The 144,179-nt window shown below is 39.3% G+C and overlaps 2 protein-coding genes, 1 long non-coding RNA gene and 1 pseudogene across 3 annotated transcripts in view; 2 read left to right on the forward strand and 2 right to left on the reverse strand.

Moving 5' to 3' along the window:
* Positions 1-51,632: 51,632 nt before the first annotated feature.
* On the reverse strand, positions 51,633-52,908 carry LOC120359462. Its single transcript, XR_005576239.1, has 3 exons — positions 52,811-52,908; positions 51,913-52,044; positions 51,633-51,825 (listed from the first exon to the last, which is right to left on the reverse strand). It is a non-coding gene; the product is annotated as an uncharacterized LOC120359462 (long non-coding RNA).
* Positions 52,909-55,261: 2,353 nt separating this feature from the next.
* LOC120359357 lies at positions 55,262-117,590 on the forward strand (annotated as a pseudogene).
* Positions 82,164-90,089, reverse strand: LOC105198544. The gene is made up of 3 exons (XM_039456666.1): positions 89,422-90,089; positions 89,300-89,353; positions 82,164-83,003 (listed from the first exon to the last, which is right to left on the reverse strand). Exons 1-3 carry the CDS (start codon positions 89,589-89,591, stop codon positions 82,955-82,957), a joined length of 273 nt encoding a protein of 90 aa, XP_039312600.1. The 5' UTR covers positions 89,592-90,089; the 3' UTR covers positions 82,164-82,954.
* A 10,572-nt stretch (positions 117,591-128,162) lies between the features above and the next one.
* LOC105202937 (ubiquitin carboxyl-terminal hydrolase 22) overlaps positions 128,163-144,179 on the forward strand; it is a 20,384-nt gene continuing 4,367 nt past the window's right edge. The window contains exons 1-5 of the mRNA XM_039456446.1: positions 128,163-128,901; positions 134,228-134,360; positions 141,096-141,311; positions 141,486-141,900; positions 143,398-143,826. Coding sequence (XP_039312380.1) covers positions 128,782-128,901; positions 134,228-134,360; positions 141,096-141,311; positions 141,486-141,900; positions 143,398-143,826 — 1,313 coding nt within the window. The 5' untranslated portion in view covers positions 128,163-128,781. The remainder of the gene's footprint in view (positions 128,902-134,227; positions 134,361-141,095; positions 141,312-141,485; positions 141,901-143,397; positions 143,827-144,179) is intronic.

The raw sequence follows: 144,179 nt of genomic DNA on the forward strand, positions 1-144,179 counted from the left end.
AACTGAAGTATGAACTGGACAGTCGATATATATATATATATAAGAGCTAACTGAAGTATGAACTGGACAGTCGCCCGCGGCGACGCCTAGATATAACGCCTGTGGCCGCACTCGACTCACAAAAAGATCTTCCGCGACGTAGCCACCTAGCGGTGGCACCAGCACTCACTTGTTAAAATGGATTAAAAAAAGATTAAATTTGAATTAAACATTTCATTTATGTACAAGATTAAATAACAATACAAAATGTTATTTACATGTAAAAATATAAAATTTTATGTGGAACAGTATTCCACACAAACATCATATTTAAAAAGAATGAGAGCGAGTTTTCGTTTCAAACAGCATATATATATATATATATATAAGAGCTAACTGAAGTATGAATAAGAGCTAACTGAAGTATGAACTGGACAGTCGCCCGCGGCGACGCCTAGATATAACGCCTGTGGCCGCACTCGACTCACAAAAAGATCTTCCGCGACGTAGCCACCTAGCGGTGGCACCAGCACTCACTTGTTAAATCCATTTCATTTCGAAATTGTTATAAACCTTGCAGCAAATTTTTCTGCCGCTGATTAAGCAGAATCTGTACAATATCTGTACAAGATCTGCGCGTCATTTCCGTTGTAAGAAACTTGCAGAAATCTGCTGATCATATTTGTGCAATATTTGCACAAAATCTGCACGCTACTTCTATTAAAAGAATCTTATGTCATTCTGCTAAAAAACTTTGCTAGACTGTTTACAGACTGCAGTTGCGGGAAGAATCTGCTTCAAGATAGCTCAATATTTGTACCAAGTTCCTGCAAACAGTTCATATACAAGTACAGTACACGAATATTGAAGCAGTCTGCTAGCAATCTGTCAGCATGTCTCTTTCGGGAATAATCTTCTGCACACTCAATCTTCATCTCACTCAATTCTACTGCAATTAACTGCACGCAGATTCTGTCTTGCAGAAAATTGCAGAAAATGCTACTAGGGTACAGAATGAGAATTTGTTATTAACTTATAATGAGAATAAATTAACTTTATAATAGAGCAGCTCTTACACTAAAAAGCAATAACAGAAATTGCAAAAGATGTGAAAAGATAAAGCGAACTCGTGTTTTGCGTCTTGTCAGTAAGTCTTCTTCTCCAAGCCTAGATTTCAGTTTATTTACTAGTCACTGCCGTAACGATGATATTTAGAATCACAATATCAAAGTTTATTCATTATTTACTACAAATACACAACTGCCCAGGGAGAAATGATAGGTCGGATCGACGTCAAATTGATGTCATTTTGACGGTTGAAATAAGATCAAATTTTACGTCGACATCGATGTTAAAATGTTCAAACTTCGATGCCATTTCGATGTCAATATCAACGTGTATAAAACATTTAATAAATAATATTAACATCCTTTCCGTATTATTATTGGAGTCCGTGATATCACGCCTGATGACTTTAAATCCCTTAAGATAGAAATTGTTAGATGCAGGATAGTTTCCTGGACACAAATTATGTCAAATTTGTCAGCAAGGAACTGCAGTGTAGCAGTCTTTCTACGAAGACCCTGGCAATTCTATTGCAGGACGTTAATGCAATTGCTCCTGCGAGGGTAGTCAGCCCACTTGCGGGCGAACCGAATTCTCCCGCCCCCACAATTATTAGCAGCACCGCGAAGACATTGGCTATTTTGCGACGGACGGGATCCGATAGTGCACGGTGCGATAGCCCACCAACCAATCATCTTGACTTATCTAACTCAACCAACGGAAAAACTTTAGGCATTGGCCACTGGGGTGGGGGTGTGCTATCGGTTCCGTGCACTATCGGGATACGCCCTTTTGCGTCATATTATGCTTTTTATTTTATATTAAAAGATATATCAAAGAATTAAGATGTAAGGTTAGAATTGATGAGTTTAGGAATTACGCGGTTGGTTGAGGATAAGCTGAAGACTTCTTCGTTTACATTACTATCACGAGGCGTAGAGTACTCCCGCGTGTGTTCCGCAAAAAAGTCTGAGTGAGTGTAAAGACTGTAGTCAGATGTGTTGTCATCATAATAGTTATAAAGATGTGTGAAATTTTTAACAAGATTACTTAGATTATTTGTACTGCAGTAATTGGAAATAAAGTTAATGGTTACTTCAATGGCTCCAGCAAAATCTTTGTTAATTATTAAGGAAACCAAATTCTGGAAAAAGAATGTGCTAATGTCCTTCATAAGGTTAACGTTGGAGTTTGCTGAACAATGATCGGGTCTCTTGCCTGGGCGTTTATCTGGGTCCAAGCCGCCAAATGCGACGCCGTTGCCACTGACTGACGGGTTACGACCGTTGGGGTAACAGTGGTGAATAGTACCTAGATCCACTGAGTATCTGTCAGGTAAGGAGGGTCTAATATGCTTAGAGTACGCTCGACTACATGAGGAGCCAGAGCCAGAGAAAGAAGAGTACTTAAACTTGTTCACTGCCGGAACAAGACCGGAAACCGCCGGTGCCCGCAATCACGCCAGCATAAGAGCCAAGAGAGTGTGATGATGTCGAAGATTGATAGATATTATCGGCTTTATATAAGTCCTCGAACCTGTTTCGATTATGAAAGTTAATGCAACCATTGGTGTTAGGTGAGTATTGATTGGTACTATCCTTATTGACTCTAGGATTACTATGATTATAATCTTTTAAAGGGTAAAAATTATTAAAGTCTACCCTGGGATCATTAGAAGCTTCAGTTGAACGGGTGTAAAAAGAAATATTGTTAGGATTGCTGCGCCTAATGATTTCTCTAGCCCTAAAGAGAGGGATATTATCTGTGGCGGCTAGGGAAGCAATCATCTTATGCCTGAGAATTAGGAGACAGACGGAGGACGTCGCCAGGTGATCACCACCACAGTTGATGCAGACAGGATGATTGTCCTGCATAGAATAGACAGTGTCTTTATTGTGCTTGTTTTGGCCGCATTTTAAGTACCTCTCTAAACCTTTGCAGGTTATGCTAATATGTCCGACTCTAAAGCATTTGTAACAAATTTTTGTTCTGGGAATGAAAGGGAAGACTTCATAACCAGTTTTGAAAATAAAAACACGTTTTGGGAGCACCTGACCAGCAAATTTCACACTCAAAAAGGACGAGGGGACCCAAGTTGGTTTATCCTCTCTGATAATTTTTTTATTTAGATATCTAACCTCTAAAATTTTGATTAGGTGTGCTTCTATGTGTTTGAGGAGGTCTGTGTCAATGCCTAGGGGGACGTCCCTGATTATATCGGTACGTGACATGAGATAAAAAGGAATAAAGGCTCTTAAATTGTGATTAGCCAAGAGGAATAAAGTCAGCAGATTGTTAGCTGCGGCGGCCGATATGAGTTCGATCATAGCTTTACCACGACCTATCTTTTTGATTTCTATTATATCCTTATTCACAATATTACCAGAGAAGATACATAAAGTGGGTGAGCAGCCTCCAAGCTAATATTATCAGTGTTGTTATAAACGTATATCACATATGGAGGACAGTCGTCTCTTGAATATCTAAAAAATCTCGGGTTGTTAAAAAGATTAATAGGAAGAATGTTATTTCTGTTACAATTGCCGGCCGTGCTTGGACCATTGGCATCGCGCAAATCTTTATTCTTTTGACAAGAAAATTTAGAATCTTTACTGGTTTTAGGATTTGAGCAGCGTGTCCCGCTTGGTCATATTATGCTTACTTGTTTTACTAATCTTGAATGAAGAAGCATTTGCAGACTCAGATGTATTTTTACGCGACCTTTTCCTTAGCCCTGTGGCCGGATCCGTGTCAAAGTCCATAGGAGATTGGCCGATCCCTGTATCATTGTTAGTTACCTTGACTTGGCTATTTTCGGTAATTCCAGGATGAGTAGCGGTGATGTTGTTATGACAAATGTCAGAAGTTGAGTTGTCATCTGAGGTTAAGTTGTCCTCTGCAATGTTAATATTATTGTAAGCAGCGTGAAAAGAATCAAATTGGCCGGCAAGACTGCTATTAGATAAATTAGGGGCTGGAGAAATGGGAGGGTACGGAGAAAGAGAGGAAAGGGAGGCTAAGGAAAATCAAGAAAATTCCCGCGTGCGAGAGAAGAGAGACCGCTCGAGAGAGAGAAAGAGACAGAAGAAATCCCCACTCGGCGCACAGTGGATCGAAGTATAGCGAAACCCGGACATAGAACTCTAATTGTTGTAAAACTATTTTTTTCGCCCAATGAAAATGCAAAAAACTGTGAATCTTATAGATTTTGATCTGCTGAACACGATAGTGCTATTAGTTTTCATTAAAAATGTGGGGAACATTGTTATTTTTTAGGTTTGAATCCTATTTTTTACCCTCTCCGTAATATATGATTTATTACTTAATACGAAAGAGTTATTTTATGTGAAATTTAATATACGAAGGTTTCTAATATTGTTGAACAAAAATTTGATAAATAAAATAAACTTAAAATGAAAAATACAAAATGGCGGACATTATTTGGCCATTTTTTGTCACCAACTTTTTATAAACCACTCTCTGCCGAACTCAGGGACAACGAACGTGAACGTGGTGGTTTTCTATCCCTTTTTTATTTTTTTGTGTTTTATATATTTTTTAATTTTTTTTTGTTTTATGTATTTTTAATTTTTTTGTTTTATGTTTTTAATTTTTTATTTTTAAATGTTTATGTATGTTTGGTATTTTTGTCCAACCTTTTAGTATTTTCATAATTTATAATTCATTTATAATTTATTTAATTCTTTTTTCAATATTTTTTACGTTTTTTATTTTATTATCAGTCTTCTATTGTAAGTCATTTTCAGCATTAAGTTCTGTGGAAACATCGTTATCTGTCGGTAGTATGGAAGATACTAATAAATCATCTACTTCAGGGAAAAAAGTTTTTTTATAAGATTTTGACAATTTTAGTCTCAATGATGTTATGTAAGGATCTGAAGTTATAAGTAAATATTGTAAAATATCTTCATTCGTCATTTGACGATTTGATTTTCTCGTATGTTGTTCACGGGTTTTTCTGAATTCCTTGTTACGCGCTTCTGCAGCTTCTTCTGATAACTGGCCAATAGGCAATACAGCATTTTCAATAATAGCAGAACCATGTAAAAGAATTTTATGGATTGATACTGGCATGTAGTACCAGCCATATAACTCAACAAATAACGAAGCCGTTTCTTTAGCAAAATTATCAAATTTTTTAGGTTCAATCTGTTCACCTGATGCAATAGCTTGTAAAATTATGGCAAATCTCCTGATTAAGGAACCATTTAACCCAATAATTTCCGCTGTTTTAACTGGATTTTCAAAAAATTTCCTAGCCGTATTGCCATCATTGGTATTTTCCGATCCTTCTTTAACAACATCTACTAATATTCCCAATTCTCTTCGTAATTGTTCTTGTATTTTTCTTTTTCTTGTTAATTTGCTTGCTTTATCTTCAGGTGTTCGCGCTGACCATTTCTTAAAATCTAAATTATATGCTACATGCAATAAAAATTCTAAAGAACGTATCCATGCATGGAGACTCGACAATCCATATTTTAAATGTTCTTCTATAACAATTTTATTCGCTACTTTTTTCAAATCGTTCATCTCAGAAGGTTTAGCTCCCCAAATATAGCACACTGCAGAAGATGTATCAGAAAGAGTTGAACAGATTTTTCCATCAATCATAGTGAACAGTAATTGATGCTCAACCGTCATGTTTTGAATTTTTGTTGGTATTAATTTATCAATTTCGTTTTGTATCCTATTTTTTTCAATATTTATTATTTTCGCTGTTTTTTTGGTGAATTCGAATCTAATTGGCCAACAGTAGCGAGTTGGTGATGGTTGTTTGTTTTGCCAAATGGTTGTTGAATCGTTAAATAATTTTAGTGGCACACTACTGGTCATAAAAATACTAGAATCGGATTTTTCCTGAAAGTCGCTATTTCCAAAAGTTTGTTTGTATAAACTTTGATTGGATGCACCATCAAAACCCCATTTATATATAAATTGTAAAGTTTGTGATTCATCATAATTTTTACAAGTTTTAAGTATCCTCTGAACAATTAAGTCTAAGAGAGATTGTAATTGTATACACGCTGAAACATCTGTGATTGTAATACAAAATTTTGGGGGATAACATTCTTCTTTTGCTAATTTTATTTGATAATAGGAAGGATAAATATTCATATCCTCTTCAGCGGAAATTTCTCGTAATGAAATATACTTTGATTTTGATAAATTTAAATTAACAAAGAGAGACAAAGCCTTATCTCTACACATTTGTTTTGGTGAAACTGTGCAGTTGTTTTCACAAAACTCCCTCACTTTTTTAATGCTAGTAGGATCTTTTTCTAAAAAATCTAAAACTTTAACTAAATCTATATTTCCTTCAGTATAAGCCTTTGCTTTTAAAGCATACAACAATTCATCACTTCCTGTTTCTCTCAAGGTTTCTGTTCTTCTTCTTTTTTGCCTATCAGAGAGTTCAATCCATTCTTTGCGAGATGTTTTGAAAGAAGGTGAAATTGATGTTGAAGAAGTATGTAGATGTTAAAAGAAATTCATTATTTAACCAACTATCATAGTTTTTAAGAAAACGATCAATAGTGCGATTAGATTTCTCCCATCTGTCAGATAAATGTTTACAAAATATTTTTAATTTAGATTTTAGATCTTTGTCTTTATTTTCGTAAAAATTGGATATATTAAATAGATTTTTTGTTAGAACCAATTCCCAAACCTTATTGAAATTCCTGAAGTTTACTTTAGAATCTCTCAAAATAGAGAATAAATCGCGATTTGTTAACGTATTCATTACGATGTAAATAAATTAAATGAGAAAGAAGTAAATAAAATAGATTTTTGAATAAAGGTATGCGATTCAAACTTCGGATCTTATGGACAGCCTTCTCAGCTACCTATATATTCTTTAGAATTCTTTAACAGCCGAATGTGAAACATCGGGCATCGAGTACCGGGCAGTCATCAACTCGCAGCCACAGTACTATCCCCTCCACGACTAGACGCCGCACGGCGGCTAGGCGCCGCGCAGCGCAAGCGCCATGGGTAGGCGCCATTAGTGGAGGGAATGTTGCTGTGGCAACTGAAATAAATATCCAGAAGAAAATTGATTTCTCGAGTAAATACATTTTCTTAAAATATAATTTATAAATTTAAAGAAGTAATTACTTTGTGTGTGTGCGTGCGTGTGTGCGTGCGTGCGTGCGTGCGTGAATGTACATGTGTGTATTACAATTAAATTATATTGCAAGAAAATGTATACACTAAAGACAAGTAATTTTTTGTGTGTAGATATTTGCGTTTTTATTTTATATTTTCTTTGCATTTATTATGTTAATTATTAGTAACTTTTAATTTGAAAATTTTTGAGAAATACTATTTTCAATTAGCAATCAAGTAAGAATCACGTCCTGAATGCGGTTTCTTTCACGATTCATCTAAATATTTTTTAAATTTGTTCATCCATTATTATAAATTCAGTTTTCCGGCATTTTAAATTCGAAATTGTTAGAGGATCTTATATTTAAGGATTAGTAACTCTAAAAATTTTCAGTTTTCGCTTTTAAGTGAGAAAAACATAGTTTTAAAATTATTAAACTCCTATATCCGGGCTTTGGTCAACTGCGCAAAATCAAGTTACGCAATTTTCACAAACAAAAATACATTTTTTAAAAAAAAGGGCAAAAGGGGGCAAAAAAATAATGAACAGATAATTTTCTGTAAAGTTCCTCTATATTCTGAAACAAGAAATTTCTTGGAATTTTTTGGAACTTTTTTTGTATACCTCATTTTTGGTTGGATTTTATGCTTCAAAAATGCATTAAAATGCATTAAGTTTTTTTAATTTTAATGAAACAAATTTTGAATGTTAATAATTGTTTCTAATAGCTTTATTTAAGGACAAATGCAATAAAAAAGAAACATTGCTAATAATAAAAGCATTTATATATAGCAATGCTTTGAGTAGATGATATGAATATACCTCAATTCTCAGAAAATTCCAAATCTATATATTTTTAATGTTTATATCAACAATAAACATTCTTTGTTTCCTTTATACTTCAAATTAAGTTGAAATAACCTTTGAACAATAATTAGAGACAGGTTTTAAGTCTTTTGCCGTGAAAAAAAAATTTTACTCTATGTCCGGGTTTTGATAGGTTTCGGCCCACTGTGCCCCGCCGTGGCAAGAAGTTCCTTATTCATATCGCCTAAAGCTCTTAATTAGCGCCAGAGAGCCTTGATTCGCGCACTAATTATCAGACACAAAGCAACAGCTCCTTTAGATCACCGCACTTTGTTGACGAGGACCTACAAAAGTGTATTTTAATCGCAGATATATGGCTTACAAAAAGTCGCACAACCGATCGTCACAGGGCGCCATGCGCAAATCTACTGCCATTATACGTAGCCCAACGTGGCCATGTCAATAACTAAAACAATATAAAAAGGTTATGGAATGATCTATTTCAGGAATTTTCCGTGCGCATCGATCACATATAAGCGTAGGCTGTCCACATAACAATGAATCTCCTGAGGATATTCTATTTTGATCGGATTCATCCTATTCTGATCTAAAATGTAAAATCATCTATAGAATGTCCTTAGGACATTTGTAATTGTCATTAAAGTCTTTTGTACACTTTATTCTGATCTGAGAAAAAAATTTTTTTTATTACTAATAATATACAAACCCTAGCAGCACAAAACGTCCTCAGGACGATCTTCAATCTGTTCTGAATGTCCAGGGACGTGAATAGGATAGGTTTAGAGCGTTATAACATCTCATGGACATCCTTAGGACGTCCCTAGGAGGTTTGCTGTCTGGATTATAAACACGTCAAACGCGTATGATTTTGATAACCTCTATGATTTTTTTATCGAGATTATTTCATTTCGTTATACGTAAATACTTCAGTTTCTAAATAGCATATATTAACTATTTAAAACTTGTGCTTTTGTTCTTTTGATTTTAAAGTTCCAAATTTCTATCTTAAACACAGTACTATTGAGAAACATAAATATCATCGATAGACAAAATAAGTCCATGGATGAAAAAACCTCGATTTACATCCCAATGAGCAAACAATATTTCAAAATGTTTTTTAAATGTTTTTTTAATAACAATTTTTTCATAATTAATTTAATTATTGTATTATATTGGCATATATTTTTAAGACATCTATTGGACATCCTCATGATCAAATTTGATTATCAAAAGACATCCTGAGGATATCTGAATTACGATATCCTAGGGCTCTACATAGCGGACATTCAGACATCCACAGGATATCCTTAGGACCTTTTAAGTTTATCTAAGCACATCCTCAGGATATTACAAATCCCTTGACATACATCCGCAGGATATCCCTAGGATCAATTTTTGTTCTGTAGGTGTGGATTTCTCAACGCATGCACACAAGCGACCGTGAGAGAAAACCATCCCATAACCTCATTACATTACACTGTAGAACCCAATCAGCGCCGCGTTGAGCACATTTGCGCTATCTCGCTCGTTTTAATGACGTCATATGCTCTATTTTAAGTTCTGATTAGATGATTTTAATATACGGCGTCGTTAATCCGACTCAGTTGAATTTTAAAACTTATTGCACTCAAAAGCATTATAATACTTTTCTCTCTCTCTCTCTCTCTCTCTCTCTCTCTCTCTCTCTCGAGCGCTCTCTCGATTAGGTTGCATAGTGCATAACCTCACATAAAAACCCATTTTGTCGGACAGTTGCCCTTCTTGAGCGTTATAAATGCGCCTTGGCGGACATTCGCAAGATTGAAGACAACGACGAACAACACTGAAAACTGAAATCGTCGAAGTGACACTTTTCATAGATTCGCTGTCGAAATCTCGGGATTAACTGAATCGATTTCATTTGGACCGGTCGCAATCAAAAGCTCGTAAAACGTAATTATAATGTATCATTAGAACTTTTTCATTATAACCTTCGTTTCCAAGTAAATTCCGAGTTAATTAAATCAGAAAATGGGCAAAGCGAAAACTCAAGATAAAGCTACTGCAGTAGCGCGCGACAATGCCAGTGCCGTAGTCACAAAATATTGACTCTAACTTTTTTTTAGTTTTTTTATATCTGGCGTTGCGATGCTACCGCATCGCTTGATAAATATCGATAAATACCGATTATTACCAATATGGATCTCTTAAAATAATACTTTTTTATTTCTCAAAAATTAAACATTGCATTTTATTAATACTGATAAAAATATACTCACATAACAAAAATTGATCCCAAGGATACTCTACGGATGTCTGTCAAGGGATTTCTAATATCCTGTGGATGTGCTTAGATAAACTTAAGAGGTCCTTAAGGATATCTTGTGGATGTCTGAATGTCCGCAATGTAGAGCCCTAGGATATCGTAATTCAGATATCCTCAGGATGTCTTTGGATAATCAAATTTGATATCCTGAGAATGTCCAATGGATGTCTTAAAATAACTTTTAGGACTTTCTGATTCTATGAATTTTTCCAAAATATTCACATAAATATTATTATAACTGATAAAAGATAATTTAGACCATAATATAATATTATTTATTTATTATGCGCAATTATAAATCAGGAAAGATAAATACAAGTAAACATAACGAGATTCAGCACAAGGATAACAAATCGTTGCTAAAAAGAGAAGAGAGAACATACATATAACAAACTTCTCTTTTAACTTGTGTTGCTAAATTCAAACATGCAAAATTAATCCTCAACACTATCCCTTAATTTCGCTAAGTTTAACATTTTAGTTTTTTTTTAAATTATTAATGCTTTATTAAGTTTACAAATTTTATTAACTTGATCATATCCTTCTGGTATTTGCATAAAAATGTTTTTATTTAAATTTCCTTTATATAAAAAGACTGTCTTTATATCAAAAGTTATCATATTATATTGTCTCATTGTCGTTAAAGCCAATAATATTCTTAAAGCTATTGTACTTACAACAAGACTGTTTCTTCAAAATCTATTTCAAATTTTTGTTCGCAACCTATTGTTACCAGACGTGCCTTGTATCTTGTTTTATTCTGAATAACCTGTTACATCCGGAGGATTTCACGATTTCCCTTTTCGCATCCATTGTATAAATTATGCTAAACAAGCTAAGGGATTGTCTATAAAATTTACAACACTTATATCCGGAACTTCACGATTTCTCTTTTATAAATAACACTATCACCCGGCTATTATAAGAAAAAAATCAAACATTGTTCTCGGAATATATATATAATGGCCACATATTACATCCGGAGCAATAAATAGACGCAAAAAAAGGAGAAATCGTGCGACTGCAAAATTATAAGCAACGATGCTTATTTATTAATTCATATGGACGAACAAAGCCTGGACTCGAAAGAGAAAAAATCTAAACGCTATTAAAGTCTGGCAACAATCAGAGATAAGATTGAGTCGCGACGCCGGACGGAAACTATAAAACTATAAAATCAAAATTTACAACCCGGCTTTGTTTGTTCGAACCTATGTTTCATCACGAACGGAAAGATGATTCATATGGAAAGCGAGTCCCAAATAAACGGATGCGGCGATATAAAAAATCGAGACCGAACGTTCCAAGAAGAGGAACCGAAGATAATGAATCCCTTAAGCGATTGGGTGATGCAACTGCTCGCCCCTCTTAGAGTTAAGAAAAATCGGGAGAAGATGGAAAATTAGCCAACGAAAGATCATACGAGAATATGATTGGTAGTGAGCGTTGGTGAACTACCCAACGAATAAGCTCAAAATTTCAACAACAAGGAATCTCCAGGGAAAGGGAAAAAGCTCAAAAAGCTTCACCCAATCAAATCCTCATCTCACCCACCAAACTAATCTCACGCCCTTTTCCTAAGCCCTATAAAATACGCAGCTTCGAACGGCTCGAGCATTCATTGATTCAATTCAAAAATTCAAAGTTCAAGTTCGCACTCACATTCGCGCTTTCAACTCCGCACTCACACCATGCGTTGCAAGTGTCAAAGCTGTGCGCGTCAAAATCATTTTAAAAACTTAGAATCTGTGCCTCAATTAAACAACCACCGAGCTTCCGAGGTCAGCCCAGAACCGACTTCAACCACAAACCCTTCGAAGGCAGAGGGACCTGACATAATTATCAATCAGAGAGTAAGTTAGTTTTTATTCAGTCACTTACCGGATCCCCTTAATTCACTGATTAATTATCGATTAGTGGGCAAAATTCACATCCCGCGAAAATCGCGACCCCATCGCCATCGTCCGAATCGTCTCCGGGCATACTTCAGGAGGCAAGTCGTCATCCTCGAGTGCCTCTGGGCAATCCTAAGGATAAGGGAACGGGAGTTGCGCCCGGAACCGGCTCCTGGATGGGCGCTATCTTTGGAGATACCTCCGGTTATCCAAGAGGAACGCGACCCACCTTCCCCTTCCCCATCTTCTCCGTCCCCTGCTCCCTCTATCTCCTCTCTCCTTACATATAGAATCGCTCCAGATACCCCTCCGTACTCGCCTATCCTCGAAGACCCCGTTGATCTCCTTTCCCCCTCATACTCGCCTGTCCCAGAGGATCTCTCTGATCCTTCTTCCCCCATGAGTCCCGCGCCTAGCGTGGAATTCATAAAGGAGATTCCCCCTCCTCCTTCACCAGTGAATTCCACGTCCAGCGTGGAATTCCTAGAAGAAATAATTCTCCTTTCCGACCACGATCCTGAAGATCCACCTCCCACCGAATCCACGTTATTTAATAATTATTACCACACCTAAATAATAAATTAGCGAAACTTACAATTCCATCTTCTCCTACTCAAATGTAATAGAATTAAGTTTTTTATTTTTTATATTTTATACTATAACTCCTAGCGATAATGCGTAATACTAATTTCTTTAATAACCTTTAATTAATTTCTTGTTTTGTTCACTTTTACAATTATGTATCGATATTAAACAATGTATATAACTTTTAAACTTCTGAATAATCATTACCTAATCGTTTCGTATTTTAAACTAACCGATTACGTACTGCTGTCTTAATTAACAATGATTACCTTGTTATATTGTTTTCTTTTTTCTATTAAATAACAATAACCGATAATGTATTCATTTGTTAATTCTTTTTGAACCTTTATGTATGTAAAATTCAAGTATTAGAATATATGTTAAATTTTAGTTTAAAGGAAGCTCCAATGTAAAAATTTTATTTCATCAAACCCATCTCGTACTCACACACTAACCTCCCGACTCGAAAAGATTACACTCGGTCCGATCCCGAGTTATAGAGATTGAATTCTCTGACTCAAATTAGGACCAACGATCGCACGATTTTGAAAAGGCGTTAAAGCGTGTCATTACACGTTGACGCATAATTTCGGAATCTTCAAAAGTGCGTTCGGCTCGTGCCGCACGTCCCACTAGTGCGGTCACGAGAATAAAAGAGTTTTTGTTGCATCCTTCCCTGCCTTCCTTTCCTTAAGGCTGGATGTAACAAACCATTTGCTTATAAGTGGTTTTGATATCTCTTGCTTCTGTTGGATCTACCAGTTTCTAAGTATTATTTATTTCTAAAGAGTTCTTTTCTTCTTCTATAGCTTTTTTCCACTTATTATTTTCTGGACCTGAAACAGCTTGTGAATAGGTTAAAAATGAAAAATCTTCACATTTATACCTATTTGGAAGTTTTCTATTTCTTTGTGATCTTCTGAGATCTTAATTTTCTTCTATTTCTTTACTTTTCTTTCCTTCCATTTTTCTTCCTTTGTTCTTTTCTTTATTACATTTTTCTTGAACATTTTTTTCTTGATCTTCTGAATCAACATCTTTATATACTGATTCTTCAAAACTCTCTTCTAAATTATTTATATATTTTTCTTGTTCTTCATTTTCATTTATGTCTTGCAAATCTTCAATTACATTGTCATTTATTATTCTTGCTTTACTAAGTAAATTTTCTTTATTAACTTATTCTTTGTCTTCTTCTCTCATTATATTTCCAAATATTACATCTCTTGCAATATGTATTTTTTTTTTTTACTAGAATCCCGTAATCTATAACCTCATGAAGCATATCCTATAAAAATGTATTTTTTACTTCGTTCATCAAGTTTCTTCAACGTACCTAGTATTTTAGCATAAGCTATACTACCAAATAGATGAAGCCTTTTTAAATTAGGTCTTTTGTGTTCCCACATTTCATATGGAGTAACTTTAGTAGTACATGTTGGAAATTAATTTAATAAAAATGTTGCTGTATATACTGCCTCTTCCCACATTTCCTTTTTCAAATTTGAATAAAAAATTAATGCTCTTGCTTTTTCCATTAAAGTACGATTTAAACGCTCAGCTTTTCCATTTAATTGTGGAGAATACGGAACAGTAACAGTCTAAGGAACAGTCTAATTTGATCTCTTTTTTTTGCACCAATTCTGTACATAATTATTAGCATATTCCCTACCATTAGTGCATCTAATCTTTGCTATTTTCATATTCAAAAACGCTTCAACCTTTGCTACATATTGTTTCATAACGTAAAAGACTTCAAATTTATTTTTAATAAGAAAGACTAACGAATAATGTATAAAATCATCTAAAAAAGTTACACAATACCTTTTTTCATCCCAAGTTGCTGAATGTACTGGTCTACATAAGTCTGAATAAATAATTTATAGTAGTTTTTCTGCTCTTTTTTTTGTTTTTTTAAAAGAAAATCTCGTTTTTTTTAGCCTTTAAACAAGTTTCACAAATGTTTTTAAATAATTCTAAATTTTCATCCTTGAAGTTTATACCATTCAACATCTTCTGTAAATTCTTCATTGCTTCTATACTTATATGTCCTAATTTCTTGTGCTATATCATAATTTCTTCATTTTCTTCTTCTGATAAAAGTGATTCTTCATTTATTTTTTTTTTTTAATTTACTTCATATAAACCTTTTTCTGTCTTCTTTCTCTTTAAAATTAGCTTTTTATTAAGTTTTACATAAACTTCTTTTCTTGTAAATGTCACTTCTCCACCGTTATTAGTGATTGCATTCACTGATAATAAATTAGCAGACAAATCTGAAATATATAAAACATTGTTCAGTTTGCACTATTCAAATTCTATATTACCTTTAGCTTTTGTTTTCATGGTTTCATTTGATTTAGCAAGTCCTATTTCTGATTTGATCTTCTTAATAATCTTCATTCCTTCTATACTTCTTGACATATGTGATGTTGATCCTGAATTCATAATCCATCGAGTCGACTTCTTTTGCATTTTAGTTAAAAAAAAATACACCTGCATTATGTTTTTCAAATTTCTTTACGTCTTTGTCTTTATGTCTAAAATAGCAATTTTTTTCAAGATAATTATCCTTTTTATAAAATGAACATGTGAAATGCTTTTCTTTTCCTTTCTTAAAACAAGTTGAAGCAAAATGACTTTCCTTATTGCAAATAAAACATTTCTTACCTTTGCTATTATTTTTACCTTTGCTATGTTTTTGATATACACTACTCAAAAGAAAATAGGGAACACTTTCCAGACACCAAAAATTAGGCTATTTTCAAATGACTGTAACTCGGTGAAAAATCATCGTAGATAAAAAATAAAAAAAGCATTTTGAAGCTTGAAGATCCAACTTTAACGCTCTATCAGCAGATTTTCAAAATTCTTTTAACTTCCTTGTCTTATGCAGTAAAAAAGCACACCCTGTTTTGTTCCTTAAAATTTCGTATTTTTGACACTTTGCAGCTCGACCAACAAATTTTTTTCGAACAATTCAAGTAAAGTTTCATAAACTACAACATTTTGCCTACAAAATGCTTTTTTTAAAATTTCTCTACGATTTTTTTTGACCGAGTTACGCTACTTTGAAGCTAAACCTGCATTTTTTACAAATGATATCCGTACTCCGTGAAAAATCATCGTAGACAAAAAATCAAAAAACCATTTTAAAGCTCGAAGTTCCAGCTTTAACATGCTGTTAATGGTTTTCAAAAATTTTCTCAATTTCTTAGTACTATGCCCCAAAAAAATACACTGTTTTTTCCTTAAAATAACGTATTTTTAACAGCCTGTAGCTCAATAAAAAAATTTTTCTCGACAAATCCAATGCAAATGCCATAAAGTATGACATTTTCTCTACAAAATGCTTTTTTTCAAGTTTTCTCTACGATTTTTTTTGACCGAGTTACAAGACTTTGAAGATATACATTTTTTACAGTACATTTTTCCGAAAAATGACGTCTACCGCCGACATTAGCATTACCCAATGTGCACCACGTGGAGGTTGTCGGTCGGATTTTTGCACATCGTGTGTGTGTGTGTGTGTGAGTGTGTGTGTGTGTGTGTGTGTGTGTGTGTGTGTGTGTGTGTGTGTGTGTGTGTGTGTATGTGTATGTATGTATCACAGCAGAGATAAGGACCCCGCAGTTCGTCACTTCTGCAGTATTTAATGACTCCAAACCCTCTCTGCTGTGTGTGTATGCGCTCGCGCGCATGAGAGTTCAATAGTGTGTATTTCCTCCTCTCTGATCAATTACTGCTTGCAAGCGTTCTCGCATATTTATACATCTTGCAATACGATCTTGCGGAATGTTGTGCCAAATTTCCGTTAAAATTTCTCCCAATTCTTCTAAATTTCGCGGCTGTTCCTCGCGACGCCTTAATCGTCGTTCCATTTCATCCCAAATGTGCTCGATTGGATTTAAGTCCGGGCTATTGGCGGGATGATTTAACAGTCTAATTGCGTGTCGTTGAAAAAAACGTCGCGTTATATTCGCCGTATGAGGTCGAGCGTTGTCCTGCATAAAAATAAAGTTCCGACAGGTTCGATTTAATAGCAAAACGTGTGGTCGTAGAATATCGTTGAAACGAACACCCGTCATTGCCGGAGGTGGCAGGATCACTTCGTCTTGTAAGTGATATACACCCCCACACCATCACGGAACCGCCGTTGTAGGATCGTATTGGCATAACGCAACGTCGATCATAGCGTTCATTTCGTCGACGCCAAGTACGTATACGAGCATCATTGCCATAAAGGCAAAAACGTGATTCGTCGGAGAAATATACATTTCTCCAATCCCTAGCGGTCCAATTTATGTGATCGCGCGCAAATTGATAACGTACTTGGCGATGTACGAGTGTGAGTCTTGGTACTTGTGCACGAACACGAGAACGAAGACCGGCTTCTCTCAAACGGTTGCGAATTGTTTGTTCGCACACATGGCGCAAATGAATGTCATTACGAATGTTTCTTGCGGTAATTATTCGTCTTTCTAATGCATAACGAACAATGGCTCGATCTTGTCTATTTGTCGTTAATCGAGAACGACCACTACCTTCACGTCTCGTGTAATTTCCCGTGTCTTGATATCGTAACCAAGCTCTACTCACTACGGACACAGATGCACCAATATCTTGCGCCACATAACGCATACTAAAACCTTGTTGCAAAAGCGCAATTATGCGTGCAACTTCTACGGCCGATAAATGTCTACGCGGCATTTTGAAAATTCCGTGTCGCTTATCACACTGCGAGAATCGCCGGCGTACTAAACAAAATTTTATTGTATTGAGCATGCAATGTTTACATATGGTCATCTTTGTCTAAAAAGAGATTTTTTTTAGACTAAGACGACTATATGTTTACAGTTCACAGGATTGGAGAAATGTAACAATTTCTTCGACGAATCATGTTTTTGCCTTTATGGCAATGATGCTCGTATACGTACTTGGCATCGACGAAATGAACGCTATGATCGACGTTGCGTTATGCCAATACGATCCTACAACGGCGGTTCCGTGATGGTGTGGGGGTGTATATCACTTACAAGACGAAGTGATCTAGTGATCCTGCCACCTCCGGCAATGACGGGTGTTCGTTATATCAACGATATTCTACGACCACACGTTTTGCTATTAAATCGAACCTGTCGGAACTTTATTTTTATGCAGGACAACGCTCGACCTCATACGGCGAATATAACGCGACGTTTTTTTCAATGACACGCAATTAGACTGTTAAAAAATTTGTTGGTCGAGCTGCAAAGTGTCAAAAATACGAAATTTTAAGGAACAAAACAGGGTGTGCTTTTTTACTGCATACGACAAGGAAGTTAAAAGAATTTTGAAAATCTGCTATTAGAGCGTTAAAGTTGGATCTTCAAGCTTCAAAATGCTTTTTTTTATTTTTTATCTACGATAATTTTTCACCGAGTTACAGTCATTTGAAAATAGCCTAATTTTTGGTGTCTGGAAAGTGTTCCCTATTTTTTTTTGAGTAGTGTATGTCCAGTGTTACCACATTTGAAACATTTTTTCTCCACAGATTTTAATGCAACTGCAGTTTCCTTTTCTTCTCGTTCTCCACTTCTTATTTCTTTTAATATTAATCTTGATATAAGATTTTCTAATGTACGTTCTTCTCTTGCTGTAAATTTCCATGCTGAAGAGAAATATTTAAACTCTTCCAGAAGCATTGACAAAATTTTTGACATTAACATTTTATTATCTATTTCAATATTTAGGGAATTTATTCTCACCGCTAAATTACGTAATTTACCTACATTTGTGGCAACATCTATATTTTTATCAAAATTAAAACTAAAAAAATTTTGGAACAGAGTACATTTTTGCTGTTCAGTATCTCGTTCATAAATTGAAATTATTTTTATCCACATATCATGTGCAGACTTACAGCTCATTACATGTAGCAAAGGTTTTTTATCCAAAGTTGTTACAATTACTCTTTGCGCATTCGCATCTTTCTTCTTCCACGCTTCAGTCCTTTGATTCTCCGGAGTATCCGTTGTGACAACATCATACAACTCGTAAAATAATTGTCACTTGAAATTTCCAAACTTGAAAATCCACTTCAAATAATTTTTCAATTTGTTTTAAATTATCTGCCGTGATTTTACTTTTACTCTTCACTGGAATTCTCACAGACTGATGACTTTCTCACAAACTGAAAACTTTAAACTTTTACTTTCCTAATATTTAATTTGCGCAACTTATTATGTATCTCTTACACTTATGGTCTGGGCCCATAACATGATAAAAGATAATTTAGACCATAATATAACATTATTTATTTATTATGCGCTATTATAAATCAGGAAAGATAAATACAAGTAAACATAACGAGATTCAGCACAAGGATAACAAATCGTTGCTAAGAAGAGAAGAGAGAACATACATATAACAAACTTCTCTTTTAACTTATATTGCTAAATTCAAACATGCAAAATTAGTCCTCAACAACAACACATAATTCCAATAAACAAAATAATATTTTTGTAACATTTTAAAAAACATTTTTTGCAAAAAAAATCTTGGGAATTTTCTCTCGGAAATTTCCAAGCGGCCACCCATCCAAGTTGTAATCGCAGTGGATGTTCGAGATCACCAGAATTCCAGCGCATCACGCTTATAACGCGTGGCCGCGTTCTTTCCGCTTGCGCGGCGAAACGTTGCTCGCGAGCGGGAAATCTATGCTGTTGCCAAGTAGCCAAATTCCATTTTCGGCAAACAATAACAGCGAGCCTTTTCGAGAGATCTAGGGAAATCGGTAACCGTCGCATATTTACCGAATTCCTGCCGAGATCTTTCGAGGGGGATCGTTGCTTATATAAGGCACAACTATCGCGCGCGCTACACAGTTGCATTCCGAGGTAACTTAGAGCTGACTTCTAATCGACGCGTACACGAGTTTATATTCAAATCGGCATTCGTCTCTCGGACAAAGATTTTGGTTAACGTTCCTGACTTGTTATATTTGTACTGTTATACTATTAGGAAGTGTGTAAAAATAAAATAACTTTGTTCTTCAGTAACACGACGCTTTATTTCGGGCCTATGGTTTTGTCTCCTCTCGCTGATCTTTCTTATTACTGCCACTCGCTCTTCCTACAACTCCATTCGCGCACAGTGGACAATGCTTGATTTCTACGACTGCTGCGAACTGGATTCCTCGTGATGATCTGTGAACACTTTATGCTAATACGTTTATATAACTGATAGATTAGGTGAATGTATATTATTAAAAAGATGAAGTGTATAATTAAAGCGTATTATTTATATAAATATATATAAAATTATAGTTTTTTGAGTAATTTTTACAAATGCAAAATAGCATCTGAAATAACTTCTGTTATTTGTTTAAATAAAAATGCAACTAGAAGTATGGCAATATAATACAATAATTAAATTAAATATAAAAAAATTGTTATTAAAAAAACATTTAAAAAACATTTAGAAATATTATTTGCTCATTGAGATGTAAATTGAGGTTTTTTCCTTCTTGGACTAATTTTGTCTATCGATAATATTTATGTTTCTCAATACTGTGTTTACGATAAAAATTTGGAACTTTAAAGTTAAGAGCAAAAACACAGTTTTATATAGTTAATATATGCTATTTAGAAACTTATGTATTTATATATAGCTGAATGGAATAATCCCGATGAAAAAATCATAGGGGTTATCAAAATCATATGCGTGTTTGATGTGTTTATAATCGAGACGGCAAACCTAGAGACGTCCTAAGGACGCCCATGAGATGTTGTAACGCTCTAAACCCATTTACATTCCTGGACATTCAGAACGGATTCAGAATTGTCCTGAGGATGTTTTGTGCTGTTAGTGTTTGTATATTATTAGAAATAAAAAAAAATTTTCTTTTTAAATCAGAATAGGATATATTACAGACTTTAATGGCAATTACAATTGTACTAATCCTATGAATAATTTTACATTTTGGATCAGAATAGGATCAATCCGAGCGAAATAAGATATTCTAAGGAAATTCATTGTTATGTGGGTAATTTGCTTAGATAATTAAAAAAGTTAAAGAAGTTAAAAAATAATACACGGTTTTTTTATATATAAAATATATAATATGTTAAAAATAATGTTAAAAACAATAATTGACCGGCCGGTCAATTAAAACGCTCTGATTAGCTGATCAATCGACCCACCCCCACCGGGCGCAACGGGGATATATAAGGACCACCACAAACGAAGAGAGGTCAGTATCGGAGCTCTCAGCCCTGATGATGCAAACTGCAATGTTTGCAAAACGTCGGCAAAGTGCCCAACACGCATGTGGCATCCATCCGGAAACTGTTTCTCGGTTAACAATATCAACGGCTACAAAAGTCTCAAGACTGGAATAAAACGCCTTCACGGAGAGGCTGTTCTAGGGTCGGTAAAGTTATTTACCAAACTTAGGAAGTCTTTGCACTGTGCTCTTTAGCATTTTTAAAACAGTGCCGTGACCATCGAGTAGTACCTAAATACTTTCAATTAAAAAATCCTTTGCCTACCTCCATCCAGGCAAAAGCCATCTTTTGACAAGCATCTCTACGGTTAGTCAAGGAAAAGATCTCGGCAACCAAAAGAAGCATACCTCCCAAAAGCTTCTTGGATTACACCTTTTTCTTGTTGACTCACTAAAATCGGAGCTGTGGCAAACACTGGATCGTATTACACACAAACAAGTTGTCTGTTCTGCCGAGGTGAGAAAACGAAAACAGGAGGAGAAATACAAGAAGATCTCTCCACAGGCTGGATCCTCACTTCCAACACACACAGTCAAGAACCTTAGCAATCAGGTCCTGTCCTCATCCAAAATATCGGTACTTTCAAAAGGACACAATTTTGCCGTCACTCCCACGAGCATTCCTACGAAAGAAATTATCAGCCAAATTGAGACGGCTTCCACCTCCCACCCAAAGCGAGCAACGAGCAGTCAACATCCTCTGCAAGGTTAAACCACTCAGCCAAAACATCAGCAGAGAAAAATGATTGGCACTCCAGAATTTGAGACAGAATAATAACATTCTAATTCTACCGACGGATAAAGAAAATGCCACAGTGATAATGGACAAAGAAGACTACTGTAATAAGGTCCATGCTATGCTCTTGGATTATAGCGTTTATAGAAAACTGAAACGAAACCCGACTTCCACCATAAAGAGAAAAACATCCGTTCTCCTCAAGAATACAGGCCTCCCTTTCAAAACTACTAAATACCTAACTCCCTGGGAATCATCGGCTCCCAGATTCATAAGGAATCGGTCCCCCTTCGCCCTATCGTCAGCAATATTGGGGGACCCTCCTGCCAGTTAGCCCGCTACCTCACCAAACCATTTTAAAAGCTCACTGGTTTTAATGGATCTCACATCAAGAATTCTATTGATTTTGTGAACAAAATTGCAAAGATCAAAACGAAGCCTAATGACATCCTGATGAGTTTTGATGTTGGTTTATTATTCACAAATGTCGCGGTCCAGGATACGTTAGACATCAAAAAGTCCGACAAGCTTCCGGCTAACCTCTTCCCACTAATAGAACATTGCCTAACCTTGACCTACTTCCAGTTTCAAGGAGTTCTTTGAACAAACCTCTGGAGCAGCAATGGGATCCCCTGTTTCACTCATTATTGCGAACATCTTCATGAAAGATCTCGAAAAGAAAATTCTAAAGAACGCACTCCTCAAACCTTCCACGTGGTTCCAATACGTACATTTGTTATATGAAGCCACGGCAAAGAAACTCTCACATCCTTCCTCGCTTTTCTCAACGCCCAACATCCAAACATTAAGTTTACAATGGAGGTAGAACAAGAGAACCAAATTCCCTTCCTAGACGTGTTGGTTCGAAGAAATGGAGATGCTTTAGGCCATTGGGTTTACCGAAAACCAACCCACACTGACCGGTATCTTCACGCTACCTCTCATCACCATCCGTCACAAAAGAATTCAGTTATCAGCTCATTGGTATACAGAACCCTTACAGTTTCTGAACCAACGTTCCTGGACGAGGAGCTACAACATCTTAATCAGACCTTGACTTAGAATGGGTACAGCAAGAACATTGATCAGATAACCAAAAGATTGAAGAACAAAATTTCCCGTCCCAACGACATCGAAACTCTGGATGAAGAAAGAGTAAGGAAAATGACGGTTGTCCTTCCGTATCTTCAAGGTACAACAGAGCGCATAAGCAGAATTTTGAGTAAGCACAACATCAGAGTAATCTTCAAACCCCAGAAGAAAATTGCTCAATTACTCTCTAATCTCAAGGATCAAAGATCAAGCCTGGAAACACCAGGTGTGTACAAGATACCTTGCGTCTGCGAAAAAGTGTACATAAGAGAAACTGAGAGGAAGATCAGTACATGGATCAAGAAACACCAGAGGTGTGCCAAATACAGCCATTTTTTGCAATCAGCCTTGGCGGAACATTGGATGGAGACTGGGACATGCCGTGCAGTATGATAAATCTACCATATTGGCCCCGTCACAAGGGTACTTCGCCAGAAAATATCGGGAAGGTCTGGAAATCTTGAAACACCCTGACAATCTCAACAAAGACAAAGGTCTTCAAGTAAATTCTATTTGGCATACCGTCCTCTCGGATTTTGTAATTGACCAGCCGCTCAGTCAAAACGCTCTGATTGGCTGACCAATCAACTCCTCTCCCCCCGCCCCCCCCCATCCCCACCAGGCGCAACGAGGATATATAAGGACCACCACAACCGAAGGGAGCTCAGTATCGGAGCTCTCAGCCCTGATGATGCAAGCTGCAATGTTTGCGAAACGTCGACAAAGTGCCCAACACGCACGTGGCATCCATCCGGAAATCCTCTCGGTTAACGATATCAACGGCCACGAAAGCCTCAAGACTGGAATGTTAAAAACAAATTCTACAAAAGTAGAAAACAAATTTACATATTTTGCAAATTTCGTAGTTTATAAGTGAGTACATTATTGACAATATTAGGTAATTTTACTGTTAGGTAATTTTACCTGTTTGTAATAGTTTGTAAATCTACTAAAATTGTTTTATTTATATTTTCCTTTTTCTTATTTTTTTTATAACGCAATTTCAACCAGCGTATAGTATATAGCAGTAAACGCTGGCACGCCTATCAATAAGACAGATTATAAGTCTAGAATAAAACAGACTATAGTAAAAACCACATAGAATAAAAAAAAACATTCGAAGATCTACCCATACAGCACAGAGAGATTGCAGAAATATTGCAGAATGATTTCATTGAAACATTGTAATATTGCATGTTAATTGCCAAACATTGTGGCAACATTGCTGGAAGATTGTAGCAACATTAAGATGCCCGCTTTTTGAAATATTGCATTGAAACATCCCAGCAACATTGCAATGTTATGAATTTTTCTAAAACATTTACATAAATATTATTGCACCACACAATTCCAATGAACAAAACAATATTTTTGTAACATTTAAAAAAATATTTTTTGCAAAAATTTCGGCAATCTTTTTTCGGAAATTTCCATGCGGTCCACCCATCCAAGTCGCGACTCCGGTAAACGTTGCTTGACCTGCGTGATCGCTGCGAACTGATTCCTCATGATGACCTGTAAACACTTTATACTGATATGTGTATATAACTGGTAAATCATGTCAATATATGTTATAAAAAAAAATAAAATATGTATAATTAAACCACAGTATTTATATAAAAAGATATAAAATTGTAGTTTTTTTTACTAATTTTGCAAATGCAGAATAGCATTTGAAATAACTTTTCTGTTATTTGTTTAAATAAGAATGCAATTAGAAAATATATATATCAATATAATACAATAATTAAATTAAATATGAAAAAATTTTTATTAAAAAAATAATTAAAAAATATTGTTTGTTCATTAGGATGTAGATTGAGATTTCTTCAAATATGGACTTATTTTGTCTATTGATATCAATATTTATGTTTCTCAACAATACTCATACAACACAGAAAATTGCAGCAATATTGCAGTCATGTTGCAACGTTGCAGATTGCAATGCAATATTACGGAGACTTTGCAGAAACGAAAATTAACAATATATTTGCAATATCTTACGGCATATGCCAGTAATATTCCAGAAACATTGCAATATCATAAATTTTTAATAAAGTAATGGCAATAAAGAGCCAAAGCAGAATATTTGCGTATATAATGTATTAATTTAACTCATCCATAATTATTCATCTGCATTTAGCAAACTAAGATCGGGCAATGTTACTAAATTTTCCGCTGAATCTCTACACATTCTCTAACAGCACAACCGTCCATATGTCAACTGTAAGTCGATTCATCCAAGTCAGCCCTTCAGACTGCAAATTGACTTTGCATAGACGTCTGCAGATATCCTTCAAATGTTGACCTCAAGACGTCTAGAAAAAGGCATGCGCTCCCGTGGTGCTGTGTGCGTCACAGTATAAACTATTAAGTTAGTAATCTAATTTTTTTATATTTATTGCGCTACATGTATTGCATTTCTTTGTGTAACAAAATAACATATGTGTAGATCAATAAAAAAATGTTTTACATCAAAGTAAAAGGTTTCTAATCCTCACATAGACATGTGCAAATTAATATTTGCAAGATCAAATCAAATCTTTGATAATATATTGAAACTGAATTGAAATTCAAATCCGAAATTTTCACGTCAAACTGTATCAAATCTCTTTAAATCAATTTCAAATTGTCCTGATTTACATTACATGTTAATTACATACTAATTTTAACGAAATAATATATATTTTTAATGACATAATAATATATTTTCAATAACATTGCAAATTTTTTTAAATAAACGAGAAAGATAATCTAGGCAAAAATTTTTAAAAATAATTACGAAAAAATGATGTGTTAAGTGAAAACTGATAATAGATATTAAACAATAAGTAAAGAAATAGTATAAATGATAAACGATGAGTTAATAATGTGTAAATAAGTACTTTTTATAAGCTATAGTAATTGTATATTTTTAAAAAATTTTTCCTGGAAAGTTTTTTATATGTATATAAGTGTATATGTATAAAATATGTCTATATATAAATATATATATATAATTACATATAAATGGATATCTAAATATATGTAATTATATATGAATAAATATATAATTATATATATTTAAATATACATAGACGTATTTGATATATAATTATATATGAAAAATTTTTTCTAGGTTTATATAAGTTATATTTATTACGTTTTCAAATTGCATGTCTACCAGTTTATTATTAATATACATATCGTACAAATTATTGATAATTAGTTTAGTGTATTTTATTACAAAAATATAATGAAATAATATAAAGTTTTATTATTGCATAAATTCAACAAAATTATAATACAAATCTATAAAATGTGTGGAAACAAATTTATGAAAATTTTTGTTTAGCGTACATAAATTTTTAACTAGTTTAAAAAACGGTAGAAAAATTTTGTAAAGTGACAAACGGTTATGCATTAAGATTCGTATAACTAAAAGAAACTGAAAAATTGATATAACTAAAAGATCAAAATCAATTTGAAATCGACAAAAAATATTTTATATCAAAGTAAATGACTTCTAGAATATTTTATTAGAGGTGTGCAAATCAAATATTTGCAAGATCGATTTAAATAGAATTAAATCTTTGATAATTCAAAATTAAATTAAATTAAATCTGAAATATTCAAGTCAAACCACTGATGATTTGAAATTATCGAAGTGTTTGAATCTTTGAACCTTTCAGATTTGAAAATGAACTTGAATCAAATTCATTGTGATTCGCTTTGATTCAAATTCAGACTATTTGTACTCCTCTTATCCTCATATGCATTAATTTATAATTTATATAGATGACTCATATTAAAGAAAAAGACATAATGTAGCATTATATTTATATGTCGGTTTTGAAGTTTATTTTATTAGACGCTGATTTCTATTTATATTACGAAAAATTTAAGTGTTGCAAAAATGATATTATAAAAACTGCTGTATCATCTAGAATGCGTTTTTCTTGTTTGTATTATTTTTTAATTTCAAGGAATTCAAAAACAATGTAATGTGTGAGTATTGGCTTCTTTCTATAAATATCTTGCTTATTTATTACAATAACATAACTCAAAAATTATCATTTCTAAATTGTTTGCAAAAAGAGATCAACTCTTCATTCAATGTTTGCAAAAAAAGAACAACTCTTCATTGAATAAAGTGATATTTTTATTCCTCTAAAATCAATTATTACACAAAAATGATATTATAAAATTTTAGTAACTCAAGACATTCAAACTCATTTTTTGGAAACCTATTTTTTTTAAATTATGTCATTATTGCAACAAGTAATGTATTAGAAAAAACATATAAAATGTTTATGTTTCTTTCTCTGGTATAATCTCTGACTATAGTACAAAAAATACGAAGATAATAAGAAGAATAGATAATAAGAATAAATAATAAAAAGAATAACAGACAACTAATTAATAATGTTTGCATTATAATTTTTCTTTACAAATGTATAATTACATATACAATTTTATGCATTATTATATGTAATTATATATGAGCAGTAATTATTTCTTTTTACATTTTATAATTATAAAAACAAACACTCCAATAATTATCCTTGTAATTATTTTTAAATTTTAATTATTTTTTTTACATATATGAATAGAGATTACATGAGAGAAAGAAAACATCTATGGACTTATTTTACATATAATTATATATATATATATATATATATATATATATATATATATTATATATACATATTATATGTTTATATTTGATTATATGTAGATCTTTTTAGCAAGTTTTTCCCATTTTATAAGCTGATATCAGTTTTAATTTTTTACGGCAGCGGATAAGAGATATGTGAAGCAATTGTACGTGTGTATAGGGCATATTTAAATTGTTTTTTGACTACATCGAGTTTATCAAAAGGTTTAGCATGACTCAAGAGAGAAGATTGCACAACCTACTTGCGTTTAGTGTCACATATACGTGTTTTACCTTGGAGTTTCTATTCACACGATTACCTCGTTATGGAAAACACGGCCTCCTGACACGCATGTATGTACCTTCCCCTACTCACACGCATCATACGTATTGACATTAATGTTTCTGTACGTAAACGGAAATGTGCTCATGATATCATGCAACTTCTATTGTAAAAAATACGCGTGTAAATTGTGCTCACACAAAAGTGTGAAACAATACAAAGCTACAAAAATGTTTTAATTTATGAACATTTTTTCATTTATTTAATAAAATATTGCAAAATTTATGTCTCATATAAGAAAAATTGTATCGTTTTTTTGTTTTATTGACATTTTTATTGATAATGGTCAAAATAAATTCTCATTAATTAAATAAAAATAATATAAAATAAATTTTTGCAAAAAAATATATGTATTTAAAAAATTTGTTTTATTTAATTTTTTATAGGTGACACAGTTTTTTGGGAAACGTTTCGAAATTAGCTGAAAGTACTGGCGCTGCTGTTACTGAAATGACTTTTAGCGTTCCAAAATTCAAGTTTTTACTGTCTAGTATTGGATTTCGGAACGACGTGAAGGGTCAATTGAGGGTTAACGTCCAAAGAAAACTCTCAAATAAATACAAAAAAATACACCCAACTAGGCATTGACGGTCCAAAATGATAAATTAAATGTTAATCCTCAAATGGATTTATTTGAGAGTTAACATTTAATTTTGTGTCATTTCGGATCGCCAATAATGCCTAGGTCTTATCTGAAAAATTGCGAATAAAAGATTAATTATTCAAAATAGTTTTATTCAAAATAATAAAATATATTTATCTTGTACATAGTTTATACATTATATCTTATAAATTTTAGTGACTAAATACGTATAAAATTTATTTATACATCCCATACAGCACAGAGAGATTGCAGGAACATTATGAATGATTTCATTGAAACATTATAATATTGCATTTTGATTGCGAAACATTGCTGCAACATTGTTGGAAGATTGCAGCAACATTAAGATGTCCGCTTTTTGAAATATTGCATTGAAACATCCCATTTTTCCAAAATATTCACATAAATATTATTACACCACATAATTCCAATGAACAAGACAATATTTGTGTAACATTTTAAAAAACATTTTTCACAAAAAAAATTTCGGGAATCTTTTTCGGAAATTTCCAAGCGGTCACCCATCCAAGTTGCGACTCTGGTGAATGTTGCTTGACTTCCGTGATCGCTGCGAATTGATCCCTCATGATGACCTGTGAACACTTTATGTTGATATGTGTATATAATTGGTAGATCAGGTCAATATACGTTATTGAAAAAATGAAATATGTATAATTAAAGTACAATATTTATATAAACAAATATAAAATTATAATTTTTTTTACTAATTTTACAAATGCAGAATAACATTTAAAATAATTTTTCTGTTATTTGTTTAAATAAGAATGTAATTAAAAAATATATATCATTATAATACAATAATTAAATTCAATATGAACTAATTTTTATTAAAAAAACAATTAAAAAATATTGTTTGTTTATTAGGCTGTAGATCGAGGTTTTTTCAGATATGGATCTATTTTGTCTATTGATATAAATATTTATGTTTCTTAATAATACTATGATGCATACAGCACCACGGGACCGTATGCCTTTTTCTAAACGTTTTAGAGTCAACATATTAAGGATGTCTGCAGACATCTATGCAAAGTCGATTTGCAGTCAACTTTGAAAGTCTGACTTGGATGAGTCAACTTACAATCGATATATGGACGGTTGTACTGTTAGGGAATGTAGAGATTTAGCGGAAAATTTAGTAACGTCGCCCGACCTTAGTTTGCTAAATGCGGATGAATAATTATGGATGTGTTAAATTAATACATTAATATACGCAAATATTTTGCTTTGGCTCTTTATTGCTACTACTTTATTCAAAAATTATGATATTGCAATGTTTCCGGAATATTACTGGCATATGCCATGCGATGTTGCAGGCATATTGTTCATTTATGTTTCTGCAATGTCTCCGTAATATTGCATTGCAATCTGCAACATTGCAACATTGCTGCAATGTTGTTGCAATTTTCTGTGCTGTATGGGATGTTTGATCTTGTAATTAATATTTGCAAGATCATATATATATATATACACACACACACACACACACACACACACGCACACGCACACGCACACGCACACGCACGCACACACGCACACACACACACGCACGCACACACACACACACACACACACACACACACACACACACACGGGGTGATTATTAATGACTGTTACAGCGTGTTACCCTGCAAGAATTCATACCGACAGAACTTATAATATACTAAGCGCTCATTAGATGACAGCTTCGGCCGGCACGCGCGCGTGCCTTTGAGTATATTCGGCATGGGTAGCGACTGTTGCGCGTCCCTAGCGGCCTTGAACAGAATCTTCCAAGTCGTGCATCGATGCGATTCAAAGATCGGATGCGTATGCAAGTTATGAAATAAATTTTGTAATAAACATTAGCAACGTAATTGATTATGTTGGAAGTGGTTTGAGAGCGTATGTTGAAGGGGAGAATGTACTGAAGGCAAATCACCTTATGTATGTTGGAATAATTTCCAAAAAAGTAGATGAAATAAAAATAATGTCCTTGTGCTTAAAAAGCTCGGATTTGTTTGGTCCACCACACAAAATTAATTTAGTTATTAATATAGTTAATAGAATAAATATATCTTGCATATGTTCCTGCAAAGCAGGCCAGTCTGGTAAATGTAAACATAGTATTGCCTTATTAATGCATTTAACTAGGTAAGTAACATTAACAATTTTATTTTCATATATTGTGATGCATAGACTAATTTATTTTCACATTCTTGAAGAACTGCTATCGAAGATATCGAAGAATCAAGCTGTACAAACGTAAAACAAAAATGGGAAAAATTAAAAGAAAATGCAAAATTGATGTATAAAGTTCCCAGATAGCACAAAATATTTACTAAATATTTATAATATTTGTTTTAATATTTTATAAACATTTATCAAAACATTTAATAAATGTTTTTATGGCCGTAGATTGGACTGATCATAAATATTTATCATAAATGTTTTAAAAATATTTATGATTTATGATAATTATTTGAAAATGTTCAAAATATCCGCATAAATATTATATTACACCACATAAACCCAATGAGTAAAACAATATTTCTATATTTTAAAAAACAATTTTCGCAAAAAAATTCCATTCTTAGGAATTTTTTTCGGAAATTCTGAAGCGGTCACCCATCCAAGTCGCGACCAATATTTTAGAAAATATTTTAACAATATTTTTGATAAAGTTTTTTATAATTTTTTTCCGTCATATATATAAAATATGTATAAAATATTTCAATAATATTTATAAAAAATATTTATGATATATATTTATTAATATTTATCATAAATACCTGCGGTCCCGTGGTGCTGTGTGCATTATAGTATTGTTAAGAAACATAAATATTTATATCAATAGATGAAATAGATCTATATATGAAGAAACCTCGATCTACAGCCCAATGAACAAACAATATTTTTTAATTGTTTTTTTAATAAAAATTTTTTTATATTTAATTTAATTATTGTATTATATTGATATATATTTTCTAATTGCATTTTATTTAAAAAAATAACAAAAAAGTTATTTCAGATACTATTCTGCATTTGCAAAATTAGTAAAAAAATTATAATTTTATATTTATTTATATAAATATTGTGCTTTAATTATACATATTTCATTTTTTTCATAACGTATATTGACCTGATCTACCAGTTATATACGAGTACACATATCAGCATAAAGTGTTCACAAGACATCATGAGGAATCAGTTTGCAGCGATCACGGAGGTCAAGCAACGTTCACCAGAGTGAACTTGGATGGGTGACCGCTTGGAAATTTCCGAGGAAGATTTCCGAAATTTTTTTTGTGAAAAATGTTTTTTAAAATGTTACACAAATATTGTCTTGTTCATTGGAATTATATGGTGTAATAATATTTATGTGAATATTTTGGAAAAATGGGATGTTTCAATGCAATATTTCAAAAAGCGGACATCTTAATGTTGCTGCAATCTTCTAGCAATATTGCAGCAATGTTTCGCAATCAAAATGCAATATTACAATGTTTCAATGAAATCATTCTGCAATGTTTCTGCAATCTCTCTGTGCTGTATGGGAAGTATTTATGAAAAGTAATCCAATTCTTATGAAAAAATCTGAAAAAACTATAAAATTATACAGATATTTTGAAAAATTATATACAAGTAATTTGAGAAAAATTTTTCAGCAGGGGCCTGTACGTATCATTTGACACTGCTCGGCCATGGCGCGCGAGCCGGCCGAAGTAGCTGTCATCTAATGAGCGCTTAGTATATTATAAGTGTAACGACCTGACTTTTTCCGCGCACGGGGCGGCATGAGTTCGGCGGACTAGGACGCGGATCGCCAAGAGAACTAGACAGTTTGTTGGGTGGAAAGAAAGCAGCGAATTTATTTCGCGTAACGTATTGTACAATTATAATAGCGTGGCGTTTTAGCCACGACGCGCGGACGGACGGATGGTGGTGACGCTCGAACGGACGTAACACAACTTAGAAATTACGCGCGGACGGACAGACGGAAACCAGAGCGCGCGGACGGACGAACGGTATTTACACGCGAGATTTGTAACGGTCGGCTTTTAACGCGGTATTGTACACGGGTCTATTTACAAGTTTCGTGGGATTTCCGAGCCGAGATTCTCGGAACTCGGAATCCTTGTTGACGCGCGGGTACCGTGGCCTTGCCGAAGGCTGCGGCCACAACCGTAGACGACGCGCGCGCGGTACAGCTGTACTCGGTCCCCATCGCGGCGCGCTACGGTTAATACCGCGATGTTCGGCGGTGATGATTGACTCACGCCAAGAGCTCTTGGTAGAGGCGCGGAACTTCACACCCCAGGTCGTGAGTCGATACCGAGACGGGACGGCGGATCGGGAAGTGCCGACTACCAGGATCTCCTGGTGGAGCCCAAGATGGACTTGAGCCCGTGAACCGGCGGTCTAAGAAGACGAATGGCTCGTGTCAAGATCGCTTGACTGAAGCTAAGGCGCTTAACTCCGTGTGAGCACTCGGGATAGGCTTTCTTCTGCGGACGGGAGATCGGACGAAGAAGAAGAAAGCCTCGACTCTAGGAGCGGCGGTGCTTATATATTCGAATCTCGAGGGCAGGGGCGGTGCGGGGGTACGGAACGGTACGGAAATCGGTGGGGGTCTCCCCGCCGCTCGAGATCGGTCCAGCGGCCGCCATTCCGGTCGAGCGCGTGCGCGCGGGGATCTGTCACGGAGATCTCACGTGCGGATGCGTCAACGCGCGCTACGCCGGTGTTTATGTGTCTTATTGGCGCTACGCGCTGTGTTTTCGCTGTCCGGCGGTTGTTCGGCCGGACAGCCCGGAACGGTGGACGGTCCGAGGGGGGAGCGGAAAGGCGGTTTGTTACACCACCTTCCCCCCCCCCTTCGAGTAGGCCTGAATCCAGATGCCTAAAACCATGCATCTTATTTTTCCGGTCGTGCGTAGGACTTCTCCTTGCACGACCGGAGTCGGCCATTACGGTCGAACCGTAGATGCCAGCGGCGGTTGCCGAGACGCGGCTTGTACTCGCGGCTCGTGTGCACCGCGAAGTGGGGGACCTCGACCACAATCCCTGGCTCGACTTCCACGGTTACTGGTGGCGGTGGTGTCGGCCCTACGGCCCGCAGCGGTGCTGGTGTCGGTGGCGGCGGCGGCTGCGGCTCTGGCGCGGCTCGTGGTGGCGGACGTGGTGGCTCCAGCATGAGCCAGGCACGTTTCTCCTGCGTGCGTCGATCGGACGGCTGCACCAGGCGACCTCGGCGTACTCCGACGGTGGCGACGGGTTGTCTGTGGCTGGTGGTGGCCATGGGGGTATCTCGTTGTTCCGGCGGCGGTCTCGACTTTGTCGGTTGCTCCATCCCGGGCCATTCCGGATCGTATGGCTCCGGGGCTTCGCCTAATGACTCGGCGATTTCGGCGATGATACCGTCGTGCTCCATTTCTCTTTTGAGGATGAGCCGGTCGGTTCTCGGTAGCAGAGCGCGAATTCCGGCTACCGGTGCGCGCGCTTGTTGTCGGTGTTTGCCCACGTGCCTTGGCCGTGTCGCTCTTGCCGGATCATCGTTCGGCTCGGCGGCCGAGTCACGAGCGCGCCGCATACCGCGTTGTCGTCGTCGTCGTCGGTGTCGGATTCGGTCTCTTGTTCTTCGATAGGAGCGGGGGCCGGCTTAAGGTCCTGGACATGGATGTGCCGGTACCATTTGCCCCCCGCGCTTCGGAGGTCGTAGATCACCAGCGATATGACGCGGCGTATCTTCAGCGGCCCAATGTATCTCGGCGCGAGTTTCGCGTTGAACGCATCCGCGCGGCGGGAGAGAGGTTGGTCACGCTTCCACACCCAGTCTCCCCGTTTTGGTCGCCATTCTCTCCGGCGCAGATCATAATACTGTTGCTGCCGTTAGAACGCGCGCGCTAGTTTGGTGCGGACGAGCTCGTATGTTTCGCGCAGTCGGCGCTGTAATGCGTGCGGTCGTTGCGGTGGGCCGGCTGGCGCGCGTTCCTCCGGCCGTCGCAGCTCGCGGCCGTGGTTCAAAAATGCCGGCGTATGCCCCGTAGCGTCGTGAGTCGCGGTGTTGTACGCAAACTGCAATTCGGCGAGGGGCTCGTCCCACTTACGGTGGTTGCGGTTCAAGTACTGTCTTATCATCGTTTTTACGGTGCGGTTTGTGCGCTCGACCGGATTGCAGTGCGGGGCGTACGTCGGTGCAAGACGGTGGCGGATTCGGAACCCACGCAGTAGATCGGTCAGGGTCGCGGAGCGGAGCTGGGTACCGTTATCCGACCAGATTTCCTCCGGACATCCGTGTCGTAGGATTACGGCTTCGGTCAGCGCGGCGGTAACATTTGCGGCGGTAGCGCGTCGGAGCGCTCGCATTTCCAGCCACTTCGTGAACCGGTCCTGCATAGTCAATAGCCAGGTGTGCCCCTTGGTCGATCGCGGAAGCGGTCCCACCAGGTCGATGGTCACGTGTTGTCACGGTTGCGACACGTCGGTCGGGTGGAGCAGTCCGGCCGGTCGCCGTTGCTCCGGTTTATGGGCCAGGAATGTTCGGCATCGTCGCACGTATCGCGAGATATCGCGGAACATGCCCGGCCAGTAGAAGTGGCGGGCGATGCGAGCGATCGTTTTCGCTGTTCCGAGGTGCCCGGCGGTCGGTGCGTCGTGGTGGTACCGTTGGAGGAGCTCGGTGCGGTTTTTGCGCGGCGCGCACTCCTTCCACTGCGAGTCGTTCGGCGCGTCGGAGAAGTCCAGCGTGTGGAGCACGTGCCGGTATAGGCGACCATCCGCTATACGGAAGTCCGGGGCGGCGTCTGGAGTGTTGGAGGCGATGCTCCGCCACTTCCGGTACCACGCGTAAGCCGTGTTCGCGGCGGCGTTAACGGCCGTTTGCCGTGAGAGCGCGTCCGCGACTTTATTCAATGCCCGGTATTGCATCTCGAAGTCGAACTGTCGTAGTTCGAAGGCCCAACGGCCTAGACGTCCGGTCGGGTGAGTCCAGTTTTTGCAGCCACCGGAGTGACTGATGATCGGTGACTACCTTAAAGCGGTAATCTTCAAGGTAGTTTCGCATTCGACGGATTCCCCAGAGTACGACGAGGCATTCAAGCTCGGTCGCGCTGTAGTTGCGCTCGGCGTTGTTGAGCGTCCGGCTTGCGTATGCGATGACGCGCTCGCCCTCAGGGAAGTACTGGGTGAGTACGGCGCCCAGTCCTGTTGTGCTCGCGTCCGTTTGTAGCACGAACTGTCGCTCGAAATCCGGGCAGGCTAGTACGGGTGCAGACGTGAGTGTTGTTTTTAACGCGTCGAAGGCCGCCTGTTCGTGGTTCTCCTACGACCAGCGGGCGTTTTTACGCATGAGCGCAGTGAGCGGTGCGGCGACGGTTGCGAAGTCGCGAATAAAACGGCGGTACCAGGACGCAAGGCCAAGGAACTGCCGTATCTGCCGCACGTTTTGCAGCGCGGGCCAGTTTATGATAGCCTCCGTTTTCTCCGGATGGGTCCGGATTCCGTCGCGGTCGACCACGTGGCCGAGGTATTTTAGCCGCTCCGTGCAGAAACGGCATTTTTTTTTGTGTTCGGAGTCGCGCTTCGCGCTACCGGCGGAAAACCTCTCGCAGTGTGTCGAGGTGCTCGTCGAACGTCTTGGTGACGATAATGATATCGTCCAAGTAGACGAAAATCCGCGGTTCTAATTCTGGTCCGAGGATATCGTCGAGCAGACGCTGAAACGTGGCCGGCGCGGAGTGAAGTCCGAACGGCATCACTTTAAACTGCATCAACCCCCGGCCCGGCACGGTAAAAGCGGTAACGGGTCGGCTTGCCGGTGCCAGGGGTATCTGCCAATAGCCGCTCATTAGATTGAGCGTCGAGAGGTAACGCGCGCCTCTCAGTTTGTCGAACGTAACTGGTATCTACGGTAACGGGTAGGCGTCGCGTTCCGTCACCTCGTTTACGCGGCGGAAATCTATGCAGAACCGCGGTTTTCCGTCTTTCTTGCGCACGATGACGATCGGCGAGCTCCACGCGCTGCGAGACGGCTCGATAACACCGGGGCGTATCATTTCGTCGACCTCTTGGTCGATGATTGCCTGCATCGCCGGATTTTGAGGACGGTAGCGCTGCTTGATCGGCGGATGGTTCTTGACGCTGATAACATGTTCCGCGCGATCGGTCGGTCCGCGTACGTGGTCGAACTTCGGCAGTTCTTCGGCGAGGAAAGCCTGTAACCGTGCGTCTTCCGTGAGTTCGGTGCTGGCGACGGTTGTCGGGCGAGCGGCGTCTCGCGGTGCGCGGTCGTCCTCCCGGTGTAACGGCGGCGGAGGGATCGTTATCCGGGCTCGTGCCATGACATCGATGCCGATCAACATGTCGACGTCGAGTCCGGGTAGCACGCAAAATTCATGTCGGAACGAGCATGCCGGGAATACGACCGGCAGTACGAGGCAAGTCTCTACCGGCGTGCTGGAGCCGTCCGCGAGGTTGATCCGGCCGGTGACGGGTAGCGTCGTGTACCCCTTCCCGCGGAGGCGTTCGGCGGCGTCGGTACTCACAAACGAACCTTCGGAGCCCGAGTCCAGCAAGGCTGTGAACGTGTCCCCGACGGGGACATCGATGTGCGGTCGCGGATTGTATCTTATTCGGAGGACCGGGGAGCGGTCTCGGTGCCCCCGGTCCTGGTGGCGTTTCCCGGCGGTGGATGGCAGTCGCGGGTATACACGTTATCTTTCCCGCACTGGGAACAGAACTTGCGGGCCGCGCGGCGGCATTCGAATCGCGTGTGGCCGCGCTGCTTGCATCGCCAGCAGCATGCGTTCTTGTCGTAGGCGGTGGCAGCAGAATTCGCGGATGGCTTCGGCGCGGGTTGACGCTCGCGGCATTGCGAGCTGATGTGTTCGAACTCTTCTGCTCGCCGCAGTAATTCGGTGTCACGGTGAACGTCGTCGCGACGGACGTACAACTTATATCGGGGGTGCATATTGTCGTAGAGGAGGTCGAGCTGTTCCTCTTCTCCGTAACCCCCGGCGCGACGCATTATCGTGAGTACGTCGGTCGCGTACATGCGGTACAGCTCGTCCGGAGCCTGCGTTCGGGCTTGAATGTCCCGCCGGAGCTGAGAAAAATAGCGGCGCGGCAGGTAGTACTCTCGGAATTCTCCGAGGAACTCCTGCCATGTCCCCCACGCGGCCCAGTTGTTGCGATACCAGAGGAGCGCGTCTCCCCGTAGCATCTCTGGTAGTCCGCGGAGGAGCAACGCGTCGTTGTAGCCGTATTCGGCTTGTAGCTCGTCGATACGTTCCAGGAAGGACACCGGGTCCTTCCCGTCAAAGTGACACCCCCATTTACGGATCTGGTTCATCACCTTCGCGGGGGAGTCGTTTTCGGTCGGTATGGTCGGTTCCGGTACGGTGACGTTAATCGCGGGCGGATCGATCATGATTCCGGCCGGCGCGTGTTCGGGGTGCAACACCAGGAATTCGCTGAGTCGGCGGCGGAGCTCGTTGACGTTCCCGTTAGTAGCGAGATCGGCATGACGTAATTGACGGAGAAGTTCGGCGCAGTCGATATGGTATATCCAGCTCCGCGGCATCGGATCGGTACGGGTCTAGTTCTCCACGGTCGGAAACGGAAACGGTCCCTGTTCGGGCGCCATGTAACGACCTGACTTTTTCCGCGCACGGGGCGGCGTGAGTTTGGCGGACTAGGACGCGGATTGAGGTCGCCAAGAGAACTAGACACTTTGTTGGGTGGAAAAAAAGCAGCAAATTTATTTCGCGTAACGTATTGTACAATTATAATAGCGTGGCGTTTTAGCCACGACGCGCGGACGGACGGATGGCGGTGACGCTCGGACGGACGTAACACAACTTAGAAATTACGCGCGGACGGACAGACGGAAACCAGAGCACGCGGACGAACGAACGGTATTTATACGCGAGATTCGTAACGGTCGGCTTTTAACGCGGTATTGTACATGGGTCTATTTACAAGTTTCGTGGGATTTCCGAGCCGAGAACTCGGAACTCGGAATCCTTGTTGACGCGCAAGTACCGTGGCCTTGCCGACGGCCGCGGCCACGGCCGTAGACGACGCGCGCGCAGTACAGATGTACTCGGTCCCGATCGCGGCGCGCTGCGGTTAATACCGCGATGTTCGGCGGTAGTGATCGACTCACGCCAAGAGCTCTTGGTAGAGGCGCGGAACTCCACACCCCAGGGGTCAATCATGTAATTTCACGTAGAACTTTTCACGTTTCACTTTTCACTTTTCATTTTTCATTTTTCACTCATAGAGAGTTCACGTGAATCTTTTCACGCACAGCGATTATGTATGAATAATGCGCGGAAGTTTAGTTTGCGTTCCAAAATTCACCATTAGAGGCTCTGTCATTGCAACTATCAAGCGATCGTGAAAAAGGTTTCTACCTGCTTTTACAGTATAACTTTTACTGTAAAAATTTTATTATATAAAAAAAGATTGTAAAAAATATTCATAAATAGATAGCAATATTTCTTAGTTATATTGCATAAACTTAATTTACAAATATAATATATAATTTATTTTTAATGATCCATATATTGTAACAACTATTTTATTATGTAGTAATCTAATACTCAAAATTACATTGTAATTTAATTCAAACATTGTTTTTCAAAATTAATTTTAATTAGTTTTTTATGTGTGCAAATTTTAAAGTAAATTAATTTCATTAGTCATTAAATTTAACTTTGTTTAATTAAAAAATATTGAATAATTTAGAATACGGACCTTGATCAAAACTGAATTCTCCACTCACACATGTATTTTCCAAATTTATAAGTTATAAACATTTACATAATTGATTAATATTCTATTTCACAAGACGCACCTTTCTTATATCATTGTGTATCAAAACGTTTAAAGTATATTTTTATCTAAATTTGCATTTGATGAAACCTCATTCTATATAATTATCAAAATATCAATTTAATATAAATATCAAATATAAATATCAAACCTAATTACATCCCAAAAGCATTATTTTTATTTATATATGTATTACTTTATCCTATCAACGCAATGCAATACCAAAAAGGTTAACCTCTTCAATAAAACCTCTTCAAATTGTTGCCACACTGTTACCACACTTTCATTCTTATTTCAAAATACATACACTTTATTAATTCCCTAAATTTTCACCTTTCCCTAAATTTTCACCCCATCACGGCTGATGGCAAAAAAGTTCACGTGAAAAAGTTCATATTTCCGCTCATGAGTGAGTTACATGATTCCGTGGAATCGTACATGATCGTGTAGTTCACGTGAAATTTTTCACTTTTCACGTTTCCGCCCTAGGGGAAATGTTACATGATAGACCCCCAGGTCGTGAGTCGATACCGAGACGGGACGGCGGATCGGGAAGTGCCGACTACCAGGATCTCCTGGTGGAGCCCAAGATGGACTTGAGCCCGTGAACCGGCGGTCTAGGAAGGCGGATAGCTCATGTCAAGATCGCTTGACTGAAGCTAAGGCGCTTAACTCCGTGTGAGCACTCGGGATAGGCTTTCTTCTGCGGACGGGAGATCGGACGGAGAAGAAGAGAGCCTCGACTCTAGGAGCGGCGGTGCTTATATATCCGAATCTCGAGGGCAGGGACGGTGCGGGGGTACGAAACGGTACGGAAATCGGTGGGGGTCTTCCCACCGCTCGAGATCGGTCGAGCGGCTGCCACTCCGGTCGAGCGAGTGCGCGCGGGGATCTGTCACGGAGATCTCACGTGCGAATGCGTCAACGCGCGCTACGCCGGTGTTTATGTGTCTTATTGGCGCTACGCGCCGTGTTTGCGCTGTCCGGCGGTTGTTCGACCGGATAGCCCGGAACGGTTGACGGTCCGAGGGGGGAGCGGAAAGGCGGTTTGTTACATAAGTTCTGTCGGTATGGATACTCTCAGGGTAAAACGCTGTAACAGTCATTAATAATCAGTTTGTTTACACAGACACACACACACACACACACACACACACACACGCACGCACGCACGCACGCACGCACGCACGCACTCACGCACGCACGCACGCACGCAGACACACACACACAACTTGTTTTAATTTGCAGTGTATTAACTGAATTCGCTCTTTAATTACTCGTTATCATAATAACGAATGGTTTCGTCAGAAATGCCAATTTTTAAAAAATCAGTGTACGAGTATATAATTTGTATAAAGGACTATTATAAGATGAATTGTACAAATAAAATGTGCCGGAGCTAAATCTTATCTAAGATTCTTGTGTCACCTCTTGTTTCATTAATTCATTAAGGTCATTTTTAGAAAACTTCTATTACGGAAAGAAAATAATTTTATAGATACAATCTTCCTTTTCAATTTTCTGATTTCGTAACGTAATAGAATTTTCCAGAGAAATAATTTTACGTTTTGATATAATAATAATACCCATACAGCACAGAGAGATTGCAGGAACATTGCAGAACAATTTCATTGAAACATTGTAATATTGCATTTTGATTGCGAAACATTGCTGCAACATTGCTGGAAGATTACAGCAACATTAAAATGTTCGCTTTTTAAAATATTGCTTTAAAACATCCCATTTTTTCAAAATATTTACATAAATATTATTACACCACATAATTCCAATGAACAAAACAATTTTGTGTAACATTTTAAAAAACATTTTTTGCAAAAAAAAATTTTGGGAATATTTTTTCGGAAATTTCCAAGCGGTCACCCATCCAAGTTGCGACTCCAGTGAACGTTGCTTAACCTCCGTGATCGCTGCAAACTGATCCCTCATGATGACCTGTGAACACCTTTATGCTGATATATAACTTGTAGATCAGGTCAATATACGTTATCAAAAAAATGAAATATTTATAATTAAAGCACAATATTTATATAAATAAATATAAAATTATAGTTTTTTTTACTAATTTTGCAAATGCAGAATATCATCTGGAATAACTTTTTCGTTATTTGTTTAAATAAGATGCAATTAAAAAATATATATCAATATAATACAATAATTAAATAAAATATGAAAAAATTTTTATTAAAAAAACAATTAAAAAATATTGTCTGTTTATTGGGCTGTAGATCGAGGTTTCTTCATATATGGACCTATTTCGTCTATTGATATAAATATTTATGTTTCTTACCAATACTATGATGCACACAGCACCACGGGACCATTCCTTTTTCTAGACATGTTAGAGTCAACATTTGAAGGATGTCTCTAGACGCCCCCTCGATGGTGACCCACCTTGACGTGGTGAGGGGGCTGCCCTCTACCTCGAGTCGCCTTCAGGCGAGGAGAGATGGAGGGTCTAAGAGGTCACCGGGAAGGCATCTGCCTTCCTCCAGAAGGCAGTTGCAGTGCCCAAAGCGTCTTGGCGCGGCGGGCACGAGAGAAGGAGGGGCTGGTGATCCCTGTGTCTGGGGACGGTGTCGTTTTCACGGCTCGCGTCCTGGCACGAGGAGAGCTGGCTCATCAAGGGTAGGACGGGCCGGTGGGATCTTGGTGTTACCGAACCCGCCGGGCTGGACCGTCTCCGGGCCGCCTGGACGTATTCCAGGGCAGGGTCGGAGCGGCGGGGGTGTCCCGGCGCGTGCATCGCGGGAAACTCTCCCCGATGCATCGGGTCGGGGCGGCCCTCGGGCCGCTCGGACTTCTCCGAGGGCGTGTGTGGACAGCGGCGAGGAGTTTCTGTGAATGGATTTGTCCTGGAACGGAGCTCCTCACCGCCCCCCAATCGGACGAGACGGGCCGCTGAGACCCCGGTTTACCGGACCCAGCGGGCTGGGCCGTCTCCGGGCCGGAATTATTCCGGGGCAGGGTCGGAGCGGTGGAGGACGGTCCAGCGCGTTCCTTGCGGGAAACTCTCCCCGAGGTTACGGGCTGGACTGGCCCCAGGGCCGCTCGGAAGAATTCCGAGGCGGGGCCTGCGGCGGTGTTGGCTGGCCCGGCATCGCGACGGCGTCCCTTCCGAAGCGGGTGCTGTCCTCCCAGGGGAGTCGTCACCCCCTGGGTGAACGTGCTGGTCGCCACGGCGGTTAGGGTGCGGAAGGGGCGTCGCTTCCGTTGCCCGACCCGTCCGTGGGGCCCCCCGGGTGGCGCCACCCGTGACGGTGCCCCCACTGTCGGAGGCGGGGGACCCCTGAAAGCCACGGGGCGAGCCCTTGATGGCTCCTCCGTATGGGTGTGTAGGGGGCTGGAGGCCTGTGCACCAGATGATCATTCCTGGTGCCCGCGCCATAAGCCGACCCCCCGGGAGTACCCGGGGCACTCCTCCTCAATACGCGTATTGGGGCGGAGTGGGAAATACGCCGGTCGGTACAACCGTCACGGGGAGTGGGATCTATTTCATCATGAGCAAATCATTCCTAAATAACAACGAGGCAGGGAAAAGCGGCACGCCTAAGGGCGCCCGCTCGGGTGACGGATTGGGAGGGACAAGGTCCTTGTCCTCTCCCGACCTAATGAAAGAAGACATCTCTCCCGCAGAAGGGAGGGATGCCGCTAAACATGTGAGGGGACCCTCCATGGGGGCTGGCGGGCTGGAGCTCTTCAGCCCGTCCAGCTCCCCGGGGAACCCCCCCAAAAAGGAGATTAGGAAGCTCCAGATCACGCTGGAGGACTTCCTTCCCAAGAGTGGAAAAGTACGTCCCACTGGCTCGAGGCCGGGCCCGGCCTGCAGCAAGGGTGTTAAACCCGATAGCTGTGGGTCGGACGAAACCCGCCTCGAGCCGAGAAGTACTCCTGGGCCATCCGGCCTGGGAAAGAAGGAGAGACCCTCCCTGCCACCCTCCCCGACCTCTGCCGTAGCGCCCATCTATATGGATGTGGACTCTGACGTAGAGTCGGTGGGACGGGGAAAAAAGAGGGCGCACAGTAAGAAATCACCCGCCTACTATATATCGTCCTCTTCGGAGTCGGACGAGGGGCCGACGAAGAAGGGACGAGGAAGGCCGGCTAAGGACCCCTCCCACGCCGGTCAATTTACAGCGGAGGCTCTCGCCAGGAAGGCCGAGGCCGACAAGGCGAGGAGGATAGCTAAGGACCACAGGGCCATCATTGATCCTGATGTCCAACCCTCCTCAGCCAGAGCGGCCAAAGCCCAAGAAATGGCTCTAGAACGAGCTGAGGAGCTGGAGCAACGGCCGATCGCAGCTGTTGCGGCCGTAATGACCAAAAGTCTCGGGATGCTGGCCAAATCCGTCGAGAGGTCCACAAACATCCAGGGTCCTATCAGGAAGGACCTCTGGAACGCATACGCGGACCTCACGGCGGGCTTGACCACCATTCTGACAAGGCAGGAGGAGAGCCCCGCTGAACAGGCGCACAGGGAGGAAAGAGCGACCCTGGCCAAGGCTAAGGCCATATGGGCTGTTGAAAAGGGGAGGCTCGAAGCCGAGTTGGGGCAAATGCGGGTCCGCATTGCCCTACTCAAAAAAGCCTCCTCGACGCAAGCTTCCAGGGAGTCCAGACAGACCTGGACCTCGACGACACGATGCTGGGCGCCCTGACCGGAGGAACCCGTCAACAGGGACCGCCGGTAGAAACGGACAGGGAGGAGCCCCCCGTCGAGGAGCCCCCTGCCCACGCCGAGACCACCCGGCACAGAAGGTTGCCGGTAGTGGTCTCCACGGAGATCTTGAAGGAGCCATATTTCCGTCCGCCGCTAAAGGGGGTTCGTAAGCAGATGAACCCCCTGTCAAACGCGGCGGACATGAGAGTGGCTACCGCCTCTACATCCTCCTTCCCCCCTCCCCCTCGCGAACCTCAAAGAGGGCAGGCAGGACCGGTGGAGAGGGGACGAGGAAGAAAAAGCCAATCACGGACGACGGCCTCCGAGAGATACTCAACAGGGTCCTCCCGGCCGTCCTCCGTGAAATGGGGCTGCTCCCGGCCCGGACGGCGACCGTGAGGCCCGGGACGATCCCTGCTGGGGGCAGGGTAACCACCCCCAGGCTGAGACCGCCCCCAAAAAGGGGACCGCGGGTGGCGCAACCGCCACGGCAGCCCGGCCCGCTCAGGGCAAAGAGACCACCTCCCCGTCCATACAGAGTTATGGACGGAGGTGGTCTCCAGGAGAGCAAGAAGAAGACCGCCAAAGCCTCCAACGAGGCGACCAAGGCGGCCCCCGCTACAGGCAGGCAGACAAGGGTGCTCCCAGTCCCCCCCCAAAGAATCCCCCTCCCCCCAAAGAATCCCCCTCCCCCCAGACTTCCTCGACGTCCTTGAAGAAGAAGAAGAGGAAGGGAGGACATGGTGGAGGTCAGGGGGAGCGTGCGGGACAGCCACGGAGCGGAACTAGCCCCCAAGGGTCGGCCAGAGTGGCCAAAATCAAGCCGCCGACCACGGCGGCGGTAACGGTCACATGTGCCGACCCAACAGCCTACGCGCAGGTCCTCAAGACCGCGAGGGAGAAGGTCGATCTCTCCTCCCTCTCCTGCCCCGCGAAGGCGGGCAAGGTAGTCTTGGCCGCCCCCCGAATAAGAGTGGGCTGGTCGAGCTGCCGAGCGGCACTGCTCCCTTCGCGGGGATTGCAGTGCCATAGGTGCCTGGCCACGGGCCACGTCTAGGCCAAATGCAGCAGCCGGATCGACAGATCCGGCTGCTACTACAGATGTGGGGGCATTGGCCACTAGGCCAATGCCTGTAAGGAAAAGACGGGCTGCCCGGTCTGTAAAGATACGGGCAAGCCCGCCGACCATAGGATCGGCGCAAAGGGGTGCCTGGCAAATAAGCACCAAAAAGCACCCCCGAGCGCCGGGGGCCGCCGAGAGGTGGGGTCGACATCAATGCCGACCTCGCCCCAGCGGCCCCCCTCCGAGGCAGAGGCTCCTCTCCCGCAAAGGGAGAGGAGAGTAAGAGATGAGCAGGAGACAACAAACTGCATTGAGATGAGGGAGGTGGAGGAGCCTCGGGAGCAAGACAACAATGCCCCGTGGCTCCTCCAGGCCAACCTGAACCACGCCAGGGCTGCACAGGACATGCTTGTGCAGTGCCTGGCGGAGGCAGGTGGCGGGCTGGCTATCGTCGCCGATCCTTATAGGATACCCGAGGGCAACCCCAACTGGGTTGGAGATCCCTCGGGGAAGGTGGCGATGGTCAGCCATCATGTGCCGGGCGCTCCGCCGATGATCCCTATATCGGCTGGCGAGGGCTTCGTCATGGTCGAGTACAGACCCATCGATGTCCTGGGTTGGTACCTCCCCCCAAGCCTAACCAGAGGGGAGTACGAGGCGGCCTTAGATGGAAAGCGACATACTCGGTCGCTCTCCAAGGCCTGTCGTTGTGGGGGGGGACCTCAATGCCCACGCTGTGGCTTGGGGCTCTCCCCGCACAGACGTCAGGGGCCGCATCGCCCTAGAGTTCGCGGCGGGGCTCGGCCTGGTCCTTTTGAACCGGGGCCGGGGGAGAGTCCATTGTCGATGTGACATGGGCCTCCCCCGGGGCCCTTAACAGGGTCCAGGGATGAACAGTGGAGACCGGCTCCCTCGGAGAGACGTCTAATCATAGACTAATCTTCATGGAGCTGGTCTCCCCCCCCCACGGAGGTGCGAAAGCAACGCCGCCGCACCCGGGACAGGAATCGATGGGTCCTGAGGAAACTCGACCCTGAAACCCACGAGGTCAGCCTCCTTGCCTCCACTTGGCCGGAGGGAGAAGCTGACCTCGGAGTCGAGGAGGAGGCGGAGCGCCTTTGCGCGATGATGTCGCGCGCTTGCGACACCTCCATGCCCCGCAGCAGACCAATGGCGCGTCGTGCCGCCTACTGGTGGTCCGCCGAGCTCGCCGAACTGAGGCGGGCTACGGTGGCCGCCAGGCGGGCTCACACGCGCGCCAAGCGGCGGGGCATGGAGGAAGAGCTGGACAACGCCGAGGCGGTCCTCAGGGAAGCCAGAAAAGCCCTGAGGACCGCCATCGCGCGGGCGAAGGCCGCGGCCTGGGAGGAACTCCTCTCTGAGCTGGACCGCGACCCATGGGGGAGGCCGTACAAAATAGTGACGAAGCGACTCCACCCATGGGCGCCTCCAGTCTCGGAGATGCTGGACCGCCAGTTCTTCGGAACGGTGGTGGACACACTGTTCCCCACCAGGGGGAGGGACATTCCGGAGAAGACCGGCCATCCCCCGGGATGGACCGAAGAATTGGAGGTGTCCAGACACGAGATGGTCGCGGCCTTCGCCCGTATCAATGGAAGGAAGGCGAAGGCGCCCGGGCCGGACGGAATATACGCCAACGTCTGGGCCCGGGGGGCGTCTTCAATAATCGGGGAGGCACTTCGTGTCACGTACACGAAGTGCCTCCGGGAAGGAACTTTCCCCAGGAGGTGGAAGAGGGCCCGGCTTGTCCTCCTCAAAAAGGAGGGCAAACTAGCGGAGAGTTTCTCCGCATACAGGCCCCTATGTATGCTGGATGATGCGGGCAAGATTTTCGAGCGTATCATCGCTAACCGCATCATCCAGCATATGTCCCGGAACGGTCCCGAATTGTCCCCCGGACAATACGGATTCCGAGAGGCGAGATCGACTGTCGATGCCATAAGACAGGTTTGATCCTTCTCGGAGTCCATCACGGGGGACGGGAGGGTGGCGTTGGCGATATCTCTTAACAGTATTCCCTGGGGCGAGGTAGTGGCGGCACTAAGCGAACACTTTCGCCTGCCGCCCTACCTCGTCGCCATCGTTCGGGACTACTTCCGGGACAGGGTGCTGGAGTTCCGGGATAAAATCGGACTCCAGCAGCGGAGGGACATGTCGTGCGGCGTTCCGCAGGGGTCCGTGCTGGGTCCCCTGCTGTGGAACGCCGCATATGACAAAGTACTCCGTGCGGCCCTCCCCCCTGGCTGCCACGTCGTCGGCTACGCGGATGACACGTTCATGGTGGCCGGGGGAGCCTCCTGGGGAAAAGCAGTGGCCATGTGCAATTGGGCAGTGGCCTGCGTCGTCGGCTCCATAAAGAGCCTGGGCCTGCGGGTGGCCCCGGAAAAGACGGAAACCATCTTCTTTCACGATGGCTTCTCCGGGGTACCGCCCGAGGCCTTCGTCCGGGTGGACGACACCCAAATCCGAGTGGTGGCAACCCTCAAATATCTGGGGTTGCAATTGGACGGTCGCTGGGCCTTTGTCGAGCATTTCGACAAATTAGCCCAGCGATTGGGCAAAATGACGAACGCCCTCTTGGGGTTGATGCCTAACCTCCGAGGTCCGGGAGTAGGTGCGAGGCGCGCATACGCCTACGCGGCCATGGCCGGGGCCCTGTACGGTGCCCCGGTCTGGTTTCGCGAGGCGCTGGCCAGCCGCCGCATAAGAGACGTGCTGCACGCCGTGCAGCGGCGGCTGGCGCGGAGGATCGTGCGCGCCTATCGCACCGCCCCTAGCGCGGTGACCTTAGTATTGGCGGGGCTCCCCCCGGCGGAATTCACGGCCGACGCCCTGGCATGGTCATATGCCAGGGCGAAGGCCGTCCGCCTGCAGGGGGGAGTGGTTACCCCCAGGGTCGCCGCGCTACTGCGAGAAAGGGCTCGCCGGAGGGCCATGAGGTCTTGGCGGGAGAATCTCGCCAATGACCCGCCGGCGGCGGGATCTCGGATCTTGGAGGCCGTCCTACCCCACTTGAACGAATGGGTGGGCCGCCCTTGGGGCGGCTTGTCCTACCGGACGACACAGGTGCTCACCGGGCATGGCTACTTCGGTGAGTACCTGTGCAGAATAAGGAAGGAGCCGACGACGCAGTACCACCATTGCGACGCCGAAAGGGACTCCGCGCAGCACACGCTGGAACACTGTCCAGCGTGGGATGAGCTGCGCAGAGTCCTGAGAAGAGAAGTTGGAGACGACCTCTCCCTGCGGGCCATCATTAGCCAGATGGTCCGCAGGGAGAGCGCTTGGGTCGCGGTCTCCTCCTTCTGCGAGCAAGTCATGCGGCAGAAGGAGGAGGCCGAGATCATCAGAGAGAGGAGGTCGGGGGGGACGTATGCCCCCCGGCGAAAACAACGGTGACAGGGGCGGCGGGGACGGGGGCCATGATCCACCTTGCCCCCCCTCCCCGGCCGCCCCGAAGAAGAAGGAGGCCCGCCCCCGCAGCGGCCCGTCTGCCAAAAGGCGGCGGGAGTGCGGACGATCGGCTGCCGTCGCCCCCACTCTCCCAACAATTAGGGAGGAGGAAGAGAGCGACGGCGCAAACACAGAGAGGGGGCGACCCTCCTCCCCAGCGGCTGCCGGCCCCGCTTTCGGGACGCGCAGTCTGAGGAAGAGGGGGGCCTCTCGATATAATGGGGAACCCGGCGAAGCAGACCCGACCTGACGGTCCGGGGGGACGACTCCGCGATGTAACGCTCTCTGCCTCGTTGGGGAGGGGGTGAGGGAAGTTTCTCCCTCCCCCCCCCAGCGCAGTTAGGAGGACCGCGCCGCCGCCAGCGCGGCGCACGAAGAGGCCCGGGGCTACGACGGGGGCCGGATACCCCGGGCCTTACCCCCAAACGATCAGAGGAAGAGGCGGGGGGCTGGTGTCCCCCTCTCCCGACCTAGGGCAGATTAGGCCCGCAAGCCCTGCCGGGTGCGCCCCCGTTAGGGTGCACCCGGCGAGCCGAATCGGCCTAGGCCGACTGGGTCCGGGGGGCTCCGGAAGCATGCTGCACGCGTTCCCGGAGCCCCCCAGTCACGGACCAGGGCAGGACACCCGGAGAGGTTTTAGTGGGTATGTCCCTGCCGATACGTCGTCGGCGGGGAAGAGCCCCACATAACCACCAGGCCTCCCCCGGGGCCTGGGGTATGCGGTAACGCATTTCCTCGCCGTTATAAAAAAGAAAAAAGGATGTCTCTAGACGTCTATGCAAAGTCGATTTGCAGTTAACTTTGAAAGCTTGACTTCGATAAGTCGACTTACAAGCGATATACCGCTGTCGATATACAGTCGATGGACGGTTGTACTGTTAGAGAATGTAGAGATTCAGCGGAAAATTTAGTAATGTTGCCCGATCTTAGTTTGCTAAATGCGGATGAATAATTATGGATGAATTAAATTATTATTATATTATTATATTATTATACGCGAATATTTTGATTTGGCTTTTTATTGCCACTACTTTATTAAAAAATTATGATATTGCAATCTTTCCGGAATATTACTGGCATATGCAATGCAATGTTGCAGGCATATTGTTAATTTATATTTCTGCAATGTTTCCGTAATATTGCATTGCAATCTGCAACATTGCAACACTGCTGCAATATTGCTGGAATTTTCTGTGCTGTATGGGTATTAATCTAAGACGGTTAGAACAGTAGTTTAATTTAAATTTATATTATAATTAGTATTATTTTACTTATAATTATATATGATAAAATCATATATAATTATATTATACAATTATATAACATAATTACATTATGTATTATATTATTGCAATGGTCTTAATGAGTTAAATTTAAAACAACGAGTGGCAAGACTTTTAGAGTAAAAGAGAAACATTCGTCTGCAGACGGCTATGCAAAGTCGATTTGCAGTCAACTTTGAAAGCCTGACTTGGATGAGTTGACTTACAGTCGACATATGGACGATTGTACTTTTAGGGAATGTGTAGAGATTCAGCAGAAAATTTAATAACGTTGCCCGACTTTAGTTTGCTAAATGCGGATGAATAATTATGGATGAGTTAAATTAATATATTATTATAGGGGAGACTCGGGCAAAAGGCATCACCCGGACAAAAAAAACTCGAAACAATTTTTTTCTATTAATGTCAGGAACTTGGTACACACTGCCATTCGATAGTACTACGAATGCGGAATATTTTGCAACCATAAAACTTCCAACAGCTTGGCGTGAACGTTATGTTACACAATGTGTTTGTGTGCTATCATTGTTCGAGATTTACGTTTCTTAATGTTCGAATGATTTGAAGACTATAACTGCTACGAAAGTAAGTAATATATCAAAGTAAAGGAAATTTTGTCTAGTTTCAGAAAATACTAAAGTTATTTTGCATAAATTACTTGATGATAGCATCATTATATAAGTAATGAAAGCATGTTGTTTTGGGCAAAAGGAATCGCTAACACGTTACCTTAGCTTGCATTAATAGTGTACATAGGCTACTGGTTTTCATTTTTAGATGGTTTTTTTATGGTTCATGAAGCGTGTACAAGTTATACCATAGGTTTCTATGTATGCGATTTCTGCCAAGAATTGTAATAAATACCTTAATTTCGTAATTTTCCTAATCGTTCTTTTCAAAACTATGTTTAATTTTGTTACTTATTTTCAATATCTGTCAGATTAATAAAGTTTTTCACCTTTAAAGTCCGTTTTTTAATAATTTTTAGTAATTTTTTTAGGCGATTTCTTTTGCCCGAGTTGGAGATTCCTTTTGCCCGGGTGTTTTAAAAAGTGTCTAAAAAAGGTGTCGTCGTAAAAGTCAAGTAAGGGTAGTTAAAATTAATTTTATGCAAAATTCAACGTTAGTTTCAGAAAGTAGAGACTTCAAGCTACATTTTAGAATAATTATTTTGTAAATTTGATAATTTGAACATAGAATTATAGCCATTTGAAAACAAACGATTCCTTTTGCCCGAGTCTCCCCTACGCGAATATTCTGCTTTGGCTTTTTATTGCCACTACTTATTAAAAAATTATGATATTGCAATGTTTCCGGAATATTACTGGCGTGTGCCATGCAATGTTGCAGGCATATTGTTAATTTATGTTTCTGCAATGTCTCCGTAATATTGTATTGCAATCTGCAATATTGCAACGTTGCTGCAATGTTGCTGGAATTTTCTGTATTGTATGGGGAGTATGACCTCACCCGCAGATAAGACAAAAGTCACCGGTATAAAGTCAAGATATAGATATTTGCCTGGATCCTCCACGCGCTCCGCCAAAGGATTTCCCTCTCGCTTCAAATCCTTTCGGTACCGCTTAATGTTCTTCACTAGGAGATCTTTACGCGTGAGTTCATAATGATTCGGGAAGTGATTGATGATTCTAGCATAACCAAATTTTTTTCTAAAATGTTACGTCTCTAATAAAACGGAAGTTTGCAAAACTTCGTTTAATACGTTATATCGATTCTTTAAAATGTGTGTAGTATTAATTTTTAATTAAATATTTACAATTTTTATATATAAGGAACATCATTCTAAAAGACAAGAATTTAATGTGTTTGAAGAATTTAAAATTTAAAACACGCACAGTCTGTTTATTTTTTTTAAATACACTTTAAAGTAGTAAATTTTTAAACACGATTTTAAATTTCATTATTAATAATGAACATCTCCGGTTGGAAGATCTTACTGATTACCATTTCTCCTGTACCCAGTTTCAACGTAGATACTCCTGCAGGATAGCGTAACGACCCTGCAATAAATAATAAAATATCAAATAAATAAATAATGAGTTCCTAAGTAATGTACAAATCTTATACGTATCACGATTTATGATTACCAGTAAAAGTTTCAATCATCTTCCGGACCAACCTGCGTCCAGCCGCGTTACTCGAAGTTATGTACAATCACAGATTTATTCACGTCCGTGCAAAATGTGATTCTTGTCCAATCCATCCCGACCGATGGCACTCTATAATCATGTGATCAGTTTTCTTTTCGTGACCACAGGAAATAATCAGCACTAATATTTTTATATTAAGAAATTATTATTTAGCGTAATTATATGTAACTCAAAGCCAGATATTGCAAGAAGCTATTGCAAAGGAAAGATAAAATCTTATACTCTTAAATTGTCTTAAAAAAGATGTTTATAAAATAATAGTAATTCATGAGTTAATTGTGGATAAGAGATAATGAAAATATATAACAATAAAATTATAAAAAGACTTTCTAGAATTAAAAATAATGATATTTAAAGAAGGCTAATGAGAGTCAATTGCAATTCTTGATGCACAGTTACAAATTTATTTGACAAATTGCAAATTTTATTGAACAAAAATCAAACTAGAAAATGTAGAATAAAAATTGTAAGATAAATGAGATACAGAAATTAATTTTTACTTTTTCATTTATGACTTTTACCAAAGAAACAAATTTTGCTAGAAACTATATATAGAAGATTTGTTAAATTTCTGAAGAGATAAATAAAGAAATAAATAAAGAGATGTACAAAGAAATAAATTAGAGAATACGCAATAAATTCGAATAAACTATTTTTTTCCCGAATGAAAGTTCTAGATATTATAGTTGGAAAATAAGCTTTAAAAGCATTCATTGCAGATCGATGAGTTTGAAATTTCTGGAACCTTGGCGGATATCCTTAAATGTTTTCAACAATGGTCTTTAACCATCTCGAACAATATAATTTGTACTTAATTAACATGAATTTCATTTACCTGCCATAAACAGCGCAAGCATTTGGGTTGACAGTTCGTTTGATTTCCGCGACCACATTCAATGCCATGTTCTTGATACTTTAATTACAAACCGCATTGTTTGATCGATACGGTCGTTAACCGATACTTCAACCCAAGTTACACAGAAGGTTTGTTCTTTTCAGCTATAATTCTAATTTGAATGAAAGACAATGTATTAAACTTTTGCTGAATGTATTTTTTACGATACGATAAAATTTTTGAATAAATAAAGATTTGTTTTAAAAATTAATTTTTTATTAAATATACTTTTGAAATCGTAAATGCTGTTCTATTGTCGTATATTTTTTTCTTTATCATTATTGAAGTCTTTTGTAAATTTCAAAATTAAAGACAAATTAAAAAATTATCTAAGATTATAATTGCAATACAATTAATCAACTTACACTATCTGTATCCTAGTATAGAAAAAAATCTACAAGAATACAAAAAAAATTATTAGTATATTGAAAAACTGCAGTTCTTCAATAATATAGCGAGAGAAAAAATTGTAGTGGTGGCAACTGTAAGGGGATAACCATACAAATTTTGTTAATAGAATTATAATATATAGTTAAGTGAACTATAACACAGTTATTGTAACATAAGTTATTAATGCTTAAGAGAATTAATACAAAATTGTTGTAATATACTATATAATATAGAGGAAAAGAGGGTATTATGGTTACTGTCGACAATATGGTTACCCCTATTATCTCCGTTATTAGATGACGTATTTTAAGCATTGCTTATGGAGTTATTCATTTAGTAGCCCGCCATTTTTTAGTGATGTTAATATGACAATACATAATAAGTGACAATTGTTATAAGGCATTTTTACTTTTGACCACTTCTAAACTTTTTCAAGGTTCACCTTTAACCTTTAATTACTCATACTTTCTTATTATGAGTCGCGTTTGAGTCGCCGGAACGATCGGACGTGTGAGTGTGGCGCTGTCTCGAGTCTCGCGATAGTTTTTGAACATTGAGAGGAGTATATCATATACGAAAACGCATAGAAACAAACTGTTGTCTATAACTGATTTAAGTAGAGTAAAATGTCTCCAGTTTTCCCGCTCGGAAAGGGGAACAAGAGTAATTTGAATGTAACAACAGCCAGAGCAAAGAGTGTAGAGTTAAAAGTAACGGGAAAAAGAGCCAAATGGAGCCCTCCGCTGACTAGAACAAAGAGAGCTAATCTAACCCAACCAACGGAAATACTCTAGGCATCGGCCGCTATAATTGGTGGTGTCCAATTGGGTCTGTGCGCATCTGGGACCTTCCCAAAGAATTTAATAGTGACAGATTTATAGAATCAAGTAAAGGTATTTATAAAGTTTTTTGTAAGTTCTCAGAGGCAAACATGACGTTAAGTAAAGGAAAAAACTGTTGCATAATTTTAAATTGGTGTAACAAAAATAAGATTACTGTTGAAAATGTTACAATGATAAAATTCAATCTAGCTATCATTACTTTTTATCAGGTAAAAGAGGCAAATTCGTTTTTGGATAAACTAAAAGACTCTAAAGAAGAAAAATTTGTGGGATATATAAATAAGAAAACAGCTTTTTGCAAGGGAGTAATTTCGGATTGGCTTTATAGTATTCCCGAATTGTGGCATAATGTAGTTGAAAAAAACAATATTTTAAGTATAGAGAATATGAGAAAAAGAGTTTGGAATAACGAACTTAAGAAAGCGGAACATAAGGTTCACAAACAACTTTATTGTCACAATGAAAGGCAATACAATTAAAGACAGTTTAACTGTGTTTGATAACCTGAAATTCAATTTACGAATACGCCCGTATGTAGAGTCCGTGGTACAATGTTATAATTGTTTTCATTATGGTCACATCAAGGCCAGGTGTAGAAATACTACCAGATGTATTATATGCAGCGAAGCAGCACACGGAGATAATAGGACGTGTGATAGGGCGGTAAAATGCGGAAATTGTGGGGAGGGACATAAATCCACAAATAAAAGGTGCCCAGTCTATGAAATTAATAAAGAGATTAAGGTAGCAATAGGTTACAATAATCTCTCCTACAGTGAGGCGGAAAGAATGATTTATGGAAAGAATAGTAAAAGTGACGGGAGGGTCCCAGATGCGCACAGACCCGATCGGACATCACCAATCACGTAATGTAATCTAACCCAACCAACGGAAATACTCTAGGCATCGGCCGCTATAATTGGTAGTATCCAATTGGGCCTGTGCGCATCTGGGACCTTCCCAGGACAACGTTAGGGCAAATAAAGAATTGTATAGGGACAAAACAAAAACACAGGTAGAGAATTTGAATAGGAATTGGAAAATTAACCGTCCAATATTAATAAACAAACCAAATTTAGCGGAAATAAGAGAACGGAGCGAGATGAGAAGAAGAAAGATGACATACCAAAATTACTATAAGGATTTTAATAATAGGGAAATGGAAATCACAAAGGAGAAAAGAGGCATAGCTATAAATAATAATAATATTTTCGGTAGTAGCACATCTATTGTTTCACAAGAGGTAGAACCAAGGGAAGTGCAAAATAACATGTTAGATAAGTTCCGTACAATTTTCTGTTCCTCAGAAAGATTCAGAAATAATATTCTAGAATGGATATATCAATACACAAGAGAAGAAAATATTCAGGATCAACAAGATATGAGGGATAGAGCAGATAATTTAGCAAAGAAACGCTCTTTTCTGGATAGACAGTTGGAGGAAACAAGAAGGAATAGAGAATATTTAGTTAATAATAGAAAGAGTTTTTGGCAAGATAGGGATCGATTGTAATATACTACTGTGTCCAAAAAGTAAGGTGACATTGCATTTTAAATCTCCCGCGCGCACGGATTTGAAGGAATAAAATTTTTTTTAGGTTGGTAGGACTGTCTTTGACATCCAAGAGAAGTAACACGTCAAAATATCCATTAGTGTTTGAGATACGCATTGTTTTGTGAGCTGCTAAAAGTGAATTTCTCGTTTTTTGCCATGTCTACATTTGTTGAGCAAAGAATTTGCATTAAATTTTGTTTGCGGAATCAAATTTCTGCTGCAGAATCGTTGCGGATGCTGCAGAATGCCTTTGGCGATAAGGTTATGTCGAAAAAAAATGTATACAAGTAGTACAAAGACTTCCATGAAGGTCGAGAACGTGTTGAAGACGAGGAGCGTTCTGGGCGACCATCAATCGCAACCGACGAAGCTCACGTCCAAAAAATTAAAGATTTGGTGTTGGAAAACCGTCGTTTAACCATTAGAGACATTTCTGATGAGATTGGCATATCAAAAGGCTGGGTCAATTCCATTTTGAAGGATGTGTTGGCTCTCAAACGCGTCAAATCTCGACTGGTACCAAAATCATTGAATTTTTTGGAAAAAAGGCGCCGCGTTGAAGTGTGTGAAGCAATGCTTTCCGACTACATTGACAAGACAAAACGCATTATCACTGGAGATGAGACTTGGATCTACGCTTACGATCTCGAAACAACCGACCAATCGAGTGAATATCGTGCCAAAGGTGAGCCAAGACCGAAAAAACCACGTCAAAGTCGCTCAAAAATCAAGGTTATGCTGACTGTTTTTTTCGATTATCGTGGTGTTGTGCATTACGAGTTCCTTCCGCCGGGCCAAACAGTCAATAAGGAATATTATTTGAACGTTATGCGTCGTTTGCGTAACGCTATCCGACAGAAGAGGCCGGAATTGTGGCGAAACAACACTTGGTTTTTGCACCACGATAATGCACCGTCACACACTGCGCTGATTATTCGTGATTTTTTAACCAAAAACTCGACTAATATCGTTCCACAACCACCGTATTCACCTGATTTGGCTCCATGCGACTTCTGGCTATTCAGCAAACTCAAGCGGCCGCTCCGGGGACACCGTTTCGAGTCGATAGAAGAGATTCAAGCCGCTGCGAAGAAGGAGCTAAAGGCCATTCCTGAAATCGATTATTACAACTGTTTCGAAGATTGGAAAATCCGTTGGAATAAGTGTATTATATCAGGGGGGGATTACTTTGAAGGGGACGAAATTGATTTGCAAGAATAAATAAAGAATTTTCGAAATAAATGCAATGTCACCTTACTTTTTGGACACAGTAGTAAGATTTAAATGCAAGTGATACATCTGGTAGTGTCTCCAGAAATCTGGTAGTTAACTGAGGGGTTTACTAATTAATTAATTCAAAAAAGTGACTGTATACAATACTCGTCCAGTTAATTACAATTATTTTTTTTGTGATGTTTCTGTTGTGTTTTCTTTTGTTTTATATTTTTGTTTTTTCCAGGTTTTCTTTTGTTTTTTATTTTTGTCTTTTTTAGGTTTGGTGATATACTTATTTATTCATGTATATATATATATATATATATATATATATATATATATATACCTATATATATATATTTGTTCACAGATTTAGTTATTTATGCATTTTAGATCTATTTATTTAAGAAACTATCTAATTATTTATATACATATTTATGAATTTATCTATAACACTAGGTTATTTATTGGTTCTACTGGGCATTTGTTTATTTGTATATACACATTTCTGTGTTTACTGATGCATTTATTTATACATTTTAGAGTTATCTATTTAAAAAATTATTTAATTAATATATTTATAAATGTATTTATATATTCACTTGGTTATGTATGTGGTAGTCCATGTAACTGTTTATGGATTTGGGTATTTATTTAGTTGTGCCCAGATCCAGACATATGATATTTGTATGTATTTATTTAATTAAATGTTTGTTTTCTATCAGGGTGTTTAATAATATCTAAGATACTAGTGTGGAATGCAAGAAGTATTAAAAGCAAAAAAGCCGAAATTTTAGTCCTTATTCAGACATATGATATTATTGTACTAACGGAAACCAAATGGTCAAGCAATAAACCATTCTACTTTGCAGGATTTAAAACGGTTAAATCCAACAATCGTGAGGGTTTCGGGAGAGTGGCAATCTTGGTTAGGAATGGTATTGAATTCTCGACTATAAAAACGTGGAAAGTGAGATCAGACAACTTTGACATGGTCGGTATTAGAGGCAATAATACAAATATAAAATACAACCTGACATGGGTGCATAGGAGACAGGTGGTACAGACAGACCCGCAGTGTAGGGTGATTTATTGAGGTTTGAAGAAATCTTGGAAAATAGCATAATTGTTGGTGATTTCAATGCTCACCACACACTGTGGAACTGCGAACGAATAGATAACAACGGAGAAGGGTGTTTTGACGCAATGTTGAACAAGGATTATATATGCATTAATACAGATACTAAGTCGAGAATAAACTATGATAACCAACAAGCCTCTAATTTGGACTTGATTTTTACGAAAGGAAATTTAACAGACAATATTAACTATAAACAGCTGGAGGATCTATGGGGCTCGGACCACTTTTTAATCGAATTTTTTTTTAAAGTAGAAGTACAAAAGTATATAAAACATTCGAACAGAGTTACAAACAAAAAAACAAGTTAGACACAATATGAATCTTTAATAGAAGAGGCAAACTGGGAGCAGGCTCTAGATTGTATACAGAATGTAGAGAAGATGGAACAAGAATACGAAAATTTAGTTAATACTATTATATAATAAAAGCGGCCAAACTAGCTTCAGAGAAACAACTGAATGATAACAATCGGGGCAAAGATAATTTAACGAAGCACCAAGTAAAAAGAAAACAGAAACAGCAGGTCAGGTGGTGGGATAAAGAATGCGAGGAGATACTTAAATTAAGAAAAAGTAAATTAAATAAATGGACTCACTCTCGGGACATAGTAGATTATATCGAATACAAAAGAGTAAAAGCACTTTCTAGAAAAACATTCAACAAAAAGAAAAAGGAAAATTTTATCAGGTTCTGTAATAGCATTAACAGATTTACTAGTCTCAGTTACGTTTGAAATACGATAAGAGTTTTTAAAAAGGTTAGAAGTAAAATAAATTGGACAGGATGGGCTACAAAAGACAGGGAAAAAGAAATAATTAAAACTATTGATGATATAACCCCAGCATGGGTACCAAAAGAAAATGCGCAGTATTTGGATCTCAATGTAAACGAGGAGTCATCAATGGATAATTTGTTTAGTATGCAAGAATTGGAGCGTGTTCTCAGCATGACTAAAAAAGATTCAGCCCCGGGAATTGATGGTATTAGTTATCCGATGATTGCTACACTTCCGGAATCAGCAAAAAAAGTACTATTAAACATATATAATTTCATTTGGACGGCGGTTATTCCAAAAGATTGGTAAAAATACCAGATGTTTTTTACAGACAAAGTAGGCAAAGAGAAAGTCCGACTTTTAGCTCTGTCCTCCTACGTGGGCAAAGTCATGGAACGCATGGTTAATGAAAAATTTATTTGGTGGATAGAAAAAAACAACAAATTAAATGAATAACAAAATAGGTTTAGAAGAGGTAAATCCTGCACAGAGAATTTGGCTAAAATTTTGGCTGACATAGGGAACACGATTTTGAAGGGAGAGTATGCATTGGATGCGTTCATAGATGTATCAGCTGCTTACGATAATGTGGATTTCGAGGTGATATATGGTAAGTTGCGACTAAAAAAATGCTGAAAAAGGATTGCCAATTTTGTTGTTAATTGGTTGCAAACAAGACAAACAGAGTTTGTGTTCAATGGTAACAGGAGAGTTTGGAGAAATGTAAATAAGGGATTGCTTCAGGGAGCAGTGCTTAGCCTGATATTATATGCATTGTACACTAACAATATTACAGAGAACATTACAAGGGATATCCACGTATTACAATTTGCAGGTGATATAGCAGTGTATAAATGTAGCAACAATAGAGCAAACAATAGAGTTAGTTTAGAAGCAGCGGTAAATGTAATCGGAGAGAATTTATTGGAGTTGGGTCTCTCCCTGGAGCCGAGAAAGACACAACTTGTAGAATTCTCTAAAACAGGATACTACGATAGAGGACTATTTATTAGATTAGATAACGAAAAAGTGCAGAATCACAACTCAGCAAAATTTTTAGGAATATGGTTAGATAATGAGCTTAATTTTAATAAACAAATACAAGAAGTAAGAAGAAAAGTTAGCCGAGACAATTCGATACTTAAATATTTAAGTAGTGTCAAGAGGAGGATAGAAGTTAATACAGCGCTTATGTTATATAAAAGTCTGGTGCGATCCACGGTGGACTATGGATGCTTCATATACGCTCCTCGTACTTGCACCGCACAATTAAAGATTAAGAGAGGTCAGTTTTTGGGCGTGCGTACTGCATTAGAATACAGAAATTCGACTCCCACAATATAATTATTGCTGAGACGACGTTGATATATTTGATGGATAGATCATTAATATTAGCAAAAAATTTCTGCTTTAAGGTCTATAAATATGGAAGTGAAGAAATAGGCAATAGTTTGGACGGATTATTGGGGGTCGAACGATACAGGAGATATAAAAATCCCGCTTTCAATATTAGCATACTTAGCTGGGCGTGGGAATATGTACGTAGATATCGTAATATAATAAGAGAAAGCGAAAAGAAATACAATATTTGGGAAATGGATTATGACACAATAAGCGAAGAAATAGAGATAGAACATGGAATAGGAGAGAACTTAAAGTTGCTACCAAAAAATAACAATTTTGATATCCAAAAGGTCAAAGGTTACAACAATATAGATAAAAAGATAATTAACGACATAAAACACAAACACAATCTGGAAGAAGAAACATTATTCATTTACACAGATGGATCAAGGTCAGAGGAATCAATGGCTACCGGGGTGGGTATAGTAATGGGAAATCAAGATGAGGGGTTTTAGTCTCCCCAAGAAATGTTTTATCTTTACGATGAAAGCTTTTGCAATAAAAACAGCGTTAGAAATAGCTTACGAAAAAAGAAATAGGTACAAAGATTATGTGATACTAGCAGATTGTAAGTCGGTACTACAAGTAGTTAGTAATAACAAGATGAATGTCTATCAGAATAAATATATTTTAGAAATTAAAAAATGGCACTGTAGATTTAAAACAACTATAGGGAAGAGCGTAAAATATGTATGAATTCCTTCACATCGCGGGATTACTGGAAACGAGTTGGCGGATCATTTGGCAAAACTTGGTGCAGAGAAAGCACCTAACGAAGAAGTAGAGGTTTCTACTTACGATCTCAGAACATATACGAAAAAAGAAGAGTGGGAAAATACCATTATTACTAACAATCGACTTTTTCAAACAAAAGAAGTCCACTATTTTGAAAACTTTTATAAGATAGAGAAAAAAAATCGTGGTTCCATGAGTTAAGAGCAGAAAGATATTTCATTATATTTATAAATAGAGTAAGAGCTAATCATTATAATTTAAATGCCTCTTTGGCAAGGAAAGGATATATCGAAAACAGTAGATGCGAATACGGCTATGCATTTGAGGATATAGATCACTTAATATGGCGCTGCAGTCGCTACGATGAACAAAGAATGGAAATGGGCGAAATATTGCACCGTGAGAACATGGATGGAGTGGAGAGCGTTATAGAACTAATTCAACAGGAGAATTGGAAAAAAATTGGAGTATTGTTCGATTTTGTGAAGAAGACGGGTAGAATCATGTAGCGTTGCGTGACCGGATGCTATTACGATCGAGGCTCGAGAGCGAGTAGAGTCACACTTACCACACGTCATATAACCTATCTCTGTGAGGATTTAAGACGTAAATTAAAAAAAAAAGAAATACTTTCTCATTATTATTAAATTTGAGTGTATTATCACACGAATGTATATACACTTGAGTGTTTTTTTTTAATATTTACTTTTTTATTCAGCTATACACATTTTGAGTTATACAAAGTTAAAACAATAACATGGAATTTCATTAATACCCATACAGCACAGAGAGATTGCAAGAACATGGCAGAATGATTTCATTGAAACATTGTAATATTGCATTTTGATTGCGAAACATTGCTGCAACATTGCTGGAAGATTACAGCAACATTAAGATGTCCGCTTTTTGAAATATTGCATTAAAACATCCCATTTTTCTAAAATATTCACATAAATATTATTACACCACATAATTCGAATGAGCAAAACAATATTTGTGTAACATTTAAAAAAAACATTTTTCGCAAAAAAAATCTTGCGAATCTTTTTCGGAAATTTTCAAGCGGTCATCCATCCAAGTCGCGACTTTGGTGAACGTTGCTTGACTTCCGTGATCGCTGCGAATTGATCCCTCATGATGACCTGTAAACACTTTATGCTGATATGTGTATATAACTGATAGATCAAGTCAATATACGTTAACGAAAAAATGAAATATGTATAATTAAAGCTCAGTATTTATATAAACAAATATAAAATTATAGTTTTTTTTTAGTAATTTTGCAAATGCAGAATAGCATTTAGAATAACTTTTCTGTTATTTCTTTAAATAAGAGTGCAATTAGAAAATATATATCAATATAACACAATAATTAAATTAAATATGAAAAAATTTTTATTAAAAAACAATTAAAAAATATTGTTTGTTTATTGGGATGTAGATCGAGGTTTCTTCATATATGGACTTATTTCTATTGATATGAATATTTATGTTTCTCAACAATACTATGATGCACACAGCACCACGGGACCGCATGCCTTTTTTCAGAGTCTTGAAGGTTTCGCACATGAAATGCATAACATAACATTAACATAGCATAAGACCGATGAACCAATAAGCATCCAGCATAAAGTCGCCATATTGATGTACATAAGATTCCCATTGATTCAGAGGCCTTATGCTACGCTTATGTTCTGTTATGTATTTCATGTGCGAGGCCCTATAGAGTCAACATTTGAAGAATGTCTGCAGACGTCTATGCAAAATCGATTTGCAGACAACTTTGAAAGAATGACTTGGATAAGTCGACTTACAGTCGATATATAGACGGTTGTATTGTTAGGGAATGTAGAGATTTAGCGAAAAATTTAGTAACGTCGCCCGACCTTAGCTTGCTAAATGCGGATGAATAATTATGGATGAGTTAAATTAATATATTATTATACGCAAATATTCTGCTTTTTATTACCACTACTTTATTAAAAAGTTATGATATTGTAATGTTTCCGGAATATTACTGGCATATGCCATGCGATATTGAAGGCATATTGTTAATTTATGTTTCTGCAATGTCTCCGTAATATTGCATTGCAATCTGCAACATTGCAACATTGCTGTAATGTTGCTGCAATTTTCTGTGCTGTATGGGTATGGCCTTTTAAGCGACATTTTTATATTGAAATATTTCTTCGATAAATCGATCGTCATTCTAGAGAGCGGTGTTTAGAAACATTAAAAACATTATTTTATGCTTGTTGTTTAATGTTAAACAGAGATAAAATGATATTTCTAACTAAATTTCTAATGGTATTTTTAAAGTTACTGAACGCAAGAAAATTCTATATTAGGAAAATTCTAAACAATGAAAAATTAAAAATACATAATTTTGTAACAAGATACTGTGTTTCTTCTAAACTAAACTAACTTTCTTAAATTATTCTTATAGATAGCCATATTACAACCACTTTTTTTCTACCACCGATTATGCAGAGCATTAGATTTTTATAAATTACGTCCTAAATAATAAATATCTCATTACTTTGAGCCTAGAATCTGTCAAACAACACTTTGACGAATGTAATCGTTCAAGTTTTAATAAAAAATATTAATTATAAACAAAATGATTTAATAATACGAAAATGGGTGCCATATTACCCTCTTCTTCTCTACTAATTACAAATATTTTTATTAGTTCTCTTAACCATTAACTTGGTTGTTATATATTATAGTTCTATAATATAGTTTGGCTTAACTACCCTGCTAAAAATTCCAGGCATGTCCATGTATTATAAATTTTATTAACCAAATTTGTTGTCTCCTTATATAGTTGCCACCACTACAATTTTTTCTCTCAATGCAGTAATTTTTTGCATTGTATTTTTTTTCAATAAGCATAAAGAAGAAAAGGTTAAATAATTACAAATGAGATTCGGAACATTTGACGTACATCCTCCTAGCAAACTAAAGTAAATTTAAATCAATTGACCATTACAATTTGTTTTAATTTATCCGAGTTTACTTTAGAGTTCGCTTTAAAGTCTCCGAGTATTTTTAGATGCAAATGGACTCGAATAAGAAATTTATTGAAATACAAGGTGAGCTATTTATTATTTTAAATTTAAATGGATTCATGTCCTCATTATCATTTTATTTATAAATCCTTTTTGAAAACAAGAGAAAACAAAAAAAAGTTTTTAAAACAATTTAATTTAACAAAAAGAGACTTTTGATTCAAATCATTACGCAAATAAAAATCAAAATTCAAGCTTATATAGAAGAAATATAAATTTTATTTAATAATATAACTAATAAGCTTAAACAGTACATAGATGTGTACGAGTATTAACCTTTTATCAGATTGACACTGTCTGTCCAATTAATCTCCAAATAATATTTCGACAAAATTATAACTTATGTGCCGCATCATCTTACCCTGATAGCCAAATGACCGTAATCAGATGACATTTTGCTGTCACTTATTCCGCATTCAATTTCATCAAACTAGAACCAAGGTGTTTCTACAAACTGTCTATTGTTCTGACGTCATTAAAGTCTTCATTTAAATTCAGCAAATTGCCAGCAAATTGTTACCATGCGTGCACTACATTCAACTGATGTGTTTGATATCAAAATGTCAGCAAGTCATCATCATACATGATATCTACACGTGAAGCTTTGTTGTCAGCAATTTGATTACTATTCTAGTAGTAATTTTCTGCAAGACTGCAGTAAATCTTGCAGCAGATTCTTGAAAGATTCTGCAAACAGAACGTTATGATCTGCTTTCTCATACTCAATTCTTCTGAAAGATTCTGCAGTTGAATTCTTGCGAGAAATTTGTATATATCTGCTGCAATATTTGCAAAATTCTTTCACCAGAATATTAATATAGTCTCAAGATACTTCCCTGCCGAAAATGTGCGATTAAAATCGATTAAAAAAAAAAGTAATTCAAATTGATTGGGATTTCTACACCATAGATATAAAATTTTATGTAGAACAGCGTTCTATACTCATACACACGTCATGTTTTAAAAGAATGAGAACGAGTATTCGTCTCGATGTTACAACATGTAGCTCCTAAAGGCTCACTGAAGTACGAACCATGGTATGAATTGGGGAGTCGGCCGTGGTGGCGCCTAGATATAACGTTTGTGGCCGCACTTGACTCACGAGAAATCCCCCGCGGCGTGACCGCCTAGCGGTAGCGCCAGCACTCACTTGTTCGCGTGGGGTCTTACACATGGCGGGACCGAATATTGTCATGTCACCAAATTGTCGATAATAAGCTGCAATTTAGAATCTTTAACAATATTCACCAAATATTCTACTTCTTGTATTAAACTTTTGATATCATACGTGCCATCATTTTGATGACATATTGCTGTCATTATGATATATACGAATGCAAGCTCATGACGAGCCGACAGTTTGCTGTCAACGTGATATGTTATTATTAATAAACGTTTGGTTTTAACATTTCATTAACTGATGTTGTGTTTTTGCTTTCCTGTTGCTGACTCAGTTTTACGTTAAATTTTGTAGCCAGCAAATTGCCTGCAAATTCACAACAATACATGCAATGCATTAGATTGCCCGATGTGCTGAATCTAACTTGGTTATCTGGGTTAGTAGCATATTTGTAAAATTAAATTTAGAAAGAAATTGTATTAAAAATCATGAATAATTGTTTGTACATCAATTATAATAGTAGACATGCAATATGCATATACTGCATACCTATGCATTATATGTAGATTTACAGGAGCCGATTTCCTATAAATGCATCCTTTTAAAGCATTAATATTTCCAGCTACATGATTTTAATTCAAGCTAGATGAATATTTGCGACGCGCAGTTTGAATAAGTTGTTGATGGTAAAAATTAAAATTTATCATTTAGCCCTAAAAACTGCTGTCATTAACATAGACCTAATGTTTAGTAAAGTATTTATTCAACATTTATATTACAGATCCAGTTCTACTGCGTTTATTTATCGACGATGCAGCGTACTGTTTGTGGGTGACAATTTCTTATTGTCAAGACTTTGTTAGCAACAAGCTACAATTAAAAAACTTCAACAATTTTCATCAAATATTTTGCAACATGTGTAAAAAGTTAGATATCACACGTGTCATTACTTTGCTACTAATACGACGCATTATTAATCCTCGTGTACTCTTGAAATTTTATAAATTGATGATATTTATTTGTTATCATGTCGCACATGATTTCGATTACGCAAATTGACAGCAACTTTTCAACAACTTGTACAGTTCCAACCATGCTAAATCACGTGTTTAACTAATTGGGATTATTTATTATATGCATATCACATTCGTATGATAAACATTTTGCTAACGCGTTGTTTTGGTATCAAGTCGCAACCGTGCCTCTTGATATCATACCATACATATATGTGTATATACAAGGTGATCTACCGGCCAGTAGACAATGCTGCTTCTCTCTCCTCACCGCGCTGCCTGCCGCGGCAGCTAGGCTTAGTGACCGACGGGCGGTCCCCGTGCGCGGTGGGCAGGGAAAGTACGCGCTCATTTGCCAAACTTTACTAATTTTTATTTCGGTAACTATTGCAAGTATTAAAAAATGGTAAAAGACTTTTCTTCTCAGTTTGACTTGCTCTATCAATCTACGAGGGCATAAGTAGCTATTTTTGGACATCCTGTATGTACAGGGTGTCAGGTAACTACCGCCCCTTGTTTCGTGGATTGATAGATCAAGTAAAACTGAGCAGAAAAGTCCTTTACCATTTTTTAATATTTCCCATAGTTAACAAAATAAAAGTTAATAAAGTTTGCGAATAAGCGCGTATCACCGCGCGCAAGGATCGCCCGCCGGTCGCCGAGACGTAAGCAGCCGCGGCTGTAGGCGCGGCGCGGTGAGGAGGGAAAAACAGCAGTACGCCCCCGAGCTACTGTGAAAGACAAACCGACGTTACGTGGATTATTAGTAGAGGCTTTATGGAGTCTCAGCAAACGTTACATGGATTATTAATGGACGTCTGCCGTGGAGATTCGGACCTTCTAGTGGATGTCCAATGGACGGTAAAAAATTTTTTTTTTAACAGATTTTATTATTTTTATAGCTTAATCTGTATTCACTGTTTCACATATAACATTTTAATTCACTAATTACAATTACGCATTATTTTATAAATTTTTGAAACGCATTGGCCCCAGCGGGATTCGAACCTAAGATTTTTGGAACAATAACCTAGTATCTTAGCTAAACATACACTTGTGAGATTGTTAATAAAAAGTTATATTTGAAGTAAAGTTGATTTGAACAAGAAGAAACTGGCGTCTTGAGTATCGCGCGAACACTCTTACTAACTCTTTGTTTATTTAGCCTTAGATACTTTTAATATAATTTATATAAATAATTAATACCTATTTCTGCCCATGGCAAAATCAGTCAAAAAACAACAATTACAAATAGTATCGGAGCATGAAAAAACATTAATGACGTAAAGAGCATTGCCAAAGTTAATTTTGTAATTAATTGTTATAAACAAACTGTCAAAAATGACTGGAGAGGAAAACTGATTGCGTCAATCGATTCACCAGAACAAATTACTAAAGAAACATATATGACGCTTTTTTAATTATCATAGTTGTTATAATTGTTATAAACAAATTAGTTGCATAATTGTTTTAATAAAGAGATAATGATCAAATTCCGTAAAGAGAGCGCATGATGTACGTAATGTAACATTTCATCCTTATTTAACTTTTGGTGATCAACAAGGATTACGTCATGCGCATTATACGTTTTACGAAATCTATCTGACTTCTATGATGGAAGTAAAATCTCATAAAGCTATAGAGATTTTATGGACTTCTAATAAACGTCCATCTGACTTGCATGATGGAAGTAAAATCCCATGGAGCTATGGAGGTTTCATGGACTTCTAATGTTCGTCCATCTGACTTCCATCATGGAGACAGATCTCTCATGGAGCTATAGAAGGACGATGGACATCCACTGGAGGTCAATTTCTATGTGGGTATACATACACACACACACACACACACACACACACACACACACACACACACACACACACACAAGTATATTTGATATATAATTATATATAACTATATATAATTAATATATAATTATATATGAAAAATTTTTTATCGGGTTTCTGTACACGAAGTCATTCAATATAAATTGAAATATATTTATATATATTTATATTGTACTTTTAAGGTGTTGGCCGCGTAGCAAAACGGTGACAGTGGCATATCTTCAAAAAGCGAAGAATGCAAAAAGGATTTATGCTATATCTCCACATATTAAATTAAACAGCGATGGTTACAAAAAAAAGGAATAACATACCCATCGTCGCTTATGCAAAGTACTTTGCTAAAGGAATTTTACGATGAGTGTGGAATACCAATATCTTGCTTGGATTGAAGCACATGGTACTGCTACCAAAGTCGGCGATCCTGAGGAAGTCAACGCAATCCAGAACGTTATGTGTAAGAATAGAAAAATTCTATTAATGATTGGCTCCGTTAAATCCAATCTTGGTCATGCTGAACCTGTGAGTAGTTTCACTCAGATCACTAAGGTAATACAAGTAGTTTCCACTTTTATTTACATTTTCAACAAAAGCCAATTAGAATAAAGAAACTACTATTTTTGTAGTTACTATTTTCAGATTTATTTTTGTTTTACTTATCCAAATTTTTAATATTAAAATGAACATAGAGAGATTCATACATATAATTTTACAGTATACGATTAATTGGTATCTAACAAATTAATTTTAATTTATATTTTAAAATTGTTATTAACCTTTTAAGGCACTAATAGCTTTCGAAGCCGGTTTTGTTCCACCAAATATCAAATATACATCACCACGGAATGATATCGATGTATTACTAAATGGAACTGTTTGCGTCGTCGAACAAACATTGCCACTTAAAAACGGTTTGATAGGTTTTAAAAGCCAACGCTCATATGTTGTTAAAGTGGAATCACAAACAGAAGGTTGTAACAACGTATGCAGATAGCATACGTTATTCCCGGTGAACACCGGGAGGCCGGAGGCCGTTGTTCAGCTTTAAAAAACAGAAGGCGCTCGCGCCTACCTAAACGCTGCCACAGTGACGTCGCCGCTAACGGCCGAGGACAGCCGTTAGCACGAAGCAGACCTGTGCACGATACAAGACCACGCGCAGCACCGACCATCCGCAGGAAAAAATCCCCGCAAGAAGCGCGTCTGTACCAGCAGCCGCGGAGGAATAAAATCCCGAGATAAAATCTCGAAGAAGAGCAAACGCACACGGAAACGACCGAGCGCGCGAGCCAGGAGGTATAAAAGGCTTCCGCTAGCGCACTCAGGATCCATTCCGCCACCTTGATTCCGACCCGAAACTCCTCTGACCGAACAAGCGGTAAAGGTTCTTTGCTGCTGTCGAGGTACTCGACAGAGCCGACGTTCGAAAGAACGTAGCTTCCGTCTACAACCACCCCGGAGACCAAACGGCGGTAAAGGTTCTTTGCGGCCACCAGGTACTTGGTGGCTCCGGGCGATCCTAACCAGAGCAAGTCCCGCGACTTCGCGCCGGTTATTAAGCCGAGAAACGAAAGACCGCGCTCCGAGCACAAATTACCAGGCATTTAAACGCCGTACCAAGCTAACTCACGCGTTCGCGCCGTCGGGGCGCCTCGCGTCCCGCTGCATACCAGCGCTACCGCGCCTCGAAGCTCGACCGACCGAAGTTTGCGGAAAGCCGACCCCGCTTCTGGGAATCACGAGATTCCCGCTCGGCTCCACGGCCAAGGCCGTTTGTAAATAGACCTTAAATAATCCGCTGTTCCAAGTTATTGTATTCTTTTCCTCACTTTGTTTTCAATAATACCGCAATCTCTATCTATACCTAAATGTAAACGTGCTGTGTCACACTTAGTCATTATATTACCGCGAATTACACTTGCGCCGAAGTATAAATTCGTCGATCCGCGCTCGTCATCGTTTCTCTCGATCACGGTAGCGCAGCTCAAAATTGTATCGCGTACACGACTTCGAAATAAACTCACACGCAGACTGACAAACCAACGTTTATTTTCTCTCACTCTCGCCTCGAACCTATTACGTTAGCCGAACCGCGAGCTAAACTCGCGCACAGCAAGAACGGAATAACGGTTGTTTCAAAGTTAACACTCGAGTAACGGATGATGACTTGCCTAAACTTGTAACATTATCTGAACGCACTAAAGAAGCAGTGAAATTATTTTTAAATGATGTTAATAGACATTTCGAAAGAAACTTCAACACTGTTTACAACTAAACATTACATATTATTTTTTGCATCGTACATTTTGTCTTAATAATTCTTGATTGTAGGTTACTGTAGTAGGTACTTTATTCCTTGCGGAGTACATTGCGGACTTCCGCTCCGCTTACATAGTTTCAACCTTTCTTATTCATTGCTTCTTTTACAACGCACGAGAGAGAGAGAGAAAAATCACTCATCCATCCATACCTCCACACTCATTCTTTGGACCTCCGTTTCCGCCGCTTTCTTCCACACTTTCCTCTCTTCCTTCCACACTCTTATTCATACCCAGCCACCCTCCTCCCTCCCGCATCTCCTCCAGTTTTCTCATCCAAACTTCTCCCTCCCCCCTCTCACCTAAAACCTCTCCTGCCATCCCTTTTCCGTCCCCTAATCCGTGCATTCCTCCCATATATGCTCCCACGTTTCCTCTACCCATCCACATATCCTACACTTCCTTTTCTCTTTCTCTTCCCAGTATCTACCTCCTCTCATACCATCTCCTAATCTAAACCTCGCAATCCTTTTCCATCTTTCCTCTTTTCAATCCCTCTTCAAGTACTCCGGCACTCCCTTTCCCTTCATTCTGTTGTACCATCTGTTGAACTTCGAGCTCCTAATTCTTTCTCACCTTTCCTCTTCCTGCCACCTCCTCTCTCTTGCCACCACCTCTTCCCCCCTTAACCCACCCTTTTCTCACAACTTTTCTATCTCCTTGATATTCTAGCTCTTTTCTTCATAGAAACTTCTTCTTTCTTCCTCCCATTTTCCCATCACCTTTCCCTCCTTCGCTCTACCTCTTATCTCCTCCCAACACAACTTTGCCAACTCCCCCACCTCCTCCTTCTCCCAGTTTCTTTTCGTAACTCCATGCCCTCATTCCTGCCCTTCCCCTTAATTTTTCCCTCTGCATCTCCTCCCTTACTATGTACCCCGGTGTGTACCTTCCCACCCCTATTACCCATTTCAAATACCTGTCCTGTATCCTCTCTACTTTTTCCCTTTCTTTGCACCCCCAAATTTCTGCCCCATAGCTAACCACCGTCCATACCAACCTATCAAATAACCACATCCTTCTAGTCCAGTTATTTACAAATTTCCTTCTTCCTATTCCCCATACTTCTCTCATCACTACCTCTCCTTTTTTGACTCTCTCCTCTATATGTTCTTTCTGTCCCCCATCATCATGTAGCCCAAATATTTATACCTTTTCACTTCCTCTATTTCATTTCCTTTCCATTTCCATATTATCTTTTTCTGTCTCCCACCCCCTCTTCTACACCTCATCACTTTTGACTTCTCCACATTTACTTCTAATCTTTTCTGTTCTACATATTCTTCTAATGTTTTTATTAACCCTTTCATCCCTGCTTCATCCTCTGCCACCACCGCCACATCATCCGCATACGCCAGGGAATAAATTTTTTTTCCCTTCACCTTTACTCCCCCCATCCCCCCTTCTCCAATTCCTCATCCAAATCCGCTAGCAGTAGTGTGAACATGCATGGGCTCAACAGACATCCCTGTCTCACTCCTCTATTTGTCCAAAAGTTTCCCCCCTCTCTTTCCCCCACCCTTACTCTACTTATTGTTTCCTCCAAAATTTCCTCACACCTCACCACCAGACTCTCTCTCACTCCCTTCCTCCTCATTGTCTGTACCAGTATCTGCCTATCCACCGAGTCAAACGCTGCTTTCATATCCACGAACATAACTACTATTTTGCCTTTTGCTTCCGCTATTTTCTTGTTTATTAAATAATTTAATACGTATATGTGGTCTATCGTTCCTACCCCTCTCCTAAACCCCGTTTGACTCGGTGGTAATATCCCTTTATTTTCCACTTCTTCTCTCAATCTCTCCGCCAAAACCGCCGCGTGCACTTTATACGCCGTTTGCGTAAGCGCAACCCCCCTATAGTCTCCTGCCTTTTCCCCCTCCCCCTTTTTCACTATCGGTACCACTATCCCTTCTCTCCAATCTTCCGATCATCCCTCTCCCTTCCACACTCTATTACATATCTCCCACAGCCATACCCTTATTTCTTTTCCCCCATATTTCCATACTTCATTCGTAATCCCATCCCTTCCTGCCGCTTTTCCGTCCCTGAATCTCCTTATTGCCCTACCAATTTCCTCTCTATTAATCTCTTCTTCCTCCTCTACCCCTCTCCCCATTACCACCCCTCTTATCCTCCACTCCACACCCCCAGCACCCCTCTAAAGTGTTTTTCCCACTCCCCCATTTCAATCACTTCCCTGACTCTCTTTCTCTTCCTCCTTTCTTTATTCACTACCTTCCACACGTCCTCGGATCTTATTCCTTCTATTTCCCTCTCCCATCTTTCCCTCTCCTTTTTCTTTTTCTCCTCACAATATTCCCTGTACCTCTTTCTCATTTCTTTATATTTTTTCCCTTCTTCCCCTCTCCTCCTCCACCATTTTAATTCCTCCTTAACTTCTCTTTTTCTATCCTTACATTCCTCATTCCACCATCCTCTCCGTTCATTCTTCTCTTTCTTCTCTATTCTCTCTAATGCCACTTCTACTTTTCTCTTCATTTTCCTCCAAATCTTCCCTACCCTTTCACCATCACTATCCCTCTTCCCAAGGTATTCCTCAAATTTCTTTTTTCCCTTCTCTGTCCAAACCCCCCTTCTTCCTCTCCCTTTCCTTTTCCCGGTCCTCTCTTCCCTCCGGCCTCCTCCCTCCACCCATACCGTTATCGGCTGATGATCGGAGTCTACCCAATCCTGCACCTTCATCTTTTCCACCTTCCTTCTTGTCTCTTCATTCCCGATCACATAATCTATTACGGTCCCTCCCTTCCCTCCTGTATACGTCCATTCCCCCTCCTCATCTCCCTTTACGCTTCCATTCAAAATTGACCATCCCAATTCTCCTATATAACCACATAGCTTTTTTCCCCTCTCTATTCACCTTTTCATCCTTCGAGCTCCTCTTTCCCTGTTCTATCCCTCCCTCTTCATCCTCACCTAATCTTCCCCCCTCACTCCTAGCATTGAAATCCCCTCCTATTAACACCCTCACCCCTTCCTCTCTGTCCTCCATGCACCCTCTCAGGCTTCCCATTTTTTCCTCCAAATCTCTATTTACATAGACTCTTATTAGTCTCCACCACTCTCCCCCTAAATTTACTTTTACTGCTTGTAATCCCTCCTCTTTTCTTTCTTTATCATCCTTTTCTCTCCCTATCCCTTCCCTTATCCCCACAATCATTCCTCCCATTGCCCTTCCTTTCTTACTCTTCCTTGCCGCCTCTTGCACTTTGCAACCGAGGGTCACAGTGGCGCTGGAGAGGCTTGGCCGTGCAGCAACACCGGAACAACCGCTGATTGAGCAGCAAAAATTGGACAGGATCGATTCACACAAGGAAGGCGAGCTTCCGAGCGGACAATTGATTGAGATGATCTCCAATCGAGAAAACATCCCGGGGAGTGGCAGCAGCCTCAAGGAGCCTGGCAGGGCGCCAACGATGTCACCGCAGAGCGACAACATCAATGAAGATTAAAACGAACCAAATATCGCTTACATAATTATAACCATAAGGCAGAATAGTTTCATTTATTTCATTACTAGAATAACGTTATTAATGTATACCTACTTTATGTTTGGCAAATTTTATATTATTTTATCAATATTTTCATTTATTTCATTACTAGAATAACGTTACTTTTTTTTTTGGTATGATGAGGGAAATGCTCATGGCACGACAGGCTGGCTAGGCCTGACAGTGTTGGACTCGAGTCAGGACGGTGCTAACCCGGCCACGTAATTTCAGCGACCAGGCTCGCCCTAACCCGCCTACCAACTAAAAACCTCACCGAGCCACCTCGCCCCAGATCGAAGGAAGGCCCCGGCCAGCAGTACGCTCTTTCATCAGTAGCCTTCCCCCGGGGGTCGGAGCGTGAGCCCCCCGACGCGCCAGTTCGTCAGGTTGGGAGAGGACGTGCCAGGGCGGCGGCCGAGATACGTCAGCCGCCGCCTTGTCCACCCCGGGGTAGCGCCGTGAAAAACACCGCACGACCCCCCGCGCTCCTTTAGGGCAGGAGGCGAGCGAACTTACCCGTTCCGCGCCAACCCCCTACCCAAGGTCCAGCGGTCCCGATGGGACCGACCGGGCCTACCTCCTATCCTCGCGCGGCCGGCACGCCGGATGAGCGGAGACCCCTACTCATCGGGCGGCCCAACAGCCAGGGTCCTCGTCTCCTGGGCATCCCCGAACGCAGGGGCAGCCGGAAACGAGGCCCAGGATCGCGTGATGACCTCCCCCCCTGGGGAGTCACTTCGCGGCCCTATCTCCGAGGATAGGCGACCCCGGGGGAGAAGGCGTCAACGCTCTCTCCGCCTGGGGTCTCAACGCCTTTCTGAGAGGCGTGCTCGAGTCTCGTCCCACTCGCTTCTCCCGTTGCGGGAGAGGAAGGGGCTCGAGCACCACCTTCGCCTGGGGGAGGTGCGCGGCGCTCGGACTGTCGAGCGCCTCGCAACTCTTTTTAATCGGCGGACTCGTCCGGAGCCCTGATGCTCCGGACGACTCCGACGAGATCTCTATCACTCCCGTGATGAAGGCCTCGTCGACAGAGGCCTCCGCCACGGGAGGGGTCTCCTCCATTTCGACATCGACCACTGGCTCCTCCGCCACGCCACCATCCACGACCTGAGCGCCGGGCGGGGTGGGAGGCAGAGGGGTCAGCCGCCGATCTTCTTCAGAAACTTCACTCTCCTCCCGCTGCGGAGGAGGGGGAGCCCTTTTCCCCGGTCGAGGAGCCGGGGGAACCCTGGCGCACTTTTCACCGCCAGGGCGGTGGTTGGGCGCCTTGCCTTTGGAGGCACACTCCGGGCAGAACGGCCTACTCGCGCATTCTGCCTGGGTGTGCCCCTCCCCCCCACAATTGAAGCAGCACCGAGCCCTGTCGACACCGCCAGGGCACCGGTGCTGCGTGTGCCCCTGAGCTAGGCAGCGGAAGCATCGCTGCGGAGGTGCCTTAAGCACCTCCACGCGAGCCGCTACCCAGCCCAGGGTCACACTCCCCGCTCGGGCGAGCCTCGCAGCGACGGCGACCGGGCACTGCACTATGACAGAGCCCAGCCCTCGCCGACTGCGCACCACTCGACCCACCCTAAGGTCCGCCACGAAGCATTCCCCGGAGTCCGCGACCGCCGTGGCCACCTCCTCCGGGGTAACTGATTCATCGAACCCGGAGACGCGGATCCCCACCCTCCCAAGAGGGCATGAGATCCGCACGTCCGGGCCCCCCGCGACGCGCCTCATCTCCGAGGCCAACCTCTCCGCGGCTGGCCTGTTGTCTTCGCCGGGGATCTCCAGGAGATCCCCGGTCTGGGCTCGGCGAACCCGGAGCCCTCTTCCCCCTTGCGGCAGTATGTCCCCGAGGACGATGGACTCGCGAGCCCGCCGCATTACTTCCGCGTATGAGGCGTCGTCCCCAGTCACCGTCACCAGAATCGCCGATGACTTGGGGACGCGCCTCCCTATCTTCCTCACCGCGAGGATGTCGCTTCGCGGCGGACCTTCTTGCTTCTTCTTCTTCTTCTTGCCCGGCCCGGTCGCCGGGGGGGCGGTAAGTACCGCTACCCCCGACGGCCGACCCGGGACTAGGGCCGCGCCGTGGCCTGGGGGGAACCCCCCCCAGCCGCTCTCCGTAGGTCGAGTGGGGGCTCTACGGCCCCCTTTGTCCACCCTCCTTCTTTCTGGTGCCGACGACCTCGACCCAGCTCCGATCGCTCGCAGGCGTATCGGGGCCGGGCGCTGCCGCCGGCACTGCGGGGGGCGCGGGAGGCTCCTCCGGCGGAGCTCCCGCTCTCCCCTTTCCCCCTTCCCCTTCTTCTTCTTTTTACTGCTCCTGGCGTCGGTGGGAACGGCGGCCGGGACAGCCCCCGTCTCCACCCGCGCCAGGCGCCTCTCCAGGCCCTCCACCGTCGCCGTCAGCCGCTCCAACGTCCCCAGCACTCGCTCCTCGAAAGGAGAAGAGCCGGGGGCAGAAGTGACCGACGGGGGCGGCGGAGGGGAGGGAGACCTTCTCCTCGATGTCTGCGGAGCAGCCGCGGACGAGGAGGGGCCGCTCTGTAGCATGAGGGCGCGTTTAGCTACCCCCAGCTGGCCCCTCAGTTCAGCGACTTCGGCCCGGAGGGAGCGAACCTCCTCCTCCCGGACCACGGTCGTCACCTCTTCTTGCCCATCATCTCGCCCGAGACGGCCCATGGCGCGGTACGCCAGCGTCATGAGTGCCTCCCGGGCGAGATGGGTGTTCAATTTCATGCGTCCAGACAGGTTGCCCGACAGTGGGCAACCCGTGGACGCTTTATTGCGCGCTCCTTCGACCTCCCGGAGCCACCCATCAGCCAATCCGGCCAGATCGGTGGTCGTACTCCGGGAGATCACCCCTAATTGCCGGTCAACGTACCGGCGTTGATCCGGCGTAAACAGGGTCGGGGGGATCCTGATGCGTTGCCGAGGGCGCGCATCATTCTCCCCCGTTCCCTCTTCCTCCGGATGACGTTGACTCTGAGTCGGCGGGCCCTAAATCGTTCCAAGGGAACCCCATGGAGCCGATCTTCTGTGTCCGCCCCGTCGGACAATGGGGAGGAGGACCTGAAGGGTCCACTCCCGTCCAAACGGGGTCGGCCACGGGCGCGCCTACTTCTAACGTGAGTCGGAAGGTCGGTTCCGTCTCCCGGAACATCCGGGATACGGACACGGCCCTCCGACTCATCCAAATCGATGACCGGCTCCAGGGGGTTCCCGGCCATCGGCTCCTCCTCCTCCTCTTGCCGATCCACGTCCATGGGCCCAGCATCGAGCTGAGAGAGCCCCTGCCGCCTCCTACGAGGCGGGTCGGCGAGGACCTCCCCGCTCGAGCCCTGCAACCGCGGGAAAATTTTCCCGTGGTCACGCTAAAAAGGCTACCAAGGGAAGAGGAGCCCCCCGTAGAGATTCACCCAAGGCCGGAAATGGAACTCGGAAGCGAAAACAAGCCGAAGGAGGTCTCACCGGACCAAACGGAGATACCTGTGCAACCGGAGATGACCCACGCAAAGGCCACAACCGCCACAGTAACCGTCAGTGATGACAAATACACCGCAACGGACCACAACAAGGAGGCGGACTCAGCGGCTGTCACATCAACAAACGGGCATGTATCGGACCAAAATACCTGCTCCGCATACAAACTATCAACACGCGAACAAGATAAAGAAGACACAGCGAACGAATTATAGGTACATAAGATACCCTAAACATTAGATTTAATTTCATTATTAATTTTGTTATATTCATGAATATTTTGTTTTATTCAAACCCTTTTAATTTTACGTTATTTATCTCCATGAGAGACAATAGCAGATTAAAACAACCACAAAGTAATAAGTAACTATTCTTTGTTAGATTAAAATAATAGGTTAAGATATCTTTTAATATATAATGTTATAGTTTAAGTACAATAAATATTACAAAGCCTGTGCACTCATCCAGCGCCATTTAAACTAAAAATTATAACACAAATTATAATTAACCTATATACACCACAATTCAACTTGTGGATTTGCCGCGCTTTGTAATAACGCCGCCGCCATGTTGGCGGAATGATACATGGCGACAGCCGAAAATAGGGGCCTCGAGGAGAGACGCCAAACGTCGCCATTTTAACAGTTAGTTGGTCACGAACCACGTTCCAAGACACATCGGTGTCATCGCACATCGGTGCGAATGATGCAACATTGCATCATCGCGAATATAACGCGTAGTCGCGTTGCAGTTAAGAACATTGATTAGATGTGATTCTGGAAAGTGTACACGCGAAATCAGACAGTATAAATGACAATTTATTTTTATATACAAACAGTGTGTGCAATAAAGATATTACGTGTAAACTTGCCATAAATTTTTCGCTGACCCAACACGAGAAGTCCCGTTCCTATGCGCGCATCTAAAACAATAAATGTACAGACTTTAACGCAGTGCACAATTAATAATAATTTGACTTACCTGTGTACCGACGAACATTACGCGGCGGCGTAATCTATCCCACGACGACCGTTGACAGGAAGAACGAGCCTGGCCAATCACGAACGAGGATTCCTGAAATAAAAGGAAAGGACAATTACGTATCCCACCTTGGTAATTACAGGGTTAAATTACCTGGCGACCGTGAAATTCACGCAGGATTCATCTTAAAGGTAGGTGAAATAACCTGTAAAGTGAAAATTCGGAAATTAGCATTTGTTCGTCCGGTCACAGCCCCCCCCACGGACGCGGATCGGCGTCGATCCCTCTTTTACCATTGGTGGTGGTGCGAAGATCACCAATTCGAAGAATCGGGTCCACATGGACCCTGTGGCGCTACAATCCTGCCGACCGCCGCCCGTCTTGCGACGACCGTCGGCCAGCAGGATCGAGTCCTCCCCCGCGGCCTCGGTCAGGACCCCAGCCCAGCGAGCCCTCTCCTCCGGCGTTAATTCGCTGAGGGAGGCATAACTCTCCCCCTGATCTTCTGAGGAGGAAGAGGACCCCCCCGTGCATCCCCCCCTCCCATTTGGAGTCCTCCCCCTCGGACAGCTCTCCTTCGAGCTGCTCGAGGGCGAGGAACCGATCGATTGCGGGCCTCGGGCCCGAGGCGCATCTGCAGGAGCGTCACCCTGCGCGACCTCCACGGTTCATTAAGACATGCACGAACACTCATCACCACAGTAGCCCGTTCGTCGGCGGAGCCTGTGGGCACCCGGCGCGACAGCCCGTCGGTCGATATCGACAAGGGGGCACCCGGGACACTAGTCTCCCCTTGCCGGCCCTGGGGTATCCGACCCCCCCTGCGCGGTAAGTTGTCGATATCTTTGTCCATATATTTCATAGTTGGGGTATTATTTCGCGAGGGGAACCCCACCCTCGCCCCGAGGGGTACTGCAGGTCGGCGTTCGGGGACCACCGACCCGAGGCGAACCTAATGGACAACACAGAACATCACACGCGCCGACCAGGGAAGAACAGAAAACAAAACCTAAGTGCACGCGGTTAAGCGCACATCCGGGATGACCCACGATTGACGCGTATCAGACAATGGACTGCGGCGGGAAGATGGGATCCCCGATCCCGGCAGGCACCCACAGCGATCCCCCGACCAGAGGCCTCGGCAAGAGCTAACACCCCCCACGACGATGTCCCCGCGCTAACGAGGAACATCCCCGAGAGGTAGTGCCAGTCGCACCGGTGTACGGGCTGATCCTAGGCCCGAGGGCCCGGCGCCGATGCACCCGGGCTAGCCGGGGACATCGACAACCAGCGGGTCAACGCGCGGGATTTAACCATCGACCGGAAGATCGCTCCAGGATTCCGCAAGGAGAAGGCGACCCGACCCCCCGCCGCGACGAACACCGTACATTAAACACAGTACACACCACCATGGCGTCTGAGGCGCGAAAACACGACACTCAGACGCCGCCTCCTTGATTTTTTATAGAGGTTGACTCCTCGCGACCTGGGCGGTGAAGCCAAGGTCCCCGGTCCATCCCGCACGTAATTTCAGCGCGTGATGGATTACGGTGTGTCAGCTCGGGCGCCAGGGTCGCTGAGATCCCTGAATCTACGACCTAAGAGAGACCGCAGACCCCTAGCGAGCTCGGGAAACTGCAGGAACGCCAATTCCTGTATCTAGAGTCGTTTCGCAGCCTCGGAAGGCCCCGAAACGACTCCAGACCCCTACGGGAAGAATAACGTTACTAATGTATACCTACTTTATGTTTGGCAAATTTTATATTATTTTATCAATATTTTCATTTATTTCATTAATAGAACAACGTTACTAATGTATACCAACTTTATGGTTGACAAATTTTACGTTATGTTATCATAGCCATAAAGGGCACAAAAGCAATGATAAGCAGTTTATATTTTGCGCTAAAAAATGACGTATGTACGAAGGTGACAAGGACACGTTAGGCGCATGCGTAAAAACAGAGAGGTAGGAAGAGACGATAAAAGAGTCAGTCGGTGAAGAACCGAGGCAATGAGAGGTCGATGTCTCCGGACATCAAAAAGGGTGATGCAATAGTTGTATCAGCGCGCGAAAATCGCACAACATCAATGTAATGTATTTTTTATTATATTACGTTAAGAAAGACCCGTTAGAGATTTAATGTAATCAAGAAAGGGAAAATTGGTTAATTTTATCATTAGTATTTGTGATTTGTGTGATTGAGTAATAAACAAAAATTTTTTTAAACAAACTGTGAAAAAGTGACTTGCGCACCAACCCAAAACGCGTCCTCTATGCGCGGAAGAGAGTGAAACTTACAATCGCGCGAAGTAAACATTAATAACGTGCGTAAAACAAAATTGACAATTAACGGTCAATCAACTAAATTACAACTGACGCGAGACGCGGTTACGACAACAAGCAAGAGGTAGCCAATCAGCGTCCAGGAGACGAAAGAAGGAAGAAAGATGGCGAAAATCAAGAATCATCCTTGGTAATTAGTAGGTAAAACTACATTGCGACCGTGAAGGAATAAGTAAATATAAATTTATTGTTGATCAGACTTTGATCCGGTTACAGAGTAACTGACGCGTAGGTGTACTATTTTCATAAGACACACGTTAATAAGTGGTTAGATACCCCCCCCCCCCCTTAAGAACCAAACAACTGCACAAATCGAGACACGAGAGCACGTTCTCGCGAACGTATAAAAAACTCTCTACGCAAACATCCCATAGACCTGTGAAAAATCTCTCGAAATGGCGACCGTGACAGGACGAGGTGGTGTGTGATTATGGAATGGTGAACCTACGAGAAGTAAGAGTCATTACCTTTAATAAATTGAGAAAAGTATTTAAATTAAGTGCATATTAATAGCTAAAACAAAGCATAATAATAGGCTCAACTCGAGTGTAGTGGACTCGACCAGAACGTTATGTATAATGGACTCAACCTATGCATAATGGACTCGACCTACGTAAAATAGACTCGACCGAGATATGAAATATAACGGATTTGACTCATATACATGTAATTAATATATAAAAGACATAAAAATAAGGTTTACATATAACAACGATAAAAGTTTATGATAAATAAGCGCATCGTTAGACAAAAATAGCATAAATGCTAAGTCTAATTTTACAAAATTAATACGCGATAATTACGTTGAGAAATATTTATATTGCAATATGTTCAGAGTTTGTTGAATCCATATAGATTATTACATCAGCAATAAAAGAACATAAAACATCTTCTCAGTTAATACGTAAATTAAAGTCGTTAATTGATACGCGTTATCTATATCATCTCAGTAGCATCGAAACGTGCGTAATTAAATAATAATTAGTAATTTTGGTTAAAGCAACCAAGTACTATTTTCATAAGACACACGTTAATAAGTGGTTAGATACCCCCCCCCCTTAAGAACTATAATAATATAACAACTTAAAGCAAATATTTACATATTGTGGTAAATTAGCAAATAAAATCCACATAAATAAAAAGCTATCCATAAAAAACAATCAACAACCACAAAAAATTATTATTTAACTGATTTTTACTTACTTGTGGGCAAACTTGCAAAATTAAAATACTATTGTGGATAAATATCCACATAAATAAGCTTTATTTGCATATTTGTGGAAAAATTAAAAAAAATTATACAAATATATTTGTAAAATGTATCCACTTACCATCTCACCCCCCCCCCGCGCGGGGGGGGATGGGTGGGGGTGGGAATGGGGTGGACCTCCCTTCGTGTGGAAAGTCGCAAACTCATGTGGAGGGAGCAATACATATGTAGACCTCGTTTCAAGATATCTATTTGTAAGTGGAATGTGTCTATTAATTAAATTAATTAATTTTATAAAATAAATTGTTTTCATGCCTTAATAAAAAAAATCTACATTGCACAAAAACTAATAATTTTTTTAATCCAACACAATGTCTACTTTTTATTGAACATTTGTATAATATATTTTATAATTAACAGGGAGGGAGGAATAAAATATACAATGATGTAATTATTAATAAAGAAACGTTTCAAATTTCGTGCAAATTTCTATCATAGCGCATGCTCAGTTCTTTACATTACACCGAGATGACTGATATTCTAACCTGTACAATCGCTAACTTTAATGATTGATATCTCGGTTCTCGTGGCAGAGCGACACTTTTTTTGCCAGATATGTTAGTTTCATGTAAAAACGCGTCGAATAAGCCTAATTTCATCAAAATCGGTGAAGAAGACCGTCTCCTTCAGTATTACCCTTTATGGTTCAAAAAGCTCGAGAAGCGAAAGTTCTGAACGTTATAATCATATTTTACGTTATAGCACCCAATGGCAACGTGCCAGTTATTTACTAACATTTTCTGTATTGTGCAATGTAAACGTAAATGCGAGTTAATCGGTTAAACAAAACGAAGCAATTGATTAAGTTTCGGGAGTGTCAAAACGCAGTAGGTAACGCATACTCATAACACCGGGATCGCGATTGCATAAACCAAACAACCGTTTATTATACGCTTTACTATGCCAAATTTGCCAAGATCGCCAATTCAGACGCATAAAGCAACGCAGGCGATGCAAAACACGGAAGATAACACGCAAAATAATCTGAGTATGAACGCGGGCGAAACACGCGTCGGAACTCAACCAAGCGTTTCCAATACGCGAACAATATCATATGACGACCAGCCAGTAGGTATATTAGGTAGTAGTATTCTTGAAGATACGACAGCAGCCACAACCGCGGGCACTAAAATGGCGTCAAACGAAAATTTACCCACAACAAGTTCAAATGTTGTGGATATGATTAGAATGCTTGTCGATAAAATCGATAGATTAGAAGCTAAGTTACGGGATGTGACTAGGAATCGTAATAATTTAACAATAAATGAAGGTTTGACAGGAAACGCGAGCGACGCGAGACCGACATTGCAAAAACAAACCCCAATATTTGTAAACGTTCCCGAAAATCATTTCGCCCAGTTAATGATAATACGAATAATGATAATACGCAATACCCTGTTTCTGCCGATAGCGGCGCTGACGGTTTCGAAGGGACTGGAAGAAGTTCCGGAGGTGGAGCCGGCGGCGGCGGCGGCGGCGGCTCAGGCAGTAGTGGTGGTATCCGATTACCACGGGGCGGATGGCTTAAAAGTCCGTTCAAACATTTAACTTTTAAAGGTAAAGATGATAAGCAAAATCCCGAAATGTTTATACGCGAATTTGAAAGTATAGCGAAGGACGAAGGTGTGCCCGAACACGAACAATTACGATATTTTAAACAAGCAATGAAATCATACGCAAAATACTGGTATGAAATGACCAAACCGGCGGATATTCAGACAGCTAAAAGCAAATTTCGCGAATATTATTGGGGCCGCGAAGCACAAACTGCCTACAAAAAATTGTTATTTACAGGAAAATACACCCCAAATAAAGGAACATCAATGGCAGAGTATGCAATGCAATTAGCTTTAAAAGCACACCTCTTGAATCCACCATTATCAGATGATGATGTGATTGAGATCTTAGGAGATCATTGATGTTGCTAGGAAAATACGACCGACAAATGTTCAAACTTTACAAGATCTAGTATGATTATTAGATTCAATAGAAGCATCGCGAAAAGGCCGAAAAAATGAAAACGAGCCGCAACACATTAATAATTACAATACTAGTCGTAACGTAAAAACAAGTACGTTACCAAAACGAAATGCGGATAATAAATATTTACAAAATAAGGGACTTTGCGGTCAAAAGAAGAATGTATCATCGCGCAAACCCTTAGCTATTACCGCGGGAGAAAATTCGTGGAATAAGGATCCGAATCGAGCAAGCGAATCGCGAGCGCGATATAACAATAACGATTGGTCGCGTACACGATCGCGGGAATATCAGAATGGTAAGGTAGTGATAACTGAAGTCACGGATGTCGATGACGAAGCAAAAGCACAGCGGAGAAGTGTTGCAAAAGCAGACAACCGCACTATTCAAAGGGACAGCAGAAAAAGGAAGGTGGAGCAGCAGCAGCAGCTACCGTAGAGAAGAAAAATGGCAGCGATTATCCAAGGCGAAATGGACAAATTACCACAGACCACAAGAGAACACAATAATAATAACGTGGATGAAGAAACCACAGAAGAAATTTTTATGGACAAATCCAACAGATATACGGATAGATCCATAAACTTAATTCATCCTGAATCCAAAATTAAATATTCCGAGGCTTTCGCAAAGGAATACGGAACTCAGGCAAAGACAATAAAAAATTGGCAGAACAGCCATACGCGTGTGGACTAAATATGATCCATACCGAGACCAAGTTAAGTAATACAAAGCGAAGTAATTCGAGAGGAACTACACCGACCAATTGCCAAGAAAACCACGCCGAAGGTGTGGAAACAAGCAAATCAACCAGCAGGAAGATTACGCAGTTACAAAACCCACACCAGCGACGAGAGGGCAAATTGACGGGAAACGAAAATAAATTCCATGCCGAACACTACAAACCGAAGATTGAAGATTGCAGACACCAAACAAGATATGATGATGTCTCAATCCAAAACCTTAAACACATAGGAAAGAGCCAATATTTCCTAGACAAATGGGATAAAGAGGAAAAGGTAGCAAACAAAGATATCATAGCGCTGAACAAGGACCACACTTACGCTAAGAAGAGGACTTCTACGAACAAACCAAGTATTGAGAAACAAATTCTAAAAGCTAAAAAATACCTTCAAGATGAAACGACCGGTAAAAAACCCATTCAGGTGACACTCAACCTAAAAGAATTAGAGGTGATCAGATGAAAACCGAGTCAAGCTACAAGAAAGACACACATGTGTTATTTGAAGAAAAGGATACAAAGACGCCACAAGAAGCTCACGAAACTACAAAAGAGGTAAAAGATAAACAATTACAGACAATTCGTGTGGACAATACAATATCCCACGAAGAATTTGTGGCTAATAAGAAAAAATATAAAGTTCTAAAAGCGAAACAGACCACAAATACGGTTGAGGACGCATTAAATATCCTAAGAATGGAGGATATACTAAAAGATATATGGGAGAAAGCTTCACAGAGGTACAAAACCAACACGTTAAACAGGTTAATGTACCAATTATTAAATTGAAATTTAAAACATTTAAAGCTGAAGCATTAGTAGACACAGGAGCGCATATATCTGCAATAACCAAAGAGCTGTATGATGCTCTAGCAACAAATGACGATATCATTGACGCATTGCCGATAAGAAGATTTCTACTAAAAAGTGCATTCTCAGGAAGAGAAGCTGCCGTATCTAACAAAGCTAAACTTGAATTTGAATTCAAAGGCAAAAAGCTACAACATGAATTTTACATTGTAGAACAAATGGCATACCGAGCGATACTAGGTATTGACTTTCTAGTAAAATACCGCACCAACATACTATGCAATGAAAAATTCGAGATAAATTTTGAAGCTGAAGCCGACGAATCGCAGCAAACCATTGCTACCATTTCAATGGAAGAAGCGGAAGAAGCCTTGCAAAGGATCTTTCAAGAAAATGCAAAAATATTTGAAGATGGTATTGGAAAGGTCAACCATTATCAACATAAGATTACGGTTAAATCACACGCACCGTATAAAAAAAGAGTTTACCCAATTTCTGACAAACACTTTGACAGAGTCGCACAATATATAGACGACTTGGAGGAACAAGGGATAGTTCGTAAGACGGCAACACAATACATCAACCCATTGGTGGTTGTAATAAAGAAAAATGATGACATCCGACTTTGTCTGTCGATGCTAATTAATAAGCGGATGATGAACGATTACCCCAGCCACTAACAATAGAGGAAGTGTTCAGAAAATTTGGTCCAAGCGGCTTTTACACTTTGCTCGACATAAATCATGCATTTTGGCAAATTCCTTTAGAAAAGGAATCCCAGCAATACACGGGATTCATTTTTGATGGACAAACCTACGTTTTTCAACGTATGCCTTTTGGCATTAAGACAGCTGGAGCTTTATTTACGAGAGCTATGAACAAAGCATTAGGCTCACATGCAAATGACTTCCTTATTGTCTACTTAGATGACATATTAATTGCGTCCAAAACGTTGGAAGAGCATATCAAACACGTGGAATATGTTCTACGAAAATTAAAAGCAGCAGGATTTAGAGTCAACAAAAATAAATGCGAGTTTCTACAGCGCGAGATCAAGTTTCTAGGTCATACGTTTAACGAAATACAAGCGGAAATCAATGCTGACACAAAAATGGCTATAAGAAATTGCGCTAGACCAAAAAATAAGAAAGAAATCCAAGTTTTCTTAGGTCTTGTTAATTGGGACCGCAGGTTCATCAAAAATCTAGCTCGTATGACTCAACCTTTGGAAGAATTACTAAAGAAAAATAAAAAATTTATTTGGACTGATAATCAACAAAAAGCGTTTGAAGAAATAAAACAAGCCTTCGAAGAAGCACCAAACTTGTATTTAATACGACCGGGATTCAAATTTGGAATCTATGTAGATGCAGCAAAAACTGGACTCGGAGCACGCTTCTACCAGTACAAAGAGGACGGGCGCGAAAAGTTCACTATTGCATACGCAAGTCGTGCATTACATGGTGCCAATTACACCATTACAGAGCTTGAGTGCTTAGCACTAATCTGGAGCCTGAAGAAATGGCATACTCTCTTGTTAGGAAGACAAGTACGAGTTTATACCGACCATCGAGCCTTGCAGTTCTTAAGCACTTGCGTGCAAAACAATACAAGAATTGCCAGGTGGTTCAGTTTTCTGCAAGAGTTTGATATAGACATAATCCATATTCCAGGCAAGGACAACGCTATAGCTGATACCTTATCAAGGAGCGCTGACGAAAGACGCGTTCTAAAGGACAATGATAAATACATTGGTCTAATAAGAAGTATCACGGACGGTACTGAAACAAGTGACTGGATCAAAATCATCAAAGATGCCCAGCATACTCATCAAGATTTGATGAATTTACCCCAAGAACAACCACGAAAGTTCATTGATAGAAACGAGATCGTCAGATACATAGACAACGATACAGATAAAATCATCTTACCTGAAGAAAAAAATTGGATGATTATGAAGAAAGCACATAAACTACTTGCTCATTTTGGAGCCGACAAACTGCTAGGTTTCATGAGAAAATATTTTGTTGGTAAAAAATTTGAGAAATATGCACGAGATGTAGTGGCATCATGTAAAATATGCCACGCCACAAAATTCTACACAAGGCCGACGACTGGCCTGGAATATTATCAGTTACCAGATCAACCAGGAAAAGCAATTTCCTTAGATCTATGTGGTCCATGGCCAAAAACGGAGGAAGGATATCAACATGTCCTCGTAATCATGGACAAATTTTCAAAATTGGTTAAGTTATATCCTCTAGTTGATAAAAAATTAAACAGCATCACCGAAGTACTTGAAAATCGATACTTCAAAGATGTGGGGATACCTGAAGAAATCCTTACTGACAACGATACCCAGTTCACAAGTTACAGATGGACTGAATTTGCAAATCAGTATGAAATTGATACAAGAAAAACAACACCCTACAATCCTCAATCCAATCCTGTTGAGAGGGTGATGCGAGAACTAGGCCGTATATTACGAACCTATGCTTCTCATCAACACACGTTATGGTCAATGATACTAAAGCGTGCAGAACGCGTAATAAACGCTACTATTCACGCAAGTACTGGATTCACACCTAACGAGATCCATTTCGGAATTGACGATCATTTAGAATTACCAGAGGAAATAATCCCACAAATCTATAATCAACATCAACAAAAAGATAAAATAAATGAAGCAAGAGAAAATCTTCAGAAAAGTGCACAAAAAAGAAAGAAACAAGCTGACAAGTACCAAATAGCACCAGAATATCAAGTTGGAGACTTAGTTTGGATTAAAATAAAAACTCGTTCTAAAGCAAAACGTGAACAAACGTACAAAATACAATTTCTATACGAGGGACCATACAAAGTCTTGGAAATAGTGCGTCGAAACGCATACTTGATAGGAAACTTAAATGGGAACGTCAAAGGTGCCTACAACACCAGAAGATTAAGATCAGATAGAGATCCGAAACTCAAGTCACAGGAGCTTATACTACAAAAGGAACAACAAGAATATGAATCAAACCATGGTTCACCACAAGCTAGTGAATACGAATACAACGAAGATAACGATTCTCAAACCCACGAAGAGATACCAAACGTCGAACAAGACGAGATTGATGAAAACTTCGAAGAAGATGATTATGATTATTATTCAGAGGTAGAGCAATATGAAGATTATGCATCATAAACTGATGTAGAAGAAAAAAATGAATACGTATATGAGGAGAACCCACTTCAATTAGAAGAGGATCAATCAGGATCTGAAGATTATGATTATTTCACTCCACAGGACGAAAGCGCCGAAGAAAGCGTGCAATATTTACCATTTACATATGAAGAAGATGAAAATAAAGAAGACAAACAGCAAAATAATAATCACAATAGTGATGAAGATAATCAATCAAGTTTTGATGAATATGATCCCAGAGGAGGATTATTCATGGACGAATTATCTAATTGGAATCAAAACGAAATCATTAATGAAGAAGAAAATGATGAAGAAGAAACTCCATTACAAAACTACAAGATTGTACCAATAAGGGCACAGCCTCCAACGTTGATAAAAAAATACATTCATGAAACACAAGGAAGCCACAGTGTACCCTTGAAATACAAAGAAACTTACGAAAATAAAAATATCCATGCTTCAATTAGTACATCAAGATACTCCACAAGAAAAGGAACCACTCACGTAACAATGGAACGCGAAATTAGAATGTGTATGCTATCTATAAATGATACACTGAATACACAAGAAAAAACTATAGAAAACAATAAAAAGTTAATTGAAAAAACAATAAACCACAAGAGACCGCAGGAAGAGGTCGAACTTAGGAACGCACCTACTAAAAAGCAAAAAATAAAAGAATTTCCTACAAAAATCGAATACTTACCACAAGAAGATGATAGTGTCACAAACACAATCGTCACTTACACTAAAGATGAACCTGAAACAAAAAACAGGGGTCTAATCAGCCTAATGGACAAACCAACCATCAGGAACAAAGACGATTACCTAACTAATGAAATTAATGAAGAGAAGCCACAAGTCACGAAGAACAGGACATCTGATGTTAAAACGTTAGTACCAATGCCAAAAAAAGCCAGCTGACCTGAAACAACAAAACAGAGTAAGATTAGAACAATCAAAAAAAAAAGATAAAATATTAAACAAAATACAAACATTGGGTAATGTTCCAAAACCTACGCATGCTAAATTAAAAACACACAAGTTAAATAAATTATATCAAAAACTAGAAAAATTTAAATTAAAATCAGAAGAAATTCAAATAGCTGTAAATAAATATAAAAAATTACAAACTAATCAACCACAAGTAAAAACTTTATATGAAAATCAAATCTTGAAAACGGATATCTTAGATAACAAACAAATTGGTCAAAATAACAATAATTCAGCAAAAGAATCACAAAAACAAATTGAATGCATCAAAAACCAATATGAATCGCATCAACAGACTTTAAATTGCGATACAAGCCTTAAACAAATGTTACTAGATGACAAGATGGCGTCAACACCGAACCCGGTGTGTTACAAAACGCAGACATCTAGCAAACAATATATTCGCAGATTTAATCAGCTATTGCATATGGGCAATTACACAATACAAACAAGTAGCCAGCAAAAGTATAATCAGACGACAAATACAAACGCAACCATGGATCCTGAACCACCATATGATCCTGACTGGTACAATCAGCTATCCGAACGTGAAGAAGAAATTCACCAGGAGGCTAAACGCAGGAAGGAATGGAAAAATATCATCCAAAACAAGCGTAAAAGAATGAAGGCATTAGAAATCTTTATTAACAGATCATCACCAATTAGTGAGGACGATCAAGTGAGTGATAATATATTAAAGGAAGAAGAAGAATGGGAGAACAAATATCAACAAACCATTCAAAAGTACTATGAAGAAGATAACCAGAAGTGCAGACTAATTGATAAATTTGTTACAACCGACGAAAACAACCAACCGACACATGAGGTGAGTGTAACAATTAACATCAAGGATATAAGACAAGACAAGACTAAAAGACCGAGGGAATGCATAATAAATTATAAAATAAAACGCCAAACCGCCACCAGATCATATGGTCTGGGAGAAGAGGTTAAAGAAACACAACAAATGCAACCCGATAACAAAATCACGGTGACTGCTGAATCTGCAGCAACAACACAGACTACTACAATGGAAACAGCATATTTAATCAATATAAAGTCACCAGCATCAACACTCACGGAACCAAAAGCAGAACCTTCCCTAATAGAAGAAATAACATCGTCTCTCATCATAGAAACAATATCATTATTGGATGATGATGAAGAAAATGTGCCACCTAAGCATAAACCAACAGCAACAAATAGCTATGCAAATGATGAGTCATCTACCATAAAAACAAGAAAACATTCTAAATCACAAATTGTCATAGCCAAAAAGAGAGACGCTGACGGTAAATTTATTAAAGATAAACCCGAAACCACCAATCTACAGACACCGTCACAAAAAATTGTTCACAAAAAAGTTTTGATGAACAATTTGACGGGAAAATTGCAACCGAGGGTCACAGTGGCGCTGGAGAGGCTTGGCCGTGCAGCAACACCGGAACGACCGCTGATTGAGCAGCAAAAATTGGACAAGATCGATTCACACAAGGAAGGCGAGCTCCCGAGCGGACAATTGATTGAGATAATCTCCAATCGAGAAAACATCCCGGGGAGTGGCAGCAGCCTCAAGGAGCCTGGCAGGGCGCCAATGATGTCACCGCAGAGCGACAACATCAATGAAGATTAAAACGAACCAAGTATCGCTTACATAATTATAACCATAAAGCAGAATAGTTTCATTTATTTCATTACTAGAATAACGTTATTAATGTATACCTACTTTATGTTTGGCAATTTTTATATTATTTTATCAATATTTTCATTTATTTCATTACTAGAATAACGTTACTAATGTATACCAACTTTATGGTTGACAAATTTTACGTTATGTTATCATAGCCATAAAGGACACAAAAGCAATGATAAGCAGTTTATATTTTGCGCTAAAAAATGACGTATGTACGAAGGTGACAAGGACGCGTTAGGCGCATGCGTAAGAACAGAGAGGTAGGAAGAGACGATAAAAGAGTCAGTCGGTGAAGAACCGAGGCGATGAGAGGTCGATGTCTCCGGACATCAAAAAGGGTGATGCAATAGTTGTATCAGCGCGCGAAAATCGCACAACATCAATGTAATGTATTTTTTTTATATTACGTTAAGAAAGACCCGTTAGAGATTTAATGTAATCAAGAAAGAGAAAGTTGGTTAATTTTATCATTAGTATTTGTGATTTGTGTAATTGAGTAATAAACAAAAATTTTTTTAAACAAACTGTGAAAAAGTGACTTGCGCACCAACCCAAAACGCGTCCCCTATGCGCGGAAGAGAGTGAAACAATCGCGCGAAGTAAACATTAATAACGTGCGTAAAACAAAATTAACGGTCAATCAACTAAATTACAACTGACGCGAGACGAGGTTACGACAACAAGCAAGAGGTAGCCAATCAGCGTCCAAGAGACGAAAGAAGGAAGAAAGATGGCGAAAATCAAGAATCATCCTTGGTAATTAGCAGGTAAAATTACATGGCGACCGTGAAGGAATAAGTAAATATAAATTTATTGTTGATCAGACTTTGATCCGGTTACAACTTCCCACACTTATCCTTTTGGCAGCCATTTTCGAATTCTTTCCCATCCCTTCTTCTGTAACCAAGTCTCACTCAGGAACATCAGATCCGATTCTTTTAGTCTCTCCCTGAAATGCTTCTCTTTATTTTCCATACCTTTTTTTTTTTTTTCTGGTACGATGAGGGAAATGCTCATGGCACGACAGGCTGGCTAGACCTGACAGTGTTGTACTCGAGTCAGGACGGTGCTAACCCGGCCACGTAATTTCAGCGGCCGGGCTCGCCCTAACCCGCCTACCAACTAAAAACCTCACCGAGCCACCTCGCCCCAGATCGAAGGAAGGCCCCGGCCAGCAGTACGCTATTTCATCAGTAGCCTTCCCCCGGGGGTCGGAGCGTGAGCCCCCCGACGCGCCAGTTCGTCAGGTTGGGAGAGGACGTGCCAGGGCTGCGGCCGAGATACGTCAGCCGCCGCCTTGTCCACCCCGGGGTGGCGCCGTGAAAAACACCGCACGCCCCCCAGCGCTCCTTTAGGGCAGGAGGCGAGCGCCGAACTTACCCGTTCCGCGCCAACCCCCTACCCAAGGTCCAGTGGCCCCGAGGGGACCGACCGGGCCTACCTCCTATCCTCGCGCGGCCGGCACGCCGGATGAGCGGAGACCCCTACTCATCGGGCGGCCCAACAGCCAGGGTCCTCGCCTCCTGAGCATCCCCGAGCGCAGGGGCAGCCGGAAACGAGGCCCAGGATCGCGTGATCCCCCCCCCCCTGGGGAGTCATCTCGCGGCCCTATCTCCGAGGATAGGCGACCCCGGGGGAGAGGGCGTCAACGACCTCTCCTCCCGGGGTCTCAACACACTTCTGAGAGGCGTGCTCGAGTCTCGTCCCACTCGCTTCTCCCGTTGTGGGAGAGGGAGGGGCTCGAGCACCACCTTCGCCTGAGGGAGGTGCGCGGCGCTCGGACTGTCGAGCGCATCGCACCTCTTTTTAGTCGGCGGACTCGTCCGGAGCTCCGATGCTCCGGACGACTCCGACGATATCACTATCACTCCCGTGGTGAAGGCCTCGTCGGCTGAGGCCTCCGCCACGGGAGGGGTCTCCTCCATTTCGACATCGGCCACCGGCCCCTCCGCCACGCCACCATCCACGGCCTGAGCGCCGGGCGGGGTGGGAGGCAGAGGGGTCAGTCGCCGATCCTCCACGGCGTCTCCACCCTCCTCCCGCTGCGGAGGAGGGGGAGCCCTCTTCCCCGGTCGTGGAGCCGGGGGAACCCTGGCGCACTTTTCACCGCCTGGGCGGTGATTCGGCGCCTTGCCTTTGGAGGCACACTCCGGGCAGAACGGCCTACTCGCGCATTCTGCCTGGGTGTGCCCCTCCCCCCCACAATTGAAGCAGCACCGGGCCCTGTCGACACCGCCAGGACACCGGTGCTGCGTGTGCCCCTGGGCTAGACAGCGGAAGCATCGCTGCGGCGGTGCCTTTAGCACCTCCACGCGAGCCGCCACCCAGCCCAGGGTCACACTCCCCGCTCGAGCGAGCCTCGCAGCGGCGGCGACCGGGCACTGCACTATGACAGAGCCCAGCCCCCGCCGACTGCGCACCACTCGACCCACCTTGAGGTCCGCCACGAAGCATTCCCCGGAGTCCGCGACCGCTGTGGCCACCTCCTCCGGGGTCACCGAGTCGTCGAACCCGGAAATGCGGATCCCCACTCTCCGTAGAGGGCACGAGATCCGCACGTCCGGGCCCCCCGCGACGCGCCTCATCTCTGAGGCCAGCCTTTCCGCGGCTGGCCTGCTGTCTTCGCCGGGGATCTCCAGGAGGAGACCCCCGGTCTGGGCTCGACGGACCCGTAGCCCTTTCCCTCCTTGCGGCAGCACGTCCCCGAGGACAATCGCCTCGCGGGCCCGCCGCATCACTCCGGCGTAGGAGGCGTCGTCCCCCGTCACCGTCACCAGAATCGCCGTCGACTTGGGGACGCGCCTCCCAATCCTCTTCGCCGCGAGCGTTTGGCTTCGCGGCGGACCTCCTCCCTGTTTTTTACCCTCCTTTTTCTTCTTGCTCGGCCCGGTCGCCGGGGGGGCGGCAGATGCCACTACCCCCGACGGCCGACCCGAGGCCGTGCCGAATCCTGGGGGGAACACCCCCCAACCACTCTCCGAAGGTCGAGTGGGGGGGGCTTTACGGCCCCCTTTGTCCACCCTCCTCCTCTTCCGGGTGCCGACGACCTCGACCCAGCTCCGATCGCTCGCAGGCGTATCGGGGCCGGGCGCTGCCGCCGGCACGGTGGGGGCGCGGGAGGCTCCTCCGGCGGAGCTCCCGTACTCCCCTTTCCCCCCTTCCCCTTCTTCTTCTTCTTGCCGCTCCTGGCGTCGGTGGGGACGGCGGCCGAGACAGCCCCCGTCTCCACCCGCGCCAGGAGCCTCTTCAGGCCCACCATCGTCGCCGTCAGCCGCTCCAACGTCCCCAGCACTCGCTCCTCGAAAGGAGAAGAGCCGGGGGCAGAAGCGACCGCCGGAGGCGGCGGAGGGGAAGGAGACCTTCTCCTCGACGTTTGCGGGGCAGCCGCAGACGAGGAGGGGCCGCTCTGGAGCATGAGGGCCCTCTTGGCGACCCCCAGCTGGCCCCTCAGCTCGGCGACCTCGGCCCGGAGGGAGCGAACCTCCTCCTCCCGGGCCGCAGTCGTCACTTCCTCTTGTCCATCCTCTCGCCCGAGACGGCCCATGGCGCGGTACGCCAGCGTCATGAGCGCCTCCCGGGCGAGATGGGTGTTCAGTTTTATACGCCCCGACAGGTTGCCCGACAAAGGGCAACCCGTCGAGGCCTTGTTGCGCGCTCCCTCAACTTCACGGAGCCAACCATCGGCCAGACCGGCCAGGTCCGTGGTTGTGCTCCGCGAGATCACCCCCAGTTGCCGGTCGACGTACCGGCGCTGATCCGGCGTGAACAGGGTCGGGGGGATCCTGATGCGCTGCCGAGGCCGCGCATCGTTCTCCCCCGTTCCCTCTCCCTCCGACTCAGAGCTCCGGATGACGTTAGCTCTGAGTCGGCGGGCCCTAAATCGCTCCAAGGGAACACCATGGAGCCGGTCTTCGGCGTCCGCCCCGTCGGACAATGGGGAGGGGGACCTGAAGGGTCCACTCCCGTCCAAACGGGGTCGGCCGCGGGCGCGCCTACTTCTAACGTGAGTCGGAAGGTCGGTCCCGTCTCCCGGAACATCCGGAACACGGACACGGCCCTCCGACTCCTCCAAATCGATGACCGGCTCCAGAGGGTTCCCGGCCATCGGCTCCTCATCCTCCTCTCGCCGATCCACGTCCATGGGCTCGGCATCGAGCCAAGAAAGCCCCTGCCGCCTCCTTCGAGGCGGGTCAGCGAGGTCTTCCTCGTCCGAAGCCCCCCCACGGACGCGGATCGGCGTCGATCCCTCCCTTGCGTTTGGTGGTGGTGTGAAGACCACCAAATCAAAAAATCGGGTCCATGTGGACCCTGTGGTGCTACAATCCTGCCGACCGCCACCCGTTTTGCGACGACCGTCGGCCAGCAGGATCGAGTCCTCCCCCGCGGACTCGGTCAGGGCTCCGGCCCAGCGAGCCCTCTCCTTTGGCGTCAATTCATTGAGGGAGGCATATCCCTCCCCCTGGTCTTCTGAGGAGGAAGAGGACCCCCCCGTAACTTCCCCCCCCTCCCATTCGGAGTCCTCCCCCTCGGACAGCTCTCCTTCGAGCTGCTCGAGGGAGAGGAACCGATCTATCGCGTCACGGGCCTCGGGCCCGAGGCGCTCCCGCACCTGCAGGAGTGTCTCCCTGCGCGTCCTCCACGGTTCATAGAGACTAGCACGAATATATGCCACAGTATCCCGTTCGTCGAGCCTGTGGGCACCCCGCACGACAGCCCGTCGGTTGATATCGACAAGGGGGCACCCGGGACACTAGTCCCCCCTTGCCGGCCCTGGGGTATCCGACCCCCCCTGCGCGGTAAGTTGTCTTTATCATTGTCCATGCCTGTCATAATTGGGGTATTGTTTCGCGAGGGGAACCCCACCCTCGCCCCGAGGGGTACTACGGGTCGGCGTTCGGGGACCACCGACCCGAGGCGAACCTAATGGACAATACGAAACATCACACGCGCCGACCAGGGAAGAACAGAAAAACAAAACCCGAGTGCACGCGGTTAAGCGCACACCCGGGATGACCCACGATCGACGCGTATCAGACAATGGACTGCGGCGGGCAGACGGGACCCCCGATCCCGGCAGGCACCCACAGCGATCCCCCGGCCAGAGGCCTCGGCGAGAGCTAACACCCCCCACGACGATGCCCCCGCGCTAACGAGGAACATCCCCGAGAGGAAGCGCCAGTCTCACCGGTGTACGGGCTGATCCTAGGCCCGAGGGCCCGGTGCCGATGCGCCCGGGCTAGCCGGAGACATCGACAACCAGCGGGTCAACGCGCGGGATTTAACCATCGACCGGAAGATCGCTCCAGGATTCCGCAGGGAGAAGGCGACCCGACCCCCCGCCGCGATGAACACCGTACATTAAACATAGCACACACCACCATGGCGTCTGAGGCGCGAAGACACGACACTCAGACGCCGCCTCCTTGATTTTTTATAGAGGTTGACTCCTCGCGACCCGGGCGGTGAAGCCAAGGTCCCCGGTCCATCCCGCACGTAATTTCAGCGCGTGATGGATTACGGTGTGTCAGCTCGGGCGCCAGGGTGGCTGAAGTCCCTGAATCTACGGTCTATGCAAGACCGCAGACCCCTAGCGAGCTCGGGAAACCGCAGGAACGCCAATTCCTGTATCTAGAGTCGTCGCACGGCCTCGGGAGGCCCCGAAACGACTCCAGACCCCTACGGGATTATTTTCCATACCTGCTACATTCCAAAAGCCTATTTTATACTTTTTGCCATCTTCTTTTTTCTTATTCCTCCTCTTTTTCCTGTGCTTCTCATTTTCTATATTTCCTTCTATTTCCCCCTCTCCCTCTCCCTCCGTTTACCTCCCTACTAAAAATCCTTTTTCTCTTTTTCCACCCCTCCACCCTTCTCCATCCCCCCCTTCCATTCTCTTACTTCTTTTCCGTGCCATTCCCTCAACTCATCCTTAATCTCATCCCATACCCATAATTTCTCCTCAATCCATATTTTCATATAACCTACTCTTACTTTCCTACCTTCCCTCCTTATTCTTTCCGCTTCCTTCCTTATCCACCACTCTATCCTTCTCTCCTTTTCTGTCAGATCATCCACTATCCACTCCCTTCTTTCTCTCAGCTTTGCTTTTCCTTTCATCACTTCAATTTTCTCCCCTACACTCGCTAATCTTACCCATACCATTTCCCTTCCTTTCTTATCTTTCTTCTCTATACTCCTTATCTCTTCCACTCTCGCTGTCGCCCCCGTTGCCCCCACTATCTCTTCTATCTCTTTTCTTAACCCCTCTATTCCTTTCTCCTTTGCTTTCACTCCTTTTACTATTATATTTCTCTTCCTTTCTTCCCTTCTCCTCTTTTCCCCCTCTAACTCTATTCTCTTCATCCTTTCTTCTAATTCCTTTATCTTTCCCTTTCTCCCTCTCTCCATCTGCTTTACCCCTTCCTCTTCCTTCCTTTCCTCATCCCCTTCCTCTTTCTCCTACCTTCCCCTACCTTTCTCAATCTCTTCCACTCTTTTCTCTAAACTGTCTAATCTTTTCCTCATATCTTCCATCCATTCCCTCATCTCTGCTTTCCCCTCCTTTACCTCTCTTAATTCCGCTTTAATTTCCTTAAAACCCTCCCTTACTTCCCTTAATATCTCGCTCAACCCCCCTTCTTCTTGCCTTTCTAGCTGTTTTTCCGGCGATCTCACTACCTTTATACTTTTCTTGAAGATATCTGCCTGTAATGCATCTATCTCTTTCCTTTTTTCTCCTCTCTTAAACGCCTCTATCAGCGACAGACTATATACTCTATCCCTCATCCCCTCTGCTTTGCTCGGTCTCCTTCCTCTTCTCTTCCCCTGTCTCCTCCTCTGCTTCCCTTTCCCTCTCCTTCCTTCCCTCCTTTCCTTCCTCCATCTCGTCTTTCCTCTAACCTGCCAACTTTCCTATTCAAGAGTTTATTTACTTGCAGTCGGGTTGTAAATAAAGGACTAACAAAAATTTCTTTTTTTTCTTTTTCTTTTTAAATTAAGTAATCTTTTTTTTTGTAGAAAGTATTTACTAGAAAATATGACTCTTTTATATTTAAGATGATCACACTTTTACTCTAAGAAAACAATTTAAACAAGTTTAATAATATTTCTAGCTTATTTTTACAATTATTATACCGATGTAGCAAATGCAAAAATATAAAATCATATATTAAGATATTAAATAGGTTACTCAAACGTTACTCTAATTCAAAATTTCCCGCTACTGCACTTACTCTCTCCTGCTCCGCTTCTCACTTCTACCGCCCGATGTCGCTACCCTCCCTCTTTTTGTGGGGACTAGTTACCGCAATATCTCCCTAGCGCGAGTGGCGGGGGTCTAGTGATCTTCTCTCGTGCGGTTGCCTGCGAGCAGCAGAAGGGAGATCATTCGCTTCTCGTCTCCAGCCCTATCTACATCCTTTAGTTCAGTTTTTAATAAACTACTGTTCGTATTTTATTACTCGTGTGTGATTCCTCGTTACCTTCTCACGTCTACAACGGATCGTGGATCCGCTCGGAGGTCGGGCTACGAGCCCATTTCCCTCATTGGTGACCCCGACGTGATTCAGTGAAGGAAGGAAGGAGGTCGCCGAATCTCTACCGGCGACCGATTGCACACAGCGAGCGTAGGGAGGCTGTTGTCCACCAAGGACATCGAGGCCACGATTGCACAGGCCTCAACGAGAACGAGCGAGTCCTCGAGCCACCGCCATCGTATCAATTACGCACCGGTGCAAGGGCAGCACGTGGCGGCCACCGGCAAGCGCCACAGCATCGTCGCCAGAGACAGCACGTGGCGCCCACCGGCAAGCGCCACAGCATCGTCGCCAGAGACAGCACGTGGCGGCCACCGGCAAGCGCCACAGCATCGTCGCCAGGGACAGTACGCGGCAGCCACCGGCGAGTGCCCACGGCACCACCGTCCAGGTCAACGGGGCAGGCTACCAGCTGTTGCCATCGCAACGTCGCCACGCAGCTACGTGGCAATTCGACAGCGCGAGTACGCGCCCGGTTGCTGAAAGCATCGCATCGGCAAATTCTTGCGACAGCGGCGCGGCGCTAGGACCTCAGCGTCGTCAGCAGCCGGCGGTACATCAGCACCACCAACTGCCCAGAATACATCATCGTCCCGAGCTTCAAGGACACATCATCTTCAACGGTCGAGGTACAACCGGGTGACTCGGTTCGCGACCATTTCAAAAAAATTTACCGCCATTGCGACTCTGTGCATGTTCACGCGCGTCGTCGTCCGTTTGCGCATGCTCACGTAACGCTCTCGCGCCCGCTCGCGTGCTCAACGCAGCAGCGGCATAGCAACGCGACGCGACACGATCGTCTTTTCGAACAATAGAGCATCACACAACGCGTATATCCTCACGTTCTAGCGCAACACGACGCGATCATCGTTTCGACATAAAAACGTCGCGCAACGCAACGTGTATATTGTCACTGTCAAGCGTGACCGCACAACAGCGGAATTATAAACTCGTTCACGAACGAACTTTGTACCGCGCATTCACAATGCCTTCTCCCACGGTCGAAGAACTGCAGGAACAGCTAGTGCAAGTGCGGACCGCGCTTCAAAACGTTCAGGGTCAAGCCCGTGCGAATGTCCCGCACATCGACTCCTACAGAACTCCCAAAATCCCACCGTTCTTAGTGAAAGATCCCGTAATATGGTTCATTCAAGTCGAAGCTACCTTCGCAACCGCCCGTATCACGGACCAAAAAACTAAAGCGCACCATTTAATTACGGCATTGGATGCCGATGCAATCGCATCCTGTCGCGATCTCATCGCGGAGCCCGACGAAAATGACCAGTACAAGAAACTAAAGACGCGTATAATCGAAACCTTCTCGGCGTCAGCGGAAAGCCAATTACGCCAGTTAATCAAAGGGCAGGTTTTAGCGTCCGGTAAACCGTCTCAGATTCTCGGCAGATTGCGTAATTTGAACGCAGATAAACGTTGCGACGATGCCGTCATCAAAACCATCTTCTTCGAGTATCTCTCTCCCTATACGCGAGGCATTCTGGCAACTTCCGAGTCCACAGAGTTAGACAAGTTAGCCAGAATGGCCGATAAAATCGCGGAAACATCTAACGATGCCATACAGTGCGCAGCCGCGTCCGCTAAAGCGTCAACGTCGTCGGAATTAGAAAGCAAGATCGACCGCCTTGCCACGGAACTCGCAGCTCTCGCGACTCTCGTCAAAAGATCGAGCAGGTCACGATCCAATAGCCGGACAGATCAAAATCGCGAGCGTTCCAAAAGTCGTAACCGTTCTAAGGTCTGTTGGCCTCATAAGGGAACGTCCCAGTTGCGCACAGAATAAATCGGACACAGCAAGTTGAACGAAACGGACACAGTGACAATTGGACACAGTAGGAAACGGACACACGGTGGTTGCAGTGGGACACAGTGACAATCGGACACAGTATGAAACGGACACAGTGACAATCGGACACAGTAAGAAACGGACACAGTGACAATCGGACACAGTAAGAAACGGACACAGTGACAATCGGACACAGTAAGAAACGGACACAGTGTCAATCGGACACAGTAAGAAACGGACACAGTGTCAATCGGACACAGTGTCAACCGGACACAGTAGGAAACGGACACACGGTGGTTGCAATCGGACACAGTAGGAAACGGACACACGGTGGTTGCAATCGGACACATATGTTCCGTGAGTTAGGAAAACTGTCACGGAACATATGTGTCCGATTGCAACCACCGTGTGTCCGTTTCCTACTGTGTCCGATTGACACTGTGTCCGATTGACACTGTGTCCGTTTCTTACTGTGTCCGATTGACACTGTGTCCGTTTCTTACTGTGTCCGATTGTCACTGTGTCCGTTTCTTACTGTGTCCGATTGTCACTGTGTCCGTTTCTTACTGTGTCCAATTGTCACTGTGTCCGTTTCTTACTGTGTCCGATTGTCACTGTGTCCCACTGCAACCACCGTGTGTCCGTTTCCTACTGTGTCCAATTGTCACTGTGTCCGTTTCGTTCAACTTGCTGTGTCCGATTTATTCTGTGCGCAACTGGGACTCACTCCCTCATAAGACCTTTGGAGATAAAGCGCGCGAGTGCAGAGGCACCGAAAAGTCCCCGTGTTCGTGGCCGAAAAACAAAGCTATCGAGGAAAAAAAGGGGGAATAATCGGGTCTGCCATCATGGAGGCAAGCGTAGCAGACCCCGATTCGTCCGTACGCCTCCACATTCGCGACCGCGTCACAGGGGAACGATTTCTTATCGACACGGGCGCCGAAATTTTGCTGCTCCCGGTAAGCAACGCCGCCAAAAAAACCCCCAGTAATTTTAAATTATACGCAGCAAATAACACTGTAATTAACACGTACGGAGGGTGTTTTCGAACCTTGCATCTCGGCATTCGTCCACTCACTTGGAATTTTTGTGTTGCGTCAGTACCGTACCCAATCATCGGGGCCGACCTGATCAAACATTATGGTCTCCTGCCCGATCTTAACGGTCGCCGGCTTATCGACCCAAAAAATTACGCGTATGCTGAAGGCATTGTTAAAACCGTATCCCTCCCAGCAATCAGTTCAATCAACCCTGCTACGAAATTCACGCGGTTACTAACCGAATTTCCTGAGGTAATTGGTCTCAAGCAAGCGATTCAGAACAATAAAACTGACGTGCAGCATCACATCGTAATCACGGGTCCACCCGTAGCTGAGCGTCCGAGAAGGCTTAGTCCGGATAAACTGAAAATCGCGAAAGCTGAATTTAAACGATTGATCGAGATCGGTATTTGTACTCCGTCCAGCAGCCCCTGGGCGAGTCCCATCCACATGGTGAAAAAGAAAAACGGTTCCTGGAGAATCTGTGGAGATTATCGTCGCCTTAACGCAGTTACCGTGCCGGATAGATTTCCCGTTCCGCACTTGCACGACTGTTCCTCCAACCTTCGTGGTAAAACTATATTCTCCAAGCTCGATCTCCTCCAAGCTTACAACCAAATTCCAGTCGCACTTAACGACGTACCTAAAACGGCAGTCATAACGCCGTTCGGACTTTTTGAATATAAATACATGACATACGGCCTAAGAAACGCCGGTCAAACTTTTCAACGTCAAATTTTTCGTGCGCTCGGTGACTTGGAATTTGTGTTTGCTTTTATCGATGACATCCTCATAACTTCTTCGACGCCCGAAGAGCATGAAGAGCATCTGCGAACCGTATTGCAACGATTGCAAGAATATCAATTACGATTTAATGTCGAAAAATGTCAGTTTGGAGAATCGAAAATAGAATTTCTCGGTTACACTATCAATAGCGAGGGGTGCGTACCGTCCCCTACGAAAGTACAAGCCATCCTTGATTCTCCCAAACCCCGCACTATTTTAGAATTGCGTCGTTTCTTAGGTAGTATTAATTTCTATCATCGACTTTTGCGCGACTCAGCCAGCTTGCAAGCGCCGTTAAACGAATATCTTCGTGACTCACGCAAGAATGACAATCGAGTGATCGTGTGGACTCCTGTCGCGGAGGAAGCGTTCACTAAATGTAAAGAGAGCCTGGCCAACGCGACTATGCTCGCACACCCTGCAGAAACAACGGAAACGCGTCTCGTTTGCGATGCTTCCGACTACGCTATGGGGGCCGTTCTCGAACAGCGTCTCGACAAAGAGTGGAAGCCTCTCGGTTTCTTCTCGCGCAAATTCACCCCAGCGCAGTTGAAATATAGCGCATACGATCGCGAGCTCACAGCTATTCATGAAGCCGTCAAGTATTTTCGATACTTTTTGGAGGGCCGCGATTTCAAAATAGTCACTGACCACAAACCGCTCATTTACGCATTTGTGCAACGCACCGACAAAGCGTCACCGCGTCAACAAAGACAACTATCGTTTATATCTCAGTTCACCACACGTATCGAGCACGTTTCAGGCACCGACAACGTCGTCGCCGATTTTCTCTCGCGCGTTGAAATCATCCGCTTGCCCGTCGAAATCGAGTTAAACGAGCTCGCCGAGCAGCAAGAACGCGACGAAGAACTTAGAGCCATCCGCGAAACACCGGATTTTCCATTAACACTTAAACGAATACAATGGGGCCCAACTCATACCACGCTCTATTGTGAGATGACCAGAGAGGCCATCCGACCGTACATACCGGCATCCTTACGCGATCGCGTATTTCATTTATTCCACGATGTGGCGCATCCAGGCGCAAAAGTCACCGATCGTGTTATCCGCCAACGCTACGTATGGCCTAACATGCATCGCGATATCGCGAAATGGTGCAAAAATTGTATTGACTGCCAACAGTCAAAAGTTTCTCGACACGTTAAAACAATTCCAGATAAATTCATCGCTCCGGACGGCCGATTCGAGCACGTACACATGGATATTATTGGTCCCTTGTACGAATCAGACGGATATAAATATTGTTTAACGTTAATCGACCGATTTTCGCGTTGGCCAGTGGCAATTCCTTTAAAAAACATTGAGGCTACGACCGTCGTGCGAGCCTTCTATGACCATTGGATCGCAAATTTTGGCGCGCCCAAAACATTAACGACTGATCAGGGCAGCCAATTCGAGTCACAGTTGTTCACAGCACTCCTTCAGCTTACCGGCTGTCAGCGTATTCGCACTACCGCGTACCACCCTGCCGCGAACGGCATGATTGAACGGTGGCATAGGAGTTTGAAAGCCGCGATTATGTGTCACGCGAACGAAAACTGGACACGAATTCTTTCAACCGTATTATTGGGTTTACGCACCCACGTCCGTCTCGACACCGGCGCGTCGCCTGCGGAATTCGTTTACGGGACAACCCTGCGTATTCCGGGCGAATTCGTTCTTCCTGACGACTTTACACCTAACCCACACGCGTTCATCGAAGAATTTCGCGAATACATGCGACAAATCAAACCAGTGCCCGTCGAGCACAAATATAAAAAGCGTGCGTTCTATTTCAAAGATCTACAATCTTGCACACACGTCTTTCTTCGCGTGGGAGGCACTAAAAAAGCTCTCGAGCGTCCGTACACAGGTCCACATCGTATTATTAGGCGAGTTTCCGACCGCATTTTCGATATCGATGTAAACGGTAGTGAGCGCAGCGTGTCTGTAGAAAACGTAAAACCAGCGTATTTTATTCTCGACGACTCAATAAACCCGCCATCAGCGAACAGTCAGATATGTAATCCGCCCAGCGACGGACAGTCAGCATTAAAAACATACCCACGACGTAAAAAAGTCACGTTCGCTCTTTAAGTAAGTTTTAAATACAATTGTTCCTCACGTAGCCAGTGCAATAGAATGTGTAATTAAGTTTAAGTTCAGCATAATACTTTATGTAACAAATAACTCAAGCAAGTCTTGTAAATGTAACGTTGTCACTCGGGGGGGAGTGTGTGGGGACTAGTTACCGCAATATCTCCCTAGCGCGAGTGGAGGAGGTCTAGTGATCTTCTCTCGTGCGGTTGCCTGCGAGCAGCAGAAGGGAGATCATTCGCTTCTCGTCTCCAGCCCTATCTACATCCTTTAGTTCAGTTTTTAATAAACTACTGTTCGTATTTTATTACTCGTGTGTGATTCCTCGTTACCTTCTTACGTCTACAACGGATCGTGGATCCGCTCGGAGGTCGGGCTACGAGCCCATTTCCCTCATTTTCTGCTTTCTCTCTACACTCTAAACCTGCTCTCCCGTCTAACCTCCAAATCTCGTCCCAACCCTACTATCCCTCCTGTCTCCCTATTCTCTTACCCCGGCCCTTTACCCTTATTCACCCTCTACCACCAGCCTCTTCCCTTTCCCTTCACCTCCTCGCACTCCACCACGTCTCACCCTACTATCCCCTAATACCTGTTTATCACTCGCACTCTCCACACACATCCGTCAGTCACTTTCGCTACCGGAAACGGAAGTCCGATTGTAGGTTACTGGTCATTCGACAGATGCAAAATATATTCGTTTGCTGCACGACGTTTATGCAGACAATATAGACGATCACCCATGGAGAAGATTTATTGTATTAAATAATTTACAACAAGAGCCAATAAAAAAAATTCAAAATTATAAGAGTGTGAGAAAGCCTGTATGTTTTATATTTTCTGCATTAGGCTCGCAATGGCCAGGAATGGGTATATATTTGATACTTTATACGTTATTTACAATAGCATATAATAAAATAATAAAATTTTTTAATTAAAATTAAATCGAAACTTATTGAAATTTTTCATGTTTGCAAATGCAATAAAGAAATGGGACAAGATTTTAAAATTGTATGGTATAAGTGTAACAGACATTTTGTCAAAGAAAGACGAAAAAATGTGCCAAAACGCTTTATACGCATTTGTTGGCATCGTTGCTGTTCAGGTAAAATATTTGTATTTTAAAAATATAAATGTCAATTGTATTTACTGGTAAAACATCAAATAATTTTGTATTGTGCATCATTCGACTATTACATAAATATGTTAGAACTATAATATTATATTATTAGATTTATTTTATCATATTTTATTGTTTGTTCATTGTTTAATAAGAAATTTTTAAAATATAGTATTTCATAAAATTATTTGTATGAATTTGTAGATTAGTTTAGTAGATGTCCTAACGTTCTTACGAATTATTCCGAATTACACGATTGGTTATTCTGCTGACAAACTTGGTTGCGGGTACGCGGATAAATGTCTCACTATTGAACAAACCATTTTATCCGCTTACTTTATCGGTTTGGCATGCATCGAAGAAAAAATAATTCATAGCTCTATGGCATTTCTCAGTTATAATTACAAAAGTCTAAACAATATGTGTCCAGCGGATATTGAAATAATATGTCGCAATAGTGAAAGCAACAGCGTTGTGTGTGGACCCACAGAATCCGTACAAAAATTTATAAAAAATTACAGGTAAACTGAATAACTCTTGTATTTTATAAATGAATGGAAAACTTAATAATTTTCAAAATATCCTCAAATTCAAGTTTAGTTTAATTCATCTATAATTTATAATAAATTTCTTATTTTTGTATTTTATTAGCTTAATAATGTTCACAAGAAAGGGATCTGCTGCAACGTTTCGTTCTTATCTCGCATCCGTGAAAACTCAGCTTTTACTGAACTTAAACAAAATAATACCACAGCCAAAAAAGCGAAGCTTAAAGTGGATCAATTCTTCCATACCTCGCTTCGAATGGCTCAGTTTAGCATCAAATTTATCAACGGATTATCATACGCGTAGTATATTAAACACCGTTCTCTTGGAACAAACAACGCATTTAATTCCAACCAACGCCGTGATTATCAAAATTGCTCCAAATGACGTTTTGCAAGACATTTTGAAAAAATTTTTGCATCCGAAAATGGCAAACATTGTACTGAATCAACGCACTGAAAAAAATATCGAAGTAATTTTACAAGGAATTGGTAAACTCTACAATTATGGTTTACAGCCCCAAGTGGCCAATTTATACCCACCAGTAAAATTTCCAGTTAGCCGAGGAACTATGATCTCTCCATCGATCAGGTATAAGTTATTATCGTTACTACACTATACATGTTGGTTACAAGAAAAAATACATACGTTTGTATTATTCAGAATTATATTATAATAGTTAATATAATATATATTATTGTAATTATTATACAAACCATCTTAATTGTAAAGGAGAAGAGGGTAATATAGCACCCATTTTTATTTTATTGAATAACTTTGTTTATAATTAATATTTTCTATTGAAACTTGAACGATTATATTCGTCAGAGTGTTGTTTGACAGATTCTAGACTCAAAGTAATGAAATATTTATTATTTAGGACGTGATTTATAAAAATCAAATGCACTGCATAATCGGTGAAAAAAAAAGTGATTGTAATATGGCTATCCATAAAAATAATTTTAAAAAATTAGTTTAGTTTAAGAGAAACACCTTGTTGTACCAAAATTATGTATTTTTAATTTTTCATTGTTTAGAATTTTCCTGCCTTCAAAAATTTTAGAAATACCATAAAAAATTTTATTAAAAATATCAACCCTGTTTAACATTAAACAACAAGCATAAAATGATGTCTCTAACGTTTCTAAACACCGCTCTTTAGAATGACAATCGATTTATCGAAGAAATATTTCGATATAAAAATATCGCTTAAAAAACCATATTAACAAAATTTCATGTTATTGTTTTAACTTTGTATAACTCAAAATGTATACGGCCGAATAAAAAGTTAAATAACAAAAAAATACTTGAGTGTATGTACGTGTGATAATACACTCGAGTGATAATACACTTCGTGTGATAATACACTCGAGTTTAAGAATAATGAGGAAGTGTATGTAATTAAAGGTTGAAAGTGTACCTTGAAAAAGTTCAGAAGTGCTCAAAAGTAAAAATGCCTTATATCAATTGTTAGTCATTATGTATTGGCATATTACCATCACTAAAAAACGGTAAGCTACTAAACGAATAACTCCATAAGCAATTGTTAGAATGCATCACCTAATAACGGAAATAATAGAAGTAGCTATATTGTCGACAGTAGCCATAATATCCTCTTCTCCTCTAGTCATTATAAAACACATTATTATTTAATAGACAAAAAATATTTTATTAGAAACTTTATGTAAATTATCGAAACGTCAACATTAATAATGCTTCAAAACACAAATAATATATATCTATTATACGTATAATTATATGGTGCAAAACATTTAAATCATGACATTAGATGGAATCATTCCAAAAATTGGTCTACACCAAGTTATAAAATACAAAAAAATGCTAAATCCAGAGAAAGGTACATTGAAATTTCGCTCGAGGATGAGGACTTTGATTTTATGGGCGGACATGTAATAGATGGAAGAAATTTACTATCAGCGATCAGTTATCTTGTATTTGTTTGGCAAACTATCGGCATGACAAAAGAGCAAATATATACAACAATACCAATAATGCTCCAAGACGTTAGCTTTATTCGTGCTACCTATTTATCGAAAAATAAAGTTACAAAATTAACGATTATGAAAGGTATTATTGTATAAAAACTAGTTTATTTGTTTTAAGTGAATATATTTTCTTAAAATTATAATTGTTAAATTAAAAAGAAATAATTATTTTTAACAGTAAATATTTTTTTGTTCCAGTAAAATGCAATATTATCCTAAGTAAATAATTTGAGAAAATGTTTTATTGAAACAAAAACACAATTATTTGTCAGTAAAAAATTATTTTATTAAAATGAGAAATAATAAATTATTTGCAGTTTTTAATAAGTAAATATTTTTACTCAATGTGAATTTATAAGATAAATTGAAATTATTTCTCATGGGAAATATTTTCAATATTTTGTTCTAAAAAAATGTCAATATTCTTTAAAAAAGTCCTTTCTTCATTTTATTTATTCTTTATTTCTCTTTTAAAATATAATTTTTATTTTTAGAAACATTTTTTTGATTATCAAATATGTTTATTAGTATAAAAAAAAATTGTTTCTATAAATTAAAAATATCTCGTAGCAATTATTTGAAAAAATTATTTACTTGAAAAAAAGTTTTTCTTAAAATAAATTTTTTCCGAATAACATAGGTATTTTTAAAATAGTATAATTTTGAGAGAGAGAGAAAGAGAGAGAGAGAGAGAGAGAGAGAGAGAGAAAGAATACTTGTAATTAAATATATAAAAACGTTACAGATTGAAAGTTTGAAATAACCGAAGGAAATAATATTGTGGTGACGGGAACAGTGTACGACACATCGAATCCGGAACAGGAAATTAATCCTATAGATGAGTTACCGTAGAATAACGATGAAAAACATATGACTGCTAGAGATATCTACAAAGAGTTAAAATTGCGCGGTTACCAATACAGCGGCTTGTTTCGTGGATTACACAGCTCATCTATTTCATGCAACAAAGAACATATCGTTTGGAAAGGTAATTGGGTAACATTTATGGATACCATTCCAGATAGCCAAATGATTACAAATTGTCGGCAACTTGCCACAAATATCGCTCATAAGTTGTCAGCAAAGCAACAGAAGGGGGTATCCTCTTTTCAGTATGTTTTTGTCAGTAACAATTTTCAAAATATAATAATGGCAAGTTTCCAACAATCTATTGGCAATAAACTTTAAACTCAGTTTTCAGCAACTGGCAACTGGCGCGCAACACATCAGGAATCCTTAAAATCTAAACAATGGGTAGGAAACAAGTGTTGCTGTTAGGTTGCCCTCAGATTGCAGACAATGCAAGAAACTTGTCGGCAATCTGATGACAACGATTTTCAGCAATTTGTGAACAACTGACGTGCAACATATTGTGTTTTTAAATTGCCATCATGTTATAAACAACAAGTAAAAAGATTTTTAATCCTTTTCATATCCCTCCTATAAATACCATATAGATCTTGTTACAAAATCTGTGTCATATCAAGACTTATGTTCAACAGATAGAGCAGATCGGTAATTCGAATCAATCGGGATTTCTGCACCGAAAATACGGTATTAAGATCGATTGAAAAATAAGATCCGAACTCAGATAGATTTATTAAAACAGAATACATTAATGTAAACGTAATAAATGTTTAGTTCACAAAAAAAAAAATATTTCTTGTATTCTTTTCGTTAAAAAAGATTTAAAAAAAATTAAATTTGAATTAAACATTTAATTTATGTACAAAATTAAATAACAATACAAATTGTTATTTACATGTAAAAATATAAAATTTTATGTGGAACAACGTTTCACACACACGCCATGTTTCAAAAGAATGAGAGCGAGTATTCGTCTCGAGGTTACAAAAAACAGCTCCTAAAAATGTCACTAAAGTATGAGCTGACGAGTCGGCGGCGGTAGTTCCTAGATATAACGCCTGTGGCTGCACTCAACTCACGAGAAAATCTTCTGCGGCGTGGCCGCCTAGCGGTGGCGTTAGCACTCACTTGTTAAATCCATTTCAATCTGAAATTACAGAATTTCAACTTGCGGGCAGTGTTCTCAGATGGGACGGGATTTTAGCGCATGCGCGGTGGATTCAGTATCAGTAAAGTATTTATTTTCATTAAGTAAAGGTATTAATGAGTAGTATGAGTACCCTTGTTAAGTGGTCTAATCAATTTAATATGTTGCATAATTTTAGAATCTTTTAATAGTGAAATTAAGTGATGTTTTCGCGTAAACATTCTCGCGCATGCGCAAAAATCCCGTCCCATCTGAGAACACTGCTTGCAGGCAAAACTCACGCAAACCGCGTACACAGTTTACATGCATAAGACGCGCAAACTTTGTGCGCAAAAAATGTTATTTGGGTGCGAGCAACTTACAAGCAAATATAATTATCCGATACATGGTATCCATTTGCATGTGATATGCTGGTGTATCGGACAATACATGAGCTTAACCAACTTGAGGGGCAAAACTCACGCAAACCGCGTACACAGTTTAGAGCCACTTTCACCAACGCCGATTAACTTAATCGCTGATTAGTCTATCGGAATTGACAAATCGCATTTGTCGTTTTTACTTAACGACAAATACGATTGGTCAATTCCGATAGACTAATCAGCGATTAAGTTAATCGGCGTTGGTGCAAGTAGCCTTTACATGCATAAGACACGCAAACTTTGCGCGCAAAAAATGTTATCTGGGGAGCAAACGACTAGCAATATGTTAGCCACCTGCGTGTAATTTGCCAGTACATGGGACAATACATGAGCTAGCCACTTGTAAGCAATATACACGATGTAACACGTTCTACGAACAAAACGCAAATCTGTTACAAAGTTCGCATGCACATCGCGCGCAAAACTTGCCAGCAAGAAATGTTATCTGGGATGCTTCGCTTCAGTTGGTCGCTTAGGTACTGGCGTTTACGTGCACTTCTCTCATTCAATAATAATGCACATTATTATCAACTAAATGCTGAAAACTTTTTAGCAATTATTATTATAGTAGAGTTGCTATTCGCTTGCCGACATGTTGCTCACAACTTATGAATAAAAGTAATACTCGCATGTTTCTGTTAACTTTATATTACCATTCGGTTGCCGACACGTTGCTCACAACTCATGAATGATAATCGTTGTTCACATATTGCTATCAGATTGCTATAAACATTGGTTGCAACAATTGTTCTACCATTGTTTGACAATAAAACTCAGCATATTAATACTGAATTAACAAAAACATTTTTGTTTCATTAAATTATAGGCAACATAATAGCAATTGACGAGCAACTTAATTTCTGCAATTATTTGATTTAGATTGAGTATTCACGTTTGGCTATCTGGGATGCTACAAATGCACATTATCGGATACGATACGAGAGATTTGTATGTTCCTACGAGTATTCAAAAGTTGGTGATCAATCCTAGACTTTACGTTTTGAAGCTACAAGACGAGGGTGTGAACGTTACAACAAACACAAATAAACGCAAATATTTTCAATTTACTAAGTGCTGCTTTGCTTTGATATAAGACTAAGACCGCGCAAAAGAATCCTCATCAAAATCATTATTTTTGATGCCTTATTACCGATACGAACATACCAGGAGATTAACACGATTATAACTGGCGGAATAAAGATTTGGGCCTTAAAGCCGCTCAGATCTCTCGCTGGAAATTAGCTCAAGATGCCGTTATCAAAGAGCACGTATTTGTAGCGCATCATGATCAGGCAATACTCAATCAGCACACAATATTTTTTAAATGTTTTTTTAATATTTATTTAATATTAATTTTTCATTGTACAATTCATTATAACAAAAATATTTATTAAATGTTTATTAAATATTTATTTAACATTAATTAAATATTTAAAATAATGATTTAGAAAAAATATTTATTTAAAATTTATTTAACGTTTATTTAACATTTATTTAACATTAACTTAATATTTAAAACAATGATTTGGGAAAATGTTTATTTAACGTTTATTTAACGTTTATTTAATATTTATTTCACATTAATTTTTTATTTAAAAAAACATTTTTTAAAAACATTAATTTAACATTTATTTAACATTAATTTAATATTTATTTTACATTAATTTTTTATTTAAAAAAACATTTTAGTTATTAGGAGTACAAATTGAAAACCGTCGTTTTTTGTCAAAATTTGAGGATTGATTGTTGAAAAATGGTTACATACTTATTCTTGAAAGTATTGTCCATGGCTGGCCACTACTTTCTCCCACCTTTCGGCAGCATACGAATCCCGCGTCGAAAAAACTGCTCGTCTTTTGCGGCGATCTACGAATCGACCCAATTTTTGGCCTCTTCGTAATAATGGAAGTGCTGCTCAACCAGACCATGCGCCATTGATCGGAACAAGTGGTAATCTGAAGGGGCGATGTCAGGAGAATACGGCGGATGAGGTAAGACGTCCCATTTCAATGTTTCCAAATAGGTTTTAACGACCTGAGCAACATGTGACCGAGCGTTGTCGTGCAGCAACATCACTTTTTCGTGTCTTTGCTCGTATTGTGGCCGTTTTTCCTGCAATGCTCGGCTCAAACGCATTAGTTGTGTTCGGTAGCAAGCTCCTGTGATGGTTTCACCCGGTTACAACAGCTCATAATAAATCACGCCGAGCTGGTCCCACCAAATACACAGCATGAGCTTCGAGCCATGGATGTTTGGCTTGGCCGTCGATGTTGATGCATGGCCGCGGTAGCCCCACGATTTTTTTCGCTTTGGATTATCATAATGGATCCACTTTTCATCGCCGGTTACAATACGATGCAGAAAACCCTTCCGTTTTTGCCGTTGGAGCAGCTGTTCGCACGCGAAAAAACGCCGTTCGACGTCTCTCGGCTTTAATTCGTATGGCACCCAGTGTCCATGCTTTTGGATCATTCCCATGGTTTTCAAACGATGTGAAATAGCTTGTTGAGTCACGCCCAATGAATCTGCAAGCTCCTGTTGCGTTTGAGATGAATCTTCATTCAGTAATGTTTCCAATTGTGCGTCTTCAAACTTTTTCACTTGTCCGGGACGCTCCTTGTCTTCTACGCCGAAATCAACACTTTTGAAGCGTTGGAACCATTCTCGACACGTTCTTTCACTAATGGAAGCCTCACCATAAGTTTTTACAATCATTCGACGCGCCTCAGCCGCAGATTTTTTCGAATTGAAGGCAAAAAGCAAAACTTCCCGCAAATGACGCTTATTGGGCACAAATTTCGACATTTTCGATCACAAAAAAATATATAACGCCGATAAAAATTCACAACTGCAATGATAAGGAATTGTTGCCAGATGCCCAACCTTACATTTAAAATTTTTGATCTAACGTTTGGCGCCAGCATTTACCGCTGGCGCCATCTACTGGAAAACGGCGGTTTTCAATTTGTACTCCTAATAAATATTAATTTAAAATTTATTAAACATTAATTTAATATTTATTTCACATTAATTTATCATTTGAAAAAACATTTTTTAAAAACATTAATTTAACATTTATTCAACATTAATTTAATATTTATTTCACATTAATTTTTCATTTGAATAAACATGTTTTAAAAACATTAATTTAACATTTATTCAACATTAATTTAATATTTATTTTACATTACTTTTTTATTAAAAAAACCGTTTATAAAAACATTAATTTAATATTTACTTAACATTTATTTAATATTCATTTTATATTAATTTTTTATCTGAAACAACAATTTCAAATACATTAATTTTACATTTATTGAATATTAATTTAATAATTATTATTTATTCTTTTCTAATAAACATTTTTTAAATATTTATTTAATATTGTTTAAGTATTTATTTTTGATGAATTATTTAATTGAAAAAATAATTTTAGTAAGCATTTTTTAAATGTCTATTTAATAATTATTTAATGTTTATTTAATATTAATTTTTTTACTTATTTTTCATCTTTATAAAATTATATTTATTTATTATTTATTTAACATTTAAGCTCTTTATTTTTTAATTATTATTAAATTTAAAATTTGTTTAAAAAATGTTTCAATAACATCTATAAAAATCAGTAAAAAATTAACTTATGTATATTTAAATAAATAATATACTTTAATTATATATATTTTGTCTTTTCGATAACATATTGACCTGATCTATCAGTGATGTATATGCATAAACACAAAGTGTTTACAGATCATCACGAGGGATCAGTTCGCAGCGATCATAAAAGTCAAGCAACGTTCACTGGAGTCGCAACTTGGATGGGTGACCGCGTGGAAATTTCCGAGAAAAAAATTCTTAAGAAAAAAACCTCAATATTAAAAAAAATTGTTTAATGTAAAAAGGGGTGTAAATCCACTGTTTTTAACGTTTTTGAAAAATTTTTTTATTGCAAAAGCTTTTTTTTAAACATTGTTTTGCTCATTTATGCTTTGTTAAAAAGAACGTTTTTTTAACGTTTAATAAACGTTTTCTTTAAATGTTTTAAAAACGTTTTTATAATATTTGAAAAACATTTTTTTTAATGTTAAAATAAACATTTTTTTAATGAAAAAAAGGGCACTTGACCCATTATTTTTAATGTTTTTATAAATGTTTTTAAAAATGTTTTTTAAATGCTTTTAAAAACATTTTTTAAATATTGTGTGCTGATTGGGTAATTTCTTTAAATGAAGCGATTCGAATATCGGCGCAACTAGCGCTGGAAGATCATCAAATCATCAAAGTGAAAGCTATCGAATTAGTAGAAGGTGTTAATGATGATGTTACACCAGAATGTCTCTCATCCTCGTTGTTGATTGAAGCTTTTAGCGATATGCCATTAATACAAGCGAATATCACTTTGTTAACATCGCCGAGTCGTTTCAGTTCAGCGGACTTGTCGCCAAACATTTTAATCGACGATTTAAACAAATGATCTGTAGATGACAAAGTTTTAATGGTTGCCGGATTTAATCTTCTGACTAAACAACAAACCTCTTTAGAACAACTTTTACCATTTCTGAAAGAAGGTGGTTATCTATTAACGCGTGAAAAATGCAACGTAAATGACTATAACAGATATCTGCAACAATATCAATTGAACGTTATTCTTGAAAACCGCACTGATAAAGAAATGATTGTTTTTATGAAGAAAAAAATTCAGATAGGTAAAAAAATTATTGTTTACGTAAGTAACGATAGTTTTAATTGGCTGGACGATTTTAAGCTGCTTGTGAGCGATGAGAACAAGCTCGAGAAGACTAGTAGGATTATACTTGTTGGAGAAGGAGACTCTGAGAGTGGTCTATTAGGTTTTGTTAACTGCTTAAGAAAGGAACCAGGTGGAGAACATGTTAGGGGTGTGCTTATTCAAGATAAGGCTTCTAAATTTTCTCTTCAAGATCCCTTTTATATGCAACAATTGCAAAAAGATATGGTTATTAATTAATGTATTACAATCTAATAGGACTTAGGGATCGTACAGATATTTACGATTACCAAGACCGGAAGCAAATCATGTACCTTCCGCTCACGTCTACCAAATGGTATATATAAATATTTTTGAAGCATGTTGATCTGTTAAATATATTATGTATTTTAATATATCACATCAATTTTATTTAAAATATTGTTCTTTTTTTTATGTAATGAATGAAGATGTTTTCTGCAGGTACGTGGTGATTTGAGTACATTTCGTTGGAAGACAATGTTTCTGTCGAATTTAATTGTGAGGATTTTGTACGTTTATTCACCCCTCAATTTTAGAGACGTAATGTTGGCCACAGGTAAATTAGTATTTAATCAGGCGATTTCGCAAGGACGATTATTTCAAAATGTTCCTCTTGGTTTGGAATACGTTGGATTCGATGTCAATGAACAACGTGTGATGGGACTTTGTGATACTAAGTAAATAAATATAATGTTCTGAAAAATAATTGTGTATGTATAGATACAATATGTCTGCTATGTAATATCATAAATTAAAATTATTATTTCTAGCTGTATAGCAAACGTTGTTGTGAAAGATAAAGATTTGTGTTGGAAAGGACGCGTGGACATTCGAAGAGGCTGCGACGGTCCCTGTAAATACGTTTACAGCACGATTTACATAGCATTGTACATTCAAGGCAAAATGAAGAAAGGCAATAAAATATACTTATACATTCTGGTACTGGGGGTCTATCATGTAACATTTTCCCTAGGGCGGAAACGTGAAAAGTGAAAAGTTTCACGTGAACTGCACGATCATGTACGATTCCACGGAATCATGTAACTCACTCATGAGCGGAAATATGAACTTTTTCACGTGAACTTTTTCGCCATCAGCCGTGATGGCGAAAAGGTGAAAATTTAGGGAATTAATAAATTGTATGTATTTTGAAATAAGAATGAAAGTGTGGTAACAGTGTGGTAACAGTTTGAAGACGTATTATTGAAAAGGTTAACCTTTTTGGTATTGCATTGCGTTGATAGGATAAAGTAATACATACATAAATAAAACTAATGCTTTTGTGATGTAATTAGGTTTGATATTTATATTTGACAAATTGATATTTTGATAATTATATAGAATGAGGTTTCATCAAATGCAAATTTAGATAAAAATATACTTTAAACGCGTTTTGATACTCAATGATATAAGAAAGGTGCGAAAACTTGTGAAATAGAATATTAATCTATCATGTAAGTGTTTATAACTTATAAATTTGGAAAATATATGTGTGAGCGGAGAATTCAGTTTTGATCAAGGTCCATATTCTAAATTATTCAATATTTTTTAATTAAACAAAGTTAAATTTAATGACTAATGAAATTAATTTACTTTAAAATTTGCACACATAAAAAACTAATTAAAATTAATTTTGAAAAACAATGTTTAAATTAAATTACAATGTAATTTTGAGTATTAGATTACTACATAATAAAATAGTTGTTACAATATACGGATCATTAAAAATAAATGTAATATATATTATATTTGTAAATTAAGTTTATGCAATATAAGAAATATTGCTATTTATTTATGAATATTTTTTTTACAATTTTTTTTATATAACCAAATTTTTACAGTAAAAGTTATACTGTAAAAGCAGATTGAAACCTTTTTCACGATCGCTTGATAGTTGCAATGACAGAGCCTCTAATAGTGAATTTCGGAACGCAAACTAAATTTCCGTGCATTATTCATACATAATCGCTGTGCGTGAAAAGATTCACGTGAACTCTCTATGAGTGAAAAATGAAAAATGAAAAGTGAAAAGTGAAACGTGAAAAGTGAAAAGTGAAAAGTGAAACGTGAGAAGTTCCACGTGAAATTACATGATTGATCCCCTGGTGGTATTGGACAGGCAGCTATTCACCTTGCTCTCGAGAACGAGATCCTTGGGTGTATAGTCGTGAGCTAAAAGGTTGCAACACATTTTCTTCGATTGTTTTTGAAATGTAGACTTGCTCATTAAACGGCGAACGTCATTGGTTCTTACCTGTGGATCCAACCAATTAAGCATCAAACCATCTACAATCAAAAAAAAATGTGTTGCTACCTTTTACCTCACGACTATACACCCAAGTCCTTGGGTGTTTACGATAACTAATCGGATCTCAGATTGGATTGAACAATGGTACTCAACGTAGGTATAGAAAATTTCCCTAGGCTAATCGGATTGACGATTGCTGTCTCAAATGTAATCCGATTGATGACGAAAGCGTGGAGACCGAGAAGCATGCTTGAAAAGTAAGTCTCTTTATTTTTTAAAATAATAACACAAAAAATCAAAGATAAAGTTAAAAAGGATGATTTGAATTTAGATTTATCGTAATTTTTTTTGTCTAAACACTAGATTTCGTTTAAATTTCTGTTTGTAAAAATTAATTAATCTATTCTAAAGTTTGTGGTTATATCGGAAACAAATCAAAATTAATAAAACAATTATTAATTATTAGATACATATTAAAGCATATAATATTTCAAGCATATCATATAGAATTCCTGTTTATTATAAACTTAGTAAAAATAACTTTGAAATTATTTAACTACATTATACATTAATCAATATTAATTTATATGTTAAAAATCAATAATGTCTCTGAAAATGTTTTTTTTATTCTTTTCCAGATCGTAAATAAACTTCAACTCCAAGAATAAATAAAAATTACTGGAAAATGGACATGAAAAGGGCATTATTGAACAATATCAATTTGTGCTAACTTAAAATTTGTAAAATCTGCTATTCTTTGTTAGTTGTTCATTAGAGAGTAATAATATAAGAACGGAATGTACATAAATAATATTAAAATAATTGTATGCATATATGATGCGTATATTCCATTTTTATATTATTACTCTCTAATAAACAACTAATAAAGAAAAGCAGATTTTACAAATTTTAAGTTAGCACAAATTGATATTGTTCAATAATGCCCTCTTCATATAAATCCATTTTCCAGTAATTTTTATTTATTCATGGAATTGAAGTTTATTTACGATTTGGAAAAGAATAAAAAGAACATTTTTAGAAACATTATTGATTTTTAACATATAAATTAATATTGATTAATGTGTAATGTAGTTGAATGATTTTAAAGTTATTTTTACTAAGTTTATAATAAACAGAAATTCTATATGATATGCTTAAAATATTATATGCTTTAATTTGTACCTAACAATTAATAATTGTTTTATTAATTTTGATTTGTTTCCGATATAACCACAAACTTTAGAATAGATTAATTAATTTTTACAAATAGAAATTTAAACGAAATTTGTTTAGACAAAAAATATTACAATAAATCTAAATTCAAATCATTCTTGTTAACTTTATCTTTGATTTTTTGTGTTATTATTTAAAAAAATAAAGAGACTTACTTTTCAAGCATGCTTCTTGGTCTCCACGCTTTCGTCATCAATCGGATTACATTTGAGACAGCAATCGTCAATCCGATTAGCCTATGGAAATTTTCTATACCTACGTTGAGTTACCATTGTTCAATCCAATCCGAGATCCGATTAGTTATCGTAAACACCCGATAACTAATCGGGGGTGTTTACGATAACTCGGATCTCGGATTGGATTGAACAATGGTACTCAACGTAGGTATAGAAAATTTCCCTAGGCTAATCGGATTGACGATCTCTTTCTCAAATGTGATCCGATTGATGACGAAAGCGTGGAGACGCAGAAGCATGCTTGAAAAGTAAGTCTCTTTATTTTTTTAAATAATCACACAAAAAATCCAAGATAAAGTTAAAAAGAATGATTTGAATTTAGATTTATTGTAATATTTTTTGTCTAAACACTAAATTTTGTTTTAATTTTTATTTGTAAAAATTAATTAATCTATTCTAAAGTTTGCGGTTATATCGAAAACAAATCAAAATTAATAAAACAATTATTAATTGTTAGGTACAAATTAAAGCATATAATATTTTAAGCATATCATATAAAATTCCTGTTTATTATAAACTTAGTAAAAATAACTTTAAAATCATTCAACTACATTACACATTAATCAATATTAATTTATATGTTAAAAATCAATAATGTTTCTAAAAATGTTCTTTTTATTTTTTTCCAAATCGTAAATAAACTTCAATTCCATGAATAAATAAAAATTACTGGAAAATGGATTTATATGAAGAGGGCATTATTGAACAATATCAATTTGTGCTAACTTAAAATTTGTAAAATCTGCTTTTCTTTATTAGTTGTTTATTAGAGAGTAATAATATAAAAATGGAATATACGCATCATATATGCATACAATTATTTTAATATTATTTATGTACATTCCGTTCTTATATTATTACTCTCTAATGAACAACTAACAAAGAATAGCAGATTTTACAAATTTTAAGTTAGCACAAATTGATATTGTTCAATAATGCCCTTTTCATGTCCATTTTCCAGTAATTTTTATTTATTTTTGGAGTTAAAGTTTATTTACGATCTGGAAAAGAATAAAAAAAGCATTTTCAAAGACATTATTGATTTTTAACATATAAATTAATATTGATTAATGTATAATGTAGTTGAATAATTTTAAAGTTATTTTTACTAAGTTTATAATAAACAAGAATTCTATATGATATGCTTGAAATATTATATGCTTTAATATGTACCTAATAATTAATAATTGTTTTATTAATTTTGATTTGTTTCCGATATAACTACAAACTTTAGAATAGATTAATTAATTTTTACAAACAGAAATTTAAACGAAATCCAGTGTTTAGACAAAAAAAATTACAATAAATTTAAATTCAAATCATTCTTGTTAACTTTATCTTTGATTTTTTGTGTTATTATTTAAAAAAATAAAGAGGCTTACTTTTCAAGCATGCTTCTCGGTCTCCACGCTTTGTCATCAATCGGATTACATTTGAGACAGCAATCGTCAATTCGATTAGCCTAGGGAAATTTTCTATACCTTCGTTAAGTACCATTGTTCAATCCAATCCGAGATCCGATTAGTTATCGTAAACACCCATCGTAAACACCCATGGGGACCTATTCTCGAAAAATATCGCATACGAAAATATGCGAAAATACTATAGTATATAGGTTTGTTCGAGTTGCTTGAAATCCCCAAAAATTTTTGCACTCGAGATAAGATAAATACGTATTCGATCGTAAGAAAGAGAGAGACGACAAAGAAATTAATTCAAAAAGGGCAGCAACACGAACAGGCCTTATGTTACACATATTATAGAATTCCCTAGTATTTTCGCATGCGATATTTTTCGAGAATAGGCCCCATGAACTTTTTCACGTGAACTTTTTCGCCATCAGCCATGATGGCGAAAAGGTGAAAATTTAGGGAATTAATAAATTCTATGTATTTTGAAATAAGAATGAAAGTGTGGTAACCGTGTGGTAACAGTTTGAAGAGGTATTATTGAAGAGGTTAACCTTTTTGGTGTTGCATTGCGTTGATGGGATAAGGTAACCCAGATAACAATTCGTGAGTTCACGTTATTTTCACGACGTGATAATCACGCTGTGCGTGCAAAAGTGCATCACAGTGTCCTCATAATGTAATGGGCGCACACGTGTACGCGTAAAAGGTCGCATGGTGCAATCACGCGTGATGGGAACATTTCATGGTGTGAGGGTAACGTGATAATTCCGCCGAGCGCACAAGAACGTATCACGCTGTCCTCACGGTGTGATGGGGGCTGTGGTCAATCGCAATGTAATCGAACAACACCCTCCCGTGTATATTAAATTAACAAATTTACAAAAAATATTGTAAATAATAATATTATTAATCTTTAATTATAAATCATAAAAAAATAAAAACATTGATATATAATATAATTAAAAGTACCCCAATCAGCACACAATATTTAAAAAATTATTTTTAATATTTATTTAATATTAATTTTTCATTGTACAATTAATTATAACAAAAATATTTATTAAACATTTATTAAATATTTATTTAACATTCAATATTTATTTAACAATTAAATATTCAAAATAATGATTTAGAGAAAATATTCATTTAATACTTATTTAACGTTTATTTAATGTTTATGTAACGTTTATTTCACGTTTATTTAATATTTATTTCACATTAATTTTTTATTTAAAAAAACATTTTTTAAAAACATTAATTCAACATTTATTTAACATTAATTTAATATTTATTTTACATTAATTTTTCATTTGAAACAATTTCAAAAACATTAATTTAACATTTATTAAATATTAATTTAATATTTTTTTTTAAATATGTTTTTTAAATGTTTATTTAATATTGTTTTACTATTCATTTTTAATGAATTATTTAATGTAAAAAATGGTTTCACTAAGCATTTTTAAATGTTTATTTAATATTATTTTATTTATTTTTCATCTCTATAAAATTTTATTTATTTATTATTTATTTAACATTTAAGCTACTTATTTTTTAATTATTATTGATTTTAAAATTCGTTTAAAAAATGTCTCAATAACATCTATAAAAATCAGTAAAAATTTAACTTAATTACATATATTTATATAAATAATATACTTTAATTATATATATTTCGTCTTTTCGATAACATATTGTATATTGACTTGATTTATCAGTGATGTACAGTGCGGTGCAACGATTCGAAGGGTCATAGTAGATGGCTGACTTACCAACACCACAATCTAGCATACATTGTATAGGGGAAAGTAGGTAAATTGCACGCACCTAAGGGAAATTTATCGCAGTGAAGTGATTTTTAAAGTTGAAATCGATACGAGTACAGAAATAGAAACTTTAAACATTTTTTTATCATTATGTATTGTCATATTGAACAATTTTTTATTTGGTAATGCTATATTCAGCAAAAAGAAGCAAGTGGTTAAACGAAAAAATTTCTCGGGCCTTGGGTAATTGTACGTGCGGTTGGATAAATGGACGCGGAGGAAAAATGAGGTTATAGCCCATTCTTTTAACTACACTACACTGTACTAGTGGCACTATAGTTGATCTCACGTGGTCTCACGCCTTTCAAGATGGATGCGTAAAATTGTCGACGGCGAACTTGATTTGATAAAAAAACAATTACTTGATGACTATTTAATTAAATTTAATAAACAATAGCTCAAAGAACGCAGGGAAAAACGTACTTTTGTTAGGTATAACAAAATTAAATGACTAAAGTAAAAATACGGACTTATTGCCTTATTTTCTGAATGCCAAAATCGCAAGAAAAATCATGATTTTACTTTTTCTTATTTTTTCAATTAACTACGTTTTTAAATGATATAACGTATGGTTATATATTTAAAAAATGCCTTCAGCCTACAAATATCGTCGTGATATAATTTCTATTCATCGGGAAGGTGCCAAACCACGAAGCGTACAATTACCCAGTGCGTACAATAACCCTACTTTCCCCTATGTTAGACTGTAGCGTCGATAAGTCAGCCATCTACTATGACCCTTCGAATCATTGCACCGCAGTGTACAGTGAGGTGCAACGATTCGCAGGGTCATAGTAGGTAGCTTGAGTTACCGACTCTGAGTCGGTAACGATAACGCACGCGCGCACTTGGAACATGAATAATTTTATAGATCAAATGTTTTTATTATTTATGTTTATTACTTTATTAGTCTACATATTTGTGTATAACTATATATAATTATGTATGAAATATTTTTACTGGAAGTGAGAAAGATAAAGAAATAAATTAATATGTCTCAGATACTTTGTTTTCAATTTTAAATATAAATTTATTTAGTTTAATGTAATTATGTTTTTGTTTCTATTGCGTATAAACAATAATATATTCATATAATTACATACGCAAAATTATTAATGCCAAAATGCAGAATAATCTCCGTTACGTTATGTTTATACCATTTGTAGATCTATCCGTATAAATTTGATTCAGTATTATGTTATTATTTTTGCACAGACAGAGATATACATAACAACAAAGATAAACGTGTATGAGAAGGTAGGAAAGGTAAGGGAATAAGTCATTTTTTTAAAATTAAAAATATATTGGTTCTTTAATATTTTCTTTTTTTTTAATTAAATATTGCATTCTTGACAAATGTTCCACCGTTAAATAATTTGGTGGTTCTGAAAAGAATTTTTAGGTGAATAGACATTTAGCGATTGTCTGAAGAAAGCCTGCGCAGAATCGCGCGGCGATTGTTGCATTTCTTACTAGCATGGAAAAGAAATATAAACAAAATACAATCGCTGAGCGTCTATTCATTTGTTTTAACTTCTTGTCTAATATTCATTCATTCTCGTGCAACCATGGCAAGCGATCTATTCGAACGTGGTCGCATTATCGGATTGTGGGAAGCTGGAATACGCACACGAGAAATCGCACGTCGAATTCCATGTAGTGAATCAAGTGTGCAAAAATGGATTAAACGGTGGCGGGAAGAAGGAAGAGAAGGGATGGACGACAAGCGGAAACACAACCGTGGACAGCGATCAACGACTGCCGAAGAAAATGCAGTTTTAATCAATCAGGTAGATGCTGAACCTTTTCTTCCGGTGTCGCATTCTGTAAATCAACTTGATTTACAGATATCTAATTGGACAGCGCAAAGGCGTTTACACGAAGCAAACGTGCATTGTCATTATGCCGCACGTAAAATTCCTCTAACGAGGAAACATTGCGATGATCGTGTCGCTTTTGCGCTGCATCAATTAAATACAGCTTCACCTGAAGATTGGAACAGAACTACCTGGACTGACGAGAAAGTATTTTGTTCGACGGATGATCGTCGTTTACGGGTGTGGAGACCGGAAAATTGTCGCCATGATCCCAAATATGTAGTTCCTTACGGGAGAAGTGGGCGTATCACTTGTGCTATGTGGGGGTGGATAAGTGCTCATTGTCCGGGAGAATTAATCAAAGTGTCGACGCATATGGATGCTTTAGAATACGTGTATATTCTGGAAAACGTGTTGCTCCCCAGCGTTCGCAGAATATACACTGAAGAAGATATGCCGACATTTCGGTTAGTTCAAGACAATAGTGCTGTTCATACCGCCCACATAGTAAAAGAATGGTTCGCTCAACATCCAGAGATTGAAGTTCTCGATTGGCCAGCCAAATCCCCGGATCTCAATTTAATAGAAAATGTTTGGGGAATAATTGCAAATTTGTGGGATACTGGACATGAGAGAACATCTGGTTGCTCACGTAAGGAACTCATGGGAAAATTTGAGGTGTAAGCCTCAATATTTTGCGCATTTAAATGATTCGGTAGAAAGGCGATTGCAGCAAGTGGTTGCACGGGAAGGCTACTGGACCGACTATTAGTTGGTGGCAGTATTATTTCAAACGGTTCTTTTTAGAACCACCAAATTATTTAACGGTGGAACATTTGTCAAGAATGCAATATTTAATAAAAAAAAAGAAAATATTAAAGAACCAATATATTTTTAATTTTAAAAAATGATTTATTCCCTTACCTTTCCTACCTTCTCATACACGTTTATCTTTGTTGTTATGTATATCTCTGTCTGTGCAAAAATAATAACATAATACTGAATCAAATTTATACGGATAGATCTACAAATGGTATAAACTTAACGTAACGGAGATTATTCTGCATTTTGGCGTTAATAATTTTGCGTATGTAATTATATGAATATATTATTGTTTATACGCAATAGAAACAAAAACATAATTACATTAAACTAAATAAATTTATATTTAAAATTGAAAACAAAGTATCTGAGACATATTAATTTATTTCTTTATCTTTCTCACTTCCAGTAAAAATATTTCATACATAATTATATATAGTTATACACAAATATGTAGACTAATAAAGTAATAAACATAAATAATAAAAACATTTGATCTATAAAATTATTCATGTATTCCGAGCGCGCGCGTGCGTTATCGTTACCGACTCAGCGTCGGTAACTCAAGCTACCTACTATGACCCTGCGAATCGTTGCACCTCACTGTACATGTATTAGCATAAAGTGTTTACAGGTGATCACGAAGGATCAATTCTCAGTGATCACAGAGATCAAGCAACATTCACCGGGGTCGCAACTTGGTTGGGTGATCGCGTAGAAATTTCAGACAAAAAACTCTTAAAAAAACCTCAATATTAAAAAAAATTTTGTTTAATGTAGAAAGGGGCATGAATCCATTAATTTTAACGTTCTTAAAAACATTTTTTAAATATTGTGTGCTGATTGGGACGTGAAAAAAATGGGCAATGATTAGAATTTTTGAGTGCTGTATGCATGCATGCTAGCAATATGAGTCTCATTTGAAGAACGCATTTGAGGTTCATATCGCTCGCATGCATGAGTACCGCACGCGTGCGACTGATATGATTCTCATATGATGACGCATCTGTCGGATACTGTGAGCTGACACCGTGCGAATAATTCGCACGGTATGCGCGCTCCGTGAACTCACTATGCGCGCATTTTGTTATCTGGGAACGTACATACATAAATAAAAATAATGCTTTTGTGATATAATTAGGTTTGATATTTATATTTGACAAATTGATATTTTGATAATTATATAGAATGAGGCTTCATCAAATGCAAATTTAGATAAAAATATACTTTAACGCGTTTTGATACACAATGATATAAAAAAGGTGCGTCTTGTGAAATAGAATATTAATTAATCATGTAAATGTTTATAACTTATAAATTTGGAAAATACATGTGTGAGCGGAGAATTCAGTTTTGATCAAAGTTCGTATTCTAAATTATTCAATATTTTTAATTAAACAAAGTTAAATTTAATGACTAATAAAATTAATTTACTTTAAAATTTGCATAAATATAAAACTAAATTAAAGTTATTTTTGAAAAACATTGTATTAAATTACAATGTAATTTTTAGAATTAGATTACTACATAATAAAATAGTTGTTACAATATATGGATCTTCAAAAATAAATGTAATATATATTATATTTGTAAAATAAGTTTATAGATAATAAATTTATAAATAAGTTAAAAAATATATTCATAAATAAATAGCAATATAACTAAGAAATATTTATTTATGAATATATTTTTTTACAATTTCTTTTTTTATATAATTAAATTTTTACAGTAAAAGTTATACTATAAAAGCAGGTAGAAACCTTTTTCACGACCGCTTGATAGTTGCGATGACAGATTCGAGCCTCTAAAGGTGAATTTCGGAACGCAAACTAACTTCCGCGCATTATCCATACATAATCGCTGTGCGTGAAAAGATTCACGTAAACTCTCTATGAGTGAAAAATGAAAAAATGAAAAGTGAAAAGTTCCACGTGAAATTACATGATTGACCTCCTGGAATAGAAAACAAACGGATTGCCTCCTACCCACAGGACGCGGCAAGGCTTGCCGTGCGGCTGAAATTGGATGGGGAATATTTCGATAGCCAATCAACGTCTCACTTGCTTGGATGTAATTTCTGCCGCGCGACTAAAGCCCGTATCTACGCATTAAAGATTGAGATTGAAGATTAAAGATTGAAATTTGACTAATCAAAACAAGGAAATTTTAACTCCTTTTATTTTGATTGGCCAAAGCTCAATCTTTGACCTAGGTTACACCGAACACTTGAGACGCATACTAACAAGTAACTTTCTATTAAATTGTCTTAATTTTGACAATACATGTAAATGTATACGTGATATCTATATTTAATTAATTATCTTGATTCATATTGTACCAGCTTAATATACTATTCATAAAATTTATTACCGAAATTAAGATAATTGAATAGAAAGTTACTAAATATTACGCGTATCAAGTATTCGGTGTAAACAAAGACCTAGTTTACACCGAGCACTTGATACGCGTACTAACTAGTAACTTTCTATTAAATTGTCTTAATTTTAACAATACGTGTAAATGTATACGTGATATCTATATTTAATTAATTATCTTGATTCATATTGTACCAGCTTAATATACTATTCATTAAATTTATTACCGAAATTAAGATAATTGAATAGAAAGTTACTAAATATTACGCGTATCAAGTATTCGGTGTAAACAAAGCCAATGACTTTAATCTTCAATCTTCAATTTTCAATGCATAGTCTGATACAGGCTTAAAGTTGGATCAAGTTCAACTTCATGATTGGCTACCATGCAAACTTCCGCCGCGCGGCAAGTCTTGCGGCCGTAGGCTCAATGCACACAGGACGCGTCAACGCGTTACGCATGGCAAATAGCCAATCATTTTTTCGTTTTTATGACAAGAAATAAGAAAGCAAAAGAATGATTGGCTATTCGCCACGCGTAACGCGTTGACGCGTCCTGTGTGCATTGAGCCGTAGGCACGAGGCATATGGTTCAATGCACGCAGGACGCGTCAACGCGTTACGAGTGGCGAGGTAGCCAATCATTTTAAGCTTTTATGACAAGAAATAAGAAAGCGAAAGAATGATTGGCTATTCGCCACGCGTAACGCGCTGACGCGTGTTGTGTGCATTGAGCATATGAATACCAGCCCAGTCGCCTCATCTGGTAGATGTCGCCTTTGCTTTCGCCGCAATGACGCCTCCCTTCGCCGGCGACACGAGGCGTCGCGGGCAGTAACCGGCTGGTGTCCGTGATCGGACCGAAGCGAAGTCGGAAACGCAGTGAGCATACGAGAACGAGACGAGGATTTAGAAGGAGAATAAGCGAGAGCAGCAAGCCATTACAGGGTGTCGTTTTAATGGTCGCGTCACACCACGTCGCTTCACACTATTCCCCCTCCCGTCTCCACGCTCTCGCCATTGCTCGCTGCGTTTCTCGTTCTCTCCGTCGCGATTAATAGCGATCCATTCCGATCGACCGATCCACGTTTTCTCACACAGCCGGAGGAAAACCCGTCCTTACGCTCTTATTTCCTTCCCAAGGCCCACGCTCTTTTCCATGTCAACGACACGCGCGCTCCTGCCAAGGCCAGCAGCGAGTTACGCCCCCCACATCGTTGCCGTCGCCGTCGTTCTCGGGAAATTATTATTGTCTTGCACGTCGCACTCGTGCCACTGGGGAATCTCGACGAGGGCCGCCGACGGCATCGAACGTCGGGAGTCGCGAAGGAGAAGGAGGAGGAGGACGACGACAACGTCGTACGATCGAGTCGGCGGCGTCGCTCCTGCTAGCCTGAGATGAGCGACCATGGCTGCATACATTTGAATAATTTTAAAGCAGCCAAAGGCATCCAGCCGTACAAAGTGATACACTCGTATTTTGTGACCAGTACATCGACTGAGGCACGCGTCAGGAAGGTACGCTTGTCTTTTTCTCGCGTGCTATTTCGTGATCAAGGTACTAGAGTACTTTTCCGGGAGATCTTCCACTTTGCTTCTCCTCGCGTCTCGCTTGCTCACTTCCGTTATGTCTCCCTTGTTTCTCTTTATCTCTGTCTCTTTTTTTTCTCTCTGTCTCACACACACACTCTCTTTCTCTCTCTGTATTTTGTTTTGTCTTTCTCTATTGGTACATTTAATTGTTAAATGTATGTAGTACCAATCCGTTGCTCTCCGATGTTATTTAGCGCATGAAGTTTGTAAATATTAGGTTTGTTCGCAGTGCATGTTCCATCATACGTACTCCTACTCATTCTAACGCACACCAATACGTTTGCGGCAACGTGTGTTGGAGTGAGTAGAAGTATATTGGAATATACGACACGAACAGACTTAGAATATAAAACAGATAATAATGTATGAGCATCGTTTTTCGGAGAAAACTGATAGAGGGATGTTTAAAAATGTCTACCGTGCCGATACGAGTATAAAAACAAAACTGAAAGATTAGTTGTTCATATGCGGGTATTATATGAATGTTGATATTTGGATGATTAGCTTATAGTATTAATTAATACAATATTAATTTTGATATTTGTAGTTATATAAACGCCTGTATGTGCGTGCATGTATATATTTATATATGTATATATTCACATCCACAGTGTAATATTGTTTTATTTATTTTTTAATCCAAACCTCTACTTCCATTATCCTCTGTACACTTGTTCTTAGGTACCTTCTAAGCACACGATTGAGTAATTCGTGTACAAGTGAATTTTCATTACTTCTACAAATATAAGAAGATTCTTTAGTAACTTTTACATTTACCTTGACATCTCTATTTGTACTATTGTTAATTTTAAAAACTGTATATAAATGTTAAAATTAATTAGAGCTGGCAAAGTCAAAGAAATGCACATTTTTATATAAAAATTCATAACCTTAAAAATGAATTTGAAGAAAAAAGAATACTTTTATACCTTGGGCTTAGTTTTTCATTATCTGATTAATTTATGAGCAAATTAATCTGTATTTTATCCAATGAGCTTCACTTATAGCATCATTATGGTTGAAGCTTATAACCACAAGTTAACCAGATAATAAAAATCCAGGCCTTAGAATGCTGTCTTATAACAGTCAAAACTTTGAAAAATAGAATATTGGAAAAGTGCTTGCTATTAATTTTACTGCTCCAAATTTTCAATGATTGAGTTTCCCATGGAATAACTTTTAAAAAATAGAATATTAGTCTCAAACTATTTCTTAATTTAGAAAATTTCTTCATTATTATTTAATTTAATAAAAAATACATTCAAATTTTATTTATTTTATAGATTCTTTTTAATATAGAAATTAGTTTTTATCATAAAATAAAAAATAAAAATAACTTTTTAATTTTTTAAAATTCTAGAGATTTTAATGTATAAGAAACCCAGTCACAAAAATTTTAGACCTACAAGCACGAAATTTATATGAAAAAAATTGAATGTTTATATATTAATAAATACTTACCAAACATTTATTAACAATACAATTTTTATACATTGATATTTAATTGTGATAATTTTTTAAGAATGAGTATAATGAAAAATAAAGAATTAGAAAATTTATTTAATTATAAAATTATTTATCAAATAATGTAATTTAAAAATCTAATGACTGTAACATTACAAAAAATTAACTATAAAGATAACCGTTAATTTTTGTTTATGAAAAGCTATAGTAACAGTTTTTTTGAAGTAACATTTTTAATCTTGAATTCTCTTGCGTGTTGTGAAAAAGTTTGTCTTTTCATCCTAATACATGTATATACAGGATGTTCTGTTTTACTTGCTTACTTCAAGTATCTTGTAAATAACATGTTATCATAGAAAATGTTTTAGAAAATTGCATGTTCTATGAAGAGAAACAATATTAAAATCAATATTTTTTAAAATGAAAATGATTTTTCAACATTAAGTGACATGAAGATTCTCACTACTTTTTTAAATAAAATTATTGTTTTACATAATATTCTTCTAATTATTTTGTATATAAAAGTGTTAAATAGACTTATCTGAGAATCTACAAAAACTACTAAATCTGCAAAAACTGTAAATGACTAATATACAGGGTGTTGAAAAGAAGGTCACATATTTTGGTAGCAGGTAGTATTGATCAAAATAAGAAGAAAAGGTTTAATTAACATGGGTTCTAAGACTAATATCTTCAAAGATACAAGCTATTTTGTTATTTGAGCTTTTTGTCATTTTCTTATTAGTCGTATTATCTTTAGAACATAATGAACAAAGGAGTAGATTTGTAGTATCTATTGCGAACCAAACGTAAATATCAGGAGAGAGAAATGAAGTTAGAATGCGTGATTTGAAAGACTGCGTAATTCTATAAGACGTAGGGCTGAAACATGTGTGAGAGTGAATGGCAATCACATAGAGCAACTCCTCTAATGCTGAGTCAGCATTACAATTTTTTTGTTTTTGTAAAAAAGAGTTTTTATTTTGTTATCATACATTCAGTTTCTTTACTTCAGTTTTTTTTTATGGAAGATAAATGATTACATTTCATATTCATATCAAAATAAAAATTGTTTCTTTATCTCTCTTTATTTACTTTTTATTTTTTAAGGCACTTAGAAAAAAAATATCCCCATTGTATTCCACTCTCCCCTGTGTTCATTATATTCTAAAGATGACATGACTAATAAAAAAATGACAAAGAGCTTAAATAACAATAGCTTGTATCTTTGAAGATATTAATTTTAGGACCCATGTTAATTAGACCTTTTCTTCTTGTTTTGATCAATACTATCTGCTATCAAAATGTGAAACAAGTGACCCCTTTTTTTCAACACTCTGTATAATACCAAAATGTAATAATATAACTTTATGCAAAAAGATATATTTGCTTCAATTGATAAATCATACTAATGCTAATAGTTAAAAAAAAACTAATTAACTAATAGTAACAAGACCTTATAATAATGACTTTTCATTTTAATTAATATGTAAAATATATTTTTAAAACAAAAACTGAAAATATGAATATTACTAATCTTGTTAATTTTTAGTTTGTAGAAAAAAAAATAATAAAATTTATTTCATTCTATAATTACTATTTAACATCTTGTAACACGAAGTTTATTTATAATATGTGTTTGTTGAAGTAAAAATAATGAAACAAATTAATATGAAATCAGTTCATATGAATTTACATTTGAGTAATGAAGGGCAATAAGACGAGCAAAGATTTAGTTTTTTATATAAATAGCATCTTATCTTTAATTTAGCATTTGACACAAACGTTTCGACTCTGCGGAGTCTTCTTTAGCGTGCACATTATTACATTAACAACGAGCTATGCATCACGGTGTTTATTTTTTCCCAAAGTTCAAACGCAAACAATTTTATAGGACGCAATAAAAATCAAATATAAATATAAAAACAATGAATTGATGTCAATAATCTGAAATTTTCTTGATTGATTCGTCGTTTCCTATACGCGAACAAATCGTGTCCGCGTGTTTGAGAACCAGTCGATTTCCTTCGTACGACGCATACAATTTTTTTTTTAATTAAACGCATACATAAAAGCATACACACATTATTATAAAGTTATGTCTCTATATTAACACGCATCTTAGAAACACATCTCAATATTTAAAGTTTATACATTGAAACAAATCAATTATAATATCCGTTTTGTGAACAAGAAAGAACAAATATTAATATTATACCATTTAAATTACTTACATATTAAGAATTAATTTTGTTAAACAGAAAAGTTTGCGAGGTGAGTTCTTCGAAGTCGCCGCAAAAAAGAGACGATTTTTATTAAAAATGTTGCTAAAAGATAAAAGATAAATGAATCGCATTATCGATAGAAAAGTTATGCAACTTATCGCAACTATATCAGATTTACCAACAGTTGTAACCGGTTTCTTATGAATGCAAAAAATATTTAATATACCATTTATTTAGACATGCTTTCAATTTTATCGATTATTTACGTTACACATTTTACGATAATGTAATTAATTTATTTCTTAAGCTTTATCTTTTATATCGTTAACTTGTTTTCTTTTACTCAAATGTAATATTTTTACTAAAAAATTTGTTAAATTAGGGTTACTGCACTAGTCAATGAATAAATAAAAAATTAAACCAATTAATAAACATATAAATGAAATTTTAATATAATTACATTTTTTAATAAAAAATGTTACTTTTATAAAATCTTTATAAAAATTAGATTATAAAAAATATAAATTAATTCGCAATTTAGTAATTTGAAGTCTTATTATTTTTATACTTTTCTGAAATAGTCATTTACTTAGATTGTTCAGCGATTAGTGCAGAGAAAATAGATTAGTGCAGTGACCCTATATTCTTACAAATAGTTGAACACCTTGATATGAGTGTGCTGAATGTGTTGTGCATGTACAAAATTAAATAAAAGTAAATTATATTAAATAAAGAACTTTGGCATTATTGCTATATTTACTTGCTTGTTACCATTTATTATTAAAATGACTTTTAATTTAATAATGATATTACTAATTCTTGTTCAACTTAGTAGAGATACGCGGGGCAAGACAGGGTTGCAGGGTAAGACGCAGTATCGCGCGATTTGAATGCAAGAATCACAATCGAGTATACGCGTTAAATGTGACTCCTCAAAAAATGCATAGAATTATGCATTGAAAAATCGTTACCCACAAACCAGCGAAGTAGGTAGTGCGTTATTGAGTTAGAGTTAGATCATAATTTATATATTTTTGTAATTTTATTATGATTTTATCTCATTTTTTTATTTGTGATATTAATATTAAATTATAGTATACTGTTGAAATATATGATCTTGTTCACGGGGATACCTCATGTTTCTCTATTCAGGAGCGAGACTAAGAGAAATGCTTTTATTTATTTTTTTAGAATAAAATTTATAATTCTCTGAAGATTTTATTTCATGATAAAAAGATTGATATCTAAATAATATTTAAAAAGTGAAGATGATTTGTTGATTATGAAAACCTAGCTTTTTCGTCATCAAATTCTAATCACCTCGTCTTGCCTTATCTTCCCCTACTATGTTTCAAGACCGAAAATTTATTTTGGCACACAATTTTGTGAAACATGAAAAGATATATAAAATCACACAATAAATCGCACTAATGCAAAAAATAAAATTGTTTTTAATTTAAATCTTGTTTAAAGTTTTAAAATTTTAGGTTTATTCATTTGTATAGCAATAACAAATAAAATGTAATTACAATATTATTAATACTAGATATTTTATTTTACAGGCTGTGAGCTGTTTATGTCACACATGTAAAACTTACAAGGATCGCCTACATTCTTGTCTTCATTGCATATTTTTTGGCTGCTACGTAAAAGGTCACATACAAGAGCATGCGAAAACGAAAAAACATTTTCTAGGTAATGGGGTATTTTTTATCTTAAACCTATTTTATATATTTAAGATTTATTAAAAATTATATAAATAAAATCATTAATCCTCAGCTGACACACTGGGTGTTGTACATCCGGGCTATTTACAAATATGCTTGACATTCATAACTTGTTAACTTTTTCTCTTCCGAATATTTTAAATATATTCAACTTCTTGATTTTTGCACTTATTTAGTCTTCTTGACTTTTTGATGTATCAATTAAAACAAAATTGTTCAAATTCTATGCATTGAATTTCGAGATGATCGAGATATACACAATTGAAAATGATCGGGTGACAATTGCCCATGTGAGTATCGAATTCAATATAGTGTGTCAGCTGAGGATTAAAAATATAGAGGAAGGTCGTCAAAACTGGAATAGCTCTCTTAAAGCGACATCCCATTATTTTTCAGAACCGAAACAGTGTATTGTATTAAAGAGTAACACCACCTTTGAGACCCTAAAATGATACCTAAGTTTAGGGGAATTTATTGTCGGCAAATGAATAACTTTATATAAAAGAGCTTGAAGGGTTTTATTGTACATATATTGACGAGTAAAAAAATATTTTTTAATTTTCTTTCATGCACAAAATGACGGCGTACTGGCCCTTTTACGAAATTGTCTTTTCTTAAAGATGAATTTTTGCGTGCAAGTTTTCTGCGACATGGCTTATGTTGGAACCAAACAAAAAACAATCTACATTATCTACATATTCAAAACTAAGAAAGTATGTAGGGGTTTTTAAAAATATTAATTTTTATCAAAATGGCAGCTATTTATAGAAAAAAGTGCATATTTTACCCAAAAATTTGTTTAAAAAATGCTGATTACGAAAAGAGTTTTCAACATTTCGCAAAAAGTCTACGTATTTTTTTGTAGAATAGTTACAAGAAAATTGTATTAAAATTTCAAGTCAATCGGATAAAAATTGTAAGAGTGACGTTGCACGCAAATTTGAAAAACTGTGTTTTGAGAAAAACGCGTTTGGTAACTGATTTTTTGTGTATAAAGTTGAAAATTTTTAATTTATCTCTAATCTGCGATGCCTGCTCCATAAAGCTGTCCTTTCACAAGTTTAGCAGCCTCATTATATTCCTTTCTTGTTGTTAATAATGATATTCTGGTCTCTTTTGCTTCTTGGGTGAGACTGCACTCGGCAAGTACGACGCGTCGCGCATCCAATTTTTGGCAATAATAATAACAAGTAGTGCCCACCATGAGGTTTTAGACTTGCAAAATTTTCGTTAGATTGTTATAACCATCATTATAATAACAAACAGCCAAGTTTGTTGCATAAACACAGAAAAACTAATGGCGTCGCATAAACCCAAAACCGGCGCTTTCAAAACTATTTACTGATATAGTACAAGTAATAACATCTATATTGTGTTAGTCAAAGGTCTATTTTCGGTACATAAATAAGGCCCAAAAAACTACGAAGCATAGAGAAGATGGGGCCGCTCGAAATCGTTTGCAGCTGCTCGGTAGGCGCATAGAGACGATTTATTTAATCAGCTCAAACTATAATACAGTTTGAATTTTGTTTTAAAACTACTTACAGCATATTTTTATAAGTATAAACTAATAATTTAAACAAAAAAAAAACGATTTTTTTCAAATCTCAAAAGTGGTGTTATCCTTTAATACTCGTAAAAACATAATCTTTTTAGATAATTAAAGAAATAAAAACCCGTAATTCATACTGTTACAGCTTTTTACTTTTTTCTATATAAAAGCTACTAAAATAATTTCTTGAAACGCGAAAATAAAATTTTCATGATTTTTTTTTAGAAATTACATATTTTAAACAATGAGTATTATTATTAATATTATATCATTGTTAATATTATATGTTTGTAACTTTTTATAACTGTTTTTTTTTCTTTTAATGATTTTCTCTTTTGTATTTTCCTCGTAGTTTGAAACATAAAATCGCTGTACAGCGTAAACTAGTACACTTCTCTGTGAAAACAAGACACTAAGTGTGATTATATCATGGATTGACTTCGTTAACTTGACTGAAAAGAAAGCTTGCTTGCTAAAAATAACAAACCGTTATTAGCATATAGCACAATGTAATTAAAATAAGGCGTTTAAATCGACAAAAAAGTATTAATCTTTTGACAATGTATGGAGATGGAGTTTTGACAATGTATGGAATTAGTATGACAGTAAAGGTTATTATAAATGATGTTACCAGACTTATGGTCTGTTTTCGTAGAAATCTCGGTGCACTTCCCTATTTATAATGCACAACAATTTTTAAATCTAGCCTTTTAATCCCATCAATTTTGTTGCTTTGTTTATCAGTTTATTTCAAGTTAACTCCTATTACAAAAAATCGTACCTCAATTCTGTCATTACTGTCTAGTGTATCAGTTTTGGAACCCAATTTTTCAGATGCTTTTTTGGATTGTGTTACAAAAATGTTATTACAAAATACAAAATAGTTTTATAAAAATTACTATACCATCTGATAGAAGACACCTTTAATTTATATTTATATTTTGAAGTTTTATCTTTAGTTTTTGTTTAAAACCTATTCAAAAACAAAATATTATGGATATTTCTCTATAAATACAATTGAAGAGTTTTCTATAAATATCAAATAAGTTCAGTTTTTAAAAAAATTGAATTGTGTTAAATTTTTCTCTATCAGTAACATCACATCATATTTTGTTTCAGCAAGAATCAAATAAAAAATGGAAAATATAAATAATAACAGTAATAAATATAAAAATTCCATAAGAACCAAACAATTTATTTTTTAAATAATTCTGAAAATATTAATCAGTCTAAAATTGTTTTTATAATAGAAATATCTATAACATATACCCAGCAAATACTAAGTTACATGTAATACAAATTATTTATATGTATGTATATAATATATATAATATAATATAAAAGGTGTGACTTAAAAAACATATATAGAGTATATCATGAGATACGGAATATAAATCTAAATCGAAAAATTCCGCGCCATGTTTTAATCTGAGGTTTCTGTTCGTGGTTATACGGTATTAAAGTTTACGAATCAGTGCCTGTTAATAGACGAAAAGCAAGAGCAAAAAATAGCCGTTACTCTCCCGTTCTTGCTTTCCATTTATAGACGGGCACTGATTCGCAAACTTTATTACTGTATTATTACGAACGGAAAGCTCAGATAAAAAAAATTGGGGACTTTTTGACTTGGGTTTGTGTCCTGTATCTTATGGTATACTTCATAAAGGTTTTTTACACCCTGTATACACACGCATACGCACACGCACGCACGCACACACACACACACACACACACACACACGCACGCACGCACGCACGCACGCACACGCACGTACACGCACGCATATACGAGATGTTAATTTGACCGGACAACGTCCACATGATACACTTTAAGTGATTAAAAATTACTTTATGAAAATAAACTTCATGTTAGTGTTTTGGAAAGCTCTCAACATCACCTGTTAGATTCTAAAATAAAAAATTGGTGTCGAAAAAATTTATGTAATTTTGACACTACCCAAAGTTACAATAATATTGCTATATAATGTATCCCTTAAAATCTTAAAACTTTTGTCTGCAATATTTTTTGGTACTTTTTGATAACAGACATAGGAAAGGATGTTTGGAGTGGACATTAAAATGCCCCATTCTGTGTATTGTGTATACATATATACAATATACAGGGTGTCACAAAATATTCATTCATGCTCTCGTGGGTTGATAGAGCAAGTAAAAATTCCGAAATTGGTAAAGGAGCCATTAAAAAAAGAAAGAATTTTATTTCATCTGATTGTAAGGGGATCTAAATGTACCTTTATTCCTCTGAATTTGATACTTTACTGAAATCACGTGTACGGCCAAGCTCGAGAAAACGCGTCTCAAACGTTAACACTGCGACGAAGACGACGAACAACACTGAAAATTGAAATCGTTGAAGTGACACTTTTCATAGACTCGCTGATCGAATCTCGGGATTGACTGAACCGATTTTATTCGAATCGGTCTCAATCGAAAGCTCGCAAAAAGTTATTATAAAAGTATCAGAACTTTTTTTATTATAACCGAGGTTTTTGAGTAAATTCCGAGTTAATTAAATCGGAAAATAGGCAAGGCGAAAACTTGAGATAAAGCCTACTGCGGTAGCGCTTCGATAATACCAATGCCGTAGTCTTCTTCTTCTTCTTCTCTTTTTTTTTTTTTTTTTTTTAAATACCTGGCGTTGCGACGCTACCGCATTGCTTGATTGAATGAAATGAAAAAATTTAACAAGCTTATCTCCAGTGGCGCAGGAATACGCGACAGTCCAAAAATTATAAATAATTTGACCTGAAAAATTCCATTATTTGATCTCTTGTTTGGGATTTTTTAATTGCCTTTATCTCTCCGTCTTTACGGGTGGCATGTTGATGCTCTCTACATAAGATTAACTTTTTATACAATAAATGTTGCTCCAAACTTCATTCAATTATCTCTATTCATTCAAAAGTTATTTAGGTTCAAAAGTTATTTAATTTAAAATTTATTACAATCTTTTTTATACACCTCGTATATAAAAATATTACTTTTTACATTTGTAACATTTTGAACTGCAGAAATAGTTTTCGTAGGAATAACCCATATAAACATAATTTCAAAATTTCTTTAGTAAAATGGCAATTAAATATTAATAAATGATCAGTTATGAGAATAACGTTAAAAAAATATACTATATGAATATTATTTAAATGTTTACCTTTTCGAGAGAAATTTCATAATCTTACTTGTTCATTAACTGGGACATTCATCTTAATTATTTTTAATATCGTGGAATATTTTTATATGATCATGACATGTATAATGCATATATTAATTTATATTTAAATATAATTTAATCAATAAAGCATTTTAATATTATCGTAATTACTTTAATGTATGAGAGTAGACTGAAAAGTAATGCATACATGTTTGTAGAGTGCGAACAAAAACAAATAGCAAGATCGGGCAAGTACATTAAAGTACAATTCTTAAGCTTCAAAATCATACATTTATTTTTCAACACTGTTAACCCTAACACATTTCTCCCAACGTGTAACAAATTTTCTCATTTTGTCACTGAAAAATTCTTCCGACTTTTCTCGAATCCAGGACTTGATAGCTGCTTACACCTCATCATCTGAGGTATAATGATTACCCTTGAGATGTCTTTTGAGTAGAGGAAAAAAATGAAAATTGCAAGGCGTAAGATCAGGGAAATAAAGAAGGTATGGAATCGGCTCAAACTTCATGTTTTACGGAGCCTCTCTAGGGGGCCTATTTTTGAAATCATGAGATTAATTTTTGTATACGAAAATGGCAAAATAATTAATAGAAGAATATCATTGAATAATTTTATTGGCTATTCTGCCACTTTCGTATACGAAAATTATTCGCATGTTTTCAAGAATAGTTGCGCGAGGTGTGTGGACGACCGTTGTCATGTTGCAAGATTATTGGGGCTGCCTCTAACGTGTTAAACTCGACGTCGGAGGTCTGTATGTTCTTTTAGAGTCTGTATGTTCACGCTCTCTGATAGAGAGAGAGAGAGAGAGAGAGAGAGAAAGAAAGAGAAAGGAGAGAGACTCTTCTGTGTCGCATCAGTTGAGCGCAGCAAGCGCCTCACGAAACACCCGCGCGTAATGATGAGTGCGCCGCTCTTGCGTACCTTCTGTACTCGACCTGTGATACGCTAACTTAATCAGCTTATCGAAATCTAAGCCTCTGCCAAATTTTTGCCAAAGGAAAGATCGTGTTAGACTTCGACCAGGAATATGTCCCTTGAGGACAATTGTTTATTTTCTGAATCACCTTGTGCGTGCGCGCGCGCGCGCGCGTGTATGTGTATTATATACATATGTATTATAGGTAATTTTAATACAAAAATAATTTTAGACTTTCATTAATATTTTGAGGATCATCTCAAAAAATAAACTGACTCTTACGGAAATTTTATTACCTATTTACATTTCCCATTTTCTGTTTTATTCTTGCCGAAACAAAATTGTTTAGGATATGACGTTATTAATGCGTGCGTGTGTGCGTGCGTGCGTGCGTGCGTGCGTGCGTGCGTGCGTGCGTGCGTGCGTGCGTGCGTGCGTGCGTGCGTGCGTGCGTGCGTGCGTGCGTGCGTGCGTGCGTGCGTGCGTGCGTGCGTGCGTGCGTGCGTGCGTGCGTGCGTGCGTGCGTGCGTGCGTGCGTGCAAGTGTGTGTTTAGAAAAAAATTAGCACATTTGTACAAAGAGAAGTATAAGAGGATGTTTCTAGTTTTTTTTGAGAGCAGTTTATAAAATTTTATAAAGTAAATAAGATATTGTTATTTATGTAAAATATTTTTTCTTTATCTTTTATCATTATTAATACTATAAAATAATAAATGTACATTATAGAATAAATAGGTCATAAATATAAAATTTCAGAACCAAACAAATTCATAAGATTTTATTTTACTTTTTTATTGTAAATGAGTCCTCAAAATATAAAAGCACAACTTTGTTCTCCCATTTGTTACATATTTGGAAAAACATTACCATATTTACGTTATAAACGATTTGAAGAAGAGAAGTTTTTTTTTTTTTTTTCAAAATATGACCTTTTGAATTTATTTGATTTTTGTAAAAAAAAACAAATTATATAAGTGTTTTAATTTTATAATAAATTATTTATTTTTACTATTTTATTTATCGGTTTTTTATTGCAGCCGTTGATCTGTGTTATGGGAATATTCTGTGCTTCCAATGCGGCGACTATGTATACGATAGAGAATTATTAACAGTAGCAAAAGCGCAATGGAGCGAGTCGGCAAAATCCTTGAGCTTCGGGGAATTCTATCGTGCATGGGAGCCTACGCAGATAGAGACGGAATTGCTGAGGAAACATCCGCGCCGAAGACGCGTCGTAGAAAATTCCACTATAGGTAAAAGATCCTTTAATTCTATTCATAGATCGTATGGTATATCGTTAGATCTTATTTAATTACATACTATATTATTTTTAGGGAAACACAATTTAACAATTTTAAAATAGAGATACAATATAAATCTTTCTGTAATTATTTTTATGAAAAAAATTTTTTTTGTTTTACACACAGGTTTAAGAGGACTGATCAATCTCGGAAATACTTGTTTCGTAAACTGCATCGTACAGGCACTGATTCACACTCCGCTATTACGAGACTACTTTCTTGCTGACCGTCATCACTGCCCGCAACCGAGTCGTTGTTTGGTTTGCGAGGTATCCCACTTGTTTCAGGAGTTTTATTCTGGCAACAAGGCCCCGCTAACGCTTCACAAACTTCTCCATCTAATTTGGACCCACGTCAAACATTTGGCGGGTTACGAACAGCAGGATGCCCACGAATTCTTTATTGCTACTCTGGACGTCCTTCACAGACACTGCGAAGCCGCTCCGATATTGGTCAAAGAAAACCCGCATAATTGCAAATGTATCATTGATCAGATATTTACTGGGTGCCTTCAAAGTGATGTTGTCTGTCAAGCTTGCAAGTACGTTAGTCTCTATAGTGTCCTCTAAGAAAGTATACTTGTATAATACAGGATTATTAAGGCTCCTGACTCCTCAGCCGAGAACTCCGCGTTGACGGTAGCGACATTTCGTCGCGGACAAAATTAGAACTAATACACGTGAAACGTGACAGATTGACGATGAAATGTTATCGTGCATGTCATTTTGTTATTATGTGTTTCATTGTAAAAACATGACTTGTCTCGTATTTACCAAATTCGTAAAAATGGACCGCGAGTAAAGTTTCTTTGAATTTTATACATAAAAGTACATTTTTCACTCCTTTTAATAGCTATCCGTGTGTTTTCCTGTCTGAATAGACGTCATTTTACGTGCTTTTTACGACTATTTACTGACTGCTAGGCGAAAAAAGGATAGTCGTGACCGATATTTAGAAGTGTTTTAAAGCCATCTGATTAGTCTGTTTTATCCAAATTGGCATTATTTAGAAATGGCACGTCGGACAAAATTATGTGCCCATGTGTTTTCCTGTTTCAATTGCTTCACTTTACATGCTTTTTACAACTATTTACTGATTGTTAAGCGGAAAAAGGATAGTCGTGACCGATATTTAGAAGTGTTTTAAAGTCATCTGCTTAGTTTGTTTTATCCAAATTGGCTTTATTTACAAATGGCATGTCGGACAAAATTACGTGTCATTTCACGCAATTTCTCGCTTCTGACGTCACGACTTCAATATGGCCGCGGCGAGTACTCAGGAGCCTTAAAGGTTAGAGGAAACTAGGAAAAGTCAAAAAATGGAGTAACCCTATTATTCTTAAACAAGATTACTGTAATATCAATTCTATACTAAATTTTTAAAGGTGTTAATTTTATTGTCGTCAGTTTGAAAATCAGAGAATATTTTTTTCTGTTTCACTAATAACATTGATAAATTAGAAAAGATTATGTAGAATTTTTAAAGTATTTAGGTAGATATGCTAAAAAAAGGTTAAATAATATAGTAAGTTCATAGTTTACGTAGAGTTACGTAGAGTGAAATAGTTATTTATATATAAATCGATATAATATAAAGTTTTTTTAAATACAATGTATTATAAAAATAGCTTATTTAAAACATAACAAGACATATTTACTATATAAGATTTCATCTCTCAAATACAAAAGTTGAAATAGATATTTTTTAGCTTATTCTAGGAAGACAAAGTCTTAAGAATATATATCCTAAATTTTGTTCTTAAAATATAACATGTTAATTTGAAAAAAGTATAAAAATTTGGAAAGCACTTAGATATTTTATTCAAACTTGGTGTGCTTACTTGGTATGCATTATTAATAACCACTTTCCCATAAAACATGTTTATATTTATATAATTTTTTTAACAAGTCAGTATTTATATTTAAACGTATAAGATCTTTTTTTTTTTAAATAAGAAAAGACTATCTCCTTCAATTTTTTGTATCTAGAAATCACTTTGTATAGCTTATCTATTACACTATATTTTTTTTCTTTTTAGTGGAGTATCTACTACAATAGATCCATTTTGGGACATATCTCTGGATCTGACTTCGGCAGCTAGTGCCTCTGGTTCTGATGCACCCGGGACGCCCACCTCCTTGTTAGACTGTCTGGAAAAATTTACCAGGGCCGAGCATCTAGGTTCTGGCGCGAAAATCAAATGTAGTAACTGTGAAACTTACCAAGAAAGCACAAAGCAATTGACGATGAAACAATTACCAATTGTGGCGATATTTCATCTAAAACGCTTTGAGCATTTCATAATTCAGGATAAGATTTTTAAGAAGAAGATCTCTACATTTATCTCGTTCCCGGAACAACTGGACATGACGCCATTCATGTCACACAGGCGCAATGGAAACAACAATAGTTCTATGTTGGATAGCTTATTGAAAAACGGAGCAGATGTGAGCTTCAGTGACAACAGGTAGTGATGTGTCACTAATAGTTTATAATCTTTCTCTGTTCTCAATTATATCATGAATAATCAATGTTATATGGTTTTAAAATATTGAGTTGAAAGAAAAGTAATGTCGTATTTTTTCACCAGATGACTTTAGTTGTTTTATTACAAAAAAAATTTAATTCAAATTATGTAAATGCTTTTTTGTGATAGCTGTAACCTCTGAGCATCATCGAATGTATAGAAATTGAATACAAAAGCGTTTGTATTTACTTCAAGAGTAAATAGAACAAAATATTGTATTTGATTTTTGTTGTTTGATGCTATTTTATTATAAAGAAAAAAAATATGGCAAAAAAATATGTGCCGTGTATGGA

Source organism: Solenopsis invicta, chromosome 13 (assembly GCF_016802725.1).
Source record: "Solenopsis invicta isolate M01_SB chromosome 13, UNIL_Sinv_3.0, whole genome shotgun sequence".
NCBI classification, from domain to species: Eukaryota; Metazoa; Arthropoda; class Insecta; order Hymenoptera; family Formicidae; genus Solenopsis; species Solenopsis invicta.

What these genes read in the sequence shown, in the direction of transcription:
- LOC105198544 (XM_039456666.1), bottom strand. Translation starts at nt 89,591, where the DNA reads ATGTTTGTATTTTGTTTAATATTTTATCTTTTTTTTTTGATTGTTCTA. An exon ending in TCATTAATTTCATTAGTTAG is followed by an intron (nt 89,354 to 89,421) that starts GTAATCGTCTTT and finishes TTTTTGTTTCAG; the next exon opens with GTTCATCTTTAGTGTAAGTG. An exon ending in GACACTATCATCTTCTTGTG is followed by an intron (nt 83,004 to 89,299) that starts GTAAGTATTCGA and finishes ACGCCATTTTAG; the next exon opens with TGCCCGCGGTTGTGGCTGCT.